The sequence below is a fragment of the Alligator mississippiensis genome, chromosome 14 (genome assembly GCF_030867095.1).
Source record: "Alligator mississippiensis isolate rAllMis1 chromosome 14, rAllMis1, whole genome shotgun sequence".
NCBI lineage: Eukaryota > Metazoa > Chordata > Crocodylia > Alligatoridae > Alligator > Alligator mississippiensis.
In genome coordinates, this window is record NC_081837.1 from 29,194,420 (window position 1) to 29,337,848 (window position 143,429).

Genomic DNA, 143,429 nt, shown 5'->3' on the forward strand with positions numbered 1-143,429 from the left:
GAAACCTATTTTGTCTCTAACTTGGCCCTTGTCTAAGGAATTTACATACTTTTAGAATGGCACAGAGAAGGCCTGGAAAATGAGAGAAGTGGGGTTGTTAGGGACATTGTGAGTCAATCCTTAAGTGTGAATTAAGTCAACTTAATCCACAGCACAGGTAGGAACTACTTTCCCCCAAGATCTGGGTAGAAATGCAGAAGCAGTAGGAATAGTTCAGTGCAGGCATGTGGGAGGAGTCTGGTCAGTGAGAGGCCATGAAGAGCCCTTTCTGAAGATCCATACTAGCCTTGCTCTAAAGTGATTATGGGTCCTCTTGCTGCCACCAGGCTGTCCCTCAGGTCCCGAACTCCTGCTTTTTGTATGTAGTCCAGCCACTACCAGAATCTCCTGGGGCAGGCCACTGCCCTCAGATGTCTATATGAACCACACACACCAAAGCTGTTTTCACAGGAAGTATCCTTTACCCATTTAGCAGACAATACAATCACTAGCCAGCCCCTAGGAGATGTAAAGAGTTATTACAATGGCCTCTGAGCATTCTGCAACTCTACAGCATCTGTCATACGGCTCACTGTCTACGACCAGAGACATGTGCTCGGTGGTGTTTATCTGGGCCTGCTGCTCTTTGCCTGTGATGGTCAGTGATGTCCAGCAGTTGTTATTGCCTTTCATAAGAGTCTGGGAAAGGAGGAGGCAGCAGGGATAAATGGAACTCACCAATGGTGATGGGTCTAAAGGTAGGCATCAGGTCCATATTCACTTGTGTGGCATGCTGCTTTGGTTTATGCCTGTTCTCTGCCCTTAATGGATAAAGAACCTGTTTCCATGTCAATCCCAACCCTGAGACTGAACAACTGAGAACAGTGTAGGTCCATAGCCCCTTCCCTGGCAGTAGATCACCACACAGAGAAAGGTGTGTCTATTCCCAGGAGTGAGGGGCTCTTTCTGAATGGAGATCTATAGCTTTGTGGGTTCCTCTGGATCAGAGCTTCTGTCAGGAGACCGTGTGTGTCGGATCATGGAGGGTGTAAGCAGCACTATGGGCAGGGAGCTGGTGCCCCGCTCATGCCAGCACATATCCACAATGGGGTAGAGTTTCCCCTGGAATTCTGCCTGGAAGGTGTAGATGGAGAGAAGCTCATTGGGGCTGTCCGCATTGTAGAAGGTCAGCTCACCCTTCTCATAGTGTAGGTAAATGCCAATGCGCTGGGGCCGAGTTTTGAGCGGCAGTGTGGTGCGTGCAGTATTGAAGGCCTCATAGACCTTACCTTCCTTCAGGCCAATGAGCCACACACCATGCTCAGGAGACTTGCTCAGCTTGCCTTTGCGGCTCGTCGTCCCCTTGATGATGCCCAGGCGCCAGTGGCTCTTGGTGCCAACAAGCACCTCCCAGTAATGCCTGCCCCAGGAGAAGCCCTTGTTGGCCAGGATGCAGTTGCTGGAGTCAAAGCGCTCAGGATTGCTGTCCCGGCGCTGATAGAGACCACACTGCACAACCGTGTTTCCCTTGGACAGCTCCAGTAGAGGGTGTGCAGTTGCCGGGTCCAGTTTCAGTGTTTCTGGAGCTAAAGAAACAGGGTAATCAGAGGTGCAGGGGGGAGAGGGAGGGAGACCTGAGCATCTGGGATTTCCAGCCCTGGGTAAACCACTCAGCTCAAGTGTGTGAGCAGACCGGCTGGGCTCAAGTGAACCCCAAGCAGTTATGTGGGTTGGACCAAGACCAGGACTTGGGACGCTCTGAGAAGACAGGCAGGCCTGGCCACATACCAGAGAGCACTGACAGTCCAACCAGTTTAATGGGCCAGGCCTGGGTGTGGCACTCCTGCCTGTGAGCTCTCAGGTAGGCAGGATTGTGACCATGTCAGATAAAGCTTTACATATATTCCTGACTACACTTTTATGTATCTGACCCAGGCAACTTGGTACATGCCAGGAGGCTGTGAGTCTGTTTATAGATACCCTGCTTCAAGCTGTAGGTGGGTGCACAAGTGGGTATAGGACGTGCTACAGGCAGCTTAGTATGGACAGCGTGGTACCTGGCAGGACTCTGCGATGCAGACGTTTCCATACAGTCAACTTGATGTCATCTTGATGGAAGCCTGGCTGGAAGGAGACAGCACTGAAGGTCCCTTCCAGTGGATTCAGCTGGGGAAGCTCTGACCTAGAAGAAAAATAGCATTGAGTCAAAAACACCACAGAGTCTGATAAGAACATTGCAAGTGCTCATGTGAGGCAAAACTACCAGGATCTTATTGGCTGCTCTAGCTGCCATGTGGGAGCTGCACTTCCCACTCCAGATAGTTGGTGTTGGGTAGCTAGGACAAAGAGTGGGCACTAAGCATTTTTACATGTGCTCCTGACACAGTGCCAGGTGCTTTTAATTAGCGAGCTGAGCTCATTAAAAGTACCCACATGTCACGTGTATCAATGGCACAACGCATCCCCGTGCTGAGAAAATGGTGGCAGGGTGCTTTGAACTAAAGCACATCGAACATGTTTTAGTTGAAAGTGCACCACCAACATTTTCTCAGCACGGAGGCACACCGCACCACTGATACACATGACACATGAGGCTGCCAGAGTACATCAATTTACATGCTCCAGCAGACTCGATTAATCAAGTCTGCTTCAATGCTCTGGATCTCCAGCGCATTGCAGCAGGCTCCCCACATGTGTGAAGTACCCTAAACCATACCAGATGGAGGGTGTGTAGGTACCATGCCATTCTTATCTAGGAGAATGGAACCTGTGGTGTCAGGGAGACAAAGACACATGCAGCCACAGTATGGCTGTAATCTGGCTCCCTCCAGAGGCTGTCCAATCTTTATTACAATCCCCCTAGTACAGTCTGTCTACTGGGTGTGGAGGGCCAGGACTCTGTTATCACTTCACATTTCCCTTTCTTTACAAAGAACAATATTAACTTACAACATATTACAAAAGTTTAACAACAAACTGTAATCCTTAAAACTATTTACACTGCTGTCCCAGCCAATCAATATGTATACCTAAAACTGTAAATGGATGTTTAAAGGTCAAGTCTCTGCAGAGTTCTGCTTAGTCTTCCAGACCTTGTTCTAACCTTTTTAGGGCTCCCATGTCTAAGTGAACCTTTATGATGACTTTTTTGAGAAGAAGCTTCATTTTCATGCTCTGACCCTGTCTCCTTGGTAGTTGATCTTCTTGAGGTGGCATATATTGAAGATGAACCTTGTATTGCATAGACAGGGTGTGATAAAATTTTTCCTTTTTCTAATTTCCCCTTGAACTGGCCACACATTTCTAATGCTGCATTACTTGTCTCTCTGAGAATTTTATCTGACCTTTTCATATCTCTGACCCAGGATGGATTATAGTCTTTTGCAGGGATAGCAGTAACTACAGTTCCAGTGTCTATTTTGAATGGACCACTGAGATTTATATTACTGTACCAAGTTTTGATTCTTCTGTTGAAGATATAGTTCCTAGTAGCAGAGGCTTATTGTTATCTGATGGCACTTCCTTCTCCTGAATTACTTTCAATTGCCTAAATGATCTGCACTCCCTTGCAAAATATTCTTTCTCTATTTATTGCTGAATATTGTTGTCACTGGTGGCTTGGTGGTTTGCCACATCTGCCACACATTTCAGTGCTTCCACAATTCAAGTTTCTTGATTGTTTTTGCCTCACTGTTGCTCTATTTTTATATTGGATCTTGTCTCTTTATTATGTCAGTGTTACCTGATGAAATTTTAGATATACTATTAGCTTATAAGACATACTACTGTATTATAATTTCTTGCATCTTAACTGTAGTATTCAGTAAGAGCATGAAATGCAGTAAAAAAGATGCAGCTGTACCCCCTGGCTCCTGGTATCTCAATATGGCTGCACAAGGAGCTTCTGAAATGCCACAAATACAAAAGGAAAGCATACAGGCAATGGAAGAATAGGCAGGTCACCAAGGAAACATACCAGGAAACAGCAAGAACCTGCAGGGACAAAATCAGGAAGACAAAGATAAAGAATGAGCTGCACCTGACAAAGGAGGTTAAGGACAATAAGACCAGGTTCTATCAGTATGTTGGCCAGAAAAAAAGAACCAAGGAAGCTGTGCATCCTCTGTTAAGAAGTCAGGGAGAACTGCTAACCGAAGATGCAAAGAAGGTGAAGCTACTCAACCGTTACTTTGCCTCAGTCTTCACAAAATAATTAAGCTTCAGCCAGACACCTAATAGGAATTATCTGAATAAGGAAGGGGGCAAGATGAAGGAGGAGATAACAAAAGAGATGGTCAGAGAGTGTTTGATGGGTCTGAATTAATTCAAGTCAGCAGGGCTGTATGAGCTTCATCCGTGGGTCCTGAAGGAACTGGCAGAGAAGATCTCAAAGCCCTCGGTAATGATGTTTGTGAAGTCATGGGAGAGGCCAGGTACCAGAGGACTGGAAAAGGGCCAATATAGTGCCTCTTTTTTACAAAGGCACAAAGGAGGTCCTGGGGAACTACTGACCAGTTAGCCTCACCTCAATATCTAGGAAGTTACTGGAGCATGTCTTGCATAATGCCACTGGCAAGCATCTGGAGAAAGAAAGGCTGATTGCAAGCAACCAGCATGGATTTATGAAAAACAAATTGTGTCAAGCAACCTGATCTCCTTCTTTGACAAAGTAACTACTTGGTTGGGTGAAGGGAATGGTGTAGATACAGCATATCTGGAGTTCAGCAAGGCTTTTGATAAGGTCCCATAGGACCTTCTCAGAAACAAACTGGAGAAATGTGGGTTAGATAAAACTACTATAAGGTGGGTAGATAACTAGTTCAATAGCTGCAAGCAAAGGGTAATAATTATTAATGGGTCCATGTCAGAATGACAGGAGATTTTGAGTTGAGTCCGACAGGGGTCTGTCCAGAACCTGGTACTGGTCAATGTATTATTAATGATTTGGATGCTGGCATAGAAAGCTTCTTGAGCATGTATGCAGATGACACAAAACTGGGAAGGACTGTGAACACATTGGAGGATACGAGCATAATTCAGAAGACGCTCAACATATTGGAAATTGGTCTGAAGCTAATAGGATGAAGTTCAGTGCTGACAAATGCAAAGTGCTACACCTTGGAAAGAATATTCAAAAAACATAAAAACAAAAATGGGTGACACCTCACTGGATGGCAGCACTATGGAAAAGGATCTGGGAGTCCTAATAGGTTAGACTCAATTTAAGTCTGCAGTATGATGCAGCCAAACAAAAGGCAAATGTAGTTTTGGGATGCATCAGTAGAAGCATTAGATACAAGACATGGGAGCAGTATTTCCTCTAAGCTGCGTGGTGTGCTTGGCTGCGCAGGCATGCCTGGCAGTGCGGCATGAGCGCACCTGCGCAGCCGCGCAGCTTAGAGGGAACGCTGCATGGGAGATGATAGCGCCTCTCTACCCAGCACTTGGTTAGGCCTTATCTGGAGTACTGTGTGCAGTTCTGGGCTCTACATTTTAAAAAGGATGTGGAAAAGTTAGAGAGAGTCCAGAGGTGGGCAACAAAAATTATAAAGGGCTTTGAAAGGAAGTCATACAAGAACAGGCTGAAGGAGACAGGCATGTTCAGCTTGTGGAAAAGGCACATAAGAGAGTGTATGATATTAGTCTTCAAATACTTGAAGGGCTGCCATAAATAAAAAGGAAAGCACCTTTTTTTCTCTTGCTGAAGATAAGAGGACACAGACCAATGGCTTAAAGTTTCAGCAAAATAAGTCTATAATAGATATCCAGAAAAGACTTCTTCGCTAGTTGAGGACTCTCCACCACTGGAGGTGTTCAAGAAGAGGCTGAACAGGCACTGGTCGGGGATGATCTAGGCATAGATAGATATGCCTATGTTTTACCATAGGTATTTCCCATGTTTCTAGGCTTTGCTAGAGGTGTCCATGCTCTCCCTCCCACCCCCTGCCGCCCTTTATGTTATATGCGTCATGGTGATTTTAAGTCTTCCCAGAGGCATTGGGTCCCCAGGCTGGGGACTTTGACTGGGGTTTGCCAGTACTCCTGCTGGGATCAAAGAAACAGGATCCTGGATAGGGGGTCCTGTCCCCCTGCTCAGGGTCAGACCGATCACTATATTTGGGGTCAGGAAGGAATTTTACCCCATGATCAGACTGATATGGACTGTGGGATTTTTTGCCTTCCTCTGTAGCGAGGGGTATGGCCCTCTACCCAGGACATCTTGAGCATATATTGACAACATTTTGTAGAAACAGGACATGGTCTGCTATGGTTCCCATGCTTTACCCATGGCAGATTAGGGTGCCAGGTCTATGTTTTGTCAGGGTTGCTGGTAGTCTTATGTAAAGTTTAGATTATGGTTATGTGGGATGGTCTGGATAGAGTTGAACCTGCCTCAGGCAGGGGGTTGGACTAGATGACCTATGGAGGTCCCTTGCAGCCCTACTTCTCTATGATTCTATAATTCACACCAGTCCCCTGAATAGGCACAGTCCATAACCATTCTTAGGAAATGTTTCCCTATTTCTGGTTCCAGCTGTCATGACTGCACAGCAGGCTCCAAGGAGGGTTTACTAGGAGTGAAATGTTTTGGGTGCACATCACTCACCTGGAGATGATTGAGCCGTGTTTCTGTAAAACACAAGATGTACAAAGGTGAAGTTAGTGCTGGCAGAACCCCAGCCACACATTCAAGAATATGCAGGGTCTTCAGGCATCACGGGGGTCTCAAAGCGTGGGCATACCCTAGCCTGCCTGCTAGAGCACTCTCACGCACTCCCAATCTGTGCTCCCATCTGACCCAGGTGCCAGAGGATGAATCTTAATTGCTTCCTCTCCTTACTGCTAGGCTGGGAGGATCACTGGAAGTTTCACAGACAAGAGAGCAGGAGAACTCAGGGACCAGGGTGGGAATGGGTGGTGTAAGGGAGATGGGGTGAAGAGAAGGCTGGACAGGGTCCAGTGAAACAGAATTGTGCTTGATTATTTATACCACTATGCCCTAGGCAGGCGTGGCAAGGTGCCCAGTTCACCACTCTTCTTGCCAGGATACATGGGGCTACCTAGCTCCATCTTTTCCTGTTGTTGACGGGGAGGGGAAAATTGTGGTGAAGACTGTGGCTCTATTTTCTTCATGGGAGCAGGAGTCGGATACCTCGCTCTCTCCTCTATAAGTGGGATGCCTGGGAGAGTACCTGGATTTCCACTTCCAGGGAAGCTCCATGGGAGCAACTCAACTGACTGCTTTCCCAGTAGCATACTTAGGGGAAATGTGCCTGTGAGCTGAGGAGGCTGTTCCCTCTTCAGGGTTTTGCTATATATTCCCTTGACAGGAAGACTCACCCGGATGAAATCCAATTGGCTTTCATTGTTGAGTTTATCCAATGATATCTCTACCTCCTTTAACTTCTTCAGGGTTTCTGACGTCTGCTTGACATGGGACTCAATAGAGGCAATGAGGCGAGCAGCCTTTATTTCAGTGCTTTCCAGGAAGCTGGCCTTTTCCTCATCGATGTAGCGATGCAGCTCCTGGAACTCCTTCCGGATCACCCACTTGAAGACATCTGACTCATTCTGCAGGGACACTGCAAGTTACCAGAGTGGCAGGAAAAACCCTGTGACAGGGGCAGGGTGGATTGGCCTGTTTCTGCTAAGCAGAGCTCAGCAGGATGTTCTTTGTCAGCAGACCCTAAGGCAGACCAAAGGTGAAATGCAGGTCACTGCCTTTTACAAGACAGCCTAACTTCCTAACAAACAAATGCAACTTATGAAGACTGCAGACTAGATCCTATTTCACCTGTTGGGCATCTAAGTGGAATTAGACACCTAAATGCAAGTCTAGCCAACCCTGTTCAAGTCCCTGAAAATCCCTGCATTTACTTTTGTGACACACCATCATCTTAGCCTTGTGTGACAAAAAAGCAGTAAGGAGGAGGAGCAACCACCATCTTTTCCATTAACAGTTTTTCAGGAACTCAAGCAAAGTGGATAGAATCAGACATGTACTTTAGTCCACTTACCTGCCTAATAGGTCTAATAGGATCTGGCCCTACAAGGAACAGCATGTCATTCTCCATTTTATTTGGAATGGCATGCTAGGACCTGTAGCCTGTAGAGGCTGTTTCTGAAATAAAGTATATCTGTTCAAAGAAAATCAGACATTGTCAGTCTTCTGGAAGGCCGGAGTTCTGATGTCCTTGCTTGGGCAAAGTCTGGCTACCCCTGAATCGCACTTTTCCTGTGAGGGAAACTAAGTCCTTGGCTCAAATGCAAACAAGGCTGGAATGAAAGCTTTTGCTTCACTCACCCATCTTAGACTCAGCTGAGAAGGCACAGTCTGTGCAAGTGTTTCCTGTGCCATACCCTGGATGTCATATGCACCTCTGCTATAGGGGAATACCGCATTTTCCAGGGTCAGGAAGTGATGCCCAATATGGAAAAATGCCTTCAAAGGGATTATCTGATGGAAAATGAGCATCAAGCCAAATCTAGCCCGTCTATTGACTTCCCACTTTCCATGTTTTAGCAATATAAACTATCAGTATTGACCTTGTTGGAAAGTCAGCTCTGGCCAGGGTGTTTTCCACCAGTGTTATCTCACCTGCAAGGACATTAAGTCAAACCAGCTCTGAACACTGAATTTTCCAGCCAGCATAAACTCATGCCAGGTGGCTCTGTGCCACAAGAGACAGTCACTAGAAAATAGTTATTTTTAATTCAGAGCTTGTGGAAAGAATAACAAATCCCTTCCCCCACAAGGAGCAGGCATGGAGGATTAACTGCCTGCTGCTATTTTGAGGAAGCAAGGTGCTTACTCACCTGCCAAACACCCACTACTGCTGGCAAAGCATATGGAAACAAGGGGAGGCTGGCACTGTGTAGACTGGTTTGGTGGGACTTTTGAGACAGAAGGAGGAACTGCTCCCAATGTGGGACATAAGGAACTACAGGATTTACTATTCATATTGCTGGAGTACCCAAAGACCAATCATGTCAAGCTTCTGATATGTAAGGTGTTGTATGAGTGTATGGTGGGAAGCCCCTGCCTCTGACAGCTTGCAATCTAAGAGACAAGACATAAGACATACCAAGCAGATGATATAAACAAACAAGCTGGCTAAGATAAAGATAGCTGGGATAAGAAACTAATAGGATGCACATAATTCTTAGCCAGTCAGGACCAGTGATCACATCTGTGGCTGCCCCGGCTGCAAATGCTGGGAAGCTGACTCCTCCCTGCACTCACCGCAATACGAATTTTGTTGTTAACCAGCTTGCTCATGTGTTCATCCAGGTTCCTTTTTTGCTGCTGGACTTCAGTTAACAGCACAGAGAGCTCCTCCTGCAAGGGAAGTACACACTTCTGTTAGACAGGAGTCTCTGCCCAAGACCACTCCAACCAAAGGAGTGGCCAGGCTGCTCACATATCCCAGATCTGGTTCTGGAGCCCATTCATATCTCATTTGTGCAAGCCAGCCTGCCCTGGAAGGGAACTGGTTTCTCTTATGGTGAATCATGTTCCATGTTCCTTTGTTCACTGGCTTCCCAGAATGGCTTCACTAATAGGATATAAAGCATTAAGAGATTATATTCTTCTGGGCTAAATGGAGAATTAATTCATGACCTTACATCCCTTCTACCCTAGCCCACCAGTAGGCCTTTTTAATATCACATTACTTATATATTCTTAATGCTAGCAATCAGGGCAAACTCTGAACAGGGAAATAATGTTCTGTCCATTTACGAATCCTCCCATAGGCTCATTTATGTAAAATATCTTCTTTCTTTTCTTTCCTACATGAATGTGCACTGTTAAATAGCTGCTGCATTCCACTCCAGAGGTGGTTGCATTATAGTGGCAACCCAAGAGACAAGTATATGAAATGCAACACTCCCCACCAAAATCCAAATCCTTCAAACCATAAAAAAAGCAAAATACACAAAGATCTTGCAATGTTCAAGTTTCATAAAATCTCTAAGAATCCGCAGATGTGGAAATTAAGGTCCCAAGGGCTAAATTCACTTGGTGACAGAAGATATGCTGCAAGGTACAATTTATAACACATAGGTGCAACAACATACTAAGCTGCACAGTGAAAGGACACCATCAGCCTAATACTGTCAGTTTATAAAAATAAATCAATAAATGAAAGTTGATAGGACTTTCATATAAATGCTTGCTCCAAGCCCCCAGCCAATTTTTGTGGTTGTCAAATCCCATTTCCCTGTTTTAAAGAATACATTTTCACAGCGGGGAGAGGGGTGCTATTAGAGCTGGCCACAGCCATCTGACTGGTTACAGGCAAAAGTCCTTCTCTACACAGCCTGACTAAACTAGAGCCTTGCTTCACTGGGGACAGCAGGGCCGGAGGGGGACAGTTCTTTTGACAGAAGTTTTGTAGACAGAGAACAGGCAACACATGGAAGCCGCCAGAATGTGTGCACCCCCATGCAGCTCCTGTGGTGCCTCACAGCTTTGGCTGGATGTCAAGGCTCCCCTGTTGTGGCAGAACCTCTTCTTTCTGCTGGCAGAGCAATGCCAGCTCTCTGAATGGGAAGCTTCTGCCACCACCTGGCAGCTGACAGAAAGTGTGCATAAACCTGCCCATGCTTTCTCCTAGCTACCAAAGCAGCTTTAACAGGTGGTGCCTCCTAGGGTGTACTGTGCATCCTGCTGGCACTGCAGTGGGAGTGAAAATGCACAGCTCCAACTGCAGGGGCATGAACATTAGGCCTGTGCGAAGCAGCTAGTATTCGCTTCAGATTTGGCCGATTCGGGGGACAGCGATTCGATTCAGTGATTCAAATCTCTGTCCCAAATCGATTCGGCCGAATCTGATTTGGAGAGTCGGCCACCACCAAATCGGCCCCATCCCCTGCCTGCTGTCAACGGCTGCCCTGCCCGCTCTCCCAGCTCCCAGCTCTTTAAAAAAAAAAAAAGAAGTCCCCATTCACTATGCTTCCAGACAGGGTGGGGGGGCAATCCCTGCTGCCTCCCACTGCCCTCTGCTGCATGAGGGGCTCTGCAACGAGACCCCTGCCCCCTCTCCCAGCCCGCCATCCCATAGCTGCCCTGCCTGCCCCGATTCCCGGCCCTTTAAAAAAAAAAAAAGCCCCGAGTTACTGGCTCCTGCCAGATGAGGGGACGATCCCTGCTGCTCTGCATTGCTCCGCGCTGTGTGAGGAGCTCTGCCACAAGCCCCAGAAGCCCCGAGGCCACTGCAGCAGCCAGTGAATGGTGGCTTTTTTCTTTTTTTTTAAAGGGCTGGGAGCTGGGGCATGCAGGGCAGCCATGGAAGTGGGAGGGCTGGGAGAGCGGGCAAGAGTTGGGGGGCACTCAGCAGGGCTGGGGGAGCAGGCAGGGGATGGGGCCTGGCAGGGATCCCTCTATGATCCCCTCCTCCATCCTCCCCTCCCCCACCCCCTACTTACCAGCATGGAGTCTGGGTCCAGTCCCCTGCTGCAGTGAGCGGGGACTGCCCAAATCATCAAAGCTCTCTGAATCTTTTCCGTATAAATGACTGGTGCCTCCTGAACCTGGGAGGGCACCCGCAGCAGCCGCTGACCCTGTCAGGGTGGGGCACCAGCCCTACTGGCAGCATCAGTGTCCGCTGTGAGGGGGACACCGTCCCCATCAAGGGAGCATGTTCACACCCCTGTGCACCCCCTACCAGTCACCTATGCTTTTCCAAATCAATTCGGAGAGCTTCAAATCAATTCAGACCTTTTAACTAGTCTCCTAATTCGATTCGGATTCAGAGATTCAGGCACCAAATCGGGCCAAAGCTCCTCTGAATCAAATCAGCACCCAAAGCTTCACACAGCCCTAATGAATATGCTTTGGTGGCTTCCTTGTGATGGCTGCTGCCTCCTGCAAGGACTTGTACTGAGAGAAGGCCTGGGATGTGGACAAGCCCTATGTTGTTAAGATCACCTATTCCCTGGTGGAGCCAAGCCCCTTATCTCTACCCCACAGTGATTTCTTTGTCCTGCCTGCTGTTTGCAACATTTCCCAATTTACAATCTATGAATCTGTTTAACAGGATTATAAACCCCCATACCAGGCTTATAGTGAAGGTGTTTTAAACAAGCAGAGCATGGGGCATACATTACCTTTCCCTAAGCTTGACCTATGGACATGGATCACTATCCTTCCTCTGACAGCTGTTCAAGAGGATTTGGGGGTTATGAAAACTGCCCAGAGATTGACAGTGCAACACTAACCCTAAAGCCAGTGAGTCTTTCTGCTAAGGGCATCCTGTTTGAAAAGTAGCTCCTCCCCTGCAGTTTGGATGGTCATCCTATGTTCCATACATGGTTTCACTGGAGGATTCAGTGAAGTTATTCCTCATTTACAATGATCAGAGAAAGCTCTGAATCATGCACTTAACTCCATCTTACTCAGGCACATTCTGGTTCCTAAATCATAGCCCACAGCAAAGAGTCAGGTCCCAGGGTTCCAGTCTGGATGGACACAGCCTGGACACAACTCACTTTGAAGTAGGAGCCAGGCTCTGTGCCTTGTGCAAAGCATGGTTCTTATGCCTTGCACTCTTATCTCTCTGGTGTCAGGAGCTGAAAGGAGCTGGGGCCTGAGGTTGTGCTTTTCCATTCCTGGGTGTTCACATGACTGGCTAGCCATGACCTTGCCTGTTTACCTCAAAAGCTGAGCTCATTATGTCCAGCCTGCAGCCTGTGTAACAGGAGCTCTGTCTCCCAGCTGTCCCTGGGGTAGCTTATCTCAGTTCTTATCTTCCGGGCCTTTTTGATGGTGTTTAAACACCCATGATGAAAGGACTTGGAGTAAACAGGGAAGGGCTGGCCACTCCTTCCTGTAATCCAATAAACTTCCTGCTCTCCCTATGCTTCAGGTGCAATGCCAACACTCCATCCTCTACTCCAGTTTGTTTTGCCAAATATTAACTAATTCATTCTCCCAGCCCCTGAGAACTGTTGCAGTATCATTCTCCCCATTTTCCAGAGGGAAAAGCGCACCAGGGAGATTAAATAACTTCGTCCAGGTGACAGAGAGATTGGTGTCAGGACAGAGGAGAAAACGGACACCCATTTTTGGATTGTGTGAGCCCTGTGATCAGATTTCTAGGCCAGAAAGTGAGTGCATCTGCTCTAGATTCACTGAGATGGAATTGATAAAGCCCCTTATCTGACAAGATCATTTTCTGAGCTGTTTTCTGAGAAGAAGGGATAGCTGTCTGGGATGTTAATTTATACTTGAGATAAGCCTGATTTATATTCTGAACCTGGCCTTCCCCAAAGTATGGGGCTAGAATTCAACTCCAGGCCAAAAAGAGATTCTGTTAATGGAGGAACTTAAGTCTCTGGTTTACAAAAGCTTTTTGTTTGCCTTCCTGACAGCGGATGCAATGGTTGGAGCTTCTGCTCTGAGCCTGGATCAGTGCTCACCTGCACCTCAAAGCAGTATGAGGTCAGTGAAGCCCAGAAGATACAAGACGTCAGGATACAAGACCTCAGGTTGAGGATTAATTGGCTGTAGGACAACTACCAGCCAGCTGGGGGCCCTGGTGGATTTCTAGTTCCTGTTCATTAGGTTTCAAGAGTCATTCAGCCAGTAGCATAACTAAGTTGAGATGACTGGGGTAGCAGTCTCAGATACTGTCTGGGGGCGGGGGCATGAAAAAATAGCAGCTGTTGCCACAGCCACATAAACACAGCATAACAGCAGCCAGAAGTCACTAATGCCTCTGTGCATTACAGCTGCCCCGGGCGCCTGACTTCTTACACCTCCGCATTCAGCTTGCCTGTCAGACACTCCTACACACACACACACACACACACCATCCCTGTGCTGAAAATTCAATGAGGGATGCACCATTGGAGGGATCCAGCCTCAGTACAGAAGCTCCAACTATCACATCTACTGTCAGGAAGGCAAACAAAAAGCTTTTCCAAACACCTTTCCTTGCTGGCTCACTGGGAGACCTGTGCCTTTTCACAGCTGTCTCTATAACACACGCATTGGCATTGCCCATGCATAGCTGTTAGTTTTCCAAGCCTTTACCTTCATGCGGCTGTAGACAGTAGAGACTGGTGTGATCTTGTGCTGCCGGTGTGCACCGATGATGCCACACAGCCCACAGATCACCTCTTGGTCAGGCTCACAGAAGAGACTGAGGGGGTTGTGGTGGACTGGGCAAGACTCTTGAGTGGGGTTTGACTCGCCCATGGCTTGCAGTGCCTCAATGACCCGGGCGAGTGTCACGTTGGGCGGTGAGCTGCTGCAGTCAACAGCCTGGCGGCACACAGGACATAGGAACTGCCTGTCCAGGTCACATGACAGGGACACCACACAGGACTTGCAGTAGGAGTGTCCACACTGGAGCATCAGGGGTTCCTTGAAAACCTCCAGACAGATGGGACAGAGAAGCTGGTCCTCCAGTTCATTGATACTCATCTTCCGAGCCATCCTGCAGTGGGCTTCTGTCCCCAAAAGTTTGGTTGGTCCAGTCTTGTTGGGGGATGGAGTGGGGAACACGTGGTCTGGAAAATATGGAGAAAGTGAAAACATTTCCTAATGTAATGAGGAAGATGCTTGTGGTGGAAATGTATCACCCATAGGCTAAGGGACTTAGGAAGAGCACAGCATTGCCAGCACTAAGTAAACCTTCAGACACATCAATCCCTCTGGAGATCCCTCTCATAGGGACAACATTTCACTGGGGCTGATATAAGGGTGCTTCCAATACCTTCCAATCAGGCTAGGACATGGAATGAAGGACAAAAGCTTACAGTGCTGGGTCCCTTCCTGACATTCAGCACCATCAGTTAATGAAATGTGAGAGTCCTGCTTATGGAACAGAACTGAGGTTTGTGAAAGGGAGAAGCGATAGCTAGTTATTCCTGTCACACCTGGTGTAGAGGGTCATGAGGGCACAATATCCCTGCCTCCCCTGTGGGGTTCCACACAGTAATCCTTCCCTACCAGCCTGCTCAACATCTGTTTGAAATGGCATGGGAAGGTTATTTAGGTTTTCTAGCTGAGGTCTCCCTGTTGAGCATATTCCTTTTGGGTCTAATGAATCACAGAGCCCATGCACACTCAAGTGCCAGAACTAAACAGATAACTCCAAGCTCAATGCCTCTTTTTCTGCTCACATGAACACCATCATCTCCCACATGTCTCTGTGCCTGGAGAACTTTAGCACTCGGTCAAAAAGCAGCAAACCCAAGGCAAACCAAGGCCAAGCAGAGGTGATGTTTGTATAAAGCAAGGGCAGCATGGCAAAGAATTTGCCACTACTGTGCAGTCATCCTTGATGAGCAATCCTTTAGACAAGAAGTCTAGAGAACCAGAAACTTTGTCTAAAGGAGTCCAGAAAACCAGAAACCTCCTTTAGAGCAAAGCTGCAATCAAACCCATTGCCTTGACTACATCTTCCCACAGTAAATCACACAAGCTACCAAGGGAACAGGAAGACAGAAGAGACCCTTTTCTGTGCTGTATATAGTAGGCAAAAAGTAAAGCAATGAGCACAGAGAGACCACACAGAAATAATTAAAATATAATCCCAAAATAACATAGAAAAGATAGATTAGCAAGTACCTCCAGAGAAGACATCAAGAACACAAAGAACACTGATAAAAAATGGGAAGGAAGGATGTGGAGTAGATGCTTCAAATAAAGTGAATTCAGTCTCCTCTTGGCTTAACAATGCATTGATTGGGGAGGTTTTTTTAAAATGAATTCAGATAAATGACCTTACAGTCCTTACCAACTCTCAGCAGCCAGCAATACTCAGCTTTCAGGGCTCTGGCTGTTTCTTTGGCTCCTGCAGACTCCTTCACAGCTGCAGAGTGCCCACCAGGAGAGTGTACCTTGATGCGTATTATTCAGCCTGCCTGTCTCTGACAGAAGTTACGTCTCTTTCAAGCAACAGAACGTGCCAAGTGATGGAATCACAACTACCTCAGCCTGAAAGTGAGAAAACCCTCTCAACCGGCTTCTTCCTTTTGTCTTCATGTCTCGCTGAGAGCTCCCCCTTTTGTCTTCAGAAGCCTGTTCCCCATAGAGGAGAAAGGTGGGACCTAGAGCCAGCAACCACAGAGAGTCAGGTCTAATAATGAGAACCCAGCTATTCCTCCACACCCATCCATGGTGGGTACTTTGTGCCAACACCCACCCACACCCCTTGCTCCACTCCCCCAAGCCAGTGCAGCACAGTGCTTGCTGGAAAGCAGGTGCAAGCACACACATCTTATGACCAAATAGCCAGCCACAGAGAGCTCCGTGCTTGATAAGGGACTTGGATGTTTGTTTGAGTTAACTTCCAGTTTCCAAGAAAGTCCTTTTGCGGTTTAAGGGGAGCCAGTCCCATTAGTAAAGTTGGGAGAAATGTTGAGAAACATGTGTCACAAAACATTTTTACTAAAAAAGTTTGGATTTTTGGGTTGTTGGGGTTTTTTTGGCCAAATGAAAATTTTAAGTTGGAGTGAAGTTTTCTGGGAGTTTCTTTGAAACCATCCTTTCTTAATTCTTTTGGATTTTTCTTGAAAATGTATAGTGCTGATTTATGTCAATGCAGACCAAAGGCTGAGGTTGATATATATGAAATTGAAGAAAAAGGCATCTCTGTCAAGAGGACCCAGCTGTGGAATGAGCTTCCAGAGGAGCTTAGGTGAAGTAAAAAAAGAATGATCCTGTAGTTGGGGTACAGGAAATCTGATTTCTAAATTCGACACTTGACTTCCAGTGTGATTTTGGCCAAGTCGTCTCCTCTGGGCCTTGATTCCTATCTATATAATGGGGATACTATCATACTAACATTTTCCAACGTCACAGGTGTCACCATGACATACTTCATAAGACTATTCTAGGGATAAATCCATCAAAGATTGGCAAGCATTTATTTGGATACTATAGTAATGGTGGCCAAAGGATTCTTTTTTATATATTTTTTTTTTTTAGTAGATGCCTCAAAACCTGGATCTTTGTTAAAAGTCTTTTAATTGTAGCAAGAGTGGCACCTCCATACTGTCCTCACACACAGAAAAAAACATAAAGATGTATGTAACACACTCAAGTAACCTAAGAAAAAGACATCCCTCAAACCAAACAGAAAAGATACCCAGGTGAGAGCTTTTATCTCTTATCTATTGACTCCTCTGTGAAATCCTATGAAAACCTGGATACCTGACTTTCTCTCTTGATGCCACATAAGGTCAAGTAGGGATTCGTGGTTGCTGATCAGTTTTATATTGAGGGTGCTGTGGCATGGGGATGCTCAGACAGGTATTTCTACACCCGCACCTTCTTGTGGGAAGTAATTAAAAAAATCACAAGAAAGAAAATAGGCGCCTCCTGCTGCTCTGCTAGTGACCCCTTCCCCTGGCTCCGGCTCTGCCCCTCTGTGCTCTCTGCTCCAGCTGCTCTCGGGCTCCTACATTTTGGGTCCGCTTGAAAACTCCCCGCTTTACTGAGAGACCTCCGCTGAGAACAGGCATACGCAAGGACGAGCCTTTCGAGGAGCTGAGAAAGGGGCTTCCAAGAGCGGCTGAGGTGGAAGCCCGCGCACAGCCCCGCCCCGCCCTACCCCGCCAAAGACACCCCCAGCCTCCCGGCCGCCGCAGCGCGAAAAAACGCGGGAGAAAGCGGCTCCAGGACAAGAACCACTGCGTTTCTTCTGCCTGATTGGTCGAGCTGGTGGCAGGCGGAGCGTTCATTGGCTGACGAGAGCAGGGGCGCGGCCTCGCGCTGCAGAAGAGGCTCACGCTCCGCGCACGCGCGCGGCAGCAGGTGGGGCAGGCGTTCGGAGCGCGGTTGGCCGGAGCCGGAGCCGGAGCCGGAGCCGGAGCCGCGACGGCGATGGCGATGGCGATGCTGACGGGCAGCGGTCGGAGCAGGCGGTTCCCACCCCCGGGGGCTGCGGGCGGCGGCGCGGTGAGGCCGGGGCGGGGCGAGTGTCTGCCCGGAGCCCCCGGTCATTTCTGTGGGACCCACTAAAACCCGCTGCTTCACGGGGGTGGAGCCGGGGAACGGCCCAGGCGGCGGTGCGGGCCCCGGGCTTGTGCCGGCGGAGCGGCCGCGGCGCTGCAGGAGCTCGTGGCTCCGGAGCGGGCGGCCTGTGAGGTGCACGCCCTGCCGCGGGGCCCGCCCTGCAGCCTCCTGTTTCAGCGCTGAAGCTTCCTGCCTAAGATCTCCGCTTGAATGCTGTTGCGCCCTGCATTATCTAAATCGGGGTGGGCAAAATGCGGCCAGTCAATCTGACCCGTGGGGTCCCTAAAATAAAATTAATATTTATCTGCCCCTGGCTGCCTGTCATGCAGCCCTCGCTGGCTTGCCAAAACTCAGGAAGCGGCCCTCCACCCAAAATAATTGCCCACCCCGATCCAAGTGGTTGTTTCTCTTTCCACCCTTCCTAGTCTCCTTTCCAGCAGCTGGGCCAGCGCATGCAGGACATTACTGGTGATGGCGGGGTGCTAAAGGAGGTTGTCCGCGTGGGCTCCGGAGAGCTGGTCGCCCCTGACGCATCTGTCTTAGGTAAAACAGGTCTCTGTGTGGGAGGTCTCATTCTGTGATCATGCTCTTTGGAGAGTGACCAGTTTCATGGCGTGTCACTGCTTGTCTGCCGCATGGTTTCTGCATTGGTATTCTGGACTTTGGTGATCACTCCTCTCTGCACCCCAGGCAGGAGTAAATGGAAGTTTTGTCCATTCTCCTTTTGTGCCAGAACGCTCTCAGCCCTTGCCCTTCTGTGCCTCTTAAAGCTTAAGGATATGAATTCAGTGTAACCATAACTTGCCAGGAAATTCCAATGTGTTTCCAACCCCCCCCCCAAAAAAAAACAAACAAACAAAAAACCTGAAGAGTTATAACCATGATTAAGGAGAATTAGAAAAAGAAAAACAAAGTTTTGTTTGTTTTGTGCAAGCTGTGGGTTTCAGTCAGGCGACCTGAACCTCCAGGTTCTGCAGTAAAATCTGCTCTTGTGCATATTGGTCTAGGATGAACACCTTAAATCTTACTTATGGCTTGTCAAAGTACCATGTATATGAACTTTCTCAAAAGGTACCCTGGATTGAACTTGGATATTTAAATGCTACCTGACTGGTAGCAGCCCTCAGAGCTCTCATAGCCTGTAGAGTTTACTAACACTTTTCTTGCATATCTTGCCCTTGAATATGAAGAACGCCGTTTTTGAAAAAAGGTATCATGAAGGAAAAAAGATCTTGCTTTTGGTAAGTGTCATAACCCAAATTAAGTGAGTGTCCCTGACACAATAGAGTCTGCCTAGTAACTATGGTAACTGTTGCGTTTGGTATATTCCATCTCCTCACTCACTAGTTTAGTATAGTCCTGGTGCAGTGAAAGATCCCATTTGGCCTGTATGCCTGTGCCACAGTGGAGAGTTCCATTGGGGTGATATAGAGGTCACAGGGGGAAAATTCCGCTGTACCAGAGCCCAGTGACTGTAAGCTAGGTCACTAGGTCATGGAAAATTACAAGCTTAGAAAAAGTTCCCGCCAACCATATGCAGATGCGCACACCACTATTGGCCATTTCCAAATTATTCATATTTGACAAGTTTTGATAGCTTTTAAATGGCCGGGAAACCAAAGTTAGTTTCTGCCCACGAGGAGGTACCCTGCGGTTTTCTCTAAGGAAAGAGCCACTCTGTAGTTTTCTCTCAAAGAGCTACTCTGCACGGTTTTTCTCAGAGGAGGTATTCCGGGTGTTTCTCGGAGGGTACTCCCGTCGCCGATACCCAATTTGACGCGTTTCCCCCACCCACGGCCGCATCAAAAAGCCGTTTACGATCCTCGTTCATATCTTGTTGCATCGTCTCTTGTCGCATTTCTTTGCAACTCGTCATGGTTTTTTTTCCATTGTAACTGTAACTCAAGCCCAGTTCCATCAACCTACACTGTAATCATCACCGTCAATGTAAGTAAAGAAATCTTTTTCAACCATTACGCATTGTGTGCCTAGTTCCTCTCCGGTGTCACCAGTACCCGCCTGCCGTTCTAGGCTACTGACCCCATAGCCTCGGTCTGCCTTGCCACCCGACTGCCACATGGCGTCACGAACAGGATCTGGGGAAGACACCTTGGAGTTGGAACTAGTGAAATACTGCCCATGGCGCAGTGGGGGGAGCGCCAGACATCCAACTCGGATGAACTGTGGGCCCATATTGCCTACCATCAGCCAGGGAGAAGGAGTAAAAATGAGGTTGCCGGCTACTTTTCTATCTGGGGAGAGACGGGAGCCAGAAAAGAGTGGGCCGCCCAGCTGGGTCCATGCTCTTTCGGGTGTGTACTGAGCGGAGGACTAGTGGTGTGCATGCCGCGGGACGAGATGGGAACGCTGTCTATCACGAGTGAAGGCGGAGGGCGCGAGGGATCCACACCCTGCCCAGGAGTTTGTCCGCTGTACTCGGTGTGCGCACGAGAATGGGGAAGGAACAAACCCTGATAAGTTCGACTTCCCGGCTCTAGCGCCCCAGTCGCGCGGCCACGAGCTGCTAACACAGCTCCGGAAAAACTTAGAAACAGAGGGTCGCACGGCGACCAAATGGTCAGAACCAGAGTGGCACCAGGGGAAAATAATCAGTATAATGCTTAGATCTATTTCGCATCTGCTGTCTGAAAATGCTAACCTGGAAGCCCAGTTAACAGAAGTCAGCAGGGCCACCACAGAAATAGCGGCGCGAAAAGGCCTATCACCACCACCAGAAAATGGCGCCGAAAGAAAAGTAAGCTGCTCAGGTCCCCTGGAAAAGAAGGGCGGAGTCACGGAGGAGAAGGTGGGACTTCACCCAGCAAACTCGCCCCCTAAGGTGACGTCGGTCCCAGCGGCCCCACCTCCTAGTTACGGGGAGGGGGCAAGTTCCTGGAGACATCTCCCGAGTTACTTTGTAGGGACGGGGAAGAGCGACCAGTGCCCAGGACAGCTGGCAGGAGAAGGCTGACACGAGGTCAGAGACTATGAACCAGCCCCGCCTCCTAGTTATGGGGAGGGGGCAGTAAGCGGAGAGCTGTGTCGGCCTCAAGATACAGTAACAAGTCCAACAGCCGCTTTACCTGGTCGGATATCAAGGGCAAGAACATCATCAGTTTACCCCACGAAGAGAAGGGAAAGAATTACCCCAGAGGACGCCAGAAGAAAAAGCAATGTTTGGTTTTCTCCTGTATCACACCAAACTTACCAAGCGACAGTTGCGCGCCCTAGGGGATGAAGGACAACAACAACTAGCGTGAGAATTAGGATTCGTCCCTAGAAAAAAAAACAACAAAAACCAGGGGATGAATAACTGCCACCGGACGGATCAACGATGACAACTCTGAGCTCGGACCACAGATCTTCGCCTATATACCAGTCCCATTGTATATAATTCTGTTAACCCAACAATACGACGCAAGGTCTTTAGTTACTCAAATTAATTAACCATCAAAGAGCGCTCGAACCAACATCCTAAGAATGTATGGCGCCACGAGTCTATACCAACAAGGGTGTATATTTTACAAAAGAAAGTTCAGAAAGTGAGGAAAGAGATGAAGAAGATGATGATGGAAGGGGGCAAGTAGTAAACACAAAGAAAGCAAGGTGATCAGGTTCTATAGGGACCTGTGCACAAAAGGAAGAGGAAAAGGGAAGTAGAAGTAAAAGATAGAAGGAAAGGAAGGGAATTTTGGACGGGAAAAAATAAGGTGTAAAGGATGTCGTAAATGGACAGAAAACAGTATTAAGATGTTGACAAGAAACCTGCGCCAAAGGAAGAGGAACATCAAATCGGAGAAGAACCATTCGAGCAGCACCCTAACCGAACACCAGCAGTGGCAGACCTTGCCCATCAAAATTAGCTAATGTTGAACTTTAACCCAGTTATGACCCTAGTTACTGCTTGTTGTTGTTTATGTTTTCTTTCAGTTGTTGATCGACAAGGGAGCCGTAACAGGTCCACTGGCATGAAACACATCTGGGTCATCCTAGTGGTCTCTGTTATGGTACACGGGTCAAGTTCGTGGTACATCGTCAACCTGAATAACCTGACGGACGCTGCCCGGACCCTCGATGGAGAAAGAGCACCACCATGAGCCTCGGCGAGTGACATCACCAGGTTGCCCATCGAGATTCTTGCAATTGGACTTTTTGTTACGGCCATAATTTTGTTGATTAACCTTATAATGATTGCCTTAGTTATTGCTTACGTTTACACCCGGTTATCAAATCTTCCTGAACCCAACAAGTTTATAGACGAGATGACAATTTAATATACCTACAGATCTGTGACACTTTGAACAAGGGGGGCACGTCGTGACTATTAAATATATTTGTTACCAATTGTCGTTGTTATATGTTTGAGTTGTTGTATTTTACAGTTTATTAAGAATCGGTTTATAAAGTTATCCATTTATGTATATACCCATTTGCCACCTAACCCTTGTAAAGGCGACGAGCTCATGATTTAAGTGCTTAATCTATTGTGTCATGGCCAAGGGGGCATGTCATAACCCCAAAAAAGTGAGTGTCCCTGACACAATAGAGTCTGCCTAGCAACTGTGGTAACTGTTGCGTTTGGTATATTCCATCTCCTCACTCACTAGTTTAGTATAGTCCTGGTGCAGTGAAAGATCCCATTTGGCCTGTATGCCTGTGCCACAGTGGAGAGTTCCATTGGGGTGATATAGAGGTCACAGGGGGAAAATTCCGCTGTACCAGAGCCCAGTGACTGTAAGCTAGGTCACTAGGTCATGGAAAATTACAAGCTTAGAAAAAGTTCCCGCCAATCTCATGCAGATGCGTACACCACTGTTGGCCATTTCCAAATTATTCATATTTGACAAGTTGTGATTGGTTTCCTGGCCATTTAAAAGCTAAGTTAGTTTCCGCCCACGAGGAGGTACCCTGTGGTTTTCTCTGAGGAAAGGGCCACTCAGTAGTTTTCTCTCAAAGAGCTACTCTGCACGGTTTTTCTCAGAGGAGATATTCCGGGTGTTTCTTGGAGGGTACTGTGGCAGAAATGCCACCGTCGGTGCCCCTCTCCAGAGACCCGTCTCTGCCAGCCTGAGAGGCTGGTGTTGAATCCCTCAGGGTGGGGATCTCCCACCTTGTCTACATGACAAAAGCCTGGGGCCTGAATGCTCTGGTCACCTGGGCAGGGGGGGGGGAAAAGCCCGGCCCTGCGCACGGGCCAGGTAGCCAGGGATGCTTGGTAGATTGGTCGGCTTGTGGCCAGTATTGGCAGCTTCGATTGGACCGGGCTGCTGAGGTCAGAGAGGTTATTTAAAGGCCTGGACCAGGAAGAAGGCAGCGATTAGCCATGCGGTCTTCCAGGTGAATCTGAAACTGGCTCTCTCTTCATCACCGCATGCTCCAAGAGTGACCTGCCTCCAGAGGAAACTCCAAGCACCTCTGGATGATGCAAGTGAGTAAGCTACTCGAGATCCAATTAGATATTTAGCTTACAGTAACTCAGATGCGTGTTTAAACGGCTACCGCAGCCACCCTGGTTTGCTCTATGGGATTCCTCTGATATTGTTCTACCTTTTACCCTGTTTCCGCCCTACCCCCTGTAATCAATAAAGTTCTCCTTTGTGATCGGTGTGGGAGACTTATTGAGGGGTGGGTCTAAATTATGCTTAGGAGGGCCCTTAGGTCTGCGGACTAAGGGAGACTTTCCTAATAAGCCCCTGACTTGGGAAGTGCCCCAAGTGCTTGTATTGGGTCTAGTACCCATTGGATGATCAGGCCTGTGTTCTCCATGGTGCGTGGAGCCAGAATTGAGTCCAGAGCCTTGGATGGTGGCAGCAGAAACCCCAGGCTAGCGGGTGTGCTCCAGGGAAGGGGTCGGCCGGACGAGAGGCACCCCAAGGGAGGCACTCGGAGCCTGGAAGGTGGTCGGGCGCAGGGAGGTGGGCGGCTCAACGCAGGAGCGCTCCCTACTGGCCCACCACAAGTACTCCCGTCGCCGATACCCAATTTGACGCGTTCCCCCCCCCCCCCCCCCCATGGCCGCATCGAAAAGCCGTTTACGACCGTCGTTCATATCTTGTTGCATCGTCTCTTGTCGCATTTCTTTGCAACTCGTCGTGGTTTTTTTTCCGTTGTAACTGTAACTCAAGCCCAGTTCCATCGACTTGCACTGTAATCATCACCGTCAGTGTAAGTAAAGAAATCTTTTTCAACCATTACGCATCATGTGCCTAGTTCCTCTCCAGTGTCACCAGTACCCGCCTGCTGTTCTAGGCTACTGGCCCCATAGCCTCGGTCTGCCTTGCCACCCGACTGCCACAGTAAGCATCTGAGTAGCAGCATCTAGGGGGTTGAGGCTGGTGCCAGCCGTACATGCCAAATGGGATTTGGCATGCCTGCCAACCTTGGTGCAACGGGGTAGGGGTTGTGACCTGGGCCTAACCCCAGTCTGGCACATAGGGCTGTGTTATCCAGCTAGGGGGCTCCACTTGGGTCTGGAAATTTGGTAGCAGGGGAATGATGGCCTTACTTGCTGTGACAATTAATGGTGCCACTGATCCCCGACTGCCAGATTTCCAGACCCATCGGGATCTGTTTTTCTTATTATAAGTATCCCAATTTTCACCAACTAGTTTTGAGGGAAAAGGTGTGGGTTATATGTCAGAAAATACAGCAATTTCTCGTTCTCCTAAATCATTGATGTACCAATATCCTAGCTTTGTTCTGCTTCAGATCTTGCCGACCAGCAGAGTGCGTGTATGTGTGTAAGTGTGTGTATTAACACAGATTTTATTCCTGGTGCTATGATGCTGATATAAAGGTTGTGTGGAGGGGAACAAACACAAAACCCATGTACATAGGGAAACAGTTTTGCTCTTAGGTCAAGCTCAGCTTGTATTATCTGAAAGATGGTTCAATCTGGCGATGCTGTAACCTTTGTGAAATGAAGCGGTGCGTGGCAAAAGGGACCTTACGGTGGGTGTCTACTACAGACCACCCAACCAGGGGGAGGAGCTAGACCAGGACTTCTCCAGTCAGCTTATGGAGGCGGTTAGGTCAAGGGATGTTATTGTCATGGGTGACCTAAACTACCCAGACATTTGGTGGAAGGAGCAGACAGCCAGGTCTGACCGCTCGCGTAGGTTCCTGGCTATATTACAGGACCTTCACCTTATCCAGGAAGCGCACAGCCCCACTAGGGGTAATGCCTTGCTGGACCTGGTCCTGGCCATGGGGGATGACCTGGTGAGGGGACTGCAGGTCCTTGACCATCTGGGCAATAGCAATCATCACCTGCTGGATTTCACTATCCAACACAGAGCGTCTAGGGCTCACACCAAGGTTAAAGCCCTTGACTTCAGAAGGGCCAACTTCAATGAGCTTAAGAGACTAGTGGGGGAGGCACTAAGGGCCCAGAAGGTAGAGGAGATGGGAGCCCAGGAGGGATGGTCGTACCTTAAGGGAGCGATCCTCCAGGCCCAAAGGATAACAGTTCCTGAGAGAAGCAAGGCAGGTAAGAGTGCTCAGAAACCCCCTTGGCTCAGCAAGGGCATTCAGCAATGCCTGAGGACTAAAAAGGGGGTGTACAACCAGTGGAAGGGAGGAGCTATCACCAAGGAGGTGTACTCCTCCTTGGCCCAGGAGTGTAGGAGGGCTATTAGGAAGGCCAAGGCAGAGATGGAACTCAGGCTAGCATCCAGGATTAAAGACAACAAAAAGTCCTTTTTCAAGTACATTGGGAGCAAGAAGAGGGCGCCAGGCAATGTAGGGCCCCTGCAGGACACAAACGGTAATCTGGTGGCCACGCCAGACAAGAAAGCTGATATTTTTAACAGTTTCTTTGCCTCTGTTTTCCTGAACAGGGACTGGGATATCCCACCTACCAGAGGTAGGGACAATCTTGGGGATAGCTCTATCAAGCCTTCAGTCAGTGCAGATGTAGTTAGGGGTCTTCTGGAAGGGCTAGACATTTTTAAATCTGCAGGTCCAGATACCCTCCACCCAAGAGTGTTGAGGGAGCTGGCAGGGGTTATTGCAGAGCCTTTGGCCCAGCTGTATGAGCATTCGTGGTCATCTGGCCAGGTGCCGGGGGATTGGAAACTGGCTAATGTGGTCCCTATTTTTAAGAAGGGGAGGAAGGAGGACCCAAGTAATTATAGGCCTGTAAGCCTCACCTTGGTGCACAGGAAGATCTTGGAGAGAATCATCAAGGAGCACATCTGTGGGGGGCCTGCAGGGGAGATCATGCTCAGGGGCAATCAGCATGGGTTCATCAAAGGCAGGTCCTGCCAGACCAACCTGATTGCCTTTTATGACCAAGTAACTAAATCCTTGGATGATGGTGTCAGTGTGGACATAGTCTTTCTAGAGTTTAAGGAGGCCTTTGACACTCTCTCACCCCATCCTCATCGATAAATTAAGTGACTGTGGCATTGATGCCTGCACAGTTGGATGGGTAAAAAATTGGCTGATGGGGCGCGCCCAGAGAATAGTGATGGATGAGTTGTACTCAACCTGGCGAGATGTGAGCAGTGGGTAGCCCAGGGCTCGGTCCTCGGGCCCGCGCTGTTTAACATCTTCATCAGCAACTTGGATGATGGGGTGGAAAGCATGCTGTCCAAGTTCGCTGATGACAGTAAGATGTGGGGCAAAGCGGACACACTTGAAGGGAGAGAGAGGCTGCAACTAGATTTAGACAGACTACAAAAGTGGGCAGATGAGAATAGGATGGGGTTTAGTGTAGACAAATGCAGGGTGCTGCACCTTGGGAGAAGGAATTGACATCATACATACAGCCTGGGGAGTTCTCTTCTTGAAAGCACAAAGGCGGAAAGGGATCTCGGAGTCATTATTGACTCCAAGGTGAACATGAGCCGCCAATGCCAGACTGCAGCCAGCAAGGCCAGCCATACCTTGTCATGCATCCAAAGGTGCATCTCAAGCCAGTCCAGAGAGGTGATACTTCCCCTCTATGTGACTTTGGTCAGGCCACAGTTGGAGTACTGCATCCAGTACTGGGCGCCGCACTTCAAAAGGGATGTGGCCAGCCTGGAGAGGGTTCAGAGGAGGGCCACCCGCTTGGTGAGAGAGCAGCAGGACAGGCCCTATGAGGAGAGACTGAAGGACCTGAACCTGTTCAGCCTCAGCAAGAGGAGGCTGAGGGGGGACCTGGTGGCTGCCTACAAGCTCATCAGGGGGGATCAACAGCAAATAGGCAGAGCTCTTTTCTCCCCAGCACCACCTGGGGTGACGAGGAACAATGGTCATAAGCTGATGGAGAATAGATTTAGGTTGGAGATCAGAAGGCAATATTTTACAGTTAGGGTGGCCAAAATCTGGAACCAACTTCCCAGGGAGGTGGTCCTCACCCCTACCTTGGGCATATTCAAGAGGAGGTTGGACGATCACCTGTCTGGGGTCTTGTGAACCCAGCATTCATTCCTGCCTGTGGCAGGGGGTCAGGCTAGATGATCTGTTCAGGTCCCTCCTGACCCTAGCTACTATGAAACTATGAAGCAGGTTTGACTCCCACACCAAGAAATGCCCATTAGTGGTTTTATGGTAGGCATAGACTACCAGTCCCAGTAGACAGTCTCTGGAGCAGGGTTATGCTCTGAACCTAGGGACTGTTCTGCCCTTTTCACCTCTTAGAGATGGTTTCCCTGAGTCAGTATTTGGTCATAGCTATGGGTAGGTACACTGCCTGCTGCATGTGATGTATCTGCAGAACAGATGAAGCAAGGATTTTTGTCTCCAGGGCTGAACATTCATCCTCAACCAATATTAAGCTGTTGTACTATTTTGTTAACTTTTCTTGCCAGATGGGTCGTGAAAAACTGTCAAATTAATTTTAAATTGCGAGCATGGTGTTTTATCATTTTAACAGTGGAGCGCCTCCAGGACCAGCTTGCTCCTCAAATGCCCAGGCTGAACATGACTGTGGTGCCTACAGGGGGCAACAGGCTGGTGCTCAGCCCTCCTGCTGACCTGCAGTTAAACCAGCCCTGCACTCCACCACAGCACATCCCCCACCCAGTGCCTTTGCCCCTAGGACCTGGACACACACCCTGCCAAAGCCAGGCAGCTGCAGCAGGGCAGAGCTTGGTGGCTGCAGCTTGGCAGCCCAAGGCTGGTTCCTGCTGGCCCCATGCTCTGCCAGGCTGTTCAGGATCTGTCCACCAGCTCTTGCTGCCTGGCTTACCTGGCATTAGCCCTTGAACCCCTTGTTGGGGAATAGGTGGGGGGAATACAGGGAATGGATTTCCTGCCTCTACTCAGCTTGGGAGGCAGCTGTGAACGGCACAGCCTCCCCGCTTTCTCACTGCAGCCCCAGCCTAGACCAGCAGCGCCAAGTTGCATGCTTCATGTTCAGAGCTGCCTGGCTGCTACCAGGGGTTTAGGGGCTTCATTCACCTGCCAGCTGTGTCTGCTGCTGGGCAAGCTAGGGGGAACTGGTGGCCAGACCCTGCACAGCCCAACAAAGTGCAAGGTTGGCGGGAGCCAGTCTTTGGCTGCCAAGCTGCAGCTGCTGAACACCTTGCTCTACCTGTCTGGCCCCACTGGGTCCTGGGGGCCGGATCCTTCCCCCCAGAGCTTGCATCCCCCCCAGCCTCTGGCTTGGCTGCTGGCCAGCTGGGTGCTGCCTGAGCTTCATGGGGCCCAGTCCTTGTTTGGAGCTCAGGCAGTGCCCAGTCTGCCAGCAGCCCAGGCAGGGGCAACCCCCAGGTGCAGGCTCTGGAGAGAAAAAAGGATCAGGCGCCTCGGAGCTCAAGCAGCGAGCCAGTCCTGCCCCAGTCTCCTAGTCCTGACCTGCTTACCATTGGAAAGTCGCAACTGTGCAGGTGAAGGACAGCCAGAGATGGTTTTTCGTCTTAAGGTACGACTGCTCTGCTAAGCTGTACGACACTGAGCCAATTAACTTTTGCTCAGATTACAGTGTAAGGTGTAACAAGGCTCAAAGACACAGCATTTTATATTAATCCAGTCCATGGAGCCCTTTCATCCATACTCTTGTGCTGCATGTGGATCTAAAGTGGGCCACAGGCAGCATACAAGGTGTACTGGATGGCCCTGGGATTCACATGAAGCACCCCGTTGGGTTGCTCTGAGACTGTGCATGTGCTACCCACTTCAGCATACATCTGCTCTGTGCCTGGTCCGTTGCACATCCTGGAGCAGTCAGAGCAGGCAGCACATGCAGCAGGGTCCTAGAATGGTTGGAGTAGGTGCTGTGTGTGGCATGGTCCCCAGCCAGCTGTTCAGGGGCATGTGCTGCATGTGGCACCCACTTTAGGACATGCAGGGGATCCAGCATGGAGCAGATGCACATTGGAGTGGACGTTGCACACTGGTATAGTCTCAGGGTAGCCAGAGTTGATGCCACGTGCAACATGGTCATAGAGTAGCCAGTCTGAGGCCACACGCTGCATGTGGTGACTGGAACAGACATGCTGGAAGGGGCAGTGTGTGCAGCTGGTCGGGGACATGTGCCACATGCAACACCTCCTGTTTCTACTCCAGGGCATGTTATGGATCCACATCAGGGACTAATCTGTGGGTCTGATCTGGCCCCATGACACTCATCCTGCTCACAAGGCCGGATGAGTATTTCTTACTTGTGGTATAGTAAAAACAAGCGTATGCACTTATGGTTAGCAGTTGTATTCTTAAGTGATTTATTGCTTTTACTGCTTGGTAACCTAAGTTCTTCTGTATGCCCCCCTTGTTCCTTTTGTATTGGAACTCTTGCAGTTAAATATTCTGGGTATCTGGAATACATGGATAAGCCCTTTGAGACAAACTGCTACAGGAGGTCTTCTAGACTGATGAAACTTGGAAAAGGTAAGTCCAAGCTGAAGAACTATCATAGGAGTCATAATTTCCCTTTCCTTTGCTTTCTTAGTTTTGGCTGTATTTAAACAGACTAACAAGTTTTATGCCTGTGGTTCTCAACCTTAGACTCAAGGCACCTGTTGGGAAATGCCAGCTCTTATTTTTCTGTTGTCAAGAAAAAAGCAAAAACTTGCAGAACAATTTTTCTGTTGTAAACAACTCCGACCATAGAATGTTTTTAATGCTATGAATTCCTGTTTGAAATCCTTTGGGCTTATCTAGTTAGGTTTGCATACCTAAAAATGCTACTATTGAGTAGCACCCTGTGGTACCCCATGGTGCCATTGAGAGAATCACTATTTTGTGATTTTTTTTTTTTTTTTATATAATAGCATATAATTTTAAAAGTTAGCCTTGCTAGTTGTGATGTTACAAGCTAGCAGACAAAGTAGATTTGCATCTTCTAGATTAACCGAAGTATATGTATATAGCACAAGCTTTTGTGAGCTGAAGCTCACTTCATCAGATCTATGAAAGGACATGCACAAAGCAGAGTATAAAAAAAGAGAAGTTAGAGCACAAAAGACAAGACAGTGGTAGAGGAAGAGAGAAAAGGGAAGGGAGGAGAGTGGTGCTGGGAGAGCAGTAAGCAAGTAATGAACTCATAGGAACTAAGGAGTCAGCAAAGCTATGCCAGGTAATGGGATAAGAATCCCTAGTCCCTGTTTAAACTATTTGTAATGCAATCCAAGTTGTGAATGATTTCTTGTTCCACAATATTCCATTCATGTCGGTTTTTAAAAGTTTGCTGTCTGAGAACAGCCACCATTAGGTCATCAGCTTGCAAATCTTTCTGCACCTGATTTCAGAACAGTGTTTGTTTTTTCTGTCACATAGGGATTGCTCCATCTGTCCAGTGTAGACAGAAGAGGGGCACTGTAAGCAGGTGATGACATCTCCATGTATTTGACATTTATGGAGTTACAAGTGAATGAACCTCAGATGTTATAATCCATGTTATTTGGATGATAGTGATGATATAGTCTATATTGATGTTGGGGCACAGAAGGCATCTAGGTCTGTTGCAAGGCCTGATGTCTTGGTGACACTGGGAGTTAGCTAGCCTGGTTCTTGAGAGATGCCATTTGAAGTTGGGGAGCTACCTGTAAGCCAGGACCATTTCCCCCCCCCCCCCCCCCCCATGGCTACTTTGAGGCAGTCATCCTTTTTCAGGACAGATTAGAAAGCATTAAGAATATGTCTATGGCAGGGGCTTTCAACCCTTTTTAATAAGTGTACCCCCAGCGGCCCCCTTTTTAATATGTGTACCGCATGGGGTTGAGCCACAGCTCTGTCGTCGTCGCCCCCCCCCCCGCTGAGCAACGCCTGCCCAAGGACCAGCCCCACTCCCTTCCTCACTGCGAGGTGCCTCGATCTGCCCCTCCCTTGCATGCCCCTTCCCCCACAACAGACTTACCAGCCAGACCCAGCTGCTTTTCACGCTGCAGCACTGTGCTCCTGACTGCCTGCATGCTGCACTGTGGCTGCGCACATGCCCATGGCATTTATTGGCCACATTATCAGCCACATCAGCCAAAAAATGTCAATTGCTGATGCTCTCAATTTTCCTCATATCAGTGCCAGTCTGATATGGGACCGATGTATCAGCGCACCTCTAATGAGACTCAATCCTGGGGTCTGTCAAGCTACAGTGTACTGTGACAGATAATTTTCATTCTTTGGGGCGCTTATTGTGCTATGCCTTGTGTAAATGAGTTGGCAGTTAAACTCTTGATATGTGGAAAAGCTAACACTTGCCTAAAAGGTTCTAAGAGCAATCAGTAATTCAAATTGTTTTCAGAATTCATGTTAAAAGTTCTACCTTTTGTCTCCCCAGAGATTACGTTGTGGGGCATGGAGATTGGTCTGCTGACCATGAAGAAAGGAGAGTTGGCGAGATTCCTCTTCATGCCACATTATGCCTATGGGGCTCTGGGCTGTCTTCCATTGATTCCTCCTAATGCCACAGTCTTGTTCGAGATAGCATTGTTGGACTTCCTTGATTCAGCTGAATCTGACACATTCTTTGCTCTGACTGCTGTGAGTTGACCAATACATACATATAAAGCAGGCTTGAGCTATAAATACAGAATGTTAAAATGTCTCTCTCTTCTCATCACTTTTTGTAGTGATAGGTATAGCAGGGGACCTCTCTGCCCCTGCTACTGGAATGAAGAAAAGGTAGTATTGCAGAAGGCAGGCTGGGAAATGCAGCATGCAGGAAGTGGAGCTGCAGGGTTGTGAGCAGCTGTTTGAGGGGAGTGAGAGCTCTGTTGCTGATTTGCATAATAGGCAGCATTTAGGTTAAGTGACCGGAAGGGGGAGGAATCAAGGTCCATATAAGCCTGGAGTCTCAGTCTGGCTCAGAACCCCTTTAGTGCTGGAGCTTTGCTGGGAGCTGTAACTTATTTCTCCTTCTATACACATTTTGTTTCTGTTTTGAGTTGTTAACCACCAGGTTTGGAGTGGATTAAAGGGGAGGAGGAGGTCCTGGGTCAGGTGCCCAGAAGGCATTCTGTGGTGTGGGTAAAGCCCTGCAAGGGTCTGGGATTCAATGGACTGCTGGAACTCTAAAGCCTGGGAGCCCAAATACAGCCCTGCAAGTGTAGGAAACCCAGTGGGCTATGAAGGACCATTGTCCAGAATGGACTGAAGCACAGAAGACCGCAAAACAGGGCCAAAGGCCAGTGTAAGCAAGATAGGGTCAGGAGCTCAGCAAGAAGGCAGAGAGACCCTAGCCTGAGCAGAGCTCTGTCTCTGGGGATTGGGCAGACTAGCAGCCTGATGATGACTAGGGTGGAACAAGTCACCATAAAGGCTGAACTCAGGTTCTCTGAAGGCAGCCTCTTTACAATAATATAATTAAAACACCGAGGCATGGCATGTGAAAGGGCAAAGCCAACCTGGTGAACTGAAGTTGGATGCTAGGTGTGGTGTGACTACCAGGGGGTGCCACAGCCACCCCTGGAGATGGATCCCCTTCCAGTAGAGTATGGTGTAGTATTGGGCACTATTAACTGCAAGCTGTTTCGAATGTTTTGTGTGGCATATTCATGAGGTCCTCATTCCTACCAGCATATTTACAATAACAGTATAGATAAACTTAAATACAAACATGTGTCATTGCTTCTTGTGCAGGATTGCTCCCACTTCCTTTCACAGAACAGGGAGACAAAGCGGTCCATACTTACCTTCCTAAAGTGTTCCATACCTACCTACCTACCTTCCATGTTCCGGGCCCTCAAATTAGCGAAGAATATTAAGCATTATCTTGTGTTCAATGTTACCTAAAAAATAAAAATTATGTTCCAGTACAGGGAAGTCAATGAAATAATGCCCATGTCCATCCATTCAAGATTTGGTCCTAAAGCTGTCAGAATTCTGCTGTTAAAACTTTTCTCTCTTTTTGTCATCCTGTTTCAAGAAAATCTGGAAGTACACATTAATGCTTTCCCCAACTGTTTGTTTTCTTTAAAGCAAATGGCAGTGGAAGTTTTCAAAGACTTGGCCTGCATACTTGTTTGAATTATGATAACAATAAGCAGAGTATAATCCAGTTTTTAAAATCTGGCAAATCAGTTGCAAGCATTTTGTTATTTATAACCCTACCATAAATGTTTAACTTTCACTAGGGGGAGCCAGACTCTTAGATATTTACATACAACAGTAAGAGCCATGTTACACCTGAGGCTCAGCATGGTTAAATGCACTTAAAATGTGAGTGCTGTGCGTCCAAGCTGTAACACATGTCCTCCAGGTGGGACAAGGAAATCCTCATGTCAAGAGGAAGGATCCTGGATCTTTCACTTATCAGGATCAAGTTGAAATCTAGGTGGCCACTGCCCCAGAGTTACAGAACTGTGATTGACAATCAGCTGATTGTTAGTCCCAACCAGGGCACTGCACCTAAGATGATTCAAGAGTCTGGTGTTGTGCTGGGACTGGGACTGATAATCAATTGATTATTGGTTCCAGCCCTGTGATCCTCTAGGAGGGTGGGCAACAGTTTTAGAGACTGTAGTCAGTGTTACTGTGCAACAGTCAGAACACATTCTAACCTTACCACACAGATTTAAAATGTACCAAGTGTCCCATGCAGCAGGACCCTTATAACATGGCTCATAACAGAAACTCTCATAACCACTTGTTCAGAGTTGAAGGCTTTTTCACTGCCACCACTGTTGCTTCTTAGCTAACAGTCCTGAATGCCATTAATTCATTTGTTGGTTTAATTTCCTACAGAAGTTCTTAGCATTACAATTAGTGGTGTTTGTGATGGTGCTGTTATGTTAATTTTGTGTGAGAGTTGCTTCTGATGCCTGCTCACTTTGTGGTGAGTTTTTAGGTGCTTACTATCAGTCTACGTTCTGTGTCTGATTTCTCTTGTTTAAATTGATTTGTTTTTTGTTTCTGTGTACAGGGCCAACAAGATACTATCCCATTACAAAAAGTGTTGAAAGTGGCAGATACGGAGAGACAGTTTGGGAATTACCTTTTCCGTCAGAAGCACTTCATGGATGCCAAAGATAGATATAAAAGGGTAATTTAAACAGGATGATTGCAGTTGTGTGTGCAGGCTATAGAAGTTAGTGATTACTGAGCACTAGTTCAAAATATCATCTATTCTTATACTGTAGTTTAAAGAAGAGATACCTAGAAGATTAATTAAAACCAATATGTTTGATTTTATTAGGCTTTCTTAAGTTGTTGTCTTACTATTTTTCATAATGGTAATTACGTTGCTGTAGCAGAGGGGGAAAAGGCTAGTGCTTGTATGTGGAACCCTTTTTCTCTGTGTTTCAACACTACTGGCCCCAGTAAGCATAGGCAAAACAGTGTACAGAGAGACTTGGTGTACTTCAAATACACCATTCTGTGTAATTGATCTAAAAATGGGTCTGCACAGCTTGAGTACTTTTGTTTAAATTAGTAATCATCTAGCTGGGATCTTTCAGCACAACTGACAACAGGAGGAGTAGCAAGTCATACAGAATGGCACTATGTAGTGAAGGTGTTCCAGAGAGATGTTTTTCAAAAGCAGTCTAAGATCCCAGACTCATTAAAGGTCCAGTTCTTCTGAATTATTTGCACGTCAAGTCACAAATTTCTATTCTCCTAGTAGGAAAATGTCACCCCAGCACTATTCATTGGGAAACTTCACCCTTTTTGTTTCTAATGTCACAAGATACATTCCACACTTTTAGTTTTATTTAGGGCCAGTTTGCATGTCTCACAGGAATACTTCTCCTGTTTGAATATGCTTTATCTACTGCAACTGCTTGGTTCTACAAAGACATATTTAACACATCTTCCTTTGAGTTTTCTTTTCCCCTCGTACTTGTAAAATTTATCTACTCTTCCTTTGAAATGTATGTATTAAAAAAAAAAAAAAAAAAAAGAAAGAAAATGCTCTGTATAGCATCCATGGTGATGTAGGAACCATAAAAGCAAACCCAGGGTCAAGGCCCAAGTGTATCTGCATCCCTTTTGAGCTCACTGAAGATTTGGCTCTGTCTGGTTGTCAAAGATATGGCGTGTAAACTGGATATGGCTCACAGAGCTCTGTTATCTAGCCCCTTGTGCTGCCCTAGTTTTGGGTTGACCCACACCAACATACTAGCCCCATGTGCAGGACCTAGGACGTGTGCCACCTGCTGTGTCTGCTCCAAACCATCTGGGATCTGTCTTGAATGAGGCACCTGCTCCAGGACCCACATTGCATGCAGCACCTGTTTTGGCATATGTGCAGTGCAAGTCGCAAACCAGTTGGAGCAGGCACCATGGGTGGTGCGAGTCCTGGAGTAGGCACTGGATCCAGCAGGCAGGCTGGTGGGGACCAGGAAGGTCTGTGGGCCTGATCCAGCCCATCAACCAGCCCCACACAACTGCAACCCACGTGACCAAATGAGTTTGACCATATGTGGTACCGCTAAAGCAAATGACCACGCTGAGTGGTCATGTTACCATGCTTCTTGCGAATGCTTTGTTGTATATTTTGCTTTTTATTGTGATTATGTCCATCAGTAGAATATTGCAATGTGTTCATTTCGATCATGGGTGGGATGAAACTGTTTTCCACAAGTAGAAGGATCCACTAAGAATCACTTCCATTGGTCTTATTCCCATGTTTGCTTAGGCATCCTTGATTCTGTGTCGCAGGCTACCCAGTAAGGGTGAGCAGAGCCAGATTGATGCTGCAAAGCTGCTGGTGTTCCTGAATCTTTCATTTACTTACCTAAAGCTGGAACATCCTGCCCGAGCTCTGATGTATGGAGAAAAGGCCTTGGAGATTGATGAGAGAAATGCTAAAGCACTATTTAGATGTGGTCAGGTGAAGGAAAAATTAATTTCTGTGTTGGGTTTAAAGGCAATATCAACTTCAAGCTGACATCCCACTTCATATGTCTGTGGAGGAGGACACCTTGGATATTCTGAAATGAAGTATTTAGAAATCTGAACATGGTAGCAGATTTCAAATGTACCATGTGTCCATGGCTACTGTAGTAGTCATTACATGTGTGCCAAGTGCTCACAAAACCAAAATCTGGGTCTCCAGATATGTTGTGCTGCTCTTCCTGCAGTCTGAAACAATTATCTGGATCAGCCACTTGTTTATGGGAATACATGCTTCAGTCTTGAAGAGATGATGAGAGTATATATCTGTCTATTAATTCTTGTCCTTCTTTCAATGACAGGCTTGTCTTTCTATGTCAGAGTATGAAAAAGCTCGTGATTTCTTGATTAAAGCTCAAAAAGAGCAGCCCTTTAACCATGATATTAACTGTGAACTGAAAAAACTGGCAAGGTGAGAGGACTCCTTTTTCCGTATTGAGAAGGGGGCAGTGCTTGCCCAAGTTAAAAATACGCACTTCTGTGGAAGTAGTTGGTCATAAAACTTAGAAGTATTTTAGAAGCTATTAAAGACATAGCCAGCAATAATAGCTGTGGGAAATATAGTTCTTTCTCTCTCTCTCTTATCCTTTTTGTTGTTTAAGGAAAAAAAATATAGAAAAGCTAGTTTTGAATATTTTGCAGGCACAGTAGTTAAGGGTGATGCGAGTATCTGACAGATATTTAGTTACTATGGGGAGAATCTCTTACGGCAGTTGCACCCTTCATAGATTTTAGCATTGGAAAGGGACCTATTAGAAAATAGGTTTGAGTAGGTAGGGCAGGCTGTTGATGACAAGATAAATGAGATTGCTAAAGTAGCTTGAAATGAACAAAATATTATATAGAGCTTGCTGCAGTAAAGTGCTGTTGCAGTACATGAATGCAAAGTAATGCATTTGCCTTTAATTCCTTTTTAAGATCTGTTGATTGTCTGTCTCAGGGGTGTCACACATGTCTTAAGTGGTACAGGCAGTCTCTATATGTGGCATGCAACAGAATACAGAAGGGATAGGCCCCACAGCAGTTGATAGGGCTGAAGGCAGAGCAGGAGATTGGGCAGGGAGCACAGGCCATGTCTACATGAGATGCTGAGTGCGCAATAGCTTGCTACAACTGTGCAGTAGCATTGTGTGGCAGGAAGTGTGATGCGATGCTACTGCACAGTAGTAACAAAGTACCGTGCAGTCGACATCATAGAAAAGCCATTCGGCAACGCTGCTGCGCAGTAACTGTTACTGCATGGTCATGTAGTACTGATTTATACAAATGCTAAATGACTGTACAGTAACAACTGCGTAGTCAGTGTCTCGCATAGATGCGGCCACAGAGTAGGAAATGCACAACAGCAGATCTAGCAGAAAAAAAGGATCAGAGTGGCACTCGAGAAGAGTGCAGGGCTAATTTTGGCACACCTGCCAAAAAGGTTGGCCCCTACTGGCTTACCCCATCTTTTCCATTATTGCTGATGATGATGTGCAGCACTGAACAAGCACTAATTATTGGGAGGATTTTGAAAGCAAATTCCATGCTGTCTTGGAGATAATAACTTAGCAGTCCTGGAGAAGCAAATTTTTTAGGGTGATGTCTGTTTTTGGACCAAATATGTAGGTGAAAGACAAACAAGCTTTCAAATGCAAGACATTCTTCCTCACATCACTGGAGACATACTTTGTCCTGCAGGTAAACTTTCTTTCTGCTAACAGAATGAATCCATGCCTTGGTTGTGTTTTGGCTAGGCCAGTTCTAATAGCTTCTTCCATTGCTGGTGTTTTCAGAAGAAAATAATTGAAAAGTTGTTGGTTAGTGACATTTGTGTTGCAAGCACTTTTAGGAGCTATGCTGTGAAGGCATTGGAGCTACAGTGAAATCAACAGCTTGCTTTTACCTAGATCACAAAACAGCTCTCAAACCTTTTTATTCCATTGCAGGCGTTGGCTGAATTTAATCTGGAGTGACCAAAAGCCGAAGCATATATTTTCTATTTGGCATGCATCAGTATAGCTATTCTTTAGCTATTTGTCATGATAACTAACTTTGTTTGAAATGCTTGGAGCGCTAGCACTGGCTATTCTATTTGCATTTCTCTGCCATTCTGCTTTGCCAAAGTTAGAGAAAATGCAACGCTTCCTCTGTTTTATAAGGGGTCACAATCATTACTTTTTCATACCCTTTGAAAGGAGACAAAAGAAACAATGGAATGGAAAACAATGCCCTACATTTGGCAGGGAGCTGACTAAACTTTTTTGCACATGGGGAAAGTTTGTTTGTTTTGATTGTTCAACTGGATGTATGGCTGTCTTAAGATGTAAATAGCAATTGACTATCCAGTGCTATTGGATGTTGGTGTGGAGAATCAAAAGATTTGCTCTTCATCTTTCTCTGTGTGCCTTGGGGTTTAGATACCACATTGTTAAGCACTTTATAAGCAGCTCTAAAATGTGAAGTGTTAGCTAGAAAATGATTTGGAATGATCTACTGGCTAACCTGCCTGAGATTCAGGATAACTCCTTCAGACTAACATAGCTAACTGCTTCTCCCTCCTTCATACCATTCATGTCATTTGTAATTATCTCTACTAAGATTGCCCAGGATCAATTACTTCTTGGACATATCACACAAGTTTTAAGCAGATTTTCCTAGATTATCTGCTATTTTTCCAGAATCTTGCTATAAGGTAGGGTCTTTTTTGACCAGTGTAGTGTAACACCATTGGCTCTAATAGGCTATTTTATTCATTATTTTCCTGAGTGTAATTGAAAACTGTTGGTCTAAGTATGCCTAGATTTAAAATATTTCTAAACAAAAGAAGATGAAGGAGCAGTTCAGACTGTAATTGCAGGCAGATTTGTTGCTTCTCCTGTCTTCGGGTATTGTAGCAACATATAATTTAATGCTGCAGTACCCAAGCACAATAGAAAAACTGGTTTGAAAAAGAAATGTCATCTTGGAGTTTCTGCTTCAGTTGGTTTGTGTCACTTAATATAATTACCAGGTTTTTGTGCTTTATTACAACAACAAAAGGAAATTAATGTAAAATAGAAGAAAGCAATGATTTAGGCAGTTATCACAACACCTTTCAGCCTGAATCTGTGTGATATTGTCAAACTGGCATGTCTGCAAGGGTCCTAGATATGATCTAGAAAAAACAACCAAAGATGGAGTATGACTTTAAAGCCACCTGATATGTAGCTCATAAGGAATCCTACTTGGTTTTTAAAGTCCTTTATGTAAAATAATAAATTATGGATGATATTAATAACCATACTGCACTGCTTAAAACATAGCATGGAAAACTTTAAAAGCACTAAGAAACTTTTGGTGTAGTTAAAAATGGAAAACCAAAATTCATTCTCAGTGGGCACATTTGCACATGCAGTTAATTCAACTGAATAAACTCTGGCACAGTTCGCACCAGAATTTATTGTTCCTGAGTGCTACATGTGTACCTGGGACCACAGCGCACTGAGCCGGGTTGGAGCAACCCCAGCTGGCAGGGATCCTGAGGGGGGTCAGCCTGGCTCAATGTGCTATCAAGGGACTGGCCGGGACACAAGGGTGCTCCAGTGCAGGGCTAGCCAGTTGGCACCCCCCACACTGCATTGCGGTGCACTAAACACCGCTGCAGGATAGTACTTGTGTTTACAAGTACTAACCTATGGGGGCATTTATTAGTTTCTAGCAGCCTAGTAGGGCCACATGTGTAGATGCTGAGACTTTACTGTGAGGCTAATTAGGCAGGAGTGGGCACTCCCTGAGGTAAGTAGAAAAGTGGGTGATCTGGAGGGAGCTCATGCAGGAGTGGACAACAAGGGAAGCATCCCCATTCTTCCTGAGAAATCAGGGCAATTGGCTAGTTACCTCAGGTGCCTGTGCACAAATGCAGAGCCTGGGAAACAAGCTGGAAGAATTGGAAGTCCTTGCACAGTCACAACACTGTGACATGATCGGAATAACAGACTTGGTGGGTGCTCGCATGGCTGGAGCACTGTCCTGGCTGGGTATAAACTGTTCAGGAAGGACAGGCAGAGGAGAATAGGTGGAGGATCCACTTTGTCAAAGCTGTACGATTGCTTAGAGCTCCAGTATGAAACAGGAGATAGGCCTGTTGAAAGTCTCTGGGTTAAGGGCAGAGGGAAGAGCAACAAGGGTGATGTCATGGTGGGGGTCTGCTATAAACCACCAGACCAGGAGGATGTGGTGGATGAGGCTTTCTTCAGACAGGTAGTGGAAGTTTCCTGATCACAGGTCCTGGTTCTCATGGGGGACTTCAATCACCCTGAATTGGCTGGGCAATACAGCAGCATGCAGGCAATCCAGGAAGTTTTTGAAGTGTTGGGGACAACTTCCTTGTGCAAGTGCTGGAGCGGCCAACTACAGACCATGCTTGTCTTGACCTGCACCTCACAAATAAGGAAGAATTAGTGGGGAATGTAGAAGTGGATGACAACTTGGGCAGCAGCAACTAAGATGATTGAGTTCAGGATCCTGAGGAAAAGAATGAAGGAGAACAGAAGAGTAAGGACCACAGACTTTAGAAAAGCAGATTTTGACTCACTTGAGGAACTCACGGGCAGGATCCTCTGGGAAGCCAGTCAGAGGGGGAGAGAAGTCCAGGAATGCTGGCTGTACTTGAAAGAAACTTTACTGACAATGCAGGAACAAAGCGATTATTCCCCTCTGTTCAGTACTGGTGAGGCCAGATCTGGAGCACTGTGTCCAGTTTTGAGCCCCCCACTACAGAAAGGATGTGGACAAACTGGAGGGAGTCCAGCAGAGGGCAACAGAAATGTTTAGGGGGCTGGGGCACATGACTTGGGAGACTGAGGGACCTGGGTTTATTTAGTCTAGAGAAGAGAAAACAGGGGATTTAATAGCAGCCTTCAACTATCTGAAGGATGGTTCTAAATAGGACAGAACTAGACTTTTCTCGATGGTGGCAGGTGACAGAACAAGGAGTAATGGTCTGAAGTTGCAGCAAGGGAAGTTTAGGTTAGATATTGGGGAAAAAGGTACTCGCTAGGAGGATCATGAAACACTGGAACAGGTTACCCAGAGAGGTTGTGGAATCTCCATCCTTGAAGGCTTTTAAGACCCAGCTAGACAGCCTTGGCTGGGATGATGTAGTTGGAGATGGTCCTGCTTTGAGCAGGGGTTGGACTAGATGACCTCCTGAAGTCCCTTCCAACTCTAATTTTCTATGATTCTATGTAGATGTGCCAGTGGGAATAATGAAGGCAAAATCCCACCAAGTCATCAAGTCCTTTGCAAGGGCTACAGAATTTTAGAATTCCTGCTAGACTCATTGGTATAAGTGAGCATGGCTTTAGACAGCTATGGTAGCCTCCTCATCTCCTCAAAAGACTTAGGGTAATAGGAAAGTAGAGCTGGAAGGGACTCCAGAAAGTCATCTAGTCCAGCCTCCTGGTCAAGGATGGATCATCCTTGACTAAACCATCCCATTGTGAGCTATACATTTTAATATAATCTAGTCAGTTGCTTTGGGTAACATTAATAGATTCTAGGGTCGGAAGGGACCTCAGTAGATCATCGAGTCCGACCCCCTGCATAGGCAGGAAAGAATGCTGGATCTAGATGATCCAGCTAGATGCCTATCTAACCTCCTCTTGAAGACCCCCAGGGTAGGGGAGAGCACCTCCTCCCTTGGGAGCCCATTCCAGACCTTGGCCACTCTAACTGTGAAGAAGTTCTTCCTAATGTCTAGTCTAAATCTGCTCTCTGCTAGCTTGTGGCCATTATTTCTTGTAACCCCCGGGGGCGCCTTGGTGAATAAAACCTCACCAATTCCCTTCTGTGCCTCCATGATGAACTTATAGGCAGCCACAAGGTCGCCTCTCAACCTTCTCTTGCAGAGGCTGAAGAGGTCCAGGTACCCCAGTCTCTCCTCATAGGGCTTGGCCTGCAAGCCCTTAAACCATATGAGTGGCCCTTCTCTGGACCCTCTCTAGGTTATCCACATCTCTCTTGAAGTGTGGCACCCAAAATTGAACTCAGTATTCCAACTGCAGTCTGACCAGTGCCCGATAGAGGGGGAGTATCACCTTGGATCTGTTTGTCATGTTTTACATTTTTAATGAATTTCTTATGCTCCAAATCATAGTGTAATCTTTGGACTTCTCCCTTTGTTGGGTAAAATAGTGACTTGTAACAAGTGCTCTCTGGGGGCCAGATGGTCCCTTGTTTTCACCTGTGATCTACTTTGTTCTCCAAAGGTAAAATATTAAAGAATTTTCTGAATCATTAGTAATATGTGCTCTTTCTGCTGTACCTACCTTTATAAAACTTAACTCAAGTAAATTTGGTTATTATAAAATTCTTCTTTGTCTCTGGAATTTAGGATGTATACAGAAGTGTTCCATGCATGTTTTACAGTGTTTTAGAGCACTTTTTATAACACTATAAAATTACAGCACTCTTAAACATGGCAGAAGTGCAGTGTTTGGTTTTTTTTTGGGGGGGGGGGGAGGTTCTGAGCCTCCTTGCACTTTCCAGGCTAGGATGTAAGGTGCACTCTGAAGCCTCCTGGGGCTTCTGCACTGGTCAGAAATTTGACCAGCATACAGAATACAGTGCTTCAAATTGAATACTTCATTTAACAAGGGTTAGTTTAAAGTGCTGTACCCATTTTTTAAGTGCTGTAAAGGCATGTGCCTCAGTTACTTTATGGCAATAAAGTGCTTTAAATGGCAAAAAAGCCACTTCTGTACACACCCTTAGTGAGTAACTTCAGTATTGCGTATTGCTTTAGTTCTGTAGCTTCAAAACATTGGGCTTATAATATTGGTATTAACTGCAAGCATAGAAGTAGGCATCCTGTAATGGAAACACCTGCTTTACTTTGCAGCTTTTACAGAGAATACATGGATAAAGAGAAAGAAATGTGCTGCCGAATGTTTGCTCACCTCCGCCTGCCTTCTGTGGAACCAGAAGTAAAGGTACTGGAGACAAACTGTCAAATCAGACATTTTTCATGCCCCCCATATCTAGCTCCCTGAAAGTCTTTTGTCTAGTTGGACAGGGTATTTTTGTTTGTTTGTTTTGTTTTCTGTTTGGTCAGTTGATTTTTACATATGCATGTCTATACACACTGATAGCCAGGATATGCAAACTAGTTATGAACATAGTTTATTTTCTATACATAAAGATTCTGCACAAGGAACCTAACATAATAAAGAAAGTGCTTTAAAGTGGAGGAGGCAGGAAAATAATGTCTAACTGTGTCTTTGTGCATAAAAAAATGTTTTCAGTTTGTAGGAAACATGCTCTGAGAGGAAGACTATAGAGTGGGCATTCTAATGTCAAATCAGCAGGCAATGAATTCCTAAACCTGGCTGTAGTTTTCCTAGTACTCATCCAGACTGCTCCTTGATTAGGGCTGGGTAAAAGATGAATTTTTAGGTTTGGCAATTTAGAGAAAGTTGGTTCCACTTTAGAATGAAAATGAGGGTGGGGAGAAATGGAGAGAATTTTCTATCCTGCCCCCAAGATCAGTTGAATCTCTTGACATGCACATACTTCATTTTGAAGGAATGTTTTATTTCAAGGTTTCTTTCATTTTTTTCTTAGCTGAGATGATCCAGTTTGTCTGAGATGATGATCTATTTGAGGATGGTCCTGCTTTGAGCAGGGAGTTGGACTAGATGACTTCCTGAGGTCCCTTCCAACCCTAATTTTCTATGATTCTATGATATGAAAAAAATTAAAAGAGAAATTCTGAAACATGTTTCAAACATTCCATTTAGAAAGTTAAAACTGACATTAAAAGTTAAAAAAAATGGTAACTTTCTCAAATAATGTGGCAAAACTGAGTTATGCAAAATGTTTTTTACTGTATTCTCTTTTTCCTTCATCCTCGCTCAGTTCCTGTCCCCATTTTATAGGTCAGGGCTCCACAGAAAACTTAGTAGCTCTCCGTCACTCTTGATTTTGGGAGGAATTGTTGTGATGGTTGTTAAGCTAAACTGGACTTCAGGAGGTACACTAGAATTACTCTTAATGATTTTCCTCTTTTCCTCCAAACTGCATTAATGCTACTTCATGAGAAGACAGAGTTGAAGTTTTTAAATCTTAGTGTCAGTTGCCAGATTCCTAATTCTCAAGGGACAGGCCTATACAGTGTTTGATGTGCATATTTTGGATAATGTGCACCTTTTCCTTAACAAAAAAATGCATCTACATTTAAGTTGTATTAGTTTGTGAAAACAGTCCAGATATGACTCATGTATTTGTAGTTTACAATCTTGTTTGTAAAATAATGTAATCTCAATTGTTATTTTAAGCAATACCTGTCACAAACCAATTATAATAGTGCCCATGTCACAAGCAAGTGAAACCATTCAAAGCAGTTTTGTTTTACACTAAGTTAACTAAAGGTTAACAAAAGTTTTTGCCAGTAACCGCCTTTTTGCTGCGCATGTCAAAAAGAAATTTATTGCTGCGCCACTAACAGAGATAAAACTTTTGTCTTCTGTGCTGTACATAAATCATTATAATTGGTCAGAGTAAAAAGAGGAGTAGCCCTGTCATAACACCCTAGTGAAGACCGCTAGATAATTGACGATTCTAATTAAATTTATGACGTGGCGAAAACCAATTGGCTGTTACACAAATAAAACCCATTCTCACTTCCGCAAAGAAGAAGAAGGGGGACCTCCGTACATACCTTGGAGACCTCTGAACATACGTGTCAAAGTAACTGGCAGTTTGATCACTTGCCAGTGCCCCCCCCTCACGTCTCGACCCAATCTCAGACGTAAATCAACGACGTGCCGGCCCGACCATTTTTCTGCCCGACCATTTCTATCCGACCACTTATGCGACCGACCTACGAACCCTAAGCTGTAACTAACCAAGTATTTCTGACCTCCGTTATTCACCACCTTGACGGCGTGAGTAAACAATCTTGCTTTGCAACTGATAAGCTTCTGTGCCTAATTAATTCCACTCCAAGCGTCACAAGTACCCGCCTGATGGCCTTCTAAGGTCACGACCCCCTCGCTGCAGTGCATGGCAGTGACATGACGTCACGAACAGGATGCAGGGGAAATGTGATGGAGGTGGAATTAATTAAGAACTGCCCCTGGTGTAGTGGGGGGCACCGCATAGATAACGCAGATGAATTATGGGCCCACATCGCTTATCACCAAGCGAGCGGAGCAGAGACCGGGTGCGTCAGCAGCTACTTCTCGCTGAGAGGAGAGGAGGGAGTTGAAAAGGAGTGGGGAGGCTTCGAGTGGGACAAAGAAAAAATGATTAACGTAGTGTCACTCCTACTGCGTGAAAATGCAAACTTAAAAACCCAGTTAGCTACAGTCAGCAAAGCTGCTGCGGAGATGGCAGCATGCCAAAACCCTCTGTCGCCACCAGAAAATGGCGCCGAGAAAAATATGAGCTGCCCGGAGGACCTGGAAAAGGAGGGCGGAGCCACAAAAGAACAGGTGGGACTCCACCCAGCTACCCCGCCCCAGGAGATGACGTCGCTCCCAACGGCCCCACCTCCGTACCACAGGGAGGGGGCAACGAGCAAGAATCCGATCCTCCCACCAGACACAGTAACAACTACAGCAGCCGCTCACCCTGTAGCAATAACCAAGCAAGTAACCAACCCAGAGGGTGCAACCACCACCCTTGACGTCATCGAAGCACGCGTGAAGATTTATGGAGAAGAGGACACCATCACCCTTCGCCTTCTCCTCAACCTGCTCGTTACTCAGCCAGTAGAGAATCTTTTAAGTTAACTTCCACGATTGCAAGCCCTTGTGAAGTCAGTAGCTGCAAACCCAGCCGGCACATCAAGCCACCTTACTACATACCTGATTGGGCACCAAGGGCCAAGACATTCCCAATTCGACTCACGAAAGGAATCAAGACTGCCACCCCAGAGGACGCCGGAGGAAAGAGCCATGTTTGGGTTCCTCCTAAACCACTTCACGCTTACCAAACAATGGCTACACGTCTTAGGAGTTGCGGAACAATGACAACTGGCACATATACTAGGCTACCAACCTCGACCAATCCCGCCAACCAGTCCGGGCCCCGGAGGCACCCACACCTAACACTCCGGATAACACTGCAGCCGGCCCCAACAAGCAACTACTCGAAGGGGGCATCTATGAACTATTCCAACCACTACGACATTATGCTCGTAGATGGACAAAAGACAATTTTATTGTTTTTAGTTTTCTTTGTTTGTTTGTCTGTTCGTTTGTTTTGTCCCCTTACAGGCCCAGTGGTGACGAAACAGCAATCTGTGGCTGCCCGATAGCGAGAATCACCGAGCACCGACCTGCAGCACACCCGGGTCGACGCCACAATGGCTGCCTGCTCATATGTCGCAAGCAGGGTCGTTGCTCTATTCCTGCTGTTACTAACAGGTTCCTCGGCAAACGGAGCTGACTTCAAAACCTCCAACTCGGTCCTGAACCTTCTGTCATTTTAGGCCAAAGACATAACTAGCAGCTCATTTTATGGGTTCTTTTTTCCTGTTAATGATCTTGTACATACTTGTTTTGTTTTGTTTTAAAGCCTGTTCGAGACTTTACGCAGTAAAGCCAAGTCATAATGTTTTGAGTGGAAAGCTCTAAATTACTAAAAGAGAACAGCATTGATAATCAAGGTTTGGGGGATGTCGCAGAAAGGTCGAGTATAGACAGAAGCATTAAATGAGAGAGAGAAAGGAATTTTGCCTTTTTAGTTTGGTTTCTTAACTAGAACACGAGAGAGCACAAGAGGCAAATGTGAAGGCTTATTGTATGTCGTAGGTAGATGGAGGACAGGAAATGTTTGGCATCAAATCATTGGGAGAAAAAGCAAGTAGTAATGCATGGCAAGGTTTGATGCGTTTCGATAGTCTTAAGCAAAAAAAAAAAAAAAAAAAAGGAAAATTGTGGAAAACATCAACCGACTCTCGAGTATAGGCCAAAGTTGGTTATCAAACCTCTTCCGTTGGTTTGAGTGGGACACGTCACACGTCATCATGGTTCCTCAACTTGTTAATACCCTTCATTACGCTTTTGTTACCAGTTGCTATATTTGTGTGTTTTGGTTGTTGGATTTTACAGTATCTTAAAACGAAGTTAACCACGCTTTCTGCTTTTGTATACACCCGCTTGCCAAACACTAGCAAAGATGAACAAAATGGTCTGTACGTAAACATGATGTGACTTGCTGTGCCATGGGCAAGGGGGCATGTCGCAACCCAATTATAATAGTGCCCATGTCACAAGCAAGTGAAACCATTCAAAGCAGTTTTGTTTTACACTAAGTTAACTAAGGGTTAACAAAAGTTTTTGCCAGTAACCGCCTTTTTGCTGCGCATGTCAAAAAGAAATTTATTGCTGCGCCACTAACAGAGATAAAACTTTTGTCTTCTGTGCTGTACATAAATCATTATAATTGGTCAGAATAAAAAGAGGAATAGCCCTGTCATAACACCCTAGCAAAGACTGCTAGATAATTGGCGATTCTAATTAAATTTATGACGTGGCGAAAACCAATTTGCTATTACACAAATAAAACCCATTCTCACTTCCGCAAAGAAGAAGAAGGGGGACCTCTGTACGTACCTTGGAGACCTCTGAACATACGTGTCAGAGTAACTGGCAATTTGATCACTTGCCAGTGCCCCCCCCTCACGTCTCAACCCAATCTCAGATGTAAATCAAAGACCTGCCAGCCCGACCATTTTTCTGCCCGACCATTTCTATCCGACCACTTATGCAGACCGACCTACGAACTCTAAGCTGTAACTAACCAAGTATCTCTGACCTCCGTTATTCACCACCTTGACGGCGTGAGTAAACAATCTTGCTTTGCAACCGATAAGCTTCTGTGCCTAATTAATTCCACTCCAAACGTCACAAGTACCCGCCTGACGGCCTTCTAAGGTCACGACCCCCTCGCTGTGTCTCTAGTGGGTTATGGAATAGAGAAAATCCCACACAATTTACTGATTCATTTTGATGCACTGGCTGGGGGAGTAGTTAGCTGATTGCACGATTTCACAATGATTACACACTTAACTTATACAACACAATTTTATTTTAAAACTCTTTGCTATGCATATAACACTGCTTAGCTTTAAGAAACACCACAAACATTAAGAACACAATAATTACATATATCAGAAACAATGCTCCGAATGCACTTCCTTCCCAAACAATGCTATAAGAATTAGTATTACAAAAACAACTACAATTACAACTAAAAGTTACATTTGAATCAATACTATTATTTGCATAATATACTTGCAATCCTAGAAGTCCGAGAAGCCAAACACCTAAGTATGGTTTCATTCCTCAGTAGTACAATTTAATGGGTTGGCCTCAGTAGTACAGTTCAATGGGCTTGCCTCAGCAATACAATTCAATGGGCTGGCCTCAATACTGATAGGACTAAGTCCCCTTCTTTCAGTCCCTTTCGGGCACTCTGCAGCTTCAATGTGAACTAAGAGATTCGTGTTCACGGAGAGGGTGGTTCATGTGATCAGTCTGATCCGGCCTACACTTGCAATTCTTCCTTCGTTGTTCTGCAAGTGAAGTTACCTCCAAATTGGGACAGCAAGTTACAGTTTTTATTGAGTGAGCTGCCGTCTTGGGCCACTCCTACTCAAACCTGTCATTACCCCCAAATTTGGGCTCGGATCTTACTCAACAGATTCTTTTGCTTAGTAATTAGTTTCTTTTGTTGATCATTTTAATTACTTTGGGGAACTTCCATATCACTGCAAGTGACTTTTTTTACCAATCTGATCAAAAGGCTCTAGGGTTTGATCTCTCGGAACCCAGGATATTTGCTGAGTACAATTTTCAGGTTCTCTTTGTAAAAGACTTCTAAAGATAAAAATTCAAAAGTTAAAACTTTAAGCAAAGTCAGGACCTTTTGCATGTAGTCCAAAACAATGATCTAGATAAGGAGATAAATCTTATCTTCTTCCTGAAACTGGCTAATGGGCAACCATTACAAACATTCAAACTATTTCATTCAATATGACATCCCCCCGTGCCCATAAGGCAGTTTGATCACAATTATATTTCATTACTAAGCCTTGCAAACTTATTATGATAATTCCATGACAACATACACAAAATTAATTTTCCTAAAATGATTAACCCAAACAATCCTATGATGCTTATTATAACATATATCACCCATTTTCCCGAAAATACAGTCTTTATAGTGTTCCATAGTTGTTGTCCTATCGATCCTATTTCATGTATAGTAGATTTAACACCATTCTCCACTGCATTTCCAATCGTGGTTAGTCCTTCTAACACCGAAGCTGATGGTGCATTGAGGATCTTGCTGGCGCTGAGTAATTTCAGGTAAGTAATGTGTTCTCCGTAGTCTTTTGACAACGTCACTAATTGTCCAGTTTCCGAGTTAAACGATATATGAGTCAAATTTAATTCCTGCAAGTCAATTTCCCACGCAGATAGTTGGGAATGCACCTTATTCTCCTCAGTCGTGCTCCAATGATCTGTGGCGATCCATGGGATACCTGTTTTGGACCAAAGTACTACCTCCATACTGGAGTGTAGATCATTAATTTTTGGCTCTATTATGCACACACATTTCCTTGCAAATGTGTCTCTCCATAACTGAGCTCTAGGCTCACAGGGTGAGACTTGAGGGATATTATATTTTATTTCCATTATTTCCCCTGTATCTCTCCAGAACTGACCCTCTTGCTCACAGGGCTGGAGTTGAGGAATATCATATCCCATTTCTGCTATTTCATAATACTGGGTTGCTTCATCTTGGGGGGTTAAGTCAAAAGCATAATCATAGTTTAATATGTTTACTTGAACAGTTTTAGTGTAGATTTTGCATCTGCAATCAGCACATTGCACAATATGGGTTTGATTCCATGCTTCCAATTCAGAACATTTATCATTTAATTTTACTTGGTTGGTGTTTACTTGTGTGCAATTATGCTTGGTACACCGCATGGTGGGTAATGTACCTGTATGTTTTCCTCCAATGCGGGTATGTACTGTCCAACCCGTTAGTGGGTTCACTGAACAGAGCCATTGTACACTTCCCTAATTTTCGTGACTAAATAGCATAATTATTTGACTATGACATTCTACATGAGGTATATGTCCAGCATCTGTGAATTTCTTCTTTAAATTTGTTACAATAAGTTGTTCAAAGGTGCTGGATTCATGAAATTGTGTACAGGTGATGAACTGTAATCTAGCTTGGATTTCCTTCATATTAGAATTACTGATATTTTCATTTTGTTCAGTTAATGTTATGAAATTCTGCATTCTTTGTGTAATGTTTTTTGTAACGGTCACATGTGTAGTGCCAAATCCCAAAAGTGACATGAATTCAGGTTTTACTGTTTCTTCCCGTTCTTTATCTTGATTTTGCTGTGCCCAGTCTGTCCAGACTGACCTGCGCTTTCTTTGTGGTTGCGTGCAGTTAATGTTATATGTAATGCGCATGGCAGTGCGGGAATATTCAGGAGATTTTAAATGCCAGGCTATTATGCTTTGTTCTTGGTGCGATGGATCCCTTATAATTAAGAGATAAGGTAATATCCCTTTTCTAGTATGTACTATAGTCCGACACCAAGTGCTAGTGGTAAGCCGGCCACTGTTCTGGACAGTGTTAGGTTTCCAGAAAAGTTTATTCCACTTACATTGGATGATACCATAGGGGTCTACTGTAGCATTTTCAAATAACCCTACTGGGATAATAGTTAATTTTACCCCAAATACACCCTTTTCTGGGTGTGTTCTCACAAAACCCCATGGTGTTGGATAGTACTCAGTTTCATTTATCCCTGCTTCTGTTAATGTAATGCCATATGGATATGGTCCATTAATTATATCACGAGGATTTAATAATTTGGAGGGGTTCCATGGTCCTTCCCAAGGAATATTACATTTAAGGGAATAACCTGGTATTGTGAGATTCCATACGTCAGCATTATATTCCAGAATCACATTGGGTGGTCTATGTACTGGTCTGCATAATGTTACATTGGTTAGCCACATCCAGTTTTCATCTCTGGGATCATTTTCATCCTTGATCTCCCACTGTTGCCACTTCAATCCTTGACACCTGTAACAAAATTAAATGATTGCTTAGGTCCTTGTGAGGCCTAGCTTCGTGAGGTTAGTGTTTGATTTTCCTCAGTTAAACAAAAATAAGTGTTGGGATGTTTCCCCAGTTGATCAATTGCACCTTTTGTTACTTTTTCTTCTTTGGGTAAGTGTATCCACACTTTATCATCTTTTTTTTATACTTATATGTCCACACTGGAAATTCTTTCTTTTCGTGTTTCAACCACATGGTTTTATCATTATTGCACTAAATTAAGGTTACATGCAATACTGCATCCCAGTTTTTAAAGGAAATTGATTTTAAATTTGTTTTCAATTGTGTCTTCAAAATGCCAATGTGTCTCTCCACAACCCCATTAGATTGTGGATGATAAGGATTGTGCACATGGTAATCTATATTATTAATTTGGGCTTTTTCTTCATTTCTTCCTCCTGCACTATGGTTCCTATTTGATCAGCTACCTCCCAGGGTGTCTGCCCCACCAGCGGCAGTAGCCAGGCTTTTACTCCTGGAGTTTTCAGAACATTTGATGCTACCTCTAATGACATCCTGTTGCAAGTTACTTGTTCAGGAGTGCTGATAAACAAACAATCATTCCTTAATCTCTGCTGTACTGCCGTTAGGATGTTTGGGAGTGCTGTCCAATGGGCAAAACTAATTCCCCATATTATGTACCTGATGTTATTCATACCCCCTTCTAAATTTGGGGGAAAGTTTAGAGCTCCCAAATGATTTTTTACCCCGGTGGCAATTAATCCAGCTAAAATTATGGGATACATGCCTCCCGGAATTATATTCATGGTATTTATGAGCATTGCCCCCTTACTCCATCCCGAAATTCTCATTAGTGGAAGGGCCTCCTCTGAACTTAATAGGATTCCTATTCCAGTTTCTTCCTCTATAATCCTTCCTAGCCACACATAGCAATTTTCATTAGTACCTCGTGCTGTTCTCCTAGTCAAATCCTCTATTTCCTACCTGTTCCCTTCTCTATAGATATTCTGCCTAACTGGAAGATTTGTTCCTTGTTGTTTCCAACTAGTAGTTACTATAGGACATGCCTCCAGTATTGGCACTACTGTACCTTTAGCTACTTCTACCTCCATAGTCAGCTTTTATTTCTTTCAATTCTACTGTAACTTCTGCATATGGGGGTGGAGTGAATGGAGTAATTGGAGAGGGTGCAGTAGGTTGCACAGATATTTTACTTGGTTTCTCTCCATCCTCTGTTTCATTCACTTTACTCTGGTTCATCACCAATTTTAAAACATTATTCTCGGCCGCTAAATTTTCTACCTCATGCAATAAGTGAATGACTCCCCGAGCTGCCTCTCCTAAGAGGGACGGGTAATTAGGTTTTTTCAAAGGACCTCCTGATGCTTGTTTCCAACTTACTTCTAACTCTCTTAGTATCTCTCCTGCTCTTGAGCGCATTATCTCTCTTGCTAGTGGCAATTTTAACTGATCGTAAACTCCTTTCCCTAACACCTTTCGCATTATCTCTCGAAAACCTCCCTCTTCTTTTCTACTTTCTTTCTTCCTACACACCTTTACTTCTGGCTTTACTTCTTTATTTTCTAAACTCCAGTCTTGTGGACCATATGATTTCTGAATTCCTCCCAAACAGCATCTTAAACTTTCTTGTGTAAACATAAAACTATACATGACTAAGTCCCCTTCTTTCAGTCCCTTTCGGGTGCTCTGCAGCTTCAGTGTGAACTAAGAGATTCGTGTTCACGGAGAGGGTGGTTCAGGTGATCAGTCTGATCTGGCCTACACTTGCGATTCTTCCTTCGTTGTTCTACAAGTGAAGTTACCTCCAAATTGGGACAGTAAGTTACAGTTTTTATTGAGTGAGCTGCCGTCTTGGGCCACTCCTACTCAAACCTGTCATTACCCCCAAATTTGGGCTCAGATCTTACTCAACAGATTCTTTTGCTTAGTAATTAGTTTCTTTTGTTGATCATTTTAATTACTTTGGGGAACTTCCATATCACTGCAAGTGACCTTTTTTTACCAATCTGATCAAAAGGCTCTAGGGTTTGATCTCTCGGAACCCAGGATATTTGCTGAGTACAATTTTCAGGTTCTCTTTGTAAAAGACTTCTAAAGATAAAAATTCAAAAGTTAAAACTTTAAGCAAAGTCAGGACCTTTTGCACGTAGTCCAAAACAATGATCTAGATAAGGAGATAAATCTTATCTTCTTCCTGAAACTGGCTAATGGGCAACCATTACAAACATTCAAACTATTTCATTCAATATGACACGCTGCAGTGCACAGCAGCGACAATACCAACAAGCCTTTAAGAGGTAATCCCTTAACATAGGCCGCATGTACATGAGATGCTGACTGTGCAGTAGTCATGGGCTACTATGCAGTCAGTCATGAAAAAGTCATTCAGTGATGCTACTGCACAATAACTCCAGTTACTGCACAGTCGCACTGTAATTCTTACACTGGTATTTTGTAACTAAAAAACTGTTCCCTTTTATTGCAGTAGTCTCACCCAAGTATATTCATAAACTTCCTCTAAGTACAGATGCTGTCCATGAGTTTGGAGTTGAATCTTGGTCAGACCTACTGCCTATAGAAAACAAAGATATATAAGTGTTGAATGAGTATATTAAGACTGTAAAAAGAAACTTCCATAATCTTATCTTTGACTTAATCTTTGACTTCCTGTGTATTTCCCAAACATGGCTGAGGCCTTTTCCTATGCTCTTTCAGCTTGCTGTGGTACAGGGGTTGGTAAGTAATATTCAGCTTTACAGGGAGATCAGGGGGAGCTTGATAATGGGGTTCACTACTCCAGTTTATCTCCATCTCTTTCAGTGGTCAGCTGAACAGTTTACCAGTAATCTTACCCTTACAAGAGCAGTCATATGGGGCACCTATACATGTGTAGCAAGGCTGCTCCAACACATTGTAAGTACAGTGCATCAGAGTAAACTCGATTAATCGAGGCTGCCAGAGCGTGGTAATAACCATGCTCCAGCGTCATGTGTATCAGCATCCCTGCACTGAAAAATGACAGTGGGGGTGCTTTAACTAAAGCTCGTCCAACAAGAAATGCTGTCCTTCAGATTCTGGGCTGAAAATAACACTTGCTTTCTGCCATTTCGCTATCTATACGGACCACTGTTACTATAAATGCTAACTAAATATGAAGTCAAAAAACTAAAGTTCCAACAGGGAGATGAAGTTTGATTCTGACAAGATGCAATGCGTTTTATCTACTTGTGCTGATACTGAATAATACAAATTCTTCTTGGTAATCACAGCACCTGACAAAGCCCAATTAGGACTGTCCTGACTTTCCATGTTTTAACAAATCCAGAGTTCCTACTAATTTCATAGAAACCTATGAATCTGATAACTAGTAGGGCTGTGTGAAGCTTTGGTCCCTGATTCACTTCAGCAGAGATTTGGCCCCATTCAATGGCTGAATTCCCGAATCCAGATTGAATCAGAGGACCCTCTAATCTCTCCAAATTGAATCGGAATCCTCCGAATCAATTCAGAGAGATTTGGAAAGATTTGGACATAGACACAGCTTTAAATGTTTTTTCTACATACCTCTAAGTAGCAGGTGGCTCGTGAATGCTGCAATGCTGGGGTGCATGGAGTGTCCCACAGAAGCGCGGGGGGCTCCCCATTGTGCTCAGCAGCAGACCCAGAAGTGGACCAGAAGGACTTCTAGTCTGATTCTGGGTCCGCTGGAGAGCATACTGGGGGCTCCCCCCACCCCTCTGGCTCAGCAGCTAGTGCCTCCTGGGTCTGGGGGGCACCCGGGGTCCCCCCGCAGCCAAGCGCTGAGCCAGGGGAGCACAGGGGGGCCCCCAGCGCACTCCCCAGCAGACCCAGAAGTGGGCCAAAAGTATTTCCAGTCCGCTTCTGTGTTCACCACCGACCACATAGAGGGGCCCCCTGCACTCCTGTGGGAAGCTCCATGTGCCCCAGCATTGCAGCATTCACAAGCTGCGCTAGTACCTCGAGGTATGTAGAAAAAACATTTAAAGCTGTGTCTGTGTCCAAATCACCAATTCTCTGAATCGGCATCAAATCTTCACATTCAGATTTGGCCGAATTGAATCGAGGACAGTGATACAAATCAACAAATCAAATCACTGTCCCTGATTTGGGCTGAATCTGAATTGAATAGGGCCCGCTTCACACACCCCTAACAACTAGGGCCCAACTGATTTCACAGCGGAAATGGGCTGTGCATGGCTCCTTTAACCTTGCAGCTTCCCACACGTGCCTCCCCACCCCCCACCACCCCACTGATTGGTGAAGGGGCCCCTCCACTTGCTCCTGATCAACAGGGAGGTGAAAACTGCGGTTTTAAATTTGGCACTGTTTTTGCTTCCTGGGCAGTTAGCAACAAGCAGCAGGGCCCTTGGAGTCCCTCAGCCAATCAGCAACAAGAGGAGGGGGGAGTGGGGTGTGCATGGGTGAACCTGCAAGATTAAAGGAGCCACAATGCAGCCTACTTCCTCCATGAATTTGGTAGAGCCCTACTGATAACCTTCCACTATCTGCCTTGTCAGAAGTGAGCCTAATTCCATGCATGGGACTAAGATATCAAACCGCGTGATGTCAGAATCTGTGGTTTTGAAAAAGGGCCCACCAATGGCAAAAGCCTCAGTTGAGCCTGGCTCCAGTGCATAACATGAGTGCAAGCCTGTCGCGGCCCCTTGAGCCTAGGAACCCGACCCAGACCCACAGCATGGAGCCAAGAGGTAAATGGGGCCCGCGGTGGGTGAGTAACTAGATAGGGCATGTGGCAGTGAGCGGAGCCGAGCAAAGTCACCCCCTCTCCCCCCGCCCCCGGCTCCTACTTAGCCTAGCTCCCCAGGGAGCTGTATGAACAGGGTGCTCAAACAGGTGTGCTCTGGGCCCGGTGTGCAACTTAGTGTGCGAGTTTGCATGGAAGGGAGTGTGAAAGGGCTGTTGGCAAGCATTTTCACTTCTGAGTTGCTGCCTTCCAGAAGCCAGGATTAGAGACGTTGCGACGAGGTTCCCCAAACTGATGGAGACCTTGTAGGGCCAGGTGAGGGAGCTCCAGGAGGAGATGAACAGACTGTGAATCATCAGGGAATATGAGGCAGAGATTGACACTTACTGCCAGGCCCTGCACCTGGAGAAGGAAGCCATGGAGACAGACGTGCAGGCTCAAACAAGATACCCCACCCGATAGTGGGTGGGAATTGGTCGCATCAAGCCTGAAGCCAAGATGTGCATCAGTTGCTTCGCCAATAACCCTGTACAGCAGCTATGAAGCCCTCACACTGTCGACAGAAGATGCATCTGAGCCCACTGCACTTAGCCAATCCCAGCCACATCTCAGCTGAGCCCGCCGCATCTCAGCCGATCCCAGCAAGGAAACAACTAAGGGTGATCGTCATAGGAGACTCCCTGCTACAGGACACAAAAGGAGCCATCTGTCATCCAGATCCCTTTGCTCAAGAAGGCTGCTGCCTTCCAGAAGCCAGGATTAGAGACGTTATAACAAGGATCCCTAAACTGGTCTGTCTTACTGACCTCTACCCTTTGCTCCTTGTCCACGTGGGCACCAGTGACACAGTAAGAAGTAGTCCTGTGAGAATCATGAGAGACTACAAGACCCTGGCGGCAAAACTCAGGGAACTAGGAGCACAAGTGGTATTCTCCTCAGTCCTCCCAGTCAGAGGTTGTGGTCATTGGAGGGAGGACTGCATTGTGGAGGTCAACCACAGGCTTAGGAGATGGTGTCACTGTGTGGGCTTTGGATACCTCGACCTTCATTCGCAGTTTAATTTCAGCAGTCTACGTGCTAGGGGAAGTATTAATCTCATAACCAGAGGGAAGAAGCTCTTCACTACAAGAATCGCTGACTTGTTGAGGAGGACTTTAAACTAGGCACTTCCAGGGGTGGGGGAGAAGATCCCACTGCTGTATACAAATCCTCTAGCTACAATGACACATGGGAGGGTACTCAAGCAATGGATGTCCAGATAGCACTGACATCTTGAGATGCTGGCAGCACGACAGAAAACCTGAAGCGACTAGGAGAAAACACTGGTGGCTTTATGGGAATGCCGAAAGTATGAGAAATAAACAGGAGGAACTGGTACTCCTGGTAGATGAGAAATTTGATCTGATTGGGTTAATGAAGATCTGGTGGGATGACGCACATGACCAGGCAATAAATATTGAGGGCTATAGGCTTTACAGAAAGGATCAGGCTGGGAAGAAGGGAGGAGGTGCGGCCCTCTATGTGAAAGAGCAATACCCCTTCCTGTAGGTCACGTTTGACAGCAGGGAAGGGTCCCTTGAAACCCTGTGGGTCAGGATACAAGGGGGACCAGGAGAGGGAGACCTGATTGGTGGGAGTCCTCCCAAGAAGAGGAGAACGATCAGGCCTTCTCCAGAGAACTGACTGAAGCAGCTAGCACTAGAGACATGATTGTCATGGGTGACTTCAGCTGCCCTGACATCTGTTGGGAGGACCACTCAGCCACCTCCAGCAAGTCAGCCAACTTCTTGGCAACAGTAGATGATCTGTTCCTGACAGGTTGTAGAAGGGTTTACTAGAGATAAAGCCACTCTGGATTTAGTGCTGACCAAAGGGGAGGACTTGATAGGCAACCTGAGGATTGGTGGTGCTCTGATTTCCCATTCTTACGGTGGATGGTGAACCTAATCAGGTCATCTTGCTGTCACCCAATCAGCAGAACAAAGGTCCTAGATTTCAGAAAGGCAGACTTTGCCAAAATCAGGAGGCTAGTTGGAGAGGCCCTCTGCAACCAGCAACTAAATGACTTGGGGAGTTCAGGAACGGTGGTGCTTCCTTAAGGAGGCAATTCTCACTACCCAAAAACAGGCCATCCCCATGCATACAAAAAGCCGGAAAGGAGCCAAGAGACCCACTTGGCTCAACAGAGATGTTAGGGAACTATTGAACAAGAAAAAAAAAGCATGCAAGCAATGGAAGACTGGTTCAGCAGCTAGAGAGGAATACACACATATAGCCAGAGTCTGCAGATTTGAAACACAAAAAGCCAAGGCAGACATGGAGATCAAGCTGGCAACCGGAATAAAGGGCAACAAAAAGTTCTTCTATAGATACATAGGGAGCAAGAAAAAATTGGGCTCCACCGTGGGACCCCCTACTGAATACTCAGGGACAGCCCACAGTTGATCCCCGTGAAAAAGCAGAACTCCCAAATACCTACTTCACCTCAGTATTCTTCAAATCAAATTGGGTCTGTTCACCTGACCAGAGACCCAGGGAATATGGGGAAGACAACAGACTACATGAAATCAGTCCTGAACAGGTGGGGTGTCTCCTACAACACTTGGACATTTTCATGTCTTCTGGGCCAGGTGGCCTGCATCCGACAGTCCTGAAAGAACTGGCTGAGCTTATAGCAGTGGCACTGGCAAAGTTGTTTGAAGAGTTGTAGAACTCGGGAGTGGTCCCTGATGACTGGAAAAGGGCCAACATGCTGCCCATCTTCAAGAAAGGGAAGAGGGATGACCCTGGAAACTACAGACTGGTCAGTCTGACTTCAGTCCTGGGTAAAATTTTTGAGGCAATCAATTACAAGCTAGTAACTGATGGGGTGTTAAGAAGCAGCCAGAGTACCTTTGTCAAGAGTAGATCATGCCTGACAAACCTCGTGTCCTTCTACAACCAGGTAACTAAACATCTGGACAAGGGACATGAGGTGGACATGATATACTTAGACGTCAGTAAAGCCTTTAATTCTGTTTCTCACGGGATTCTCTCAACCAAACTGGAGGGTACTGGGTTGGACCAGTCTGCAGTGAGGTGGGTAGACAACTAGCTTAGAGGCCGATCCTAGAGAGTTGTAAATCGATGGGATGGCCTCATCCTGTAGGCCCGTCTCCAGTGGCGTCCCCCAGGGATTGGTGCTTGGACGAGTGCTCTTTAAAATATTTACGAATGACTTGGATGAGGGGGTGGAAAGCTCAATGATCAAGTTTGTGGATGATACCAAGCTGTGGGGAAACACAGCACGGGCACATCAGAGTATAGGGCAAAGATCCAGGACGATTTTGACAGACTGGATTTATGGGCTGAACAGAATCAGATGAGCTTTAACAAGAATTGCATGGTTCTTCATCTGGGTAGGAAGAACCTTCACCATATGTACACAATGGGTGATGGTCCACTGGCTGGCACAGCATCTGAACAGGACCTGGGGGTCATGATAGACCAAAAGATGAATATGAATCAACAGTGCAGTAAGGTTGCCAGAAGGGCAAATAGAACTCTGGTGTGAATCAGCCGATGTGCTGGCATTAGATCCAGGGAAGTATTCCTTCCTCTCTCTTCTGTATTGGTGAGGCCTCAGCTGAAGTACTGTGTCCAGTTCTGAGCACTGCACTTCAGGAAGGATGTGGATAAGCTTGAGAGGGTACAAAGAAGAGCATGGGCAACCAGTGCCACCTTACTCTGCCATGTGCCCCCCCCCCCCCCCAAGCAATCAGTCAGTGACGGGGGGGGTCCCCCTCAGCCAATCTCACCAGTTGCGAGGCAGCCACTTGATCATTGTGGCCTCTTCCAGAAGCTCCCACCTGCCTGTCACCTAAGTGGTGAGAGCACCAGGTCGGGGTGCACATGCACCCCCTACATGTCACCACTGAAGAAGGGCCACCCATATAATTAGAGGCATGGAGGATAGGCCCTATGAGGAAGGACTCTGAGAACTGGCCTATTAAGTCTGAGTAAGAGAAGGTTGAGAGGTGACTTGATAGCCACCTACAAGTACATCAGGGTTGATCATCAAGATCTGAGGGAGCAACTCTTCAGGAAGGCACCTCAAGGGGGAGGGAATGAGGACCAATGGGCATAAGCTAATAGAAAGTAATTTCAGGCTGGACGTAAAAAAAACTTTTTCTCTGAAAGGGTCACCAGAACCTGGAACACACTCCCAACAGAGGTGGTGCAGTCACCATCCTTGGAAGTGTTCAAGATGAAACTGGACAAGCACCTTGTGGACCTTGTCTGAGCCCAATAACTTCCTGCCCATGGCAGAGGACTGGACTTGATGATCTTGCAGGTCCCTTCGGGTCCTATGATTCTATATACATCCCACTGTTGTTCGGTCTTGGGTCCTTTGGCAGAGCACTTATTGCTGATACACTAATGCTCATAGTATGGGGAACAAGCAGGAGGAACTTGCCCTCCTGCTAGCTAACACAAACCCAGGCATAGTGGGGCTCACTGAAACTTGGTGGGATCCAACGCACGACTGGGCAGTGAACATCAAGGGCTATAGGCTGTACAGGAGGGATAGAACAGGGAGGAAAGGCGGGGGTGTGGCACTCTATGTCAAAGAACAATTCACATCCTCAACGAGCAGCTCTGGGTCAGAGGAGGGGCAGACTGAAGTGCTCTGGGTCAGAATACAAGGGGATCAGGGGGAAAGGGACTTAACGGTGGGGGTCTAGTACAGACCACCCAACCAGGGAGAAGAGCTAGACCGGGAATTCTCAGGTCCGCTCGTGGAGGCAGTTAAGTCAAAGGATGTGGTCATCATGGGTGACCTAAACTATCCAGGCATCTGCTGGGAATAGCAGTCAGCCAGGTCTGACTGCTTGCATAGGTTCCTAGCCATGTTACAGGACCTCCATCTAACCCAGGAGGTGCACAGTCCCACCAGGGGAAATGCCTTCTTAGACCTGGTCCTGGCCACAAGCAACAATCTGGTGAGCGGACTGCGGGTGCTTGATCACCTGAGCGATAGCAGTCATCGCCTACTGGAATTCACCATCCAGCGCAGGGTGGCAAAGGCCTGCCGCAAGACAGCAGCCCTGGACTTCAGGAGGAAGGATTTCAGTGAGGTAAGGAGACTAGTTGGGGAGGCACTGAGGTCTCAGAAGGGTGGGGAGTTGGACATCCAAGAAGAGTGGTCGTTCCTGAAGGAGATGATCCTCCAAGCCCAAAGGGTGGCAATCCCAACATGGATCAAAGCGGGTAGGAGTGCTCAAAAGCCCCCATGGCTAACCAAAAGCATCCAGGAACATCTCAAAGCTAAAAAGGAGGCCTACATCCAATGGAAGAGAGAGGCCATCACCAGGGAGGACTATACCTCCATTGCTCGGGATTGTAGGGGGACTGTTAGGAAGGCCAAGGCGGAGATGGAACTAGGACTAGCAACCCGGATCAAGGATAACAAGAAATCCTTTTTTAAATACATAGTGGGTAAAAAAGAAGGTTCTGGGTAATGTGGGGCCTCTGCAGGACATGCTAGGAAATCTGGTGGTCTCACCAGATGACAAAGCTAACCTATTTAACAATTCCTTTGCCTCCATTTTTCTGAGCAGAGACCAGGTCATCCCTCCCACTGGGATCCCCGATGATCCCAGGGGAGGCACAGCCAGGCCCAGGGTCAGAGAGGACCTAGTCAGGGAACTTCTGGTGGGACATGTTCAAATCAGCAGGTCCTAACGATCTCCACCCCAGAGTGCTGAGGGAATTAGCAAAGGTCATTGCGGGACCCCTGGCATGGCTTTACGAGCACTCGTGGTGCTCTGAGGTGCCAGAGGATTGGAAAAGGGCCAATGTCCCCATTTTCAAAAAAGGGAGTAAGGAGGACCCAGGAAATTATAGGCCTGTTAGTCTTACCTTGGACCTGGGGAAGCTCTTTGAGAAAATTATCCAGGTGCACATCTGTGAGGGGCAAGCAGGGGAATGTATGCTTAGGGGCAATTAACATGGGTTCATTAGGGGCAGGTCCTGTCAGACCAACCTGGTGGCTTTCTACGACCAGGTCACAAGATCCTTGGACGCAAGTGTCATGGTGGATGTAGTCTCTCTGGACTTTAGGAAGGCCTTCGACACTGTCTCTCACCCCATTCTCGTTAAAAAGTTAGGAGATTGTGGTGTCGATGTCTGCACAGTCAGATGGGTCACCAATTGGCTGGAGGGCTGCACCCAGAGAGTGGTGGTGGATGGGTCTTTTTTGACCTGGAGGGATGTAGGCAGTGGGGTTCCCCAGGGCTCAGTCCTTGGGCCCGCACTGTTCAACATCTTCATCAGCGACTTGGACAAAGGGGTGAAAAGCACCTTGTTCAATTTCACGGATGACACTAAGATCTGGGGAGAAGTGGGCACACGAGAAGGGAGGGACAGGCTGCAATTGGATCTGGACAGGTTACAGGGGTGGGCAGATGAGAACAACATGGGATTCATTACTGACAAGTGCAAGGCACCTAGGCAGAAAGAACCAGCAGCATACCTACAGGCTGGGGAACTCCCTTCTCATCAGCACAGTGGCAGAAAAGGATCTTGGAGTCATTATAGACTCCAAGATGAACATGGGCCACCAATGTGAGGGTGCGGTCAGGAAGGCTAACCGCACTTTGTCATGCATCCACAGATGCATCACAAGCAGGTCCAAGGAGTTGACCTGGCCCTTTCCCCCCACCCACAGACTTATGTGCTTGGGTGGGGGGGCATCTATGCTGATTGCATAAGAGCGAATTTACCTCACATACAGTGAATTATGGGTCTACATATGCTCACCACATAAGAGTGAATTTGCATATAAAGAACCTGCATAAATTGAGGGAAACCTGTAACGGCTCAACTAGACTTATGTTACTTTAGAATACAGGCCTCCACACTGTGATCCACCACTTTTTTTTCATCCTGTACACTTGCCTGTAAAGAACTAGTTTGCTTATTGCTGGTGATCACACTTGCACTCCATGAGGATGGAGTACTGGCCACAGTACTTTAAATGTACTGTGGCCAGCAATCAAGATGTCTTGCGAATGGATAGTGAACTAGCTTCAGCAGCATTGGTCTCTGGTATCCTGGATCTCTCCCTCTTAGTGGGGCTTTAGGTCAGCTCTGATGCAAACAGTGCTCATGGTAGTGAAAAATGGTCTTTGAATAGTGGGCAAATAAAATAATTGATGTGAACAGGGTCCTTGCTCAGTAGTGTAGATAATCCAACTTAAAATAAGATGCAGCAAGTGACTATTAAATGGGGGAGAAAAGTCAAAAGGTAAAGGTATCGCAGCAGTAGAGCTCATTTACCTAACTGTGAATGGGAGTTGGGGCTTGGTGAAGGGGCTGTTCTTCAGGGTGAGAAAGTGGGGTGGAGTCTTCTAGTCTTTGGGTGTTGTTTAGGGAATTTACTATTGCTGTTTGTCATTTATTGTAAGCCATTCTGGATATAGTGGGATATAAAGCTAAATAATATTGGAAGTTATTGTCATTGCCTGTCCTGACTGCTGTGTGCCTGACATCACTGCTGTAGTTTTATTTGCTTGCCCATACTGGTGTCCACTATCTAGAAAGCAGTTTGCCTGAAGTTGTGCTTCCATCACCATGTTTTCCTCACTGCTGTTGCTCCTTTTCTGCATCATCCATTTGGCAAGGGCAGTGTCCTGTTGACGAGATTAGCTGGGTCTTGTGTGTGTGTGTGTGTGGGGGGGGGGGATCAAGAATTCTGTACGTTGTGTGCTCTTGTTGGTGAAAAACTCTAAGAGCTGCTTGCAATAAGTGTCACCATTTCTCCTGCAGAATGGAGAAGAAAGGGGAGTTTGTTTGTTTTTTACACGCATCTTTATTGGGCTACAGCAAGAGGCTTCATCTGAGTACTTTGTTTTCTTCCTTGTTGCTTTGGGAAGCTAAAATGCCTGGGGAATTAGGCAAGTATGCACCCGCGCAATTTTGCACATAAAATGTATGATTGCACATAATTACATAATTTTGCATAATTTAACCCAGGCGGGCTCTGTGCCTCCACCGCCGCGGGGCTCCTGGCACTCCAGCTTGGAGCGCCATATGGAGGCACTGAGCGTGGTGGTATGCAACTGGACAGCGGGCGAGTGGGGAGGGGAGCTCCTGCCTGTAGGGGAAGGAGGGGTGGGTGTGGGGATTCCCCCCACCCCTTGGTGCACAGACCCTGCCACCAGCACCAGCAGGAGGCAGTGGGCCCTGGGGGTACTCATGGCCATGACAGGCAGAGCCCCCCAGTGGCACATAGCTCTGAGTGAGTCCTGGGGGCTGCACATGGCAGCGTGAAGATGGCCCGCTGGTGTGCACCTTTGACGCACACCAGGTGGTGTCCCTGCCAGCATGTGTGGCTCGCAGCACTGCAGGCAGGAGCCACATGCTATCAGGCTGGACTGGGCTGGCTCCAATGGGAAGACACTTTTGCAGAGGCATGGAGCCCACCCAGCCCAATGGTTTATGTCTCCACGGCCTTTGGTCTGCATGGCATTGAGCTGGGTGGGCTCCATGCCGCCATGTGCCAGTGCTGCAAGCCCCAAGTACTGGCATGGAACCAGCCTGGTCTGGTCCAAAGGCATGGGCCGGACCAGGCCAGGCCAGGCCAGCTCCATGCTACCACATGCAACCCCCGGGCCTCAGCACATAACTTTGAATTTTTCTGCACATACTTCCCTGGGGTGTAAATGCTGCAAATGTCTCCAGTGTTATTAATGGCTCCCTATAGGGCAGGACTGCTTAGGTAATGGAGTCTGGTAACTTTGGCAGAAACTTCTAGTTAAATTCCAATGCTTCTAAACTGCCACTCTTAGAAATAGGGTCATATTCTCTATCCAGATAAAAAAGGGATAGCTGCCTGGAGCCAAAAGGATAGCAGCTATGGAAGCATAACCAGTTGGACCTGACTGTTGGAAGTAAAGTAATTCATTGTTAAGAAAATTATAAAATGTTAATGAGATGCCTTCATATAGTAAAGTGAAAAGTCTTTTTTCTGAGCTGAAAATCTTGTTCAGACATCCATTTGTCTCTGCTATTGTGGATAAATGTCTATTAAAATCTGATTTGGCTTTAGGGACTGTCAAAGTTCATTTAGCAGCTGTGTCAGTTTCTGTGCCCTATTTCTTTTCAAGCATGTTATGTGATTTGACAGCCCAAGACAAGGAGAGCCTTAAAGACTCTCTTCTCACTTCAGAAGGTATAAATTAGCTATCTTCTTGAACTTTCTAACTGTAAGAAAAGAAAATGTATGAAAAGGACCAGGTGTCTGAGCTCTTCCATGTGGAGATTCATGTGGTGGGGTCCTGACAATTATTTTATTTCCTCGTACAGCCATGTGCGATAAATCAATGCAGCACTACAGTCTGTAATGGTCTGTCAGTGGTATCATGCATAAATCAGAACTGTCCAGCTGATGGTCCATGAACTGCATGTGGCCTGCAAGGGGGCTCTTGCCTGGCTGCCACCCCTCTCCTCCAGACCCCCCCCCCACCCCCAGTAAGCACTTTGACTGCCACTTCCTGCCTTTGCCCAGAGGACAGGGCAGTATGGCAGCATGGAAGTTGATGGGGAGTTCATGGTGATGCCTGGGGGGGATTGCATTCATGCCATCGGGGAGGTGGGGAGCATGTTGCATTTGTCTTGGGTGGATTGTGCTTATGTGCCCATATGACACTGGGGGGAAGATGGGGTGGGGAGAGGGCACCAGCACAGTGCCCCTGGTGTAGTCCTTGTGATGTGTGGTCCCTAGGGGTTTAGAAGTTGTACAGCTCTGGCTTCGATGAAAGTGATTCATAGTTATGTTTTGTATACAGAAGAAACAGGAGCCTTGAGGGATCCTGAGAGAAACTGAAGTGATTCCAGTTGAAAGGGAAGTATTTTGCAGAGCTGGGAAGTGCCACTAACTTGACCTGAATTAAGGCTCTGTACCTTTAAGTGATCAGGACAGCATGAAGTGTTGGGCCATGAGCAGATGTCCATTTCTACTGGTGGAAATGTCTGAGAAATTTCTACCAATCAAAAGCTTTCTGAGAGATGACTGTACAGGTGTTCAGCCTGCAGCTGCCCAGTTGCCCCTAATATCCGCACCTTCCTGAGTCCAGGATGATCCTGGTCTGGGGAAGGCACGGGAAGTAGTAGCTGCTCTACCCCTCCTGGTCCCTGGGGGAATGGAGTGGTAGGGGAGGAAGTCTCCCCATGCCTTCCCTAGACTGGAGTCTGGGGAATGATCAGGGAACAGCCTCTTCACTCTGCTCCCCATCTCCAAGAGTGGAGGAAACATGGAGACAAAGCCCCCAGAACCTTCCTCAAACAAGCTTGCAAAGAATAATTTTTCCAACTGTCTAGTTGATCAAATAAAAGATACCACATTTTACCCAAAGAACCTCATCTGCCAGCTAATTGGATGCAGGCAGCTGAGACCCATCCTTTTCCTTCCAAACTGCTTCTTTGCTTCCTCCTCTTCCCCTCACTTGTAGCTGCTGCTGAGCATCTCCAGCTTCAGGAAGGAGGTCCTTTCTACCTCCTACTACTTGCTGTCAGGGAATGGGATGTAGGAGAATCCTCAAGGGGACTGGAGAATCCCTGGAGGAAATTAGAGGAAATTCCCTGAAGGAATAGATGAGAAAAATCCTAAAATGGTTGGTAGAAGGGCAGATGAGGGCAAAGGAAGAGAGAAATGCTCAGCTGGGCAGGGAGAGGGAAGTAAACATCCCAGTTACATTGCAGGATGTCTTTGATGGACAGAGGAATTTCATAAGTCCTTTTGATAAAAACACCTTATCAAATTTACTCTTACCTGCAGAAGCGTATTCTGTAGTCAGGCAAGGCCAAAGTTTGCCCACTGATCACTTCTGAACTCTGTAACAAAATTACAAATTGATCTTTTCTTCAGAATTTTGGTACCTCTGCTTTGAAGCAGTGTTGTCTCAAGCCTTCCTACAGTCCTGGCAACTGTGATTAGCTACTAGGGCAATTTAACATAGCCGAATGATTACATTTTGAAAGAAAGAGGCAGCTTTCTCAATGGCAGGTCAGTTGCTATATATAATGACATTTTGTATAATATAAAACAGGTTTCGTATGGTTGATCATGTGACTACTGTAAGTGTTCTAAAAATTGCACACCCTCCCTGGGTACGCAGGTTCAAAAAGTTAAGACCCTAATTGTGGCTATCCGCTGATTTGTGTCTTAAATTTAAATGTAAGGGGTTGAGGGGGGACAAGTCTTTGTGTCACCGGCAAGATCTTTGTGTCGCTAGGCCTCCCTCCTCTAATTTTATGAAGGCACATGGGCTGTGGGAGAGGGATTACCAAAGGTTGGTTGGTGCTCAGTGTGACCTGAGCCGAGGCCTACAGTTTGTATTTGTGCTCTTCTTAAGAGAGAGCTCCTAGGAAGACTCCAGAGTGGATTCCCCACTTTGAAGGCATTCTTGCTGAAACTACTAAAATCTTCACTTGTAAGAGACAGTTGAAGCTGTCTTTACTAGAGAGACCAATAGTTGACCTCCTAGAGGGGTGCCTGAGTGGGTAGAGGTAGCAGAGGTCCCAGTGGTGCTTACACAGTGGCGGCAGGTGGTGATCCCGACAAGTGGCAGTCGCAAGTGGCAACAGGCAGCCAGCACCCTGGTGGCACTCCCAAAAGCAGTGGTGGCAGATAGCTCACTTCAGCACCAGTCTCAACGACAACCCAGTGGTGATGATCCTGAGAGGCAGCAGGTGGCAGAGACCAAAGCAGCAGTAGCAACCCTGAGCAGCAGAGAGGAGACCACACTTGCCGACCCAGTGGCACTGTCTGAGCAGCGGAGTGGCAACCACATACCAACAGTAGGCAGCATGCTTTAGGAGTGACTCCAAACAGCAGTGAGAAATCAGTGGTGGCAGATCCCTTGTAGCATCAGGTGGCCAGTGATGAGATTTCCAGCCAGCAATCTGAAAGGAGATTTCTAGCCCTCTCCCTCCTCCGCCCCCGCTTAGACTGGGCAAGTAGCAACTCACAGGGTGAGGAGTTTTCAGATATAGACTGAAATCAAGAGACCTAGGGAGTTTGGGATATTTAATAGTTGGGGTTAGAGTTTGATAAGGCTTAGTTTATTTTCATTTACATTTTTAACTTTTTATTAAACTATTGTTTTCTGTTTGTTACAAAATTTGAGTGGGGAAGTTTTTTTTTTTCTTTTAGGACCCCCAGTAAAGTGGATTTTACCCAGGTTTCTGGGTGAGGCCTTGAGTCAGCCTCTTCACTCTTCCCTACTCCTACTCTTCCCCCTCCCCCTCAGTCACCCAAATTTGAACCCAGGCCTCATACTGTTACCAGGGCCTGGCAAAAGGGATATATGTAGAGTGTTCGCCACAAAATTCAAATCTGGTTCATTTTTTAAGTCATGCTTCAGGACGCTTTCTGAAGTCCTCTTCCAAAGAATCAGAGCGGAGGATGATCTGGCAGCTTCCTGAAAGCAGAACCAGATGTCTGTAGCAAAAGTCTGATAAATTTTTACTTCTAGTTCTTAAGGGATCTGGTTGTCTCTAATCCCTGTGCACAGCCACGATTGGACTGGCCATGGCAGGAGGTTGGACTTGATGATCTGCTCAGGTCCCTTCCAGTCCTACCAACTATGAAATGAAGACTACCAGCATTGCTAAAGCATGTGTCTATAGCAGTTTGGATACAGGGCAGCGATGCTTTTGTCATAAAAGTGATCCTCCACTGCCAGCGTTCCAGGAATTTGCAGAACCCTGCAATCCATGTTGTCAGAGCTACAGTAAGCAGGAACAAAATTAGCTTGTATCTTGTTTTAGATGCAGCATTTGTGTGTATATTTAAACAATTGTTCTTTATGTGAGCATCCTGTTGTGAAGAACTTTTCCCATAGGGCATCTGTAGATGAAACGGGGGCCCTAAATTGAAGCGGTAGAAAAACACTGCTTCAATTTAGGGCCCTTTAAACCCCCGTGCTGTGCATGCACCCACTTACCTGCCTGTCTGGCGGCAGGGAGGGGAGGACGAGCTGCCAGCAGGTGGAGCAGTCCCTGGGCTGCAGGGCAGGGCTGGTGCTTCCCTTCCCTCCCTGGCAGTGGCGGCACCCATCCACAGGCACCCAGCTTGGGCAGTCGCAGGGGGCACCACAGCCACAGAAGGAAGCACCAAGCCCCCATGCAGCTCAGGCAGGCTCTGGGGGGGAAAAAAAAAAGATTGCTCCCTTTTTTTTCCTTTTTCCTTGGACAGAGCCTGCTTTCCCAGGCTGCTTGCAGGGCTTCCTGCAGAGCCTCTGCGCTGCACAGAGCCCAGTGCTTCACTCTGCAGCTGTAGGGCAACAAACTAAAACTCCTCAGAGGAGTTTTAGTTTGCTCTGCCCCAAGTCATTTAAGGTGCATTACACCGCTGAATTTGCTACAGCGGCTGGAATTACTGCACGATATGCCACTGACGCATGCAGACACCAACACCTTTAAAGTGGTGCAAAAGCATTTAACTCACTTTAAAGTGTCATGCACATGTGCCCCTTGTTTCGTCTACACATGTAGTCCTTGCAGCATGACTGCCATTAATACATCGGTCACATGTATGTTAGTAACAGAGGGGAAATCATGGTAGATTGATATGGTACTAGTAGTTGGATGTACATGAGGAAACCTTAATTTCAGGTGAGCTCTTTGGTCTTGTATTTGGTTTCTACTAGTGATAGTCACCTTAATCTGATTAAATGTCAGAGTGTAGGAAGCTAGATAAATGTTTAACTTCTTTTGTTTTGATCAAGCTTAATACATAATAACTTGAGTTACAAAACAATGATCTAGAACTCTTTCCCCTCCTCCCCAACTGTTTTTTTTTCCTATGGTATTTGTACAGAAACGTTCCCTTTTCTGCTAATGAGTTAAGTTTACATGTTCCTTCTTCCAACCAATGTCAGGAAGGGTCTAGTCTAGTCTAAAAAGGGTTCTTGTTTCATCCTGGCTAGTTTTAATGAGGTTTATATTTAGTGTAGCAGAGAAACCGTGTCTTCATTCTTCAGTCTTTCCTGGCTTTTAGAAGTAAACCTCTAACTGAGAAGTGAAAAGTAAGAAATTACTATTAACAAAAAGAGATGTTTTCTCCACAGTAACTGAAATGGACAGACTGAGCCTTAGGTGTGAACTTTAGGTAAATATATGCTAAATAAGACCAGCACAGTAAATAGTGATAGCTATTTTTCTCCTGTTACAGCCATTGGAGTTTTTTTAGCTGCATGATTTCAAGCTTGGATGAGTGACAGGGCTGTCAGAGCCCATAAATGATTTGTTATTGTGCAGAGTTAGCATTAGTGCCATCATTCTGCCTACCATTCCAGATATCATTAAAAAAAAAAATCTTAAAGCTAAACGGAATATATTGAGATTTTGCAACAACCTATTTTGCTTGCTGCTGCCAATACGTCTTCATTAGGAAAACAAATGGAAAACAACAATTCTCGTAATGGGAAGGCTCTCTGAGGACATCTGTTTATGCAGGCAGTTTGCTGTTGTGGTTTGCTTAACAAAAAAAAGTTGGCTAAGTAGTCTTAATAACAAAGTTTAAACAAAACTTCCATTTGTAATGATCTAAAGCACAATTGAAGAAACTTAATTTTTCGGAACTAAATCTGAAATGAGGCAAAACCTCCCTCAGTTTCCTGAGACCTTCTAAAACTCCAGCGTATAATGTTAGCTGTGGTGAACCAGTCTGTCAAGCCTGTCTCATCATTTTATTAATGGGTTTAATTAGCTGCTGGTTTAGAAACAAACTACAGTGGGCATATCTACACATGCATTTGCTCTGGCTGAAATTTACTCTGGTGTAAACTACTCCAGAGTAAGGAGTTTTGAGCAGACATCTATGTATGCAGGGATTAGGGAGAAGATTTGCACACAGTTCCCTTCAGCCCTGCAATGGGCCCCCGCTGCCACCAAGGGGGGGAGCTCCTGGCCCTGGCCTCCTGATCAGGGGAACAGGGCTTGGAAAGAGCTGCAGGAGGGGGGTAGATCCCAGCCCCCTGCCCCGATCTGCCAGTGGGGCAGCTAGCATCCTGTGATGGAGCCTGCCCCAGCAGCAGGCTATGTCCAGCCCCATGGTGAACAGCTGGCCAGAAGCAGACTTTGCTCCTGGTCAGGCATCTGCATGAGCACTACAGCGCCATTACTAATCACAAGTAAAGTTGCTGCTTGTATTTGCAGGTAGCAGATTTACTCGGGATTAGGTGTACATGTAGACGCACATGCTTATTTCACAGTAAACTATGCTAATGCGAAGTTAAGCATCTCGTGTAGATGTGCCCAGTATTCATAGATTTCATAGATTGCATAGACATTAGGGCTCGAAGGGACCTCAGAAGATCACTGAGTCCAGCACCCTGCCCAAAGGGCAGGAAGTCAGCAGGAGTCATAAGATCCCACCAAGACAGACATCCAAATGTCTCTTGAAGGCATTCAAGGTAGCTGCTTGAACCACCTCCGGTGGCAGTCTATTCTAAACCTTGGGTGCTCAGACAGTTAAGAAGTTCTTCCTTATGTCCAGCCTGAAATGGTCACGGAGGAGTTTGTGACCATTCGATCTTGTCATCCCTTGGGGCACTCTGGTGAACAGACATTCCCCCAGATCCTGATGAGCACCCCTGATAAACTTAATAGGTGGCCACCAGATCACCCCTGAGCCTGTGCTTTTCCAGGCTGAAGAGTCCCATAGCTCTCAGCCTCTCATTGTAAGGTCTGTCTTCCTGACCTCTGATCATGCACGTGGCTCTCCTCTGGACTCTCTCAAGCTTCTCCACATCCATTTTGAATTGTGGAGCCCAAAAATGGCCACAGTACTCCACCTGCGGCCTCACCAAGGCCGAGTACAACGGGAGGATGACATCCTGGGATTTGCTTAAGCAGCATCTATGGATGCAAGCCAGCGTTTTGCTCACTTTACTAGCTGCAGCATCACATTGAAGGCTCATGTTCATCTTGTGGTCAATCATGACCCCCAGGTCCCTTTTATCCATAATGCTAACCAGCATAGCACTGCCGAGCCTATAAGCATGCTGCAGGTTTTTCCTCCCAAGGTGGAGAACCTTGCATTTTTCGGTGTTAAACACCATCAAGTTCTTGTCCGCCCATTTCCTGAGCCTGTCAAGGTCTGCCTGGATCACCGTCCTGTCCTCAGGTGTGGACGCTTTACCCCAAAGTTTGGTGTCATCGGCGAACTTGGCCAGTCCATTTCTGACTCCAATGTCCACATCATTAATGAAGATGTTGAATAGTATAGGCCCAAGGACAGAGCCTTGAGGGATCCCACTGATCACAGGGCACCACAACGATTGACTTCCATCAACCATCACTCTCTGGGTCTGGCCACATAGCCAGTTCCCCAGCCAGCGTATCGTGGAGAAGCCGAGCCCACAGTTGGCCAGTTTTGCCAAGAGGTGATCATGGGATACCAGATTGAAGGCTTTTCTGAAGTCAAGATATATGACATCAATCTCTTCTCCCTTGTCCAGGTGATAGGTCACCTAGTGGTAAAAGTAAATAAAATTGGTCAAGCAAGACCTACCTGCAACAAACCCGTGCTGGCTATCCCTCAGGATTTTGCCATCAGCCAGTCTGTTGAGAATGGTCTCTTTAATCTTTTCTAGGATCTTCCCTGGAATAGAGGTCAAGCCTGTAGGTTGCAGGATCCACTTTCCTCCCCTTCTTGAACATAGACACCACATTAGCCTTCTTCCTGTCTTTGGGCACTTCACCAGAGGGCCAGGAGTTTTCGAAGATCCGTGCCAGTGGCTGAGCTATGATGCTCGCCAGCTCCTTTAGTACCCTGGGGTGTAAGCTGTCAGGGCCAACTGACTTGAAGGTGTCCAGCCTCTCAAGGTGTTCCCTCACAAGGTCAGTATTGCTGGAGGGCAAGGAATCTCCCTCACCCAGGCCTCCCTGTCCCATAATGGGCAGGGGCATCTCATGGGACTGGTGAAAGACCAACGCAAAGTACCCATTTAGCAAGTTGGCTTTTTCCTTGGCATTGGTTGTCAGTTGTCCCATCTGGTTAAGCAGGGGTCCAGTGTTGCCGTTGCTTTTCCTCCAGCTCCCCACATATCTAAAAAAGGACTTTTTATTGTCCTTGATACTTGTAGCCAGTTGGAGTTCAGGTGCAGCCTTGGCTTTCCTGGTTTGGTCTCTACAGGTCCAGACCAGTGCAGAACATTCCTCCTTGGAGGTGGATCCCATCCTCCATCCTTTGTAGGCCTTTCTTTTTAGACACAGGAGGTCCGCTAGTTCCCTGGAGAGCCAAGGGGGCTGCTGTGCCCTTTTGCTGCCTATCCTCTGAGATGGGAAAGACTTTGCTTGTGCATCGAGGATCACTCCCTTGAGTAGCAACCACTCATCCTGAACTCCCCTCCCCTTTGGGTTGTGATCCTTTAGGGTTGCACTGACAAGCCTCCTGAACTTGTCAAAGTCAGCTTCCCTGAAGTGAAGAAGTTCTGTATTGCTGACTGACTTGCTAGCTTTACGGTGGATGGTGAAGGTAATCAGCTTGTGGTCACTGTCACCCAGCTTCCCTTCTATCATTAGGTCACTGATATGGTCATCGCCCATTGCCAGTACCAGGTCAAGCAGCGCTTTACCTCTTGTCGGCCCGTAGACTTTTTGCATCAGATAGAGGTCATCCACACACATGAGAAAACTTGGTGACCGTTTGGATTTGGCTGAGTGCTCTTCCCATGAGATGTCCGGGTAGTTAAAGTCTCCCATGACAACCATGGGCCGGGAGCATGTGGCCTCCGCCAATTCCATGGCGAACTCCAGGTCAAGCTCTTGATCCTGGGTAGGAGGTCTGTAATAGACTCACACCATTGTGTCTCCTGTGCCATGTTCACCATGGATTTTCACCCAGAGGGTCTCCAGTCATCCACCTTGGGCGCCAATGTCAGCTTGCAGGGATGCATAGCTTTCCTTGACGTAGAGAGCTATGCCCCCGCCCCTTTTGTCCTCACGATCTCTCCTGTACAAGATAATAGCCATCTATACTTGTGGCCCAGTCACGGGTGGAGTCTCACCAGGTCTCCGTTATCCCTATGACAACATATTTATTTGTGTTAAGCAGGAGGACCAGTTCCTCCTGTTTATTCCCCAAGCTCCTGGCATTTGTGTACAGGCAAGCAAGCGTCTCTTTGGGGACCCCTGCCTTGCCTGCAGAGCGTGCCAGGGCTGGGGCAGGGGTGGGCTCCCTAGAGTGCCTTGGCCTGCTGGCTTTGCAAGAGTTGCTCAGTGGGCCAGCAAGGGGAGGTGGCCATGCTCCCGGACCCCAGAGCCTGAAAAAGTGGCAAGCAGCCCCCACAACCAAGAGCCAGGGGCTCTGTCCACGTGGAGCCCGGAACCATGGGCTTCATCAGGATGGAGGTCTCTGAAGAGCCACAGGGGGGAGGCCACAGGCCTCGAGGGGATCCTTGGGGTGCGGTGTGTGCCCATCCATGTCATGCCGTTGGTGGTCTGGCTACGGCTAGGACTGACTTCCCTAGGGGGTGTGCTGGCAGGGCCTCAGGCCCTCCTGCGCTAACTCGCGCGGCTCCCCATGGGGCTGGGCGAAGCAGGGACCAGGGCAGAGCAAGACCCTCCTCGACTCTGGCCTAGCCACCTCCCTGCAGCTAGGCTGGGCTAGTCCCTCCCACCATGGGACCCCGCTTACCTGCAGTTGCTGCTGAGGGTCAGCGGGGGCACTCCACGGCAGTTGAGGGTCATTGAGGGGGGGTGTGGGGGCGCAGCGGGCTTTCACTCGTGCATCTCACGCTGCTCCTGGGCCAAACTCAGCATTGCTTATAACATAATCCAGTAACATTGCTGCTGCTGTCAGCCCTCAAACCTTTGCTATACACCCATCTGTTATGGAACTTAAGTAAATTTAAAAGCCTTTTAAATTGAGCAGCAAACTTAATTATCAGTAAATTAGGCACTCAAAACCATAATCTTGCCATTTGGTTCAACTTTCTTTTAATAATACATCATAACTAGTATCTGTCTGACTCAGACCTTCATTATAAACATCTAGTGATAATTGCCTGGCAATTTTTGTAGTGCTTAATTGACTTTGTTCCTATAATAATTCTTCTGTACTGGTCCAGGACTAGCGTGCAGTCCTTGCTGAATGCCAGCTAAACTAGATACTAACATACCTGTTCTGTAGTGCTTGGAGAATCTGTATCTTCAGCTCATTAGAGGAAGAATAGATGTATATATTCTCTAGTGCAGTGGGGGGGCAATCTTTTTGGCAAGCATGCCACAGATTAGCCCTGCACCTTTCCCAAATGTCACTCAAGTCCCCTTCCTCTGCCTGATCTGCTGTTCTGCTTTCTACTTCCTGTCCCATCCTCCATTATGCTGCTTGTCCCCTCCTTGATTTGCCACTTGTGGCATGTGTGCTGTAGTCTGGCCACTGCTACTCTAGTAGTAAATTATTTTGCCTGTTATGGAGTGGCCACAGATTAGGTTTCCAATTTAATTTTTCCCTTCAATAGGAATTCTACTGTGTAGTTCAGCTCCCACAAGAAGCATCTTGCTTGGAACAAGCCATCTTTGGGGAGCTTCTGGTCTGCTTCAGACTTGTGTATTTCAGTGTTAAGTCATTTCACTTCTGAAGTATTCTTGTTTTACCATGGCCACAGTGCTCCTGACTTCAAGACTTAATACAGCATCATTTGGAGACTTGAATATTTCTAACTTCAGCATACAAACTGGCAGTATATAGTTTTAACCCTAAAAGTCTTATTCTGGCATAGAAACCTCTCCTATAACAATTCTAGTCACTCTCATATTTAGTCAGTCTCTATCAAGATCTTGCACATCATGTCGTATTTTAAAACTTTTCTATTTCAACTTAAGCAATGCTTAACCATATTAAATTTGAAAATGGAGCTGTAAAACTGACCTTGTGGGACTTGCTGCTCAAACTGCACAAATACAAATGACAGCTGGATTTGTTCTTTCCCTTAGAAAAGCATAGAAGATCCTGCACCAAGGTGGGAAGACAATGCACCTACTGCCAAAGTCCTCAGCAGAGGAGGAGATATCACACTGTATGGTCATTTTGTATGTTAACTCTCCATAGAGTAACTGAATTCTGTAGCAGAGAAAAATATGTCGTCTCTCCCTTCTGTCATTAAATGAGGTGCCATTTTCCCTAGAGTTAACTTTTAGCAAATGAAGTGGCTAGAGCTCCCTTTCTTCCTATCTCCTTGAAGTAGTATCACCTTTTTTTAGTTATTTGACTGATCCTACTACAGACCACTGTTGTATGAGCCAAAGTCCCAGAGGGTCAGCAACATGTTTTAAATTATGGGGTTTATCACATGCAGAGAACATTTATCCATGGATGAAGTTCCTACTGAAAAATAGTTCAATAATATGTCTCAACTTGGGGTAAGTGAGGGTGGGGAGCATGGGGGTTATTGAAGTTTGCAGTTTTATTGAACACCCGGTTTCTAGCAAAAATTTCTCAGGCCTGGGCAATACAAAATGCCATTCTTTTGTTTACCCTCCTCACCTTGCCATGCGTAGGCTTGTGTAGGCAGCAAGGAATTAGAGAGCCTGTTTCATATGGTGCTGTAAGAAGTAGAGTCGGGCTCCCTGGAAATATCTGCACACTGATGGAGGGTCCCCTGATGATGATTTCATTGCAGAAAGATGAGTCTTTTTTAGGCTTTTTTTTTCTTGTCCGAAGGTAGGCCAAAGTTGAATGCCTGCCTCTAATATGCTCTAATTCAAGTACACAAGAGGAAACAGTCTCAGCAGTTGGAGTTTGGAGGGACTGATTCCAATGACAACAAGCAGAAATGATGTCAGGAAATTATGACTTCAAGGTCAAACTGCTAGAATTTAGGAATGGCTTCAAATTTTTTAGGCCCTGCCATTTAATTGGTGAGAATTGGCTGTAGCAGTGGGACTGTGTCGCCAGGTAGAAGTGACTGTAACTTGGCTTGGAACCAGTGGCTGCTGCCAGTTAAACTGACCCAATAAGCTAAAAGAGACTTGTAAAAAAACTGAGAAGTATGCACATATAGTCAAAACTCTGACTTGAGAAAGTTCCAGGCTTTGAGTAAACAGTGTCTTACTGCTCCCTCCCCTGTAGCTGAGCTGTAGACATTTCAGTTTTTCAGATGCAGAGCTCTGTTCAATAACTACCCAGTTCACATTGGTGCGTGTTCGTGCACTAAGTGCAAACTGTTCTACCTTGGTCAGTGAAAGAAATCTAAGTATCTAATTATATACAAAGTACATAATGGGTAGGGACCTACTCAAATCATGATTTTGCAGAAATCGTGAAATCAGGTGATCTCCACAAATCTGTGGAAGGAAATAACTTACTAGAACTAAAACACTGGCTCCCCAGTGGTAGCCAGCAGTCCTCCCTGCCATGCAGCCCAGCACAAATGGGGCTGCCAGCATAGAAGGTGAGCAGGCAAGATGGCGGGCACTCCCAGCTCCTCACCACTGATTGTCTGAGGGCTGCCTGTCATGCAGCTACGCCCCTCTCTACCAATCAGTGGTGGGAGGCAGGGCCATATGACGGACACCCTTTCACCAATCAGTAGTGGGGTAGAGCCATGTAACAGACGGCACTCTCCACCAATTAGTGGCAGGACAGGGTCCTTCAGCTAATCAGAGGCAGAGACAGGAACCTGGAGGGAGGGAGAGCCCAGCTGCAGCAGCAGCTGGAGGTGGGGGTGGGGGCAGGTTGGCAATTGGGAGTGCCAAATACCAGTGCTCCACCCAGACTTGAAGTCACTGCAGTTGGTTATTTTCCCTATACCAGGAGTGTCGCGCACAGCCTGCAGGCTGGATCCAGCCTCTGGAACTGTCCCATCTGACCTGCTGGGCGATGGAAGTTGGGGGCATGGCAGAGGTGGAGGTGTGGCCTGCCACAGAACCTGGGGCCCTGGTGGGCATAGCTTAGTCCCTGCTGCTAATTGCTAGGTTATGGAACAGCCCTGTGGATGCCTGCCCTACCACCACTTTCCTACCTCTGCCACAACAAAGCTATGTGATGCGTAGCCACTTGCCCTACTGCTGGTGCAATGGGGCTGATACCAGCTACCCCCATGCCCTGGATCTGGCCCAGGGTATAACATGAGTGTGATTTTGCTGCCCTACAATATCTGCTTCTTCAAGCTACCATGGCAGAGTTGCATGCCGGAATGTGCTTTCGAGTGCTGGGGTTTTGAATGGAATAGATCCCGTGCTTCAGCCGGGCTTTTTGGCACTTTTATCTAAAGATTCAGTTAGCTATTAGTTGAAAGTGCCAAAAATCCCTGCTTAAGCACATGATCTATTCAGACTTTGGGTGAGCCAGGTCAAACTAAAGCGATGCCCAGGGTTCAAACTGTATTCCTCTGACTCTTGGAGGGGTAGGGGGTCTGCAGTGGTGGCAGCAGGAAGGAGCCACCACCACCGCCTAAGGCACAGGGTGGGCCGGTGGGGGCTCTCATCTCTTATGGCGGGGCTTAGCCCCCCCACCAAGCTCCCCCATAATTCAAACCCAGGTGATGCCTGTTTTGGGCATACACTATGCTTGGTGCAGGAGCGTGCTGAACTGAAAGTAAAGCACTGGAGGTTTTTACTGGGGGAGTCCCTCATCTGTAAGCAGCCAAGGTGATTGCTTGCTACTGCTACTGGATTTTAACACAGCTCAGCTATACAACCTAATTGAGCTCCATTGTTTAAAACTTCTTTAAAATTGTGGTTTTTTTTCTGGACACATGCTAAATACTTGTTGCAATACTGGTTCATAAAAAATGGTTAGGACTAATCTAGTCAATAAGATTCCACTGTGAGGAGCATTGAAGAAAAGAGAACCAGCTGGTTTAGACCAGTAAGCTATGATACTTTTTTAATGTAGGTGGTCAAGCGGCAACATAGACCTCTTGAACAATAAAACGTGCTGATGGCACAGACAACTGTCTAGCAGCTCTGATGTTCATAGTTCTAAAATGTTTCTGTATGGTTTGAGTATTAAAGGTATCATCATTGAGCTAAATTTCAGCCATGGAAAAAAAAGTGGAAAGAATTAAACCAAAGCTACCCTGTAATAATTGTCTTGTTTTAAGCAGAATAAAATGAAAGCATTCTACCTCAAATCAACAGTACGGAACAGTCCATTCTTATAAAAGTACCTTTAGTCTTTCTATTACAGAGAAATAGCTCTGGCTTAAAAGTTCAAGCTAGTTTCTTAAATGCTGCATTTTATTCAGATGTCACTAATTCCATTACTGTCTTGATTTTTTTAATTCATTAAAATGCATCCATGACTTGACAGTGGGATATTTGTGTGGAAAACAGGGCATGGCATCCAATAGATGGACCCATTCCATTGAGAACCTTGAGACCTACCTGCTTAAAGCCAAAGCTTGAACTTTATGGAGAGGATTAAAAAAACTGGAACGTTCATAACTGTTTGTCAGGACTTGTGTAGCCCTTCGTAAGGACTTACAAAGTTCTTTCCCAGAATCTATTTACAAGAGTCTCAGAGCTGATATAAATGGTGTCTGTACAGTCCTGCTTTCCTCTCAGGCTCTAGAATAGCAGTAAGAAGAGCAGAGTTGAGTAAGAGACAGCCACAGGCATCTTGTACCAGCCTGACTGACTGCTGCTGCTGCAAACTGAGTAGGCCTCATGATAGCTTTTTTAATCATTTTAAAAACTGGTAAAACATTTAACAGTTACTGTGCATTTAAAAACCATGATTAAAGCCTATTGTAATTTTAAATGACCTGGGCCGTTACACTTTTGCTATAAATTCATGATGGTTTTGTCTTTCTGAAGCTTGAATTAAAATAGCCAGGAATGGCAGACTTCTCTCTCAACTTAAAAGGAAGCGTGTTTATTTTGTGCATGTCTACCTGAATTATTTGCTGCCAACCCGCTTTTAAAGGAAGGAAACAAACATTGGAGTGGTGTCCTAGTTGGAGCATGCAGTTCTCCTACTTACAGGAACAGCAAACTCTTTGAAGACAATCCAGCCCTTCTCATCTTCAGGGCCATACATTCCCTCTCTGCTTCTCTTTTGATTGTGTAGCCATTAGGTGGAAATGAAAGAGATGAACTGATCAAACACTCCTTGAAATGGCTTTAGGGTTTCAGTTGGAATATTTTTTTAATTAGCTCCACGTAAAGACTTTATTACTTCAAATAGCAGCCATGATCACAGAAGAGTCTCAGTTTGATCCTTTGTTTTTTATGGTGCACAAGGAGTCTCAGTAGCTGCAGGGTTTTTATACCAAACTAGACACCCCAAACCACAACTAACAGCCAGTGGAAACATCAAGCGATTACCTTTTTAAGCACGCCTATCAGGGATACATAAAAGAACTGCCATGTGTGTATAATAGTAGATTGATGAGCAGCAGAGTAGAAGATGGCCAAGCTTTAAGCAGTAGTTGAAATACTTTGTTTTTAATAAAACACAGAATACTGCAGCTTCTCAAGCATAATGAATATGTATATTTAGTTAGAAACATGTCTACTTAGTCTTGGTTGCTAGGAATTTCTACTGTAGGTTCGGTAAATTACTGTCATTTGAATCCAGTAACATAACTAGCAAGGGCAAGAGAAGGAGCCTGGATTATTCTTTCCTTATGCATTCTAAGACCTATGGTAGCCCTTCTAGAAACTCTCATCCTTCTCCATTAAGGTGGTTGCTTGACAGTACTGCTGGATTGTAACACAGCTCAGCTATACCACATATTTGAGCTCTACCATCATTTAAAACTTTTCTTTAAAATGTGATTTCACCCCCCCACCTGCAGACAGGTACACAGACAGGCACACGATCTGGCATACACACGCACTTCTGTATCGGACCAACTCGTATGTGGCCCAACCCTGGGTTAGGGTCTTGCTCTGTTGTGTGGTTATGAAGTGAGTGGGATATTGTGTCTTGAAGCTACCACTCTTCCAGTATGCCATGAGCTACTTCTGCTATTAGCTTGCTTCTAAGATCTTAGTCATTTATGCTTTACTTTCCACCTTGCAAACAGCTGTTTTCCAGGGGATTGAGACTCTTGATCATGGACTTCTTCATCCCAACTCTGCCGGAAACTATTTGAAGTCATAGCAGATGTGAAATCACCTGCCATGCCTTTGTAAAGGGCTTTGTGACCAACTGATAGTATAAAAATGCAAACTACTGTGTTCTATTATAGTAAGAGATATTTCCTGAATTATGCTATACCTGATGTATGGTTTCCAAATAGCTGGCTTAGTACAGTGAAAGTTGATAGATTGTTTGAATAGCTATATACCCATTACAGTGACAAATGTGATATGTGATACACTACTGGTCTTGAGCTGAGAAGAACAAGCATTGTGTATGCGTGCGTGTGTGTGTGTATGTATGTGCAATTCATTCACTGTCAAGCAGGGTTCTTTGGGTGGACGGCTACAACCAACAACCGATTCATTCACTGTATAATTCTTATACAGCACAGATTTAAAAAAGAGGGATATCTAGCAAACTTTCTGTTAGTTTGTTTTAAGACTGTATAATTAATACACTGGTGGGTGGGAACGCTCAAAGTATATGTTTAAATAGGATTAGACTAATTTTAAATCTGAGTTAGTGCCATCTGAGGTGCACAGTCTAAGAAACTGGGTAAACATTATTTCTGTCCTCAGTATACCTTTGGGTGTGCTCCTGATGTCTGCCATTTGCAGTCGCCAATAATTCCAGTGTTGTGTTGGCAGGAGCAGCAAGATATCTAAAGTAGGAATAATCATTTTTCTAGACTCATAAGCAAATGTAAGTATGTACATAGGACAGATTCTGGCCAATACATTTAAAGCCTTTGTAGGTATGACTGTATCAATAGGTAACACAGGCAGCACAGTGTATTATAACCAAGTTCTGGTAGAGCATGTGCAATGTCTTGTTAAAGATTAGCAAATAACCAAATTGTATTTTTATAAGAACAATGTTAAATGGAATTAGAACTAAATGAAGTAAAAGGAAATGATAAATGAGAATGAACAGCTGTGGGGGAAAGCAGTGAATAGGTGGTGTAGGAGTGGGTCATCAGATCATTAATGTTGGGCCTCCTTTCAGGTAGTTTTGTATCTTATTACATGGTCAAGTAAATAACACAAGGACCCTAATGAGCATCTCCAGTAAAAAAAAAAAAGACTGGAAAGTGGTAGCAGAAAGTTTACTCTAAACACAACACTCATGGAGGAAAGTCAAACCAACACTAATACTAGAAACAAATGAGGAGGCAGAGTGTAAGATATTAGGTAAGAGCTATGACACAACAAGGAGACCCAAGACTCAATCGCAGACATTAATTTTTAGGCACTTTTCTTTTTTTTAATGCCACTCCTCCCCTCTTACCTCCCCGCTTTCGGTTTGGGGAGTAAACAAGAAAAGGAACAATTATGGTCAGAGAGCTGGAAGTATCAACTCTTGAATAATGTACAAGAATATTATCAGTACATCTTGTCCATGCTCAGCTAAGGAGTAAATGCATGTACCTACAAGTACATATCAATGAAGGAAGAAGTTATTTCACATGGTTCTGGGTAGAGGGAGTGGAATTTAGAATAATGGGAAAAAATTAATGACATAGTCTTGAATACTCCACCTTCCCCCCCCCCCCCAAGGAACTTGCCTTGCTTTTGGAAGAGAGAATGTAGTGGGGGGTGAAAATTTACAGTCGGCAGAGCACTGAATGCATGCAACAGCTCAACCACCCTCAACCAGTTCACTTGGCTGCTTCAGGCAAAGCTGTAATGTTAACCCCCTTTCAGCTGCTGCTGAATTGCAGAGTTAAATTGGAAAATGGCTGCAAGAGGGTTAAAACAGGACTCTGCCTCTGTTGCTTGCTGGCCCAGAGAGAGGTAGCAGCCATTACAGCCTGGCATCTGTACTTCTGTTTTCCATGTTTCTATTCCAGCAAAAAAAATTGGCTTCCCTGCTGAAGACATGCCCTAGTTTTGGAAGGCTGTTTTTTGGGGGAGGAGCGGATGCAAGTAAATACGGTACTAATATCAGGAAAAAATGTAATGCCCCTTGCTCCTGCTTGAGTACGCTCAAGCCCAGCAACAGGAGGTTAAGCAAAGGGCTTAAGGGTAGTGCCTGAGAGCTGGATGGTCCAAACAGACAGCCTATAATCTGTTTTAACTGGTGGGTTTAGATAGTGGGTTTGATCTGCAGTGGGGAGGCAGCATAGGTTTCCCCTCAAAGTATTAGACCAGAAAAGCGGTAGACACGAACTGAATGGAACAGTTCTGTTATCACAAAGATGTGACTGGATGGCCAAAATAGTTATTTTTCTAGTGTGCGTGGTCACAAAAGGTCTGTTTTTTCTAGATTTTAGTGTATAACACTAGGAGATTGTTTCCTCTAGTCCAGAAGTGGAAATTTCTTTGATTTGCTCCAACATAAAAGAATAGGTGCAGGATTGTTTCAGAGCAAGTAATAACATCATAAAATATAAACACATTTTAAAAGTAACTAATCTCCAAGTAGTTACAACTGATAAATAGCTAAACTATATTTGTGAAGTGTTACTGATTTGTGGGTTTTTTTGTTCTAGAGTCCTCTGCAGATGAAGGGAAAAGTCCTGTGACTAGGAGAAGCTTGCCTCTCTGCTTCTGAGTACCTTGACATTGCACCTGTGTTGTGGAAGGAGCTCCGCTTCATTTTTAGAGAGCACAGAATTTAGGAGGCTGTGAACCTTGTCTCAGTTTTACATGCAAAGTTTTGAAGTTGCAAAATTCCACAGCTATCTATGCTCTTGTTCTAGAAAAAGGGAGAGGCTATCCCTACTGGCTTTTTCTCTCTCACTAAACAGAGCCCTGGCTCATTTGCAGGGGCTGATGCTCGTTTTGAATCGCATTTTCTCAAAGTTTGACCTCTGTTTCAAATTTTGGGCTACTTGGAGGAAATGCATAAATAAAGTATCAAGTTTTTTTGTGGGAGGAGCGGATGCAAGTAAATACGGTACTAATATCAGGAAATGCCATGATGCTTGTAATGGATACACAGATTGTTCTTAGAAAAAATATGTTTAAATTTGTTTTTGGTCTGAAAAATAAATCAATCTCTAGGAAATAATTTAAGCAGGTCTGGTGCCAACATTGTGTGAACTTGATTAGAATTTCTTAGTGGAAGAATTGGAGTTAGAAAACAGGATCCAATTTGTCTTGCCAATTTTCTGTCTGCGGAGCTAGTTCACTTGTTAGGCACTACAGCATGTTACACTCTTCATTTTGGATGAATGTTCCAGTGCATATTGACATTTAAATGTAAGTTGCTTAAAACCTTCCCTTCTCCCCAAATATTGTATGTCTTTCCACTTTATTTAGATGGGTTTCCCTTTGCAGAAATTATCTGCATTTTTCCTGCGTGGAGTTTCACAATTGTGGAGCAACTGAATAAATGTAAATTTGAATATATTCTGATGTAGTGGTATACAGCAAATGCAAAAATTAACAAGACAACACTCAAAGATTCCATGGAAAAGGAAACTGGTAAAACAAAACCCAATGTTCCTCTGCTATTCATCCCAACAGTGCTGGGCTAGGTTAGACAATTCCCTCTAAACTCCGCTCATTCCCTTATTGTTGGCTTACAGGGCATAGAGTCACTCATGGTGAATACACATTCCAGTGCACAGTAAGGCTGCTTTGCAAGAAATAAACTTCTAAGCTTGCTTATTTTCACTATCCCTGCCAGCTTCTTGCATTTCATGTGAACAAACTTTATGTTGACTGATTTAAAAAGAATTTCCACCTGTGGAATTAGAAGCCAGAGTGATAAACTAGTAGGTTAAGCTGCAGCATGTTGTAAGTACAGTACTAAATCCTTGTCATCAATCTAATCTCTGCTTCTAGAGCAGTGTTTGTCAACCTGTGGGTCGCAAGAATATATGAAAGGGTTGCAAACAAACCTTAGAAATGGATTCTCCTTTAAAGGAGAAAAACATGGGAAACCATGGCTTTTCCCTTGCAGGCTGGCACAGTTCCAGCCTGCAAGGGGCTACTTGGAGCCCCTGTGCCCCACACACACCCCACCCTGCCGCACACACTGGAGGGCAGGGACCTGGAAGCAGTGGGTTGTGAGTGATTGGCACTGAGTCGAGACTGGCCACTGATGTTTACAAATGGTTCCTAGTACAAAAAGGGTTGAGAACCACTATTCTAGAGGAAGGATGCCTCAAACTCCTCTGGGGAGAGGTGGAAGGTCAAATTCCACTCAGTTGCATGGTTCCTTAATGAGCTGCACCCATCTCACTCTTGAGGTGGCTCATTAGGAGTAAAGCAAGTTAAACCAAGCAGAGCTGTTTAGACTCTCCAGTTCCTTGCTATGAGAGAGAACACCAGCTTAAAAACACAAGAAGGGAAAGAAATGCATCTATGTGGTTGCTTAGCCTATTGTAAAAACTCACCTTGTATAGAGATTGCTTAATAGCATAGTGCAATGACCCACAACTGAAATGCTTATGTTGCATGCAGGATAGTTTAGCAGGATCTTTGGTTATAAGAAGAAAAAGTAACTCAAGCCACAACTACAGATAACAATTATTGTAAGCACATACCGTGTCATTTTTGCCTTCTTTATTTGCCTGATTTTGTTTCACTTGCTTATTTACTTCAGGCCTCAATACTTCTTGAGGTCCAGTCGTAATCATCTTAATATTTCTGTCATCAGATATACTCTGCAGACAACTTCCTCTTAAGTAAATATGTTAGTTCTGCCATTTATCTTTTTTTATGTTAACATACTACAATCGTATCTCTGTTTCACTCACCAGTAGGTTGAAGAAGCAGATTAATGTAGGGGCATGGACAGGTAAAACACTTGCGCTGCTTTAATAGGGGAGTGCAGCCTTACCAGAGTACAGCTAAATTTGGTGCAACTGTTGTCTGAGCTAAAAGCAGAGGGTGTTTATAGATGTTCTCCTGGGGGCAGAGCCGGGGGGGGGGGGGGGGGGGGGGGGGGGGAAGAAGGCACTTTAATTAGCACAGGTCTAAGAGCTGCACTAATTAAAGGGCCCAGAATATCACGCGTATCAGCGTCCCCACTCTGAAAAATGGCAGTGTGGCATTTTGAGTTATAGTTCCTCAAACAAGCTTTAAAGCACCTTGCCGCCAATTTTCAATGTGGGGACACTGATACACGTGATGCTGGAGTCTGCTGGAGCACAGTATTTACCACGCTCTAGCAGACTCCATGGAATCTGTTCCAACGCACTGTAATTACTGCACATTGGAGCAACCTCCCTGCTTGCGTATGGGAATCCTAAGTGGAGCTGGCAGCCTATCCCTGTATGAAATGGGATAAATTGTTGAAGTGCAGTTTCATTTTCTGTGTGGTAGGAGTGGACAAACAAAACAGCTGCACCTAATAGTTGTGTCTCCACAGGGTGTGTGCACTGCTCTTCCTTCTCCTTCACCATACACCTTTACAGTGGGGTAATTTTACAGCTGTCTGTGTCCTAAGATACTAGCTTTTAGTTTTGTATATTTTTGAGTATACACTAGGTGGCAATAGCCCTCTTCTTAATACTTTGCTAAAGCAAGCAGGTTGTGATTCAGTCCATCAGACTTAATTTCTGAATGTTAGTCTTCTTTCTAGAACTTGTTCTTATAACTTTATTTGATTAGAATCAGAGGGTGGTTCCCTCCTGGAATCTGAGAGCTTTTGTATTTAATGACTCCAAACAAGAAGACCTTGAAGGTACACATCTTGCAGAGCTCTAACATGAAGCTACCCATGCTTCCAACAGCTTGTTTTTTCAATACGCTGCCAGCATCAATGCAACGTTGCTGTCCTAGTAAAAACTAGAGTTCTCTTTTTTGTATAATGTGTGTAAGTTTAATAAACAAAAGTCATTATAGAAACAAAATGAAAACCTGTTGAATCCAGATCATTATCTGGTAAATATACAAAGGCAGAACCTACTACCTACTAAACTTAAGAAGAAAAATTCACAATCCAATGCCTTGATTCTGCAAAAACCATAAATGGGTACTTTAATTTTACACAAGAAATAGACTTTCTGATGTCACTGAAATTACTCACAGGGCGTGTCTACACATGTGCATTTTCTGCGCAGTAACAAATTATTGCACAGTACACCCACACACCTACACGTGCACGTCCGTATAGCGCAGTAAATACAGTGAATTGTGCCACTGATTTGCATATGCAGGTATCATGTAGGTGTCAAATTTACACCTAAGTAGTTACTGCACAGTAACACATGTGTAGACACCTTACTGTGCAGTAACACTGTGTAGGTAGACTGACTTGGGACTAACCTTAGTCCCAAGTCAGTCCACACACCACATTAATGTGTTTTGACACCTGCACGAGTGGACACGGGCCTATTCCCGCTTACTGCGCAGTAAATGTAAGCCAGCTTAAGCGCATGTGTAGATATACCTGCAGTCCACAAAATCAAGCAGCTGCATAAGTTTCTTTGTAGGACCAGGCATTAGATGTAGAAGGAACCTGTGATCATTTGTTGCATACCATAGGCCAGTGTTTCCCAACCAGTGTGCCACAGCATTTTGGGCTGAAGCCTTGCCCCCTGCTTGGCTGGAGGCATTCCCCACTCCTGCTGCTGCTGTGGACACAGACAGATGGGGAGTGTGGCTCCAGCTCAAAATGCTGGCTGGCTGGCTGTGCACCACCCCTCCCCGTCAATGCCCTGCTGGCCACCCCCCACCCCAGCTCCGCATCTGGTGTACTGTGGTGGTTTTATACTTAGGTAAGTGTGCTGTGAGGCAAAAAAAGTTAGGAAACACTGCCATAGGCCAGGGGTTGGCAACATGCAGCCTGTGGAGCTGCTGGATCAGGCCTGTAGATCTGGAGAGCTGTGCCTGTGTCAAGGCTGCGCAGCTTTCACCTTCACCCACACTGTTGCTACTTCTCCCCACCCTCCCAACTTTGATTCACCGTGGGCCAAGGGGATTTGGTAGCACATCAGTGATGGAGTGTTTTCCCTGCACCCACTCCAGAGCTGGACAGCTGGGATCAATACCCACACTGCCATTGCTCCCCTCACGTGGGGCACGAGCATAACTTCCAGCTGTTGAGGAGCTGCACCAGAGCCAGACAGCTTCCAGCTATGCCTGTACTATGGCTGGGGGGTGTTGAAGGTGTTGGCTGGGAGGGGGTACAAGGAGAAGCAGCAGCACAAACTTTTTGCAGGTACCTGGTCTCAGTGCAGCTTCCCACCAGCTGGAAGCTAGGCCTACACTGCAGCCAGGGGGCTGGAGGAAGTGTGGCTCCAGTTTTCCCACTGCCTGTTCCCCCCGCCTTTCCCATCGTTGATGCACTGCAGAAGCCACATGGCTCACATGGGACTGGAGTTGAGTTGTTCCAGCACACAGCTTGTAAAAGGTTGCCAGTCCCTCCTATAGGTAACAGAATTTTATAAGGGGTTCTTGCAGTGGAGTTTTCCATCCTTACCATGTAAACAACACTACCAAACCCAAAAGCTTGTAGTTGATTTAAACCAGTGGTTCCCAAACTGGAGCACAAGGCCCTAATGAATGTTCTGCAGCTGGTCTATAGATCACTTCAGGCCTTATATGCCTTTACAGTAACTTTAATAAAAATGTAACGCTAAGGATGCCTAGTGGTCTGCTGAAATGCTGAAGGGTGAAACTAGTCTGTAAGCCCAAGAAGTTTGGGAACCACTTCCTAGAGCATGTCTCAAAGATAGCCAACCTCCTGGTTTAAAGACCTCCACATGAATAACTTGAGGTTGCCATAAATTGCTAGTTAATTTTTGCAGGAATTTTTGATAGTTTATTTCCTGAAAACTCAGTCTTTTCACAAAAATGAAGTTAAGGTTTTTAAAAATTTGAAAAATGGTTTGATAACAAACGCTGAGGTGGTTCTTGAATGAGCCATAGATTTTGGTGTAAGTTATTTATTTGCACAGTTCAAGAGTTGTCTTTTATTTCTAGTTTGGGTTTTTCTTATGCCACCTTCCAACTACCAGATCTTGTTATGCCTTTGTCTGTTAACTTGGAGAGAGACCTTCTTTTCTGGGTAGGTACTTGACTTAGAAAAACTAAGGCTTTTTTCTGCGCTCAATCTGGTCCCCACCCCCGTCTGTGAAGCAGCGATGAAGCTTATATGAACACTAAAATATAAAACCTTGGCTTTCCTGTGTCTGAGATGAGTCAGAACTTCCTGATTATTGCCAGCTCTCACAAACTGCTTCTCTGTAAGTAATACCATAAGAATTGCAATTCAAGTGTAATATGAGTGAAAGTCCTATAGGTTGAATTCTATAGTCTCTTACAGCTTTCAGCATCAGGGCTCTGAGTGTACCAACCAGACAGTACTTCATACTGTCTCTATGGAGTAACCTCAGTAGATTCCCCCTTCTTCTGAATGGAATCAAAGTAGACTGGGATTGTAGGTAACCAAAAGATTTGGAATGGCAATGACTCACAACTGTTCACACTTGGAAAGTTGCACTGTTCCCAGCTCATTTATGGTAACTACTTGGCCATGCGTGGACTGAATATCCTTTGAGGAGTGCAGAAGTCAGTTGGCAGTCAGCATTTTAATAGCATGAACTACTGGTAGTCTGATGACAACTTGCTCCATTCCAAAAAAACAGGTCAGATACAGTGGGGATGAGTGTGAGAGAGAAATTGTCAGCAGGGCTAAGGACAGACATTCAAAAAGCCTGAGCCTGAATTAATTCAATCTTCGCAGGTTAGTCTAACCTAGCTAGGCTAAATCACTTTGTAACTGCACAGACATCCCAGACATGCCTGCAGTGGCTCAGGATAGAAGCTGGGGGGCACTAGAGCAGCCCTCCCTTCCTTCTACAGCACTGAGCTGGGTGGGGGGCAGGCCTGGGCAGGATGCTCTAATTAGCCCAGCGGGGAACTGATAACAGTGTTTATCACCCCATCAAGAAAACAACAGAGGGACATTACCAGCTACCTGTTGATTCTGCCTGTTGATTCAGCACAGACCATAGCCAGCATTTGGTTTATTTGGTCTGCTAGCTAATATACAGAATTCCTGCTTAGCAGGGAGTGGGGAGAGGGAGGAGGGGAGCGGCCTGGAGCCTCTGGAGCTGAAGCCAGGAAGCTGAGGGGAGGGGCCGGCCCTGCTGTGAAGCGAAGAGCCCAGCCCAGAGAGCATGCAGGGATGCTGGGGGTGTCTGGTTTATCTTAAACCAGCCAAGGGTCTGGGACAGACATTGCATAAATTGGGTTGAGCCAAATCAGTTAAGTCTAATACTACATCAATCAGGTTTATCTCAAGCCAGTTTCAGCCACTTTCAAACTGGTTTATGTGCACTGAACATCTGTTCTGTTACAGGTTTAAACCAGTTTCTGGTCACTTAAACCGGTTTATGTGTAATGTCTGTCCCTAGCCCGGAGGCCAAACCTTTTTGTAAGTTTCAACTCCAACTAACTTTCTAATTTGCTTCTCTGAGTCCGAGGCTAGATCTCCTACTGACATAGGACTTCAGGATCCTCAGACACCTGCAAAAAACTGAATTATAAATGAATACTAAGGACATTAATCTACTTTGATTCATTAAAGTCTGTTCTTCTGGGGAGGTTTTGAGGTCTATGAAATAGGGTCCTGGAGCAGGAATCTGAAGATTGGGGTCCTAGTTCTGGCTTTGCCACTGACATGCTTTGAGACCTTGGCAAGTCACTTTGCATCTATGGTTGTTTTCCCTCCCATTTGTGTCTGCCTTCCCACTATAGTTCAGATATGTATATACAGCACCTTGCACAGTGGGGTCTTGACCTCAGTTGAGACCTCTAGGCACTACTGTAATACAAATACCAATACTTTTGTCCTTGTTCTCATGTTACTGATATCTACCCATGGTAGTGTCCACCACTGGAGTGCTCTATGTCACCAGTAGCCTGGCCTCATGTTCTTCCACAGGCTAGGGTCAACAGATTAAACTGAATATTTTTTTTAAGTGCATTTCCAGTGTAATGTGCACACTGGAACAGAAGTACAGGAATAACAGACTAACTTGCCCCTTGGAGACTACAGAGAATGAGCTGTGTCCCTGTGTACCTCCCACTCGGTTCACTTCTCTCTCTAGCTGGAGCGGTGGGGAATTCAGTCCTTTCTTGCTCTGTGACCTGTCGCTTTTCCAGGTTCATTCTACTCATCTGTAGCTACTTTTCTCTTCTCTAAGCTGAGCTGCTCAAACCCATTTAATTTGGGGGGATTTCCCAGTGCACTGGGGCAGCAGCCTGAAACACAGACTGTTTTAGAAATGGACGGACTGCTGTGCCTTTTTATTTCAGCTGCCGTTTCTGAAACTCAGCAGAGCGGAAACTGCTTGCTGGCGCCAGCTGACTCGCTGCTGTGAACCCCAGAACTGGCACCTTGAGTGCTACTATTTTTGCATGTTCTGTTCTCTCTACCCCCTCGTTTGTGTTGGCAAATGCTGGAGAATGAAGCTGATTTAATTGGCAGTTGTGTTTGTGGCCAGGGTGTTATGAAAAGGTTTTCTGTCTCCCTGTGTAAGTTACACTGAATATGTTTTCATTCTTAATATAATATTCACTTCATTATTAGCTGAAAGAGGTTCTTTTGCAAAAAAAAAATAATTTTTCCTCTTCCAAAAATATATAAAAAAGTCCCTTCATGCAGCAGTGTTCTGAGGGCTGGGATTGTCTGGTGAAAGGGAAGTGAGAAACCTGATGGTAAATGTGATTTATACAGAAATTCCTTTCTTTCCCAGGGTGGTGGAACACTGCCCCAATGTGTTGATACTGCTGCTGGCTGCAAAATCCGAGCATTGTTGTTCTTTTCCCGAATGGCGATGTAGCAGGTTTTGTTTAATGTGATGAATGAGGTGTTCTCTGTGAGTGAATTCATTGGAGACCCGCGAAGTTCAGTTCCCTGATACGGTCGTACGGTCACTTTATTCCTTTAACAGGTTTATCCCTTTTATTGTATGTTCATTTCAGGGTGATTTTTCCTTTCTGCAGAGCAGTGACACTAGTGGATGCCTGTCAGTGTGGTTTATTTTAACCCCTTTGGCACTGAACGCTGGAATTTCCTGACACTAACTGATTGTGCATAGTAGTGGCTCAGTCTCAGGAAATCCTGTGTGTGCTTCACAGGGTTACTCAGCTCATTCCTTGATTAAGTAGTAAAGGCTTTTTCCTGTATCAGCAGGGTTTTGGGAGTATGATCTTCATTAAATGTGTGGGTTTTTTTAAATCCATTCTCCTTTAAGGGGTGTCTGCTGCAGCATGGACTCTCATGTACTGGGGCATGGGATTGCAGGACTGCGAACTATAGACAAGCTGGATTTTCAGAAAGGTTTTGACTGTATCCATCTCCAACTCTAAACCATTCTCTAGGAGAGCCACAGTCTCCGCGGTCTGTATGAGAAACAGCCCTTTCTGAAGATCCTTTCAAGGAAGAGACAAGGTTTATCGTCCTCAGAGTCCCCAGGCTTGTGCACCATAGGAGGATTGTAAAGGTCTCAGGCAGACATTGAGGCCAGAGAGCTTGCTTAGTCCCAGGGTTAACTGTTTTTTGTTTTTCTCTCTTGTGTTCTTTGGAACTTGCTGAAGTGGAGGGGGGGGACCTCGCATTAGAGACGGTTTTGTTTGTCGAGCTTGTCACAAGGCTTGACACATTCAGGTCATTTTGCATGGTCTGATAAACTTGCGGCTAGAGCCCTAGAATGGCCCCCTCCCAAGGCCACATGGAATGGGAGCAAGGCAGCATGGCAGTGGCCCAAACAGGAGCAGGCAAACCTGCGCACATTTGCTTTGCATGATAAAAGGCAGCTGGCAGTTTGTCTGCGGTGCGGTGGAAGAGGCCACTTGAATGCGTTGTGTTCATCAGCATGTTTCAACTAGGCACTTCCACTTAACTCATGCCATTTACTTAATCTTTGTGTCAGAATAGGACTGTGTCTGGAGGAACGAGTAGTAGGACAACACAAATATAAAACGCTCTAAGAGTGAAAACCAGCTGTGGTGGGTGTCCTGGGGAGATGGTGGAAGAGAGATCATATTCTCTTGAGAGTTTGTGTGTGGTCTTTGGGGAATGTTCAGGAAGTACTTGCAGTGAGTGTGACTAACAGTGGGTTGACTACAACTCTGAATCTGGGGTTTGGCAACCAGAAAGAAGTTACAATAGAATATCCAATATATCACTTTTAGTTCAAATGCAGCCCGTGGCAGAAATAATTCAAATGAAGTCATTTGGATTATTTCTGCCATAGGCTGTATTTGATCCTTCAGAGGTCTCGCACCAATCCCTATCAAAACCCATAGTTGGTCCTTCCAGCAGAAAGGCCAAGGAAGAATGGGCCTTTTGCCTGGGTCTTTGTCAGGCATAAAGGTGGGTGCTCAAACTGAAGCTGGCTGTGCAATTTATCCTTGATCCAAGTGCAACAGTTCTAGCTGTTGAGCCCCACATAAATCTCCCTCCTGTTGCAGAAGCCAGCTTGCCTCAGCTTGAAGGCCTCTTTACATGTCTGACAACCATGATTTAAGTCAGTGGTTCTTAACCTTTTTTGCACCGTACATCCCACCAACCATTAGTCCCAAAAACCCTGGGCCCACCATTATAAATGACAAGTGGGGGGGAGGGTACCCCGGTGGCCAATCAACAAGCTCCTGCTTCCCTCCCCCAGGGCCTCCGCCACCCAGCAGCCACAACCTGGCATAGCTGGGGACAGTGGGGATCTCACTGCTGCGGGCTGCCCCTCCCCACTGTCCTGGTGATGCAACCCATGCCTGCCACCACTTTGAAAGGTGCAGCCCTGCACCGCCGCCCTCGCTGCAGCCCCATGTGCAGGAGGTGCTTCACCGGGGCAGCGCAGGGCAAGCGGAAGCGAAAAGATCCCTGCGCGGCTTCTCTGCTCCATGCAGTGCCTCAGAGAACAGCGTTGCAAGGAACTCCCTGCAAGGAATAGCTGCCGCTCAGCTTCCCTCCCCTGAGACCTGGTGCTGCAGGGAGTGGAGGAGCCACATAGGGATCTTCTCACCATCGCTCACCCTGCACTGCCCTGGTGAAGCACTTCCTGCACCCAGGGGTACAGGCTGCGACAGGGGGCTGCACCCCTCATCCAATGTCCTCCGAGCAGAGGGAAGCAGTGACAGTGAAGAAGAGGAAAGGACAAGCAGAACTGAGGATAGCTACAGCGACAGCAGCAGTGGGTCCTCCAGCAGGAACTGGAGTGACAACAACGGAGAGGACACTTGAACTGAGTATGTGACCCTGCAGGTGGGGTGGGGATGGAAGGAAGCGTTGCCTGGTCTGAGGGACCAGGATTCGCTTGTTTGTTTTGTGTGTGTTGTGCACGATGTGGCTATTGTAATGGGTTCAGGTGGCCAGCAGGCCTTTGTACGGGTGTGGTTTTTGTAATAGGTGAAGGTTTTTCTTTGTGGTGTGATACTAGGAGTGTAGATATATATAACCTCATATATATATATATATATATATATATATATATATATATATATATATAGATACATATTCCCCACTCCCCTCTCAAAAAAAGTGCTTTTTGTTCTAGCTGATGAGACACTCTAATCTATTAAAGGCTTTGTGAAAGCGGTACTGATCTCTGGCATATCTAATATTCTAACATTGGATAATCCCATGCCGAGGGTCTCTGTGCCAGGTGGCTTTGGCCACGCCCTCTCCATCCTCCACTACTGATTTCTGGTAGTAGGTCTGGAGTTCACTCAGAGCCATTTTCACGCAGCCCACTACCTCTACGTCTGTGTGCCTGTACAACAGGAGGTTCCTGGCTTTCCACAGGGTGCTCCTGACACCAGCACAGTTTCATTAGGGGCAGGTCATGTCAGACCAACCTGATTGCCTTTTACAATCAGGTCACAAAAGCATTGGATGCAGGTGTTGCCGTGGATGTAGTCTTTCTGGACTTCAGCAAGGCCTTTGACACTGTCTCCCACCCCATCCTCATTAAAAAACTAGGCAACTGTGGCATCAGTGCCTACACGGTCAGATGGATTGCGAATTGGCTGAAGGGTCATACTCAGAGGGTGGTGGTGGATGGGTCATATTTGACCATGGGGAAGTGGGCAGCGGAGTCCATCAGGACTCGGTCCTTGGACCTGCACTGTTCAATTTCTTTATCAGCGATTTGGACGGCGGGGTGAAAAGCAACCTGTTTAAATTTGCTGATGATACCAAAATTTGGGGTGAGGTGGGCACGTTAGCAGGAAGGGAAAGACTGCAGAAAGACCTGGATAGGTTGCAGGGGTGGGCTAACAAAAACAGGATGCGTTTCAATACTGACAAGTGCAGGGTGCTGCACTTGGGCAGTAGTAACCAGCAGCACACTTATAAGATGGAAAACTCCCTTTCTGAAAGCACGGAGGCAGAAAGGGATCTTGGAGTCATTATTGACTCCAAGATGAACATGGGCCAACAATGCAAGGTCACGGTCGGCAGGGCTAACCGGACCTTATCGTGCATCCACAGGTGCATCTCAACTAGGGCCAAGGAGGTGATCCTCCCCCTCTATGCAACACTGGTCAGGCCACAGCTGGAGTACTGTGTCCAGTTCTGAGCACCCCACTTCAAGAGGGATGTGGACAACATTGAGAGGGTCCAGAGGAGGGCCACCCGCATGATCCGGGGACAGCAGGGCAGGCCCTACAATGAGAGGCTACGGGACCTGAACCTGTTCAGCCTTCACAAGAGAAGGCTGAGGGGGGACCTGGTGACCATCTTTAAACTCACTAGGAGGGACCAGAAGGGTTTGGGGGAGACCTTGTTTCCCCTAACGCCCCCCAGGATAACAAGGAATAACGGCCACAAGTTGTTGGAGAGTAAGTTTAAATTAGACATCCGTAAGAACTACTTCACAGTCAGGGCGACTAGGATCTGGAACCAACTTCCAAGGGAAGTGGTGCTGGCTCCTACCCTGGGGGTCTTTAAGAAGAGGCTTGATGCCTACCTGGGGGTCATTTGACCTGGCTGAGGTCATTTGAGCCCAGTTATCCTCCTGCCCAGGCAGGGGGTCGGACTTGAAGATCTACAAGGTCCCTTCCGACCCTACTTCTATGATTCTACAATGTGTGGCATGGCCCTGCCCCCGGCCCTCTTGTCCTTGTACAAGGTCTTCCAGGCGACCTTTTCCCATCTGGAGCCCCAGAAGAAAATGCACACGGCCATCTGGATCCTGTGGGTGACACGCTCGGAAGGGGGGAAGATCAGTGGGGTGTACAGAAGCACCAGTAACAACCTTCACAAGCATGATGCGCCCTCCCATGGAGAGGGAGCGCGTGTGCCACAGCTTTTCTCATGGGCTTTTTATTGTATAATTTTCCAGACACCTGGTGTTTGCTACTGTCAGATAAGACAAGATACCAGGCACAAGGAAAGTAATTTCTGTGCTGTTTCCTGTACTCATACTTGGACAGGAAGAGGCCTCTAGTGGCTCACCATCACCCCTGCCCTGTTTGAGCTGATCCTGGGAACTGCATTCCTGCGTGGTAGGCCTTTCATCTGCCATTCCAAATACAGTACTTTAATTTTGTCTGTCATTCCAAATACAGGTCTACCTGGCCCAACCCATGTGGCAGACTTCTTTCAAGCCTAGTGTTTTCTGCTATGATTCTGTCAGAACTTGAAAGTCGTGCTGGGTCGATCCTGGCTGGTGCCTGGATCACAGACTTTCAAAGAAGCCAGGGTGCTCCAGCACAGAATTCAGGGGTGCTCGTGAGAACGTACCCTCCACACTCAGCCTGTGCCAGCCTGGTGGCAGGAGGTGCTGTGCTGCTGGAGGTCCATCTCTGGCTGAAATGAAGAACAAGAAGAGATGATCTCTACTTATTAAATATCTCACAACATCTTTTACAAGCTGAGGGAAGTATTAACATTGCCGCCCTGGCCAAGATCTCTCTCCAGCATGACAGATATTCTAGTTTCCACCCCTGTACACTCAGATGGATCCTCACAACCCCCATTGAGATAAGGAACAACTGTCCCCATTTTTCTGGTGGAAAAGCTAAGGCATAGAAGCCACTGGACTACACTTAGGCACCGAAGTCTAAAATTTAGCTCCTCAAAACTCCCTCTCAGCTGTTGCCTGGAGGCACCTCAAATCCACAGATGCCTCAGTTTCCCATATTAAAGCTTTCCAGAGATCTGCTTCCCAGGAGACCAAACCTATCTCATACCTTAGCCTTGCTGGGATTCATAGATGCTCCCCGCAGGGTATCAATCCAGTAAATATTCTCAGAGAACGCTAAGCTATCCACCCGAGAGGTGGCTGCGTTTCTGCAGGGCGTGAAAAGCATCTGGTATCTCCACTGCCTACCTCAGCGCCCTGTGGAGGTTTCCTAACCAATGCTCTGTATATGCTTTGTGATTCTCAACTGAGCAGCACAGAGAGACGTATAGCAGCAGTATTCTGCGAACACGGCCTCCTTTTTAAAGAAATGTAAACACACAAAACCCCACTGTGCCTGGCTTCAAAATACAGAAGCCAAGTGAATGCGATTCTTCCCTCCTGTGGTCAGTTACAATCATACTTTATAGTCCTGTGAAATGAATTAGGGATGGTGCCATGCAGTGATGATTATTCAAGGCTTTGGGTGTCATTGGTAACAACTAACAGTTGTTTCAGTGAACATTGGTTTGCTTTTGCTTCTGATACTGATTTCTGTCTCATGGATGACATAACCATCGCCCTCCCCACACTAGGAAAATTCAAGGCAGACATGAGATGGAGGTCCAGTCCAACACAAAACCTCTTTGAGGTAGAGTTACGGTTATTTTATGTACAGGCCTTCAACAAAAATGTCTGTATAGGTTATGGTTCAAAGGAGTTCTGGCATATGAAAGTCAGGACGGTCCAGAGTCAATATGCCACAGCTTGCCTTTATGAGCTTCATGTTCATGGCTTATGTCCTTGCCTACTATTCACCAATAGGCTTAGTATTATACCAACTTACCAAGTGGAGTACTTGGCTGGATTGACGTTGTCAGCCCAGCTGGATGGATTTTAAAGCAAACTGGAGACTTGTGCATGGATGCGAGTTAGGTTGGGCAACATTTAAGTTCTGCTTTGAGCTAACACTGCACAAGGCTGTAAGCATGGTGTCAGGAGCATGAGTGAAGAAGGCACAGTAAGATTTTTCATCTGGGTATTGGTTTCTTTTATTTAGAGTAGGTTGCTGGATTAGCATCGTCTCTGGATGTAGCATGGAAGTTAAATGCAAGATACAGTGGTACTGGGGCCATAGTATGAAGATGAGCTGAGTGGCTTTGTCTCAAGCCTGTGTATGGAAAATGACATACAAGCTGATGGTGGATGGGGTACAGGAGGTCAGGGCTGTGGGGACTGGTATGTACATACCTTCCATAAGAAATGAACACCAAGAGCAGTCTTGACTGGCAGCATAGATGGACTAGGTGACTTGGTAAGGGGGTTTCTGGCCTACGGGCAGTGTGGTCCTGATCCGGGATGAGAGGTAAGCATGGTGGTGGTGACCCAACCTGGGATTCTCTGACATTCAAGCATTCTGTTTTCTGGAGCTGCAACGATTTAATAAGACCCTTCTTTAGAGAATTTCTTTCTTGGCCCTCTCTCCATATTGTCATTTTTGCCTATCAGTGATGAAAAAACTTTTATCAAATTGTATTTTTATTTTAAAAAACAAGGGAATTTCAGTTAACCAACAATTATCCAATGCTAAGCAATTCTGTGCTCCCTTGTAGGCAGTTTTGAACACGCTCCTCTTAGACTTCTCCATTGTTCTCTTCAGAATTACTGTTCAGTTTGATGGTCCTTGGACTGCAGAGTATATGTCCTGTGAACAGCTGTTTGGCTCAATGTCCTTGCAGGTTCCACCATATTTGCTGGCATCGCTTGAAAACTCCTTGAACTAGAAAACAGCTCTCATGGAACTTAAGAGCTTTGCCAATGGTAAGCTGGTAAATTCCTTGATGGGAGCAGTCTGGCTCATTGACCTAATGGTGTCTTCTGGCTGTCTATAAAGCTTCTGAGTTCTACAAAGCCAAGTTGTATGCTTTATAATATCCACTGAGATGTCATATATCTTCAGGCTTTGAAATTGCATAATGAATAACTGAAATTAACTACCCACTCTTATTAAAAACAGTATTCTGCACGCTTCCCATAGAATAAGAAGGCATAAGGCCAGGAGGAATAAAGCACACTTGAAACTTCTAGGCATGGGGATTTTTCTTTTTTTTTTTTTTAAGACATGACTTTTGGGAGAGGGGTTTCCCTCCGAAGTGGATGCCAGTCTAGTTTTTCCAAAGCCTAACATCTCAAAAATGCCTTGTTCAATTAACCTCAAACATTCTCCCCCACAGAAAAATCCTTCTCTGGAAGAAAACTACATTTGCAAAGTCTCGAGGTGAAAGGAACTCTTTTTTTCTTTAATAGAAAGCTGGAAAATGGGTGGAGACGTGAGGGGCTCAGAATTGAGCTTACTGAAAAGTAACCCTAAGAACAGAGTCCCTAGCACAGCCCTGGGGGTTTTTTTTTAATTTTCTTTCTTCTTTTTTTGTAAAAATATTTATTTCTATACATAGAAATAAATATATGTACAGCAAAATCCCTGTTATCCGGCATTCTACAAGTTGGAATACTCTATTAACCAGAATTTCTGTCCGGCCAGACACGGGGGGGTAGGGGGCAGGGCAAGGAAAGCTTGCACACAGCGGCTGCCGCCACCCACCACCCTGCGCTGCCACCACACTGCGTGCACCCACCACCACCCGCCCCCTCCTTCCCCCACCCTCCACTCTGCGTTATCTGCCTCAGATAACCAGGCTATTTACATAACTGGCACCCAGCGTTCCCCACTCATGCTGGATAACAGGGATTTTGCTGTGTACTCCACTTCCAACACTCTGCCAAGAGGCCCCTGTTGTTCACTTGGCAGATCATACTAAAATCCCGTTACACAGTTTGCACCACATATCTGCATGCCTGCGCACCCATCTCCATACCTGTCCCTTCACCCACTGCCATCCTCAGAGGGCCTGCCCCTGAAAAAGTCTGTGCCAAACCACTCTCCACCATATGAGGTCCACCATTTCTTTCCCATCATCCTCTTCTGTCTTCCTGTAGTACCAGTACATTTCACATAGTCCCATTTTAATACAATCCTTGACTGTGGGGTCTGAGTGTCTGTTTATGAGCAGGTTCCTGGCTTTCCACAGTGCATACCTGAAGCAGGATATGAACTGCTCAAAGTGGGCTGTCAAGGTCCCTTGCTGTCTGGTCAGGTGCCTATACTAGAGGAGTTTGGCACAGTGTGTGTGATTAATGGGGACCAGGGGGCTGGGATTGTTCTAACCAGCAATAGTTTCATAATTTCATAGTTGTTAGGGGTTGGAAGGAACTTTACAGATCATCGAATCCAGCCCCCCTGCACTAGGGCAGGAAAGACTGCTGTGGTCAGATGACCCCAGAGGGATTGGGCATCAAAACACTTTTTGAAGATCGCCAGGGTGGGTGACTGTACCACCTCTGGGGGCAGCCTGTTCCAAATCCTTGGTACTCAACTTGTAAAGAAGTTTTTCCTTACATCTAGCCTGAAGCAGTCTTCAGCCAATTGATGTGGAATTCCCTGGGTCCTCCTGTCTTAAACATAGGCACCACACTGGCTTTCTTCCAGTCTTCTGGGACCTCTCCTGAGTGCCACGAGTCATCAAATAACTTGGCCACAGGTCACGTGATGACTTTGGCCAGTTCTTTTAACACTCTCAGGTGTAGTTTATCTGTTCCTGCTGACTTGTAGATATTTAGTCTTTGTAGGTGGTCCCCCACAAGATCTACACCATCTATGGGAAGCTGGCCACCCCCACCATGATCATCCTGTATCCTGTCAAGCAGGCTAACACCCCTGGACTGGTGGAATACTGACGTGAAATATTCATTTAGGAGTTCAGCCATCCTATTTTATTCATCAAGGGTCCTATGCTTCCCTTATTTTTTCTCCTACTCCCTACATATCTAAAGAAGGACTTTTTGTTGTCCTTGATTCTGGTTGCCAATTTGTATCTGGTTTGTGCTTTTGCTGTCCTGATCCACTCTCTACACATGTGGGTTATTGCTAAGTACTCCTCCTTGGTAGTTATTTCTGTCTTCCCTTCCTTGTAGGCTTCTTGTTTTGATTTCAGGAGGTCAAGGAAGTATTGATCCAAGGTATTGAGCCAAGGAGGTTGCCCAGCCCTTTTGCTGCCTTTTTTATGGAAGAGAATGGACTTCCTTTGAGCTTTTAGGATCACTTCCTTGAGAAACAGCCACTCTCCTTGTACCCCACTCCTCATCAGACCATAGTCCTGCAAGGCCTCACCAACCAATCTCCCGAGCTTGTAGAAGTCAGCTTTCCCAAAATTAAGGATTTCAACCCTACTGACCAATTTCCCAGACTTGCAGTGGATGGAGAAGGTGATCATACCATGGTCATTGTCACCCAGTTTCTCTTCTATCCTTAGATTGTGTTCACTAGGTCATCCCCTTTGGCCAGAACCAAGTCTAAGAGTGCCTTGCCCCTGGTCGGCCCATAGGCTTCTTGAGCTATATAGAGCTCCTCAATGCAAGTGAGGAAGCTTTGTGAGCAACCAGATCTTGCTGAGTCCTCATCCCACGAGATGTCTGGGTAGTTGAAGTCATCCATGATGGATGTGCTCTGAGAGCACGCAGCCTCTGCCAGTTCTCCAGAGAATTCCTGGTTGAGCTCTTCCTCTTGGTTTGGAGGACTGTAGTAAAATCCTATGTTCAAATCCCCTTCTCCATGCTCTCCCCATATCTTGACCCAGAGGGTCTCAAGTCACCCTTCTTTGTTTCCAGTTTTTGCTTCTAAGGATGTGTAATGTTCCTTAACATAGAAAACAACTCCTCTGCCCTTCTTCACAACACGATCCATACAGGGTGTATCCCCCTATGCCTGTGGTCCACTCATCGATGGAGTCCCACCAGGTCTCTGTAATCCCTATGAGGTCGTATTGGTTGTTGGTTAGCAGGAAAGCCAGTTCCTCTTGCTTGTTTCCCATGCTTCTGGCATTAGTGTGCAGGTATCTAATCCTGCCATTGGAGACCCTAGGCTTCCCGGTCTGCTGTGGAATAACCTGTCCATTGGCTGGTGTCTGAGAATGTTTCCTATTGTACCCTGGGATGCTGGTTTCAAGGTTGCCATTTCTCAGGCTTGTGCTAGTGGTTGATGACTCATCCCCCAATGATCTCAGTTTAATGCCCTATCCAGGAGGTCTGCCATTCTAGCCAAGAAAAGCTTCTTCCCCTTTGGCATGAGGTGGATGCCATCTCTTCCCAACAGGCCACAGTCCCTGAGGTGCATGCTATGGTCAAAGAAACCGAAGCTATCGCAGTAGCACCATTGCCGGAGTCTTCTGTTTACTTCTTCTATGCATTTATCCTCTCTGTACCCATGACCTGCGACCAGGAGGACCAAGAAGAAAACTACCTGCGTCCTTGAGCCCAGTCCCCAGAGCCCTATAGTTTCTCATGACCCAGCCAGAATTGTTCCTGTCTGTGTCAGTAGTGGCCACGTGGATGAGGAGCATGGGGTAGTGGTTAACTAGGGTTAGCATATGTCCGGGGTTTTCTTGAGTCCTGTTTTTGTGTCCTCCATTCTCCATCCAGGCATTTTTTTTAAATATCAGCAAATGTGTGGGATTTTGCTCTGCCTCCGCTTTCCTGGCATTTCCCGGCTTGCCTAAGCAAAGAGCTGCTTGGGGTTGGGGGCAGTGGGGGAAAGTGATTGGAGTCCAGGGCATCATGTGGTCAGCACGCAGGCCTCAGCAGCTGGGGGGTTCTTCAGGGGCAGCAGGGAGCTGCATGGGCAGCAGGGCTGGGGGTGGAGCAGGGAGCTGCAGGTCAGGAGTGAGGGACACCAGCATGGTCTGGGGGGTGGCATACTGTGCATTGGGAGTGAGGGGCAGCAGCAGGGCTGGGGTGGGGGCTGTGGCTTGGGAGTGAGGGGCAGGGCATGGGCATATCACTGTCCCTCCCCCACAATCTTACACCCCCCTACCCCCCAACAGGTGTCCTCTTTTTTGAAACTGGAAATATGGTAACCCTGCTTAACCTCAGTCAGTTATGCAGAAACAATGAAGACAAGAGCTGGTGTTTCTGCATGTGAGCAGTACCTAGGAGCAATGGTCTTGCAAGCAAGAGGTTGTCACCAGTTAAAACTGTCCCCTCTTGTGGCTGCCTTCTAGCCAGATCTGGTGGGGAGGATGTGCAGAATATCTCAGAGTGGTGCCTGTTCCAGAAATACTTGTACAACAGTCCCATACATGGCAGCTCAGTTGCTTGTCTGTCTCAGGTCTCCGTGGCATTACTGTTTCCTTCAATGACAGTTCTAAATGAGTGTCCTCCACACTGGAGTTGTGACAAAGGAGGCTAGGGGCTGAGTTCTAGCTTGCAGTTCTTATGGGGACACTTTGGGGGACTCAGTGTAAGCAGGATTTGCTTTAAATAATTCCTGTAAAATAGTTTTGTGAGTAGGACGTCTGTTTGACCCTGGGACAGATGGCAGTCCAGGCCTGACAGCCAGAGACGATCCTAGCAGGGTACGGGGCCTGAGGCAAATCAGCCTGTGCGGGGCCCAGATGCAAAGAAGCTGACCCGGGGGGGGCAGGTTTGGTGAGCAGCTGGATGCAAAGCCGGCGGTGGTGGTGCAGTCGATCTGCCCCCCACTTCTCTCCCCACAGACTTACCTGCTGGGGAAGGTGGTAGATCTTGGCTTTCTTTTACATTCCAAAAGCGATCTCCTACTTTAAAAGTTGGAGACTACTGGTGTAGAGGGTGGGTAAGGGAGGTGATAGTCCCAGCAGATACAGAAGATGCCTAGAACAGAGGTAGGGGTTCAGAGATTCAGATTTCCTCTTCATCCAGCACTGGCTCTGAGACTCTGCCATCCTGAGCACCTGAGATGGCACATCCAGTAACATGGCCAGTGTATTGCACCATTAGAAATGGCTGGTGTTCTAAGCAAACTGGTAAAGGTTTGTGAACTGCAAGGATGCAGGGCCAGCGGCTGGGACGGTGTCATGGGTGTCACTGCCAGGGGCAGGGACTGGAGCAACAATGGCTCAGGGAGGCAGAGAATGTGGCACAAGAGCTGCTGCATGCTGCCCCTGTGCGCTGCACACTGCTCCTGGCCAGAAACACAGCTGGCCAGGGTGCTCCAAGCAGGGTTGCCTTTTAAAGATGGCCTCCACCAACAGGCAGCTCTAGCCAGAGCCTCCAGTTCCCCCTGGTGACAGCAGGGGCCCATTGCAGAGCCACAAGAAATGGTAGCAGTTTGGTGCTAAGAGCAGCAAATCTGCTCTTGTGCCCCTGCACATGTAGACACCTGCCTGGGAGTGTTTACTTGTGAGTAGTTTACTTGCAAGTAAACTGGTCCCACAGCAAATGCATGTGTAGAAACACCCAGAATGTCCTAGCTTGTTAAATACTAGGATAGGTTCACTACGTCGTCATAGTAATGAGCTTCAGTGAGGCAGCATCGGCGGCCACAAACCGTGATACTGCTGCTCCTGCACAGTAGCAAGAAGTACTGCATAGTAGCTCATTGATACTGCACAGTAGGGTTGGAAACGACCCATGTGGCACCGGGACTGCACAGTACCAATGGTTACTACACAGTCATTTAATATTTGCTTTACCAAGTGCAGTAACAATTGGGCAGTTGAGCACACATGGAGACGCACCCACAGAGACTTATGTAATGGAGCTGAGCTAGCTCTGAGTGTCAAAAATGTCTCTTACAACTTGGTCCTGTCTCTGTTGAAGTGGATGAGACAGACTGGACTCAGGAGACCTGTGCTCAGCCCCCTACCCTGGGCAGGCCCAGGAAGCAAGGTACTTGTTATCACTGGACATCAGTATTTGTCCAGGAGCAGACACCTGGAGTCAAACCCTTTTATCCAAGTGCTTGAAGTGAGCCCTTCAAATAGCTACTTCAGGGAACAGAGTCTCTGTTTTGGCTTACTTTTAGCTTCCTGTGCTGTGGTTTTGCAGATGTCTGTGGTACATACTAGAGCTGGCCCCATGCTATGATGAGCAGGGGTGAAGGATGCCTCATCTATATCAGAATGGGTGCTCTGAAGCTTCACAGAGGCACAAACCTTCAGCTCCCCCTGATTTTATGCAGTATCATTCAGTTCTTGACGTGTTCAAGAGTCAGCATCCACAATCCATGCTCTCCATTCTTAGGTTCAGCATGCTTTCAGGACTAAACAGAGAGCTGACCTAAGGCAGAACATGGGTTTGAGGTAATAGGGAACCAACTACAGGCAGCCTTGTGAGAAGACATGTTAGTGTTCTATAGCAAGTGCCGATGCTCCGTATATCCTTTAATACACTGGAAGGGATGTATGCTGCTTTATAATAATTTATGAACAGTGTATGTTGACCTGATTATGAGGATATTTATGGTATAAATCTATTGGGGTAAATCAGTGGGCCCATTGTGGAAACCATGAAGGAGAAGCAGTCATTCATGGCAAACACTTGAGGGATGTTGTTGGGCGGTAGCAGAGCTACTGACTCCAAGTATGTTGGCTTGACCTCCTACAGTGGCTAGGAAGCAAACAGAACCAAAGGCCTAGGCAGGGGCAGTGCTGGGGGGGGACAAAAGTCACCTTAGCCCCACCCTATAGCCACCCCTCCCAGCACCACTCCTGTCCAAGCCTCCCACCATCTGCCCCATGCAGCTGAGCCCACCTTGCTCCTGTCCACAGCTCACAGAAGTGTAGCACCTTAAATGGTATTGTTAAAAAAACGAATAAGTATGTGTGACAGGGGGCAAACTTGAGGCCAGATCTCAAGTCAGCCTGCCCACCTGCCGAGGGTACTCTGCCCTAACTCGCCTGCTACAACTTGAATATTTTAAAATATAATATGTGGGAGGCTGCCCTTACACTACCACAATGCCAGGGAGCACTATCCATGGCTCCGAACCTTCCCTACACCGTGGCCCATTCCTTGCAGATGGCATCATAAGTTCTTAATGGCTCCAGCCCCACACTGAGCCCCATAACACTCTAGTCTGGACCCCAGCTAGATCCCTCCTAATCAGGTGGCTTACTCAGCCCTCATTCTGGGCTGCCAAGCTCCCTGCCATCTTCTCCCTCTCAGCAGTGGCCCCCGCTCTAGGACCTTTGGCCACACAGGCCCTGGCCTCGCCTCTAGGCCAGTCGGAGCCCCAGGCCCCTGGCTCTGGGCATCTCTCATGGGGGCACTCCGGCCCTTTGGACCCTTCTGGTCCTGGCCCCAGCATTGACCAGGCCAGGGTGCCTTGAGTCAGGCTTCTGAGCAGCTAGTCCACTCTCTCTTATATGGGTTCACCTTCTCAGGCCCTACTACAGGGTTACCCACCTGGTTGTGGGGGCTGGGATTTTAAGGTGCCACTCCTCGCCTTTCACCGACATGGTAACTGGCCTGGCATTTCTTGGTGGCTGTCCCACCACGAACAGCCCCACCAAGCTACCCATCCCTAGCAGGGTGCAGTTTTAGGTCATGACCAGGAACCTCCTGCCATTCCCATAGCTCCTGCCCTTACCTCCAAGGATGTTCCAGGAGCAGCAGCTCAGTCTGATGTGACCTCCTTAGTTGCCAGCAGCAGACTGCTGGGCCAGCCTATCTGGGCCCTGAAATAGCTGCCTTAATCAGGCACCTGGCGGCTGCCTGCTTCTAGTCCTTAAAGTGTCAGGCACTCAAAGATGCATGGCCACAAGATGTTTGGCCAGAAGATGTAGAGCGCAGCTCCCACAGTTTTCTGTCTAGCCCCCCACCAGGAAGAGGCTGGTGTCACCCTTGGGCCTAGGAACTGAGAAGGATAAAGGAACTCAAACTGGAAAAAAAAAGAGGTTGTAACTTGGCTGACAAGCACTGAAGCATCTGAAAAAGCCAGGTTTGCCTGGGCTACCATTTGGGACTAGAAGGCGGGTAGATATGCGTGGAGACTGCCATATTAAAATGCTTTTTTCTAAAAGCTTTGTTTCTACTGGAAAAATTCAAAGATCAGTTTGGTGTTAAATATCAGGTCCCTACAGTCACCACTGTCATACTCCCAAAGCAAACGCAGCTGGCATCCAAATTCAGTCAGACCAGCTGAATGTGCAGTACCTGCTGGGTACTGTAGCCAAGGAGTGGGGACAGGGATTCTGCCTCAAAAGGGGTGAAAATAGAGGCTGAATTTGTGACAGGTGCATTCAGAGAAACCAGCAATGGTACAGAGATGAGACGCAGGACCATTCTCCCATGAGAACTGATTTCCACTCTCCAGGTGGGTGGCCCTGTGTGTAAGCCTAACATGACCACAGTTCAACTGAAAAATGGCAAACCAACAACTCTCCTCATGAGGGAAGATGATGTTTTGTTTTAACACATTTCTGGGAACTTTTTTTTCCTGAGTTGAGCTGGGCTAAGGTGGAAAGTATTAAAAGTTTATATTCTGGACCCATAAAAAAAGAAAAGGGAAGGGTATGTATAGCTTTCTGTTCATGCATAAGCCGTGCATGCCATTGGGTTATTTATACCCAGCCCCAGGAAAAAGTGTGAGTGATCCCTGTACCCTCAACAAATACGTTATAAATACCCCTTCCCCATTCACTTCGATATAAATACAACAGTTCTCTGCATATGTGTGTATTTATAAGCCATTCTCCTTGTACCTATCAATCAGCAGATGCCCTTCTGAAGCCCTTACTCTCTTGTGTTAACAGGCTTGTCCCATGAAGCCATGGGAATGCTGGGAGCAGGACTGCCCAAGAGGAGACTGGAGCCCTGAGTCTGCCCTTGTTTGCACTGAAGGCAGAGCTGGCCCCACATTTTGCCTTGAATTTGATATTCTCACCCATGGGTGAGTACAGAGGAGAGGAGCGAAGAGGGGAGGATGTGATGGCACATCAGCCTGGTACAGAGCCAGTATAGGAGTGCAAAGCATTTCATATCTAGCTTGATGGTTCATATCCAGAGCAGGACAAGTCTTGTAGCTCTGGCTTGTTTTCACTGCCCCTCCTGGCTGGCACTCCTCAGCCCCCCATTATCACCAGCTTTAGTAACAAAGCCACAGATTGAATGGGTTCTGACTGCTGAGCCCCTGGCTGGAGGAGTAGTGTGGCAAGATGTGCAGCCAAGCTAGAAACACAGGAATTGGGTCCCAACATATAATAAACATGATTAATAATAATGGATAAAAATACTCATTGATAAGTATTGTGCACTTTCCATTTGCATTTTGCTTAGTGAGCCTATCAGGTGCTGCATGGGTCAAGTTCTCCAGATTCCTCTCTCTAACTGTGAGGGCAAGAAACGTCCTTGTTATGGAAAGTTGATTTTCTGAATCACCAGATTCTAGGAGCTGGCTATTCCTTCCCCTCCATCCCGTCCCTAGAAATTTCTAAACATTTCTGACAGAGCTGTGAGCGTTTGTAGTCCTGGGTCAGGTTGCCTGACTACTGTCATAGCTTTGTTGGCATGGTGAGACTTCCATCTCCAGAGCTACCCATCCAGCAATTTGCATCAGCATGAAGCTTATGCCCATGTTTCTTGCAAACACGTATGCCAGGAGGAATCTATAGAATGCTAACTTGGAGGCAAATAATGGGAATAATTTAGAACCAGTGGTATGACTTTGCTTTGATGTCCTCAAGGTCAGTGTCCTCCCCCAGTGAAAGCTGTTCATGCCTGTTAGGAAGTAGGCATTGTAACAGAGGACATGTGACTGGTTGGCACAGTGCCTGCCTTTGTGATGTCCAGCATGAGCACACAGAGCAGAACAAGGCAGCCGGTCTGCTTTCCAAAATGCCATTATTTCGAGTGGCATGCCAGGGCTTTACCACTGCTCAGTGGGCTGAAATGGAGGAAGGAAATACTGAGGTTGGATTTTGGGAAGAAGTACTTCATATAGATGCAATTGTTTTCACCCTGTGTAACTATTTCCGGTAACTTTCCTTGCTGAAATCCTTCTTAGTCTTTTGTGCATTCTCCTCGTGTCTTTGCTCCTCTTTTCCTGGCCCCCTCTACTAGGACTCCGTAGGGGCTCTGCTGGGACAGTGCCAAAGCACGTGCTCCACTCACCCAGGTGACGAGTGATTCAGTGGGTGAAAGGTTGATGGACCCTGCCATAAGCAACTGGTACAAAAGTCAGCAGCTGGGATTCTGCCCATGGCTCTGAGGGCTGCTTATCATTATGCATTGGTTTATAAACTGTTGCTCCTATGTATCATAGCACTTCACAGTGATAGACACCACAGTAAATAACAGAGGGAGCAGCCAAAAAAAGATTTGGAGGCCTGGGTGAAGCATACAAACTCTTGCCCAGGGCAAATAGTCACTATCTGGCCCTTCATATCTTTTTCATCTCAAAATCTTCCTACAGTCACTCAAGATAAAGTAGTCATAGCTGCACAGAGAATGCTCTTAGAATGCACATGGGATATGAAGAGACTGAGTGATTCCAGTTGTTTCACATCCATCCAGTCAACAGGACAGGATAGCTGTTCCATAGCTTACAAAGTACTGCCAAGCCAGCCAACTCCAAGGGATAGCAGAGTGGGAAGAGAAGAACTCAGCCAAACTGTAGATAAGTATGATACAAGAACATTATGGCAATCAGAGTACAGTTAGGTTACCATGGACTAATACAAAATTACACCTTCCAGAAATATGTGCTTGCAACTCTACATGAGATAGACCTAGAGAAAAGAGGAGGTATTTTCCAGCCCTTCAAATACCTATTACAGATAAATTAATAGACCAGAGAGTTTAAAAAGTGGGAAAGATCCAGAAGACATTCAGTTGGTTGCTTATCAGAGAGACTTTTCTAAATTTTTTTCTGTATCAAAGCCTCTCTGAATTTTTCCATGGCTTTTGGACAAATAGGAAACAACAACAAAAAAAGACAATTCATTTTCATTGGTGTTTCCAGACAAGAAAATCTCCATTTATGACATTACTCGACAGATAAATTATATCAGGAATGTGAAGATGGCCAGTAACTTGGATGTGAAGTACAAGAAAAAAGATCTTTATTTTAAAGTTATTATGTAGAACAGGATAGCTCAACCTCTGGCCTGTGGGCCAAATAAAGGCCATGAAGCCATCACATCTGGCCCATAGGGCTCCCCATGGGTCTGGAAATGTGGGGGGGGGGGGGGGGGGGGAAGCGGCAGCCATTAATATAGCCAGCCCATGGGCTGCCAAATTGCCAAGCTGTATGTGCCCATCATGAGCCAGACCTGCGGGTCCAGTCAGGCTGAACCCCCTTTCCCCTCTGCAGGGTCAGGTGAAGCTCCCTTCCACCCCTGAGAGGCTGAGCTGCCCCCCTGACCCCCTCTGCATGGCCAAATGGTGGCTGTCATGCCAGCCCTGGATCAGAAACCATCCAACCTGTAATCAAATCAGGCACTACCCATTCAGTCTGTGAGGGAAAAAGGTTGAACACCACTGAATTATCACACTTGACCCAGCTTTTGAATGTTAGTAACTAGAACAGACTTGTAGCACATTATCAGTGAATAACAAAAATATTGTTCAGTCTGAGCTAGCTATTGGAAAGAAGGTTACCATCTGACAGATGTACCGTCAGATGGATTTTCAGTTTGTATCCGAAAGCTTGCAAAGAACAATTTTGCCAACTATTTAGTTGGTCTAATAAAAAATATCACATTCACCCAAAGAACTTGGTCTGACCATCTGATGAAGACACTTGACCCAACAGTTAATGGGACTGTGTTGCTGCATAACTGTCAGTATTGCATTTTGGTCCTGGGAGGGTCAAATTATTTATCTTTACCAAAATAGTCGTTAGGAAAAGACAGTCAAGATGCAACACGCAAGGTGAGACATCTCCAGCTTTAACCTTGGCGCTGACTGCCCAAGGCCTGTGCTTTGGAAGTGTTTCACCCAGGGTTTTAAAGGTCAGAAGGAACTGTTAGGATCTTCTAATTTATATACTGCAAGCCAAAGAATGTCACCCAATAGTCCTTTGTGCCCTTAGTCTGCATGCCCTCTGAGAGCCGTTTGCCCACTGCAGCTGCCAGCAAGGTCAATGGGAGGAGTTCCCTGGCATTTTCTTTACCAAACTCTGCCCCCTTGAGAAGTGACTGTTCTGCACCAGTTCTGGGATCTCATGGCCCTTATCTCAGTCCAGCATAAAATTTACTGGGCCCACACCTACCCCAGTGTAATACATTTACATCAGGAAGTGCTTCCTGTTATGTTCTTGGGACTCTTTTTCACTTGAGTCAAAGTTCTTGGCAAATATTTCCCCAGTCCCACACCATCATCCCCATTTGCAGATGTGAAAGCAGGCTCTAGAAGGAGAAAAGACTGGCCCAAATCCACTTCCAGAGAAAGCAATGGCTCGCTGCCCTCAGAGGCAGAGGCAGATTGCCCCACTGAAAACAAATACTCCAGCTATTTACAGCATGTGCACAAGAAAGGCCCAGGCCCTAGCCCAAGGAGGGATTGGAGCTGGTTCTCAGGGCCACAGATCTTTGTTCTTCAAGCATTCCTATACATTTTGGGAAGGTGATGGCAAAATGGCAGCAAAAAGCCCTCTGTCTGGCACTCCCCGGCAGGGAACGTCTGTTTGCAATTACTTGCTCTTTTGAAAGCCTCAACCTTTCACTGTTAATTTTATTCAGATCAATACTTTTTAGAGGGGATGGTGGTTGTTTTATTATGCTTCTGTGAATTTTTCCCTCTTTCTTTATTACAAAACAAACCATGACAATGGTATTTGCAAGGTCAGGAGTGAAATCCAGTGCTCTTATTTGAATTTTTGGAGGAAGACAGTTGGAGAGACGTGAGGCAAAGAGACTTCCCCCTCCCTTTCTTCAGAAGGTGATTTATTTTTCATGAACTATGTTTAGGCAGTATTGGCAGAACCCAAAACTGCTGAGTTCTGTTAAATAAATATTTTTTTTTTTTAAATGGAGAACAGGATTAGTAAGTGAACAGTAAATAATATTTTGCTTTAACATACCTGATGGTTTCCATTCCAAGTTTTCCTCATTGGAGCACTGAATATGGCTTGAAGGATATGTTTTGATGGTCCTAGAGAGACACCAGTCAGATGTGGGAAATGACTTCTTCTCGGGGAGAAAACAAAAAATGAGGTTTGATTTTCTTTTTACTATTGCTTTGCTTCAAAAGTATTGCCTTATAATTTAACACATCTGAATTTTTTCTATGCAGGAAGCATGTTGCTTCAGTTTTAGTCCACGAGTGAAAACTTTTAAATAATCTAAAGGGTTACCATAGGTGTAATGAGACCACCCGGGTGGTTGATGTGCTTGTTGGAAAGCAATCGAAACATTATGGAATGGTCCATGAGATGAGAGGGATAGGGCAGTGGGGCCATTGGCGGTTGGATAGAGGCAGTAAATAGTGGGTGGTATCAATGCTGATTAAATGGGTGGAGTTATGAACTGATGAGGGGAAAGGCTCGACTCATTAACAAAATCTTGAAGGTGGGTTCTTGGCCATCTGCCAGTTCTGTATGATACTGACTGGCCTATCCTATTCAAAATCTATTCAGCATTGAATTCACCAAGGGCTAAATTTTAGCCCCAAAGAAGTTGGTGAGAGTTTTGCCATTGACTTGAGTGGGATCAGGATTTCAACACAGGTAGTTATTTCCCACTGGCATAGTGAAACCTTCTGAACAGTATTGTAGGTGGTTGATTATTATTTAGTGATTATCAGATATTACTGTATGAATTTAACTGACTGAACACATTTAAAATTGCAGTAAGCAACACCGAGTGAGTGACTGGGAAAATTCAAATTGTAAAATAATAGTTCTTCTACAATGCAAACATTGTTAGTCATCGTTAAGCAGCAAGAGGGAAAGGAAGAGGGCAAGGAGTTATCCCCAGCTCAAAAGGTGCAGAAAATATATTGCTTCAAATTCTTCAAGCCCAGATGTGCCACCCAAAGAAACTCTGTCCGGTGAAGTGAAGAAAGCAGAACATAAAGGACCGTGAGGGACATACTCTTAATGCCATTATCATTGTCATTGTCAAAATACAGCTGCTATGGTCACAGTTACAGGCCTTCCAGGTGCTCTTCTACATCAGCTGTCCCTGTTTCTTATGGCCAAAAACCAGTGAAGCTCTACTGGTGAGAAAAACAAAGATTTAACTTTAAACAGGCTGTTGAAGCACTGCCTCCAGCATGGTCCTGGCTAAGCAATTGAAAGAAACCATCCAAGCACTTTGCTCTTGAACATTCTCCTCCAGATAGATTTAAGCTCTTATCAGCCCACCACCAGGTACTGCAGGAGAAAAAATTAGGACAATATGAAAGGGGCAAATAGAAGAAATAACGCTGGCTTGAAAATAAGATGGTTGGTCATATTTGAGATATGATCCCATACGGCCTAAGAGCAGCCAGGCAGGGAAAATGTATTCCTGTTTAATGATACTGATTCAATACCCGAAAAGAAACAAGTGCCATATACTGAGTCCAAGTGGCTGATGCTCCTGCCCGAGAAAGGGGAGAAAGGTCTCTTAATCGCATGTTTAGACAGAAAGTGAAGTGGCAAAGATGAGGGAACTTCTTTCTAAACTCTTGGTTTGACTCACTGATCTTGAGCCTTAAAACTTGCCAAGAAAGAAATAAAAGCAAACACAAGCCTAAAGTACTCTAAGGAAGTTCAAAAATTCCTCCAAAACCACCACTGGCCTTACCACTGGTTGACTGAAAAAAGGAGGATTGATGCCCCGGCTTTCTGAAGACGCTTGGTGGAACGCTCAGGAAGGCATTTGCATCCAGCTGCCACAAGTATGTTGAAATTTGCACTGAGCACAAGGAGGACTTTGATCAAAGCACAGCAGTCAGACTTAAGAAAAGTCCCCAGCTGCTCCTCCCACAGTACAGTCTGAAAGAGGGGTGTGACTGAAGCACTGTATCCCCCCTGGATCTGCCCCTTTCATGACATGGTAGCACAGCACAGCGATCCCTTAGAAAAACACTGCCAGCCACATGCTGGGATAGTGGCTCTGTGGTCCATTCTCCCACACCCTCCTGTGGGCTGTCCTTGTGAAGGGACAGTATTACTAAGGCTTCATTGCATTTTTTTCAGTGCATTTTATTAATACCTTCATGGCACACCTTCAGGACAGTGTCATGTTTAGTTAACTTGGGATGCAAGGGGCAATGGGAAAGCCAGGGACCCTCATGGCTGTTTGTCAGGCAGTCCTACTCCACCTGATCTACAGAGCTGATGCTGGGAAAGTTATATTCAGGTCCAACTACTATGGGACATAATGAGAATATGACCTATATGGACTTGGAATGTCTATCTGCTCCCATACACAATCATCTCTCTGTGTCCATGAACATCTGGCTAACTAATGAACATCTGGCAAGCTAGCTATTGCATTTTGAACGTGATGATTACTTATGCAATGACCTCCTGGTCTGTCATGGTGCAACATTTGCTTTATTTGGTCTTATTCTCCCACTGTCTCTTATTGGCCCAAGCAAGCCTGTCTCGGGGACAGCCTGAGACAGCAAGGCCAATGTCCAGGGACAGAGAGAACAAACTGTTGGGTCCATGTAGAAACTAGGACTCAAGAGGAAGAAGTAGGTTGGAGATGGAGGCGTGTGAAGAACAAGGTGACGGAGAGCAGGTAAGGTCACTAAAGCCAGGAAAGGACTTGGGAGAGCTTGCTGATTCAGACTGTGGCCTTGAACTTGCTCTCCCATATCCCAGGTGAATGTCTTTGTCATAAGACTATACAGTATTCCAGGGTGTGGGCTCTCAGTTCCTTCACATCCAGCAACTTTAACATGGATGTCCCACATTCTGGGTCTGTCTTAACTCCTGGGCCACAAAGTCAATAGGGTCTTTCTCTTGCCCAGGGGAAGCCTGGGTTGGTTATAGCACAGGGTTAACTCTGCACTGAGGCATACTCCAGGAATCTGCAGCCACCCGGAGACTGGGTGAGTCTGTCTGCCCCTCACCTCTGTCACTGGTCTGTCTTGGTGATACACAAATCTGCTTTCCTCTCTGGACCAGAGGTACCAGGCTATGTGTGTGCAGTTGCTTTCAATGCATGAAGAAAGACTTTCTAGCTGGTTGTATAATAGAGCAATCCAAGGCTCCTGGCCCCAGGCATGTATGATCTCCCTGCTGCTACCTGGGGCTTGTCAGGCTGATGGACAGATGATGGGTGCATTGGCTCTGAGCTAGGCCCTGCAATCCTTTGACTGTAGTAGTCCTGCTGATGTCCAGAGCAGATCCAACTTTTGACACACACTCCATAGGAAACAGGACTGGCAGAGCCCTGTCCTTGTGTTGGGAGAAGCCCAGCTCCAGTCTCTGGCTGTGGGAGGGAGAGTGCAATGTCATGATGAGAGAAGGGAAAACCAAAACCCTGGCATTCAAGGTACTCAGTCTGAATGACAATGTGGGTGAGACCCAAGACAGCTCTGGGAGAGACCAAGGTCCTGTTCTGGGCTGTAATTTCATGTCACCTCTCCTGGGTTAGCTGGTGTGTGAGGAAGGGAGAGGGCTGGGACTGGACTTTCCAGGCTATGAAGTACTGAAACACCAGCAAAAGTGGGCCAGTGCCAGATGTGAACCCTGGCACTCCCAGCTGCTTAGTGCTTGGTGGGGCAGGGATCCAACTCTGCAGAGAAGCCCTAGCCCCACCAGGCTGGTCCATCCACACCATGAAGCATCCCACACAACTCAGGATACTGGTGAGGCCTGTTCCTATGGAATAGGGAGTGCTTGTGTGATTCCAGCCTAGTGCACACAGCTAGCTGAAGAGCTACAGAAATGGTGCTTGTGATGCCAACTGGATGTAGCTGATGCCAATGTGATGTAGCCTTCCCATCCCAGGGGCAGCTGCTGTCTGATGACTGCTGGAGGCATCATGGCCCCTGGGAGGCACCACCAGCTAGGACTACAACCAGAGAAACAGTGGTGACTCCAAGCCAGCTCGACCCCCTGGGCTTTAATCTGGGGTGCAGACTGTATGGGAAGCAAGTTGATCTTGCACTTGGGGAGCAGAGGAAAGGAGCACTGAGTGATGTCAGTAGATCTCACCCTGAATGCCACTGGGAGAGGAGAGAAGATCCTGTACTGTGGAGGGAGCAGAGTAGATCTTGGGGTGTGAGAGGGGAGTGGATCCTGACTGAGGAAGCAGATCCTACATGACGTGCCAGTGCTATGTGTTAGAGGCACTTGAAAAGGGAGGATGGGGGTAAATAGATCCTGCACCCTGGGATGGACAAACAGGGAGATGGACCCATGTGGATGCTGCCCCCTAAATGGGATAGGATGGAGGGGGAGAGGACATGACCCTGGACCATGTGTGAATAGAGTCTGTGCTCCAATGCAGTGAGTGACAGAGCAGGTTAAGGGGACAGATGCTACCGGCAGGGCTAGGCATTGGCACATCCTAGTTTCTCTCAGGGTTGCTCCTGAGCATCTACTTCCAGGGCCTAGCAGCGAGCACAGAACCCAAGATTCCAGCCATAGAGACATGAGGTTTCCCTAGGAGGTGCGAGGGAGAGAAATGTGGACTCTTTGGGGTGAGTTGGGAGGGGATTCACTGCAGTGGGAAGCTCGGCCACAATATCTGCCCTGCGAGGCTCCAGGCTAGCCTGTGTTTTTCACTGTATTTATTTATTTATATGGGAGAATGTAATAAAACTCCAGCAGGAAATGGAGGCGATTCCCTGACATTCCCCGAAAGCTGGGCCTGGAAAGGGGTGAACAAGGAGAGGCATTGTGCAGAGGAAGGCTAGCCTGCCTGCCAGGACTGGGTCCTTGTGCTGGGCCAGGCTGGTGGGGGGGAGCATGGGGGGCAGGCAAAGAAAGAGCAAACTGTGCTGCACACACCAGGGCCTGCTGCTGCCAGTGCTGAAGACTCAGGGGCCAGGGCCAGAGCGTGCTTCTCAGCCTGCCCTCCCACCCCGCTCCTGCTGCTGACACTGGTACAGCCGCTATATCCAAGCAAAACACAGCGGGCAGGAGGGTTGGGAATGAAAGGGCTTCTGTGCTGGGAGCTGAGAGAGACACTGGAGGGCTGGGCATGTCACAAAGATGGGGAATGGAGGAGACTCCCATCAGGGAACCTGCCACAAACAAGCTGACCTTCTTCAGCGCTGTGCTGGGCAAAAGAAGTACAGGGGTTTGAGAGGAAGGGGTGAGGTTTGAGGGGAAGGAGTGAGCTGTGCCAGGAACCCACATGGCAGGTCAAGTGAAGAGCTCCCTGAGGGCTGTCATGGGATAGGGTGCCCCAGGTCCCCAGCACTCTTTCCTGCCCAGGGCAGGGGGTCGCACTTGATGACCTACTGAGCTCTCTTCTGACCCTAGCATCTGTGAATGTGTGTGCAAGCTATTCTGCCACACCAGGTCTCCAGCTGCTGTGCTCTGGCTCTCCTTGCAGTCTTAGGAGTGGGAAGTTTCTGCTGAAACAGATAACCAGCCAGCCACTTAAACTGTCCTCTTTAGGATTCAGAGTCCACACCCCACTGAGATGAACATGAGTCCTTCCTCTGCCCAATAGTGCTGGTGGCTGAATTAGCCAGACAGCAGAGTGCTGGGGCACAGGAAGAAGGGTGAAACCAAAAGAGCAAAACACTACTTTTCCTTTACAAGAATCCTTCAGTCCTGCTGCAACCAGAGGTGGACAGGTTTCTGCTACAGTGAATGGGAAGGGAATACTGTGCTCTTCGAACGGGCTGCTGGTTATGCTACAGCCTAGGTGGGAGGTTCGAAAGCTAGGTTCATACACAAATAGTGTCATTTGCATAGTTGATGCTTCGCTTCCTTTACACCAATCACCAATTAGAGCCAATATGATTATTACCACAACTGGAGTGTGGAAGGAGCTTCAGGAGCATAGGGACTGTCTGCTCCTGGCCTGCTCAGCTATATCCTGGGCTGGGTAGGAGTTATCTCAGGGGTGGGCAAACTGCAGATGTGGCCCACCAGGTCATTCTATACGGCTCGCAGAGCCCCTCAAAAATTTAGAAAATTAATATTTATCTGCCCCCGGCTGCCTGTCATGCAGCCCTTGATGGCTTGCCAAAACTCAGTAAGTGGCCTTCCACCCGAAATAATTGCCCACCCCTGAGTTAGCTGCTTTCTGCCCTGAGCTGAGGGATGGTCTTGCTGGCTGTGGATCCCAGCAGGGGCAGAAATGGGCTCTGGTGGCTGTTCCCTGATTACCACTCACTAGCTCCTGTGGCAGGGAGAGGTGGCAAGAGCTCACAGCTCTAGTCCAGAAACAGTGAGGCTCCCTGCCCAGGGTAGTATGCCCCTGCTGTAGTCTGGATACATGCTTTGGGTCTCATGGTAGGAACCTGTGTGCATCCATGATGCTGACAAGAACGTGTGTCAGGTGGAAATGTATGAGTCCCCATGAGGGGTGTCAGGCCTTACAGCTCTGTCACTGTAGAAGCCCCTTCGTAGAGACATGCTCCCATGCTGCCCACATTCACAGCCCTGAAGACATCACAATAATGAAGTCTGTGTGTGGCAAGGAGAGGGCTGGGGGTGGTAGGGCAGCCCCCATTCTTCCCCCCAGGATTTAAGCCAGAGCACCCCATGGCAGGGGTTGGGGGCTCTCTTCTGTTGCTGGTAGATGACCGCTCCACCCACCCTGCTCATTGTCCCAGGGCCAAGGCGTGACTGTTGCCCCAAGTGGTGAAGGCAGTGGGCCCCCAAGGCAGAGGGGAGCAGCCTTTGGTTGAAGGCTCCCACAGCCCCAGGGTGATGCATGTTCCAGGGCTGCTGAGAAGGCCATAAACAGCCTGTCGTGTTGCCCAGGCCCCGCTACCATGGGGAACTAAAAGTATTGCAGGACAGGTGGGAACTGGAAAGGGAGCAGCAGTGGGGAGGTGCTGAAGGTGGCTCTCCCTGCCCAGCACTCCCAGTCCTTCCTTCTCACGCGCACACAGCTCCCAGCTGCTTCTCTCACAGTAGAGTTTGCATCATTCCTGCCAACTTCTCAGTATAGAGCCCCTCCCATCTCTGCCCCTCATTATGAACCTCCCCAGCCATTCCCGCCAGCCCTTCAGTATACAGCTTCCCACCAACTGCCCCAACCCCTCGGTAGAAAGCTCATGCCCTTCCAGTGGCATTGCTCTGAGCTCAACATAGCTGTTGCCCTGCTCCTGATTACAGCAGCCCAGGCCCTGAAGACAGGAGGGTAGCATTGCATAGATGAAGGTGCTCTTCGGCTCCCTCCAGGGAATTCCCAGCACTGAGGCAGGAGGTTTGGTAACTTTGGGCCTGATCCTTCCTGCACGTGGTCCTCAAACCAAGCAGCCACTGGTAGCTAGCTGCTGGCAGGAGCTCACACGGGGAAGAGACACCAGGGTCCTGAAGCAATTAGCTCTGGGCGGCAGGAGCACTTCCTGCTCTCAAAGAACACAGACCTCCCAGCAAGGGGTGCGCCCTGATAACTTGGCCTGGGTTTTGCCATATATCCGCTTTGTAGTTGCAGTTAGAGACACACCTGTGAATTGCTTGATGTTGGTGCTTGTCAAACCTGAACTATAAGGTTGCATTAACATGCTTTTCTGGTTCTCGTTAATTTATTGCTATTGCCACCTAAATAGGATAGTTGGAAATGTTAATTTTTTTAGCAGAATTTTGTCCTTCCTCTGATATTTTATAAAGCTGATGCTCCTTATGATAGGGCATGGCTACAGTGTAATACGATGATACTGTCTAGTGGGATCTTGCCAGCTGTCAGGATGTGTGCGGCCTATCCTGAGGTATGGCAAGAGCTTTTACTTGGAAGCAAACTGTCCCAGTGTCCCAGTTCCTGGACACCCAGAAGGACAAATCTCTGATCTCTTCCATCATATAGCAGCCACAGAAAGGAAAACAGAAGAATCTGCAAACCGTTCCAGTTCTCCAAAGTCCTGATCGCACACCTGATAAACATCCCAGCAGGCCTCTGTTTGCCTTCAAGCCTTCTGGAAAAGCCTGATTCTCCACTGAGATGTCCCAGTGCTGGGTGACTCATGCCTCCCGAGTCTGGGGGAGCACCAGATCGCTAATGGGGGGGAATCTCCCAGTGGACGATCGCCAAGCCAGCAGTGAAACCAGAAGTGCACTTCCACCAGCACTTCCAGTTTTGCGGCTGGCACTTCCAGGGAGTGCACGGCTGATCTCAGGGGGTGCACATGCACCCCCCATGCATTGCCAATGCCAGTGCACCTGGATATTCCCCATTCCACATTGTCAGTGGAGCTGCTGTTGAAAGGGTTAAGCTCACATCTCCTCTCCCTCTCTCCCCCTTCCTCATAATTTAGCCAGCTGGGGGTAAAAAGGTCAAGGCCTACAGCTGGAGCTGATCATTCACAGAACCACAGAAATTAGAGAGGGAAATGTCTCATTATCAGAGGTTGCAGCAAGTCTACCCTCCAGGGGACAGTCCCATCCTACTGATTCTCTATGCTTTGCCCAGTCCAGGTCCCAAATCAAAGTGATGGAGCTTCTGTCTCCTATTCTGGAAATATCTTTACTCAGAAATGAGGTGACAAAGCTGCCCTGGGGTGGCCTCCTGTAGCCACTCCCAACATCTCCATCCCTGGGGTTCTGCACAATGTTGGTCGGAGTACCCCCAGGGCAGGTTCACCGCCTTATTTCCAGCTTTGGTGCATGCCGAGATGGGTATGCTTGAGAGTGGCACCTTGGGGACAGCAGGAGAATCCTTAGCAACCTTAGCAAGAGTCCAAGAGCTAAATGGGCTACGATGAGGGTGCATCCCACCCAATCTGACAGGGAGCTCCCCAAGGCAAAGGGAGACTCTGGACTCGCAAGGTTTTGCAGGGTGGACGTATTCACTGGTCTCATTCAGCCGTAAGAGTACCGAATGACTTCCACATGGCATGGTGCCATTCCATGGCCCTGCCCACCGTCATCCCATACCAGCAGCAGCCAGAGTCAGAGATGGGTCAAAAATGGCTCCCTTGGTCAGCCTGGAGAGTTCTTTCTAATCCACTGAGTCAGTCAGAAAAGTCAACCTCCTTTCCCACAACATAACTTCTAATCTGGGCTGCACGTGCGGCTAGGCCCTGCTGTAGCTGCCATTCAAGGGAGTTTTCCAATCACCTCCCATAGGAGTAGGGTAGGACGTTCAGATTGTGCCTTGGCCAGGTAGGCATGTCATGTACAAAGCTGTGACTGTCACACAGACCCATTCCTGGGCACTGAGCTAGCCCACAGTGCAATGCCCAGCCAGCAGAAGGCTCCAGCAGGGAAAAGACTTCACATGGACTTCACAAGACTTCACGCCCCCCGACCTCGGGCCACAACAGCTCTCCAAAACTCTCCAAGTGGCTCTGCCGCATGCTCAGCTGGGTGGCTGGGATGGGGGCATGGGTGGACAGGACGTGGCATCTGGGAGTGGGATGGGTGGGCAGGGCCAGGGCTGGGATTGGGATTGCTAGGCAGTGACACTACAGGGCCAGGGCCCTGGGCAGAGCCGTAAGCTGCTCCCTGCACGTCCCTGCAACAGGCACTAGTTCCACAGGCAGGGGCATGTGAGAAGTGGATTGTGGCTTTGACCTAGCCCTGCACTGTCACCACCTGCACTATCAGTGCCCCACAATCCCAGGGTCTCCATGTGACCAGCTGGGACCCTCACGGCCAGGGTATATGGCCAGGCAGATGGGATGGGGCCATGGGCAGGTAGGGTGGCCAGGGTCAGGGCCAGGGTTGGGGTCAGGGCTGGGATAGGGATCACGGGACCATGATAGTGTGGGGCTGGGACCTGGGGCAGAGCCACAGTCTGTGGAACTGGCACCTGTCGCAGGAGCATGCAGGGACCAGATCACTGCAATCCCAATCCTGGCCCCTACCCTGGCCCTGGCCCTGGCCCCACTCCTGAACACTACTCCCCACCTGCCCACACCCCCACCGCATCCACCCAGCTGCATGCCCTGCCCGCACGGATCCAGGGCTGGTCTACGTAGAGACCCTGCCTGACTGCTCACCTGTTCCATCCAGCACCCCGAGCTGTGCATGCTGGGCAGATGACCTGGGATGCCCAGGAAGTGAAGCTGGGTCCAGTAGCAGCAGCAGAGACTGGCAGCAGCAGCTGGAAGGAGCCACTACCACCAAGGCTGTGAGGAAATGAGTCCGGCTGCTGCACTGCTGCAGTCCCACTGTGCACCCAGAGGTAGCAGGACCAGCCACATGTGCCACAGCCTGGGCTACCCCCTTCCCCCCCACACCCTACATGGGCTGGAGAAAATCCCTTGGTGGACCAGATCCAGCCTGCAAGCCATATTTTGTCCACCCCTGCCATAGCCCTAGTGCTCAGCTCCAGCAACCCCAGCCACACACCCTAGGAGTTAGCTGGACAGCCCTTCCCTGGGGCTTATATGAAGAAGGGAAAACATCCCTTTGGACTGGCATCTTCAGGGCCATCAAACCCCAACCATACTGCTGTGTACCCACAATTCATCCTTTGCCTCCCACTGAGCTTTCTGAGCTTGCATGAGAACCACCCTGGGCCCAGGGGTGAGAGCTCTAGAAAGTGTGTAGTACCCCCAGTGTGGCCAACCACACCCGAGACAGGCAACCTGCTATGCATACACCCATGTCCCACAGAAAGGGAAGCTAAAAGTCGGGCTGTGCAAGGCTTCAGACAGAGCTTCAGATAAGCTTCTGACGCTTCAGGGTCCGAAGCAGCACATCCGGATCGAAGTGCTGCCTCGTTCGGCTTCCTGAAGTGGTTTGGAGCCGCCTCGGAGATCTGGCCATAGGGTATAATGGGGAAACAATAAAATACCTATAACTTTGTTGGGTCTTGTCAGATTTGGATGAAAATTTCAGGGGTGGTAGAATCTGCAGAGAGGATGAAGCCTGCCACGTTTCAAGAAGATCAGTACAGGGGTTTGGGGGGAACGGCACCCCAAATTCTTGAAAGCATAACATGTCACGTCTAGGCATTACAACATAGGGGGGAAAACTGCAGGGCTGGTATCACTTACTGAGGCCACAAAACCTGCCAAGTTTCAATAAGATCAGTGCAGGGGTTTGTGGGGAACTGCCCCCCAAGCTGCGGACAAGCAAAACTGGTGCCATGGGTGCTTGTGGGACCGACTGTCTGTCTTGATGCGGGGAGGGGAGACACTGCTGCAGGCCTGGCTGCTCAGCTGCTGTGTTTCCAGTTACCAATCAATCACTCGTGATTCACTCAGGGACCAGGGACTTGGGGACCAGCTCAATACACAGGACCTAGCTACTACATAAGGACTTGATGAGCATCAGTTAGCACCTACAACACCAGGCTAAGGAGAGGAAAGAATCAATACAGACAATCAACTGCCCCAGGACAGACACAGTCTTGGCACGAGTTTTGTCCGTCAGCCGCTAGGGGTGCAGGGCCCCAGAACCCCCTGCACCGATCTCCTCCACAGCTGGCAGGCGTCACAGCAAGGGCCACCGTCCCTGCAGCTGTCACCCCGCTGCGCCTTAACACATGCAGGGTCACCCATGGCACGAGTTTTGCTTGTCCGCAGCTTGAGGGGCAGCTCCCCCCAAACCCCTGCACCGATCTCCTTGAAATTTGGCAGGCTTTGTGGCCTCAGTAAGAGCTACCAGCCCTGCAGTTTTGACCCCCCTGTGTTGTAACACATAGACATGACATGAGTTTGGCTTTCAAGAATTTGGGGTACAGTTCCCCCTAAACCCCTGCACCGATATTCTTGAAACTTGGCAGGTTTTATGTTCTCAGCACAGGCTACCATTTCTGCAAGTTTCATTCAAATCAGACAAAAAACAACAAAGTTATAGATATTTCATTGATTCCCCATTATACTTTATGGCCGGATCTCCGAGGCGGCTTCGGAGCCGCTTCGGCCGGATCGAGGCAGAAACCCAGCCCAGTGCTCTGGATCGGATCGCGGCCATCCAAAGTGGCCGGATCTGAAACCGGCTCAGATCGCTGCCCACTCACACAGGCCTAGCTAAAAGGAGGGAGGGTAGCTGGTAAAGAAATAAACACTTGGGCTGCTAGGAAAGTGCTGAAAAAACCTCATGAAGACTTGACCATTTGGATTACATTTTTATTCTATAAACATCAGAAAGGAACCATACTCCAGTATCCCACTTCCCATCCCCCCCACATCTGTACTGAACATGTCTTGTTTTAAAACATGTATTCCCTCCTTTTCTCTTCTCCTTTTTCCCTTTTGCTTTCCATTTTCCCTCTGCAAAACGGGGGAAAGGAAAAACAAAAGGGAAAAAAAGGAATCCAAAGACATTTTCCTGTTTCAGTTTTTTGGGGGGAAAAATAACCCATTTCCCATTTTCCATTTCAGGTTTTGAAACGTGGACATTTTTTATTGAAAAATATTTAGATCCAAAGATCTTGGGTAGTTGCAGTAAATACTGCTCTGCCCTGGGGGAGGCGCCCTGTGGAATTTGCATCTGCAAAGAGTCAGTGGGGTTGTAAGAGAGCACAGATATATAACTGATTATCTATTCCCAGCATTTATATGTCCCTCTCATCACTGGGGTACAGATTTCAATCTCACAGGTGCATCTCCACATGCACTTTAATGCACATTAGTCTATTTTAATGCTCATTAAAGCGTCACTAAAAACTGTGTTAGTTAGTTAATGCACATTAGAATTGGCTAATGCACATTAAGCTTTACTTAAAAACCACAGGCACTATTACACATGCTTTGAGGGTGGGGGAAGGCGCTTTAATTAAAGCAGCTTTGAGAGTCCCTCTAATTTAAAGCACCGCCTCATCTCGTGTATCAGCATCCCTGCACTTTAAAATGGCAGCGGGGGCTCTTGAACTAAAACTCATTTCATGAGCTTCAGTTCATGCATCCGCACTGCCATTTTGAAGTGCGGGGATACTGATACAGAAGACTTAGGAGACTGCTGGAGCACAGCAATTGCCACACACTCCAGCAGACTCAATTAATCGAGTCTGCTCCAACGCACTGGAATTCCAGCACCTTGGAGCAGCCTCTGCACTCATGTATAGGCACCCCATGCTCTTTAGTTAATGAACATTAAGACAGGCTAATATGCATTTTCCTAGTACCTCACAATGAAAGGTGCCTGTAGACTTGCTGCGAGGTTGCTCCAATCTAATGTAATTACAGCACATCAGAGCAGACTCAATTAATCAAGTGTGTGGTAATAATCACACTCCAGTCAGCCTCCCCCGTCTTGTGTATCAGTGTCTCCACATTTCAAAATGGTAGTGGGGGGTGCTTTAATTAAAGCTTGTCGAACAAACTTTAAGTAAAGCGCCCCCGCTGCCATTTTGAAGCATGGGGGTGCTGATGCATGAGATGCTAGCGCTTTAATTAGAGTGGCTGTAATTAAAGCACCCCCGCCTCCGCCCCCACCGCAGGAGCACATGTAAAAGTGCCTGGAGATATTAAATTTCATGTGCATTAACTAAAGTGTGTCAATGCACTTGTAGATGTGCCCACAGTGTCCCCAGCAGCTGTGTTGTTGCCAGGGTGGCCATCACAGAGGACATTCCAGTTTTCTGATACTCTACTACTATGTGACTAATCACAACCAGATGAAGAAGGCTGAGAGGGGACCTGGTGGCAGCTTACCGCTACACTAGGGGAGTACATCAAGGGCTCGGTGAGCAACTGTTCACCAGGGCACTCAAGGGGAAAACCAGGAGTAATGGCCACCAACTCCTGGAAGATTGATTCAGGCTCAACATTAGGAAAAACTTCTTCACAGTTAGGTGTCCAGACTGTGAGATAATCTCCCTCCAGAGGTGGTGCAATCGCCTCCCCTGGAGATTTTCAAGAGGAGACTGGACGGGCACCTTGCTGGGGTCACTTGACCCCCAGTTGTCTTTCCTGCTTGGTGCAGGGGGCTGGACCCGATGATCTTCTGAAGTCCCTTCCAGCCCCTTACAATCTATCAATCTATGAACCCCATATGCACAGTTACACAGCTGCATTACCCCGGGCTTTCACGTTCCTCAAAAGCATCAGACAAAATGGCTGCCTGATGTAGGGTGGGGCACTGCTCTGCCCCACTCCATCAGCCTGGCACTGCTGACCGGACCAAAGTAGCACTTTTTTGAAGCAAAGCACACAATGCAACCAGCCTCCTGGATTTGTGGTGGGCATCAATGTGATGTGCCACATCTGTTCAAGCTTCCTTTTGGCCCCTACATGCCCACTGTCTATGGAAAGGCCAGGGACAATTTTCATTTATTTCCTGCAAGATGTAGAAGACCAGCCTGAACCCCCCATGCAGGAAACAACAGTTACTGCAAAATACTAAGTCCCAAGGGCCCCATCACCTCTCTCCTCCACTAGCCACTCTGCCTCGGTCTTTCTCTCTTTCAAACCATGGAGGGCTGAACTCATAGTCCCCAGAGCAGGTGTGGTCAGCACAGCACAGAGGCCCCATTCAGTGCCATTTAGATTGGAAAAGACACCCAGAGTCAAAGCCAAAGTTTCTGCAAGACCTCTACCGGCCAAACTGCACAATCAGTCTTTCAGATAGAGAAATCAAAAACACAAGGACAACAACCAGTGGGAGAAAAAACCCCACCACGTTTTCCAGTCAGGCGGAAGAGGGAAAGGAGGGGAAACCCTGAAGTGACTGGCTAATAAGGCCTAAAACTACTGGGGAGAACCGGATGGGTGCCTGGGGAGCTTTGTAGGCTAAAGTTCAGCTCTTCTGGAAAGGCACTGTACTCCTAGTTGATTCTGCTTCCTAAGCAATAAAATTTTCCACCTCTTGTTTTGTTGACTGTGCAGCCATACCAAAGCCATATTTGCAAGGTCTGAGCTGTGGGGGATGGCTGAGCACAGAGATGTTTGCAGGGGAACAGCTCTTGTTGACCTTCCTCTAAAATGTAGCTCTCACAGCTTCTAGAATTACCACAAACACGCACACACGTATGCACATACACAAATATTCAAGGAAACTTCTGAGCAAACATGTTTAGCAGAATTTTACGGAGAAGCAGGGAGCGGTGCCCTGTGTCAGCATAGTTTGTGTCTAGCACAAGCAGCCACAATGCGGCTTGGTCCACCTGGGTGTGAGCCAAAACCCCAAGCCATCCGTACCTGGAAAAGACATCCTCACTCTCTTTCAAGAGGAGAGGAGGGACTTCATTCCTTGGCGTCATTGCACAGCCCTTTCCGAGATGCTGTGGGAATGGGCACTACCTGGGAATCAAAACAGAAAGAAAGACAGAGGTATGTAGGTACACAGGCAGGGCGGTGAGTAGGCAAACAGATTTTTTAGAAAGACTCAACATCCCCTGGGATAGGAGACATTCATCTCCATACTGATTTAGTCTTGGACTTCCCACATGTTGCTTTAATGGGGCAATACATACCCATCCTTATAAGGAAGAAAGCACTTGCTTTTCTGGGGCACTTGCTAGTGGAATATGTGCTGTTACAAGTGTGTCACTGCCCAGGCACAAGAGTGATGGGGAGCCATCGTCAAGAGTTGGCCCCATGTGACTGCAGTTCTCTGGTGAAGGATGTCTGGGTGCCAAACAAAACCTGGCATTGACTGGATTCTTCCTTGGAAGTCAACACAGAAGCCAAAAACCAAAGAAGCCATGGGAACTGAATATCACCTTGTGCCCCCTGTTGTAGCCCCTTGCGGTCAGAGCTGAGAGAGGGAAGGGAGGTGAGCGGTGCTGCCTTTGCCAAGACTGTGCCCACTGGTTGGAGAAACAGGGTCTGTGTTCCCTGTGGTTGCACAAAGTCAGGAGAACAGCCATTATCAGCCTGGGATGTAACCTACCAGGAGCTTTCTCTGCACGGTGATATGCTTATCCAGGGTACTTCTGTACATATATCTCAGCACAGAGGCTGCTTTCCGGGTCTTTGCTCACTGGCCCGCACCACTTCCGTTCCTTTGTGCCTATGGCCTGCTTCCCATCCTGGTTTACTCATTTGCTGGAGTAGGAGTGAGGAGGCCAACCATATTTTCGCAGCTAGCTCTCTAGCACAGTCAGAGGTAGTATGGATGTATCTAAACATAGAAAAAAAGGACTCCAGGCCCTTTCGGGCCCAACAGCCCATCAAACTAGCAGGGTTAAGGCTAGCCAGAGAGTACGCTGAGGCTTGCATCGCTTTTGACTGTTTTAAATTCCCTGGCCCAACTAACAGGTGCCCATTTACAACTGGGTTTACTGGTGTCAAACCTCAGCACAAGGCCAGAGCAAGGCTTGAACACAAGTTTCTAGGCCCATAAAGAAAAGTCTTGACCACTCTGCCTTTGCTACCCCACATCAACTGAAAGCAACTGAGAATTTACATAAGCTACAAAACTACTCTTTAGTCAGCTCTTATGGGGCTAGAGATAGCTCTTATGGGGCTAGAGACAGCTCTTATGGGGCTAGAGATAGCTTTTACCACAGGGCTGTCTCTTGCTCTCAGCAGTGTGCCCATGAAGTGCATAATCCCACAGGGCTGCTGATGCAGGGAGTAAGGATGGCAGCATGGACAGATCCAGGATTGTGGTGTGGGGATTGCATCCCTTCCCTCTTCATCTGTGTAGTGCATGTGCAGTGAGCTCTCTGAGCTCCCCAGGTGGTTGGCTTGGGGTCTGGCCAGAGCCATAGCTTTCATGCAGCTCTGGAGCTCAAGGGCTGAGCACTGCTGCTCATCCTCCCTTCCTTCCCCTGCCCTCTCTCTCTCACTGAATTCAGGAGCAGGGGGAAAGAGATAAGTAGTCAGGGTGGCTCAGAGAGTTCAATACATAAGCACTGAACAGGCAAAGAGGGGTGCAGCTATCCTGTTGCACCCTCCCTAGATCTGCCCCTAGCTCCATCAGCAAGCCCAAAGGAACGGAAAGGCTTCCTCTAGCTTTAGGAAGAATGAAATTGGGATCAGGGCTGACCCCTTGGATCCATCTCCTGGTGTGAGATGGCTGTACTACCTTCTAGAAGATCATTTATATTCGATCAACCAGAACTGTGGACTGAAGGAGACGGACTCAGACTTGGGCGCAGCTGCAGGCTGCTGTTTGAGGAAGTAGACTCTAGGGACTGGAGGCTTGTTTGGGGACACCTCCCTAGGTGTGTGTTGGGGTGGAAATTAAGGTGCTGAGTGCATGAGTGTATGTTACCATAGTGTTGCTGTTTCTTTACTTTTTACCTACACCCTCCCTTCGGCCCATTGGCTTTTGACCCTAACCCCTATGATCTATATAAAAGTGGGAACTCCCCCTTACTTCTTGTGCCAGATTTGGGGGCTACAGGAGTAAGCATCCAGGGGAAAGTCAAGAGAAAGGGCTACAGGGCTGCAAGTTGGGTGGCTGTTGTGGAGGACAGTCCGGTTGTCCTCTGTCCTCTATTGATACAAAACCGGATGCCTTTATGTCCTCTATTTTTCTTTTTGAGAGAAGAGCGTCGGGTTTCATATCAATAGAGGACAGAGTAGCAGAAAGCTGGATTGTCCTCTATGATGGCCACCCTAGCTGCAAGTGCCTATTGGGAGCTACCTGCATCACAGTAGGAAAAGGAGCCAAGCTCCAGATAGGTAGTGACAGCAGTGCTGTAGGTGCAGGAGGATTATTAGGCTAAAAGGGAACTCCTGTACATGGTGGAGAGACCATATGACCAGAAGGGTGATGCCCAAAGGGATGTAAGCTCAGCTCCTGGGCTGGGCTGACAGGCTGACTGACCTCAGACTGCCAGCCCCATCTGAAGTCAGTCCTCAGTAAGGAAAGGAGTTCCTATGTGGAGTGATGCTGCAGGTGACAGCCCTGCAGGCAGCCAGGGTACTCTGGGGAGCTGGAAGGAGACAGCCAAGAGAGGAGTACAAAGATGTGTGGGATAATGACCCAGGACGGGGTTTGAGTTTAGCCGAAGACAGTTTGCTTGGGTTTGTAAGACTGGAGGATCGAGATGTGGCTACAGAGTAGTTGGAGACCATGCAGCAGGGTGCCTTGGGCGTGCTGTGCCTTGAGCCCTGCAGGGCTGGGACACAGCAGGGCTGAGGTCAGGGAGTTGAAGCCCAAAACAGTGGGTCAGGGCTGAGGACCTCAGCAAGAGAAAAGGGACCAAGGTCATAAAGGCTGAAGCTAAGCCAAGGAGATTAGAGTCCAAGGGGCAGAACATACTGATGGGGCTGAGAAGCCCCACAAAAATTGTGACTGAGTGACACCTGCAAGGTATGGGCATGACTATGGGGGTGGTGGAGGCCACAAATACCACCCCTAAGACCTGGTTAATACCCTGAGGCCTGGGTTAGGCCTGTGGGAACACAAGTGGTCCCTGATAAGTGCTGGCAAAGCTCAGGATAGGTCTTTGGTAGTGTACTTGGAGTCCAACTAAGTGAGTTAAGTTAGGGCTAGGTCAACGCCAGTAAGTGCATTCCAGGGATCTGGGCAGCTTCCCACCGTAACAGAGTATTTCCATCAAGTTGTGGCAGGAAAAACTGAAGGGGACATGGAGGGACTGGAGTAGGGCAGGATTGGCATGGCCATCGAGGGGCACCACAGCCACTCTAGGGCCCTTTCTGCCACACTTCCCCACCCAACTGCCTGCCCACATCCACCATGGCATGATGACTTCCCCATGCCCCAGAGGACAGGCAGGTTCATAGCCTCCCTGCCTGTGGACAGTGATCAGGCACCCCGGGTGTTTACCATGAGGCAATGGCATGCAAACACAACCCTTCCTGGATCAAGTTCCCTGGTTGATGACACATTGCAAAAACAGGCCAGAGGAGGAAATGCCAGAGAGATTAACCTCAGCTACTGGCGTAAAAATAGCTGCAGCCTTGGTTTATAATTAGCATTGCTGTTAATTCCCTTTCTCGCTGGGGGTTCTAATTATGTTGTTATAATTTATGCCTGACTCAGGGAAGAAACCAACTTTCCTTTTCTTTCCTTGCTTTTTCTTTCACTCTAGTTGCTGTCCTGGGGTTGAGGATGGGTCACTGGTATGATGCCTCCCCAGCTGTAATCAAACTATCCCATCTCTGCTCAAATTCCTCTTTGGCCTTTTCCTCTAGTATGTCAAGTTGATATGCTCATTGGTGCAGTACCTATCCCCAAAAATCCCTATCTCCCTTTTGGCAGTGTCAGTGCTTCACAGGGTCCTCTGCAGAGGCAGAGCCCCGGTGCCATGCCAGCTTGGCTGAAGCAAACTGTATGAACCCATGACATGGCTTTCCTATGGATCATCCAAGTCAAGACCTGCCACTTTGTGTAGCCTGCTCAGTGAATTTCCCCTTCCTTTTGTGTGTGCGGGCATGTGAGGGTCATTGGTCAGGTAACAGGCCATTACAAACAAATTTACCCTCCTACCTGGTGGGGCAGCAGGAGATGTGCTCCATAACAAACTCCTATGGACACCTGGTCTGGGTCAGTGGCACCCCTACCTAGGTGTCTTGCTGGGACAAGGAATGGTGAAGGTATAGCTGCACTGGCCAGTCCTGAGCCATAGATAGGCCATCAGCTCCTCAGAATAAGCCCAGACAGGAAAAGAAATGGCACAGCCCTGAAACAGACCATCCCCTCTGTGGGAAGGCAGTATCACAAAGCAGGGGAGAGGACATGTGGGCCCCTGAGACACAAAGAGACACATCAAGGGAGCTCAGTTAAAAGAGAAACCTGGAGGAAATTGTTATGCAAGATCCAAAATATGGAGGCATCACTGAGCCCTCCCCCAGTAAATCAGCCATGATGGAGCACAGATAGAGAGCATGGACAGAAAGAGACCATGGGTGGGATAGGAGGGGTGGGACCCAGGAAAGCCTACCATGGACTCTGATGCTCAACTTCCTGGGGTAGAGGCAAGCAAGGGAGGGAGGAACTAATGATATGGCAAGACATCCCTGCCTTCATGTCCTGGTTGCACCCCAAGAATGCAGAGTGCATTTCCTATTCATCACAAGCCAGGTATCATGTTGGAGAGGGAACTAGCAGTCCAGAGGGACAGTGCTGGTCAATAGATGGACATCTGCTTATCCATGGCATGGGGAGACCCAGCTAACATAACAAGCTAGCCCTGTGAGCACTGCCCAGAGCCAACTGCACAGCAGCATCATTGGGTTGGGCAGGTAACAAGGCACAAAGTAGCCCATGATCCTTGATTGTGCTGCCAGCTGCAAGAGCGAGGCCTGCCCTTCTGTGTGGTTGTGAGCCCCCTGTGCTTTTGGCAGGGATTCGAGTCAAAGGGCACATAGACAGATTCCTGCAAGAAGAATATATTCCATTCTTTGTGCTTGTGCCTAAGTTGTAGGGTCCCAGCAGGACAGCTGGCTGCCTGAGCTGGGAGCCCAGGGCCTGGCGTGCCCAGCCGGGTGTATGAGCTAGGGCAGGGCCACCTGGGTGGCATTGGTGACCAAAGAGTGAAACTGACTGAAGGAGGAGACCTGGATGCTGTATTCAAGATTCAAGATGGGCATTCCTAGTGCCCAGTCTCCCCTTCCCCATTTCCTAGCCAGTTAAGGGTAGAGCTCGGCAAGCCGACAGTTGTCCTTGGGCACTACCTCTGCTTCCTGTGCGCTGGCCCAGACAAGTCTCTTGTATCTCAGTTATGACCCTGCCCCATCTCCCCTACTAATGATTGTGTCCACTTCTTTGCAATTATACTACCCTGAACTTGGGGAGAAATATCTGGGAATGAAAAGAGCCAAGTCTTCCAAATCAGTAACTATCCAGGCCATGCAGTTCCCAGGTCCAAGTGGAGAGAGAAGGGATAGTGAAGCTGCTTCCCCTGCCCCCTCATGCAGAGACACTTGGGCCCATGGTCGATTTGCAGGCCAAGTCATGCAGGTCGTACAGCCCTGTTGTGCTGCTCTGACATTTCACAGCTTGGGGAATCCCCTCCACAGGGAGCAGACACAAGATACTTGGCCTTCACACTTTCCTTCCCACCTGGCTGCTGGGCTGCCACCCTCACCCTGGAGTTGACACCAGCTTCCCTTTGAAACCCAAACCAGGAGTCCTTTAGCTCTAGCTATTTTTGTGAAATTCCTAAGGAAAATAAAATTATTTTCCAGGATCAGTATGAATTAAGTTCCTTTGTGAATTAAGTTCCTCCCTCACTGCCTGGATGGGGAGGGTGGATCTGATTCACCCTCTGATGGGAGCTCCCTGTCTAGCCAGGAGCGGAGGCTGGGACCGATGTTCCTGGGAGGTGTATTGGAGGCCCTATCCCAGATCTCCAGTGGTACCATGAGAGTTGAGGAGCTCTAGAGATAAAGAAATTACCCCCTCCCATATCTCCTGGAGGCTCGCATATCCCCTGGCTATTGCAGTGTCTGGGATAGAGCAAAGAAGTTAACTCTATGATGCAACCAGTGCTCCATATCTAAGGGTTGGGCTTTGCATCCTTCCTGCGTAGTGTGGAGAGTTAAGAAGAGACTGGGAAACAGTCTGAGATGTGGTACAAAAGAGCCCTAATTGCTGATTGTGCCAGTGGTGACCCCAGTAACAGCTCCACCACACACCTAGATGGAGCCTGGATGCTGCCCATAGCAAATGGTAGAGGTAGTTTCCACAGGAATAAGACACTGTGCTAGCAAAATTGGCAGAGACAGCATGTGACAGAGTATCGGTCACCTCCCATTGCAGCACGCTGATGTGTCTAGAACTGGGTCATCCCATATCATCCACACATCAGCTCATGGGACACTTGCTCTATGGCAATGGTAGCCCTCTCCCAAGTTCACTGGAGTGTAGCTTTCCCAGAATCAGACATGGGAGAGTCTATGGCAAAGCACGTGGTGAGCACCAGAGGCTAGCAGGGAAGAGACTTCATGGAATGATATGGGCCTCAGGGTACATATTAAAGGTGGCAGCTCTTCTAAGAACTACCACAGCCTTCCAGGTTCATCTCCCAAAACAAGGCAGCCTCTGGTGGGCTTTCAAGTCTGCCTTCTCAATATATACAACTGCTTTCTCTCTGTTCCTGTCTGAGGGGACCTTCAAGTCCCTTCCATCTCAAGTGACAGCAAACACAGGTTAATCCATGACCTGTCATCTCATAGATTCACAGAAGTTTAGGGCTGGAAGGGACCTCGTGAGATCATCGGGTCCAGCCCCTCTGCTCTGGGCAGGAAAGACTGCTGGGGTCAAAAAACTCCAGCATCCATCTAGTCTAAATGCTGGGCCAGATCCTTAGCTTCTGAGGTCAGCTGTCTGGGCCTCTGTCTCCTTCCATGCTCTTAGTGACCTCTTCAAAACCTCTTTGTGTGATTTCATATATCTTGCCTTGAGAAAGGGGCAGGAAAGTGCCTTTCCTCAGACAAAAGGAGGTATGGCATGAAATTATCCAGTTCAATGGATGTTCTTTGCAGGGTCCCAAATCCCCGTCACCACCACATGGTCAATGATGCATTACTTAGTCTTCTTCCCATATTTTTTAAAGCCCTGCCTCCTTGTCCGCTTTTACCTTCTATTCCTGAGGATCTTGTGCAGGTTTTTCAAACACTGTTGACGGGAAGAAAGGAAATAAGGAGCAAAGTGATTGCCAGGAACCACAGTCTCCCGGCCTCCTGAGGTACAGCTTCACATTCGTCTGGCTCTGTTAGCCTAGATGCTTCCTGAGCAGGATTTCTGTACAGTTTCTATGATTTCTTTACTCTAGCTATTGATATTGGATTCCCAGCCTCAGGGAACTTCCAAAGTCATAAATTTGATGTGTTTCTCTACCTGGTATTCTTGTTTTCTCTGCAAGACATTCAGATCTGTTGAGATAACTGCTTCTGTGTGAGCTCCTGCTCTCTTATCTACTCACCCTCCTGGCTCTCTTATCCGGTGCTCACTGCTCAATCTACCCCTTGTCAGCCTAGCCACTTCAATAACGATGGCAGCTGAACTGCAAGGACAAGCCGAGGTACTGGGCTATCACTCCATATCCTCATGAGTCTGCCATTCAGGACTTCATGCTTGTGTTCTGCTTCTCAGGCACACAGGCGGCTCTCCAGATAATGAGTCGACGATGCTCCACATACAAAGGTGGCAGAACATAGTGCTGAATCATTGATACCAGGAATGTGGGCAGGGACTGGCATAAAGAAGTGTTAATCCCCTTCCCTTGCAGCGTGTAGATGTGGCTAGAATTGAACCCAGGGAACAGAACAGTTGATGATCTTATGCCCATTGGTGATGACAGTGCCCCCACTATATGATGATAAGGGCTTTGGTGGCACTTGGCCAGTGACAACAAGGTGTGTTGACAAGCTCAGACTTATATGTTGCCTATAGAAGTCTAACTACCTTCAACAAGGAGTTTGGGCTTGATGAAAACTGTGCTGCAGGTATCAAGATGGTTGGTAGCTCAGAGCTCAGCCCAGGACCACTCTAATGACATGAGATTGCACAAACCTGGAAAGGTGAGGGCCTGAACTGACACCCAGCTGCTGGGTTGTACTTCTGAGAGCCACAGAAACATGGGCAGGGCACACTGGGGATATCTACAGTGTTGTCTCTGTGGGCCATGCTGCCCTCCCATGCTCCTTCCTAAGCACCTTGTGCCACCCCTGAAAGATATCTCTAAATAACAGGCAGCCAGCTCTCTGCTGGCATCTTCTGCTCTGTGCGCGTGCAGCTCACCAGCAGTGCTCAGTACCCAACAACAGAGGACACAACCCTTTCCCTAGACCCTACTCAGACCAGGGCAGGGAGAGGGCTTGTCACCAACTCTGGGGGTGGGGAAGAATGTGGGTCCTGGATGCAGCCCCGGGGATGATAGAATTACCCTGGGTCCAGCCCAAGATCACACGGCACTTTGATCACATGGATGAGCTAAGCCTTGCGATGTGTCTACCTAGCAGGATGCACCAATCACCCCCTCACCAATCACCCCCTCACCAACAGGGAAAAGGCAGCAGAGACTTGGCCCAGGTGCCAACCACTACCCCCAGCTGCCTCTTTCCCTACCCCAATAGCTGCCAAATTGCTGCTGACCCCAAGGCAGCCCAGGCTCAGCAGGAGCCATGAGGATGCCCTAGGAGGGCTGGTGCTTGCAGGCCTGTGAAAGAACCCTGGCTCCAAGCTATGGGGAGGGGTTAAGGCTGCATGTGCCGAAGCCATTGGGATGCTCCTCCTCCATTGCAGAGTGCCTGTGCTCTCAGGGGACCGTAGCAGGAGCTCTGGAGAAACAGTGGCACTTGGTGTCTGCCATTAGTTTAATTCTGGCTCTTAGAGGAGCAGCAAAGAGCCCTGAAGAGCCCAAAGTAAATGAACCACTGAAGCCAGATTACAGGGACAGGGTGTGGAGGTCAGGGATGCACAGAGTGGAGCCCAGAGATTTCCCCTTAGCAGCAGAGGGTGCTTGAAGCAGGGCCAGGGAGTCATGTAAAGGTCTGGGGAGCTATCTCTGGGGTGCCACCCTTGTGCAGGGGGAGGAAGTGATTGACAGATCCTCCATGCTAAAGGGAGCCCCTTGACTTTGAAAATCCATGTATTGCTCTTGGCTGGGCCATGGTGCATTCTGCCAAGAGCAACAGTTTTACATATTAAAGGAAAATTAAATTAAAAGCCATTTATTTTTTATTTTCTCCCTCCCCTTCACTGTTAACTCTTCCCTACTCCGGTGGGAACACCCCTGGCTTTGTCAGCCAGGCCTAGGCAGGGAGAGCATGCTCCCACCAGGAGCACATAGGCCAGCATTGCCTTCACCAGAACAAAGGCTGGCAAGAGGAGCATTACGCCCACAGTGACTGCAGGCATAGCAGCAGGCATGAAAGGGGCTGTTTCTGTAGGGAGAGCAGGAGCAGGCAGCCCTCGTACTCCAGCCTGGCATCTCCCTGCAATAGGTATTCTAGGGAATGGAGCAGGAGCTGGTTTTGGGGGGAGCTCTTAGCTACTCCCACCCCATCCTCCCCACAGGGCGCTGTATGGAAGAGGGCAGGACCTCCCAACTGTTCCCATAGCCCCTCCCAGCAGGGGTCACTGGATGAAATGAGGCAAGAGTACTGGATCTGGGAAAAATTCCCAGCTATGTCAATCCTTGCTGCCCTCAGCAGCAGCCATGGCAATACTCCTGCTTGTGGCACATCCTGTAGGTGAGGCCTTTGACGGCTTCAGCCTGCAGAGCCTTCGCTCCTGCGGCATGTGGCACAGGTCCATTCCCTCAGTCCCTGTGGCGGAGGCTGCTGCCCTGGCTCTGATGGCAGGCGGAGGGGATGCTGTGTGGGAGATGTGGCCTTACTTGGGCTGCCTTGCTTTTTGCAAGGCTCGTGGGGATTTTGCTCCTGCTGAATTTTCCCTTTGTGAAGTCTTGCTGTATAAATAAGCAGGCGGTTCCAACATCAATGAAACAGGAGCCCGTCTCAGCCAGGACAAAAGCATCTTTCAGAGCAGGCATCCCCCCTTCCCCTGGCTGGTGTGAGCCGGGGGCGTGAGGAACGTGGCGCCGGATTGGGGGGTTCTCAGGTGACGCCTGTGGCTTCCCTCCCTTCCCATCTGACCACAACTCTGGGCACTGCTGGGCAGGCATGACTCAGGAAGCGAGGAGGGAGGAGAGTGCCCCTCCAATGGGACGGGGGCTGCTGGTGAGGGGCTCGTGCTGCAGCTGGGCTGTGCTGAGCTGGGCTGGACCAACCAAAGGCACTGGGGCGTCCCCCCAAGTAGCTGCCTTGTTCACCAAAGGGCACCAAGAGCTGCTTGGCACTTGGGCTTTAACATCCCCAACTCCTGGTGAGGTGGGATGGGGGGGAGAAGGAGGTGGTTGTGAAGGAGGGATTATTTACCCCCTATCCCATGTGTCTGCAGGAGGGACAAGATACCCCTAGCCCTCCTTCCACACTGGGACAGGAGCTGTGCTGAGGAGTCCAGATGCCCCTAGGCATCCCATGGTGCAGGAGGGCCTAGCAACCCCCAGTCAGTGTGGGAGGAAGGATTAGGTACATACTAGAGTGATCAGGTACAATCTGCCAGCCCAGTGAGCCCAGTGAGAACAGCCCATGGTGGAAACTGAGAGCAAGGCTCCTCCGTGGGCTGGGACGGGTGGGGAAAACCCTGGCCAATACCCCAACAGCTAAGGTGAGGAGTCCTTTGAACTGCCCTAACACTGGGCAGGGAAGTGAAAAAGGTTTGGCTGGCCCAGAACCAGAACTGAAACCTTCCCTTAGTGGATGCTAAAATCTTGCCCTGTCCACCTAGCCGCTCCAAGAGGCTGCACTAGCATGTTACAGACAGTCAGGATGCAGGGGCTGCTTCCCTAACCTGCTCATCGGCCTGGCTCCTTCTGGTTTCAGCCCGTGTCTACAGCTGCCAGACGCGCTGCTATGAGTGCCACAGGCCAGGGGGCTTTGCTTCAGAGAGGGCTTGTTGCTACTTCCCTTTGCTTCCACCCAAAGAGAAACATCAAAACTACAACCCAAGCTCAGGTCCCCTCACCCCCATCCCCACCTTGCTGAGGGGCCAGTCCAGCCTGAGACACCTCCACCCAAAACACGCACAAGAGCAGTCAGGGTCTCTTAACAGGGCAGTAGTCCCAGAGCGGCAAGGGCACACACAGCCCCAGTGGCAAATAAGACAGCCGGGAGGCCCTGCTGAGCCCCAGAGATCATAGACTCATTCAAGACTATATCACTCCTGAGTTTGGGCCGAATGGTTTCTTTAAGCATTTGTCAGTGGCTTAGGGGCTGACCCTGTGGCATGCTAAATGGGACCTGTTTCCTGTGCCTTCAGCCCAACAAGGCAGCCAACCCTCAAGGAGCACAAGAGTTGCCAGTACCCAGAACCTCACACATCACCCTTCAGCAGTCCAGTCTCTCAGACATGGAGAACAGCAGCTGCTGCATTCACTGAGGGCTCAGTCCAGAAGCACATCCTGGGGTTGCACCTATGCTCTGCGAGCTGTGGTGTGGCCAAATGAGATGTTTCCAGTGGGGACAGGCAACCTTGTGCAGCCAGGGACAGAAAAGGGCAATACCAGGCTCATGGATTCATAGCTAGAAACATGAGGTAAACAGCGTAAAAATAAGTTTAATTTAGGAGAAATAGGCTGAGTGCAGAATGTGATGGGGAGATTGAGAGGGAAGGACACTGCAGGGCTGGCAAGGGGCTGTGGGTCAGGTTTAAGGGGCTCCAAAAGAGCTATGTGTGGACCAGAGTTTGGCATAACAGGTCATGCTGTGGCTGCTTTGTGGTGGCTTGGCAGGGTTGTGCAGCTGCTGACATTGGCACAGTGCCTGCCCGCACTATGCCAGCCACTGTCACTGTTGTTGTTAGTTCTCTTATTTTTGTGAGCAGCCAACGCAGCATAAGAACTTAAATCCCAAAGATAATCCAGCCATGCCCCCACGCACCAGGACTATGAACAAAGGCTGGGGGTCCTTTGAAAAACTGGGGCCAGTGATGGACCAGCTACCAGGGTGGGAGCTTCTTAGGAGAGTGTTGAACAGCCAGGAGCCTCCAGCTAAGCCCTCACCAGGGGACTGCACTAGGTCAGGAGAAGAACAGAAGTCTCAAGAAAAGCTGGGTACTCTACAAGGGGGTTTGCTGTTGCAGCAGGTGCTGCCCATCCCTCTGAGCCAGTGCTGGGTGCCAGGGGCACTGTGGCACTGAAAGCACCATGGGCCATGAGCAGAAGCTGAGATGTCCGCCTTCCTGAATCTCCCCATGGTCTTAGTGAGATAAAGCAGGGGTAGCCAATCCGCAACACACGTGCCACAAGTGACATGTGCAGCCTCTGTGTGTGGCATGCAGCAAACCAGGGAAGGAGGCAGGAAGCAGAGCAGCCAGTCGGCAGGGAGCACAGGGCAAGGGGCAGAAAGCAGAGCAGCAGGGGCAGGGGATCAAAGTGGCAGGGGCTGGGGGGAAGGGAGGGATGCAGTGCTGAGCTTGTGGCATACCTACCAAAAAGTTTCGCCTCTGCTGAGCTAAAGCACTCTTCTCCATTCCCTCTCCCATGCTGCTATCTAATTGCTGTGCTCTGTCCAGCAGTATTTTCCTGCACCCAGAGGTGACTTCATTTTAGTCACAGTGGCATGAGCAGATTGTAGGGAAGGAGTTGGCCCATGGAGCCACTGAATCCAGCCCACAAACCCTGAGGGTTTTGCCTATGTCTACACCAGTGCTTGCACCCATGTTGGGGCTGAGCAGCAAGGAGGTGCACTAGGGCTGGGCAACTTCCAGCCATGCCTTTGTCCCATTGCTTCCCCCCAACCTCACCCACACACCCCCACACACTCACCTCTAGGCTGTGAGCAGCCCCAGGCTGTGAGCAGCCCCAGCTTCCAGCCAGTGAGGAGCTGTGCTGGGTCTCTGCAGCTACATCCATATTACTGCCGCTTCTCCCTTCCTGCTTCCCCGCCCCCCCCACCTCCCAGCTGTGTGGACACAGTGTCCAGCTGCCCAGTCCTGGCACAGCACCCCATTGGCTGGAAGCTCAGCTGCACCCATGCCACAGCCAGGGAGCGGTGGCTGCAAGGAGTGGCAGCAGCATGAGTGCCCCTCTTAGCTGCTTGGCCTCAGCATGGACACAGGGAAAGCCCCCACCACTGATGCATTATGGAAGCCATCTGGTCCACATCAGACCAGGTTATTCCGACCCATGTCTTGAACAGGCTGCCGCTTCCTGGTGTGGGGAATAGCTTGGGATCTGCAGTGGAGTCAGTCAGCCTGGGGATTGTTTAGTTCCCTGCTGTGTGCAACGGATTCAGATTAGAGAGGAAAAGGCGACACACATCCCTTTGCTAGCTCAGGCTTCCCAGTTCAGAGGACTCCAGCCTGTCTTGGATAGGCCCAGGCCCTGGGGCTCAGGCCCATCCTGCAGTCAGGTTCAAGTCGCAGGCGGGTTCCTCTGCCCTGTTTAGACTGCCACCATGCTGAGGGGCCGCAAGGGACCCCAGGACAGGCAGTGCTATGAAGATGCACCAGGAGTAGCAGCCCCTGCCCCAAGCTGATTGCAGCACACAGACAGGGCAGGCCCGTGGGGGTGCCCAGGAGCACAAGGCAGGGATGGGGAGCCCCTCAGCTCAGCCCACTGGAAGACACACTGTTTCCATGAGCTGTGCACTGCCTCTCCACACCACAGCCCAGCCCAGCCCAGCCCCAGCTGTGCGCTGCTTCTCCACACCACCGCCTAGCCCCCTCCTCTGCCTCCCTCCATCCTCCATCCTTGTCCCATGCTCCCCACATTGTCCAAGCTCCTCACCCTGGCCCCTGGCCCCATCTTTCCCCAGCCCCGCCTCAGCACCAGGGCAGTTGTGGGGGAAGGGAGTAAGTCCCTCCTGGTCTCCCTTTGAATGGAGGAGCTGGGCATTGTTCCCTATTTGTAAAGAAGAGAGGGAGCCACAATGAGGGGCTGGGTGGGGGCTGCAAGTCTGCATGGCCCTTCACTGCTGCCTTGTGCACATCCCCCCTCCCCTCGCTGGGATGAGAAAGGCTCCATTCTCCTTCCCCTCTGCATTTGCATGACTGAGGAGGACACCCCCCAGCCTGGGCTCTCCCTCTCTCAAAGGCCTGTTGCCATGGGACCGGGCCCTGGCTCATCTGGAGAACTCTTGAATGAGCCCCTCCACCCCCCTGACTCCCCTCCCCGCCTGGCCCTACTGCCCCCAACCCTGGTGTCTGTGGAAGCTCCCAGACCCCCAGCCACTGGAGCCTGCGCAGGGGTATGCTCTCCTTGCAAGTGCACAGATCTGCTAGCGGTATAAATCCACATGTGTTTGTGTAAGGAGCGTAGACCCTTAGCGAGGAAAGGGAGGCAGGTGCATGGTGTAGGCTTGGGTGAACCCCCAGTGTGTGCTCACATAAGCTAATGCACTTTCACACCGGAGTGTGCTTGCCTCGGCCGAGGCAGTAGAAACGGGAGTGCTGACTCCTAACCCTTCTCCGCAGGTAGGAGAATGTGCAGGAGCTGGGGGTGAGTCTGTGCCCCTGGGTTACACTTGAAGAGAAGCCCCTGGTCAGTGTCTATTCATCAGGGCTTCTCCCGGGCTTCTCCCAGGCTCCCCAGGTCCCTGGCACCATGGCAATGAGAGCCAGAAGGGGCTTGCGCAGATGTGCGCTTGCGTGCCTGTCTGTGTGTGCCTGGGGAACTGTGCATGTCCACTTAAGCTTGCACATGTTAGGGGGGAAGCATAAGCAGCTGTGTATGCTGAGCATATGAGTGTGTGTGTTCATGTAAATGGGCATATGATTGCAGAGGAGTATACACGAGAGCTTTCATAATTGCATGAGTAAGTTCTAGTTGTCTCTGGGTGTGTACAAGGGTGTGCATGTGCATTCATGTGTGCTAGTGAGTGTGCTTGCAACTAGTTTGTATGTGAACTGACATGGATGCATGAGTGTACAATTGCCCACATTATTCTACACTTTATAGTCCCATGCACCAGTACAAGCTGGAAACTGACTGGCTAAGCAGCAGCTCTGCAGAAAAGAACCTGGGTGTTACAGTGGACAGTAAGCTGAATACGAGCCAAAAGTGTGCCCTTCTTGTTGTCAAGGAGGCTAATGGCATACTGGGCTGCATTGGTAGGAGCAGTAGATTAAGGGAAGCGATTATTCTCTTCTATTTGGCACTGGTGAGGCCACATCTCAAGTACTGTGTTCAGTTTTGGGGCCCCCACTACAGAAAGGATGTGAACAAATTGGAGACAGTACGGCAGAAAGGAATAAAAATGGTAAGGGGGCTGGGACACACGACTTCTGAGAAGAGGCTGAGGCAGTGGCGGGTTAAGATTTATTGGGGCCCTGGGCAAACAGAAAATTGGAGTCCTCCCCACCCCATCCCATTATAAACATGAATGTATAAAAAAAATTAATAAATAGACCTGTTAAATCTTTACATTAATAAATAAAGCACAACACACAATGTCAAAATTAACTACTCAATTTTGCCCCCACAAACCTGAATAAACCAACTGCCTTAGGAAAATGACTCAGATGCATGGGATCACCATAAATGTATAATAACATGAAAGGAATGATGTTTTAGTTTAGTGGTCATGTAGACTCTTGTTTGACTATTTTTTTTAAATATATATTTTACTATTGTTGTAGAACTGGCTCCTGGGAACCGGAGGCCTCGCTCCATCTTGCCATTCCCCAGCGCGAGAGCAGGGACTGGAGGAGCCAAGTGGAGGTCCCAAACGTCAGAGCTGTGGGTGAGGCCCTGCTCCACAAAAGGCATAGACATGCCATGGAAGCCCGAGTCCCCAGGCAGCTGGCGAGGATAAAGACTTCTCATCCTTCCCCCAGGGGGCTGTGGGGCATCCTCAGATCTGCCTGGAGCCCAGAGCCCATGGGAAGGCCAACGCTCAGGCAGCAGAGGCCCCTGATGCACTCCCTGCCGGGCCGGCCTGGAAAATGTCGCAGCTGGAGCAGCAGAGCACTTTCCCCAGGCCATGCCACAACCCACTGGGCTGCAGGCTGCACTCCCCGTACTGCAGGACGGCCCTGGGCAGTGGAGCTGCAGCC

General features: G+C 47.6%; 2 protein-coding genes across 4 annotated transcripts; one reads left to right on the forward strand and one right to left on the reverse strand.

The window, feature by feature from the left end:
- Positions 1–439: 439 nt before the first annotated feature.
- Positions 440–17,550, reverse strand: TRIM50 (tripartite motif containing 50). The gene is made up of 8 exons (XM_006258795.4): positions 17,147–17,550; positions 15,729–16,041; positions 14,018–14,496; positions 9,224–9,319; positions 7,321–7,551; positions 6,587–6,609; positions 2,037–2,161; positions 440–1,565 (listed from the first exon to the last, which is right to left on the reverse strand). Exons 3-8 carry the CDS (start codon positions 14,420–14,422, stop codon positions 958–960), a joined length of 1,488 nt encoding a protein of 495 aa, XP_006258857.1. The 5' UTR covers positions 14,423–14,496; positions 15,729–16,041; positions 17,147–17,550; the 3' UTR covers positions 440–957.
- A 93-nt stretch (positions 17,551–17,643) lies between these two features.
- On the forward strand, positions 17,644–84,485 carry FKBP6 (FKBP prolyl isomerase family member 6 (inactive)). Of its 3 annotated transcripts, none has more exons than XM_059717657.1 (9): positions 17,644–17,749; positions 18,376–18,493; positions 29,678–29,767; positions 31,656–31,858; positions 34,239–34,358; positions 35,955–36,149; positions 36,514–36,623; positions 43,074–43,164; positions 83,624–84,485. In XM_059717657.1, exons 2-9 carry the CDS (start codon positions 18,403–18,405, stop codon positions 83,654–83,656), a joined length of 933 nt encoding a protein of 310 aa, XP_059573640.1. In that variant the 5' UTR covers positions 17,644–17,749; positions 18,376–18,402; the 3' UTR covers positions 83,657–84,485. The 3 variants fall into 3 exon arrangements, with proteins under 3 accessions (XP_059573640.1, XP_006258869.1, XP_014464913.1); XM_006258807.4 differs by lacking the exon at positions 17,644–17,749 and adding an exon at positions 17,758–17,893; XM_014609427.3 differs by lacking the exons at positions 17,644–17,749; positions 83,624–84,485 and adding exons at positions 17,758–17,893; positions 43,796–48,052.
- Positions 84,486–143,429: the final 58,944 nt, after the last annotated feature.

Excerpts from the sequence above, each read along its gene's own strand:
- TRIM50 (XM_006258795.4), bottom strand. The coding sequence starts at position 14,422 with ATGGCTCGGAAGATGAGTATCAATGAACTGGAGGACCAGCTTCTCTGT. Across the intron at positions 6,610-7,320 it reads GCCAATTGGATTTCATCCGG|AAACACGGCTCAATCATCTC; the intron begins GTGAGTCTTCCT and ends TGTGTTTTACAG. Across the intron at positions 1,566-2,036 it reads GCATCGCAGAGTCCTGCCAG|CTCCAGAAACACTGAAACTG; the intron begins GTACCACGCTGT and ends CTGTTTCTTTAG.
- FKBP6 (XM_006258807.4), top strand. The coding sequence starts at position 17,819 with ATGGCGATGGCGATGCTGACGGGCAGCGGTCGGAGCAGGCGGTTCCCA. Across the intron at positions 17,894-18,375 it reads GGGCTGCGGGCGGCGGCGCG|TCTCCTTTCCAGCAGCTGGG; the intron begins GTGAGGCCGGGG and ends CACCCTTCCTAG. Across the intron at positions 29,768-31,655 it reads ACTGATGAAACTTGGAAAAG|AGATTACGTTGTGGGGCATG; the intron begins GTAAGTCCAAGC and ends TTGTCTCCCCAG.